Source organism: Rhineura floridana, chromosome 2 (assembly GCF_030035675.1).
Source record: "Rhineura floridana isolate rRhiFlo1 chromosome 2, rRhiFlo1.hap2, whole genome shotgun sequence".
Lineage (NCBI taxonomy): Eukaryota > Metazoa > Chordata > Lepidosauria > Squamata > Rhineuridae > Rhineura > Rhineura floridana.
The window spans coordinates 18,722,060-18,866,238 of NC_084481.1; the positions used below are offsets into that span (position 1 = coordinate 18,722,060).

The following is a 144,179-nucleotide window of genomic DNA, read 5'->3' on the forward strand; positions in this document are numbered from 1 at the left end:
AGTGTACAGGCAAATTAATTCACAGTATTAAATAATGAGATATGAGACCAATCTATCCTTGCCCTGAGTAGTGCTAGTGCATCTCTGTTCTTCTAAACAGCAGGATCCTCATTAGCTTTTTCTTCTTCCAGTAATGCTTGAGCATCCAATGACTGGCTTTCACTATCTCCCTCATGATGATTTGAAACAAAACCCAGGCCAAATAAACTTGCATGACCTTTTTTGTTTTGCTTTTACATATTTTTCTCACTTTTCTGTGCTCCAAGCTTGTATTTGTGCTCCATAATGTTAATTTCACTGTAAAACAATGCCAAAACATATGTAGACTTGTTCTAACATGTTCTAGTCACAGACCAAATATTGAGGAGTTGACATGCACTCCCATCTATTAACTTTCTCTGATACTGTGGTGTACTGTTCCTTTAAGAGGACTGTAGGAAGTGTTCGTTGAGCAAATGTGAACTGGGGCCAGTTGTTCTGTAAACTGCAGAGCTTGGAAAAGTTACTTTTTTGAACTACAACTCCCATCAGCCCAATCCAGTGGCCATGCTGGCTGGGGCTGATGGGAGTTGTAGTTTTAAAAAGTAACTTTTCCAAGCTCTGGTAAACTGTGTGAACTGGGGCCTACTATGCTTATAGAAGACTTTAATATGCTGAGATTTAGCCACAGACATTATATGCACTGTCTGATCTGTTGAGATATCAGCATTTATTTTGTAATATATTGTTGTTTTTTCACAGATTTGGGCTCCCTGCCCTCCCTCCGCCCTGGGAGTATGGATACAATGGTACAAGTGATACTCGTGAGCAGACCTCTCTGCCCCTTACATGATTGTAGCTGTGTGAGGCAAGTGCATCTGAACAGAGTCAATGTAGGCCAGAAATGAAGGTGCTTCAGAGAAATTTCCTGTGGTCTGAAACTCACAGGAACAGTGGAACAGGTAGTTAAGTTTAGACCAGGATGGGCAACCTGTGACCCTCCAGATGTTGTTGGAGTCCACCTCCCTTTAAGTTCCAGCCAGCATGATAAATGGTCAGGGACAGTGATGGCTGGTGACCATTGGGACTGGTGGAGTGGAAGGCAAGGAGGCTACCTGTAGGTGGAGCCAGAGCCAATGACAGTTCTACTTTTGTCTCCATCCTCCTCCTCCTTGCTGAGTTCTACAAGGGCAAGACTGAGACTACAGAGGAGGAAACTGACAGCCAGGGCCATCCCTTCAACTGACTGTAAAGTAAGAAGGCAGGTAGATGAGGGCTGACTGAGGGTAGACTGAGGTTGGTGGGGCAGTGCCCCATTGCCCTAGTTCACTAGCCTCCACTGGTCAAGGATGATGGGGGTTAGAGTCCAAAAACATCTGGAAGGACACCAGTTCCCAACTACTTGAACTTGATGGTCTTATGGACCCCACCTCCACTTAGAAAACCATGTGTATTTTGTGCAATGCTTTTTTGTGCTGGGAAAAAAACCTTTTTTTGCTGCCCATGGCAACCATTCTGTGCTGGCACCCACAGCACTTTTATTAAGATATAAGTACCAGCACCTAATTTGTGCCCCAGAAAAAAAAGGACTGATTTTGTATGCTACTTTTCAGTTGTGAAGCACACAATCAACATTTCTCTTCTCTCTCTCTGTCCTCCGCCACCATTCCTTGCTTTATAATTGCCTCTATATTGGGGGAGGGGAGAGAGAACAGATTTTTAAAGTTTGCCAACCCAGCTCAAAAAAGAAACACCCTGAGAATGTGCAATTTCACATTTTAAATTCACTTAAATTATAGCACCACATAAGTTTCAAAGCAAAAAGACTAAAATGAATATCTGTAACCATGCAAATGCCTGAGCAGTGGCATATAATATTTTTTTTAAATAAGAGGAAACAAAGCACACTGAGGTGACCAGCAGCAGCCTTAGTAGGCCCCATGCCCATAATTGCAGGGCCTGTTTGCCACTGTCTCCTTCATGTGCCATTCTCTGGGTGACACAAGAGTTACAAGAGTAACTCATGCTGTATCAGGATACAGAAATTCCTTTCTCCTCCTGTTGGCCAGTCCCCCAGTAGCAACGACTTACTTTTCTTGATGGCTGCAAAGTCCTCAGCCTTCCCTTATGCTGCTGTTATTTTTTTAAAATGTAGTAGTAAATGTAATCTTCAAAATGCTTCAAAAAGATTAAGTGTATTATTTTAAATGGCATCACTTTATATAAAGGGTATACCCTCAGACACCTCTTTGTTATACCTCAGGGCAGTGGTGGCTGCTGCCCGTTGGGATTGGTAGAGCCCAACAGTAAGTGGCGCCAGAGCCAATGACAGGTGGAACCACATGATTCAAGTTTTGCAACCCATCCTCCTCCGTGTAGAGTTCTACAAGGGCAACACTAAGGGGGAGGAAGCTGACAGGCAGTTCTTCACTCTGGACTGGTTGTAAGTAAGAAGGTTGGAACACAGGTGGGAGCTGGCTGAGGGGAGGCTGAAGTTGGTGGGGCAGTTGCCCTAATGGACCAGTCTCCACTGCCTCAGGGTTTTACAAAGTTTCTACTTAAAACAGGGGAAATACCCTATTGTAGCTGTATACATTGGAAAACAACTTCAGTCTCTCCAAGCAATAAGTACAGCAAAGGTCTGGAAGGAAGCAGTCCCGAGAACTGTTTACTGCATAAATGAAGCAGTCCATATTCTGGAAAATGTTATTGTCCTTTGTGTCTGCTGAAGAAAAGCTTCTAAGAGCAAAGGATTCTGAACAACTGGGGGGTGAGGGCAAGTGCTAAGCACTAAGCCCCTTCTGGTCACAGGCCTTTCTGTTAAATTAAAAGCTCAACTCCTAAACAATTAGAATATCCACAACAGTTTCCACGCTTCTGTGACACAACACCACCTCTGCCAGTATGCAATGAAGTCTCAAAAATTACCATCTGCATGTACTTCTGGCTTTTTCCATTATGTCCTGAGATTTTTTATTTCTGGCAAAACATGTTGGATATGGGCTTTTGATGCTGCAGTCACCTCTCTACCATCAAAGGAAATGCCCCAAACTGTAAAGCAAATACAGTGTTTGAGTCTGCTATTAAATATATACTAATTAGCAGAAAGTGCCTGGCTTTGCTTGCGAATTCTAAGAAACCAAAAACACCAGTGTTTCGAAATAAACGATTAAAATCAGTGCAGTTTCAAGAGGTTCAGTCTGCCAACTTCATCCAAAATGGCATCCAATAGTTTCAAACATAAGACAAAAACCTGATCCTTGATCTCAGGAACCATCATGCACATTTTGGTTATGATATTTTAAGAGCTGTACAAATGCATAGAGAACGAACATACAACTTTCAAAAATGTATAGAAGATGTGTCCTGGTATTATCTTTAATACCAGCTGTGTTCTGAGTCTAGAGAAGGCATATTCCCAGCCCAGCTCTGCTCTACTGTTAGACAGAGTGAGGCCCCAGGCAGCTCTCAGGGCCTAGGGAGCAGCAGCAAGGTATGGGAGGACTGAACTGTGTGGCCCATTTGGCCTGCCCGCCACTCCTGCTGCCTGCCTTCAGGTGTAGTGGAAGATGCTGCCAATCACCAGAGCTGATCCAACTGCCAGTCCATTCGGCTTTTGTGGAATTGGGGGGCGGGTGAGAGAAGTTCCATTTTTTCCTTTGTCTCAGGCAGCAAAGTATCTTGGGCCAACCCTGTTCGTAATCATGGAGTTCAGGCATGACTTAGGTAGGTGAAAATCTGGTTCATGGACTCACACACGAGACATGTAGCCAGGCTCACATCTTGGGTGCTGTAACTGAAGCCAGAGAAATGTGCAAACCAGTTCATAAAGTTTCCTTATTTCTGTTCTCTCTGAAACCAGCCTTTAAAGCTTTTTTATTTCTGTTCTCTCTGAATAGGCAGAAACGTCTTTTTGCCGACACTGTAAGCATTGTTGAACCAAAATCAGACCAATTTACAATGTTCAGCAGTAAAAAATCTTCAGCCATATCTGTTCCAGGTACAGCTGTTAGTCCAGCTGCTCCTTTCCATCTTGTCCAACAAAGACATCAACTTCTCTCTCTCATATCATTTCAACAAGCATTTCTCCAATACAAGGGTCTCCTGCTAGTTGGATTCTTCAAGAAGCGATTTCCAGATGAGGCACAATTTCAGAGAACAAGTAAAGTATGGGTATAATTCATTTGTTGTGTCTACAGTCTTACACCAAATTGAAACCACCTGGAATGGGAGCAAGCACTCCATCGGTAAAGCACAGCCAGACTGTAAGAAGCCATTCACAATCCTATCCTTGTTAACAGGACCCTTTTGGCGCCATACAGTTTGGCAGATGCTTGAACAACGTAGCAAAACAATTTTTGTAACCATTATCCGTTTGCATTCTGCATTAGTAGTATCAGGAGCATACAGTACTAATGTAATAGCCTGCACCCCAGAAAGCTGGCTGCCCTGCACTTAGCTTAACAGAAAAGAGGAGTGTCCTAACAGGATGAAATCTCTGTCTTACCACCGGTATAATGTGGGAACATGCTCTCACCAATAATTTCTCCACCAAAGAAATTAATTTTCAGGAATGATTACCTCCAGAACGTAGAGACCTTCTGACCGATTAAGAAAAAAGTGGCTGAAGATTTAGCAGCCTAAAGAGACCACTATTACAGTATGAGCTGCCAATCGTTCATTTTTTAATTTTTTTTTAAAAAGTACGTATCTTTCTGTTGTTTGTGGCATTTATTTGAGGTACATTCCAGTGAGCGTTTTAAGCAAATGCAAACTAAAAGGGGTTTTAAGCTAATTTAACTAAAATGGCTTCAGTGGCTGTGGCTGAAGCAGACAATATACTGTCAGTCGTGAGTCAAAAGGATGAGCATGCCTTGAATCTTTCAGAATCCCTCCTACCACAGCCTCTTGTGCACCCGTCTCCCACCTACCCACCTCCATCAAGGGAACCTTTTGAAGTAGCATTTGATCCTCACAGAGGGGCTTCTGTCCCTGCCTTTGAACCAGTGATGCATGTGGCTTTTGTGCAGGGAGTAGGGCAGCCACTCTTAAACAGGGGATGGCCATGGCCCATCTCCAACCTTGCTCCTTCTGGTTATCCTACCGTCCGATTGTTGCTGGTTATCAGGAACAAGGGTTTCTTTTGCCAGGGATGTTTGCTCCCGATTGGCTTATAGTGTACCTCTGTGGTACACATTACTGCTTTTTCTTGACTTATAGTTAGACTATGCTTTAGGCACATGCAGGAGACCCTGGGACTGAAAGGTTTAACCACCCTGAAAATTCTCTCTCTCTCTCTCTCACACACACACACACACAATTACAACATTTCATTCCAAGTAAGTTTTCCTTTAGTGCTCCTGGCACTTGGGGAATGACCCACCTTCTCATACAAACATGATTAAAGTAAAAAAGGTATCACAACAGTGTTTTACAGATGAGTGAACACAGTGTGTTAAGTTCATTATGCTGTAGATAGGTTTATAAAACATTTCTAAAACTGGCTAAAAGGGAACCACTTTGTATGTGAGATAGCGCTTACATGCATAGTTACAGGATTCTAAGAGTTAAAACTCAATTTTAAACATTCGTTTTCCAAAGCTGTGTCCTGGGCTAACCAGCTCCCTCTCTGTGACCAATCATGCTGGGCCTTGAGGCTCCTCTCAGGAACTGGTGCAGACATGGATATATCCCTAGACTTTTGGAGTCATCTCTGGAAGACAGCTGAAGCTGGCCAGCACAGAATAGCTCAGTCTGGAATTTCAGACCTTCTAAGAAAAATCTCAGGCTTGTAAAAAATACCTGCCACATTGTGGTCAAGGTCCTCGCAGCTGCACCAGGTAGTTTTGAAGATTCTAATTGTGGAGGTTTCCTGGATGATGATTACTACTTTGGTGGAATAGCCTTACTCTAGTCTGGCCTGCTATTCATCTGCCAGGTCTGGGGTCTGGATGAAGGACTGGACCCTGGGACAGGAGGTCTACTGACAGGAAGGAACGCAGAGGCTCACTCTACCTAGCTGGAGAATTTCTGAGAACTATGGCCTCCTCAGCCGGTGCCTTCCTGGAGCCAATTTTTCTCAAGATTCTGGATAGTAGAGGGATGACAAGACTTTTGGACAGGTTGAGTGGAGGGCATTCCTTCCTTCCTCCTGGCTTGTAAGATACATGGTGGAGAAGAGGTCTCTTGGTGTTTGCCATGAAGAAAAACTCTGTCTTGGGTGAAGGCAGGGAATGAACAGGGGTGAAGTCTACAGAACTGGATAGAGCTCCAAAAGTTGGTCATTTGTTTGCTTCCTTCCTAAGTGCTAGGAGGATGAGTTAACCCAATCCATGGGATGTCTCTTGCACCTCAAACTGAGACTGAACTGTAGTCTGGTACATTTGCTTAATACCATCACAATGTTTTTGCCTCATACCGCCTCAGCAGATTCACAAAATTAAACCCAAGTAATTAACAGGTAATCTGAAAAAAAACTCTACACACACACATATACAAAAGTAGTATTTTTATTCAGACTCAGAGCCCACATGAAGGGACCTGCTGTTGAAAAATGATACTTGCTTCAAAAAAGATATTGTTTTTTCAGACATAAGTCATCTCTCAAAGCAGTTTGCAGTAATATTACAACAAAACATCAACTGTCAGGGCAGAGGTTAAACTAGGTGGCTAGACCAGAGAACTGAACAGTAGGGGGAAAATCTGCCCCACAAAAAGTATTTAGAATTTGTCAGCCTTGCCTAATCATGGGCAAATTACATTTCAGGAGCCAATGTCCTAGGAACCACAGACAAGCCATCTAAGGAGACTGTTGTTTCCTCCTCTTAATCATCTTCTGGCTCCTCTTTAATTTTCTTTTTCTTCTTTTTCTTCTTTTCTGTAGTCTGAAAAAAGTATAAGCATTGAGACATCCTACTCATTATGGTCCATGAAATATACAAAATTCATAATTAGTATTTTTCAGTGGATTGGGAGAGCCAATCAAAGGATTTTTCCCTTTAGGGGAGATATGAGTAGCATGCATGATCCTACTCTACTTCTATTTGCTAATCTCTTCAGACAGAGAGGCTCAGAGAACTGCAGGAATCCATGGTTACCACTGATATAATCCTAATGAAATGAGTCAACAGCATTCAGCATGAGAAGGTAAGCTTTCATCTCTAAGCATCTCATCAAAACAAAGCCATTCCTCCTCAATACATGCAGAGGCTATCAAGAAAAGTTGGATACTATGGTATTTCTGAGGGGGAGTTTAAATGGAAACAAGCTGCTCACCAATCAAATGCTACAGCATGGGTTGTAACCTATTTGTGCAAACATGGCTTCCTTTCCGTAAACTAGAATATGTTGCCTCCTCTGAAATGTGCAGCTGGGAACATTGCTATACTACGTTGAGTACATGCGAGTCATCGCATTTGGCTGATGACTCACAAGCCTCACTGAGGTAGTTTCTGCTACAGCAAGAGCTCTCCAATTTATCATAGCCTTGAATGATTCTACACAATGAAAGCTTTGAGGGTTGTGGAATAGACGTTGCTACAGAGTACGTAAGCAGGCAATTGTTTTTGTGAGGATGGAGTCGATACAATTCTGACAGATGCACAAAGGTATTTAAAGAAGAGTACTGTTTTCTCTCTCTTTTTGCCATTCCAGATTCTGCAGGGTTTTTAACTCCTGCGATTCAGAATGCATGAATTTCTAGTTAGCCTACATTCATTCAAACTGACAACAAGCGCTTGACACTTCGACAATATGAAGCCAGATAGGAGGCTAACAAGGATGCATTGATGCACACATGAACAGCAAAGGTGGCCCTGAAGATCTGAGGTGCCTTACCTCTGCTGCCACGCTGGTTGATGGTTCTTCTTTCTCCTCCTCCATCCAAGTTGCATCTTCTTGAGCTTTCTGCTTCTTCTCTTTTTTCTTTTTCTTCCTCTTGACAGGTTCCTCCTGTTCTTGCTCTTCCTCTTCTTCCACTGTGGGAAAAAGCCATGATAACTATCACCTGTGAAGCATGGGGGCTATCAACCATCAAAAAGCCCTCTGGGAAAATCTTTAAAACCACCACAGCATAGAAGCTGCAGAAGAGAGCAAAGACTTAAGCTTCATCAGTGGTCTAATGTTACTGAAGGGCCATAGCTAGTGTTAAAGTATCTGCTTTCCACTGCAGAAGATCCTAGGTTCAATGCGGAGAATCTCCAGGCAGGTCTGAGAATATCCCCCATCTGATACCGTGGAAAAGCTGCTGTTAGTCAGCACACACGGTGCTGAGCTATTTGGTCCAATGGCCTGACTCAGTTTAAGTCTGCTTCCTATGTTCCTACTACTCAAAGCTGACTCAATTTGAGGATGCCTAAGAGGAATATGTAACTATAAACTTTGGACTATACTGCACAGTCATATGACAAGTATTGTCCCCATTTCATTAGACCCTTGTGCTTTTGTGTGCTTATGCAAAAAGAGCTTTTGGATGAAAGACACTCTCTCAGCTCTTTTGGCACACCCCATGCTGAGGACTGTGAGCAAAGAACAGTGCTTTCAATACCAAGAACAATAAGCCAGAAAATCCTACCAAAAAGGAAGTTGGAACCAGCCAACAAAAGCTAAATCCCAGGAGGAAGGCACTTCTGGCCAAGGTTTGGACTTTGGCAGTTCACCAAGAGGGGGAAATTGTGAAGAGGGGGAAATTGTGAAGCTGTACCAACTGTTACTGTGGAGATTTCAAGGACAGGGAAGGGGTTGCTCATCACACATTCTGACATTAGGACCTCTTAAGGCACAGGTATCCCCTGTCTTGCATGCAATCACTCTAGATATGCCAATATCAACAACAGTGATTACATGCAAAGCAAGACACAAGAGTGGCTGCATCATAAGAGCCCCGAGGGGGGGAGGCAAAGAGGAAAGGTGGTACTTGTGAGAAAAAGCTGAAACAGCTGACTTGTCTTCTTCCCAAATAACTGAAAAGCCAGGAACCCTGCCTTCCTTTGCCTCTAGTAGCCTTCTACATATCCCCAAGCCACCAAGAGGCTAATTTCTGGCTCTATGACTTGTGCCTAAAATTAATGCAGGGCCTCTCATATTGCTAGAGCAAACACCACCCCCACCTGTTGAATACATCTGCAGCCTTCAGATATATGATAATCATGTGAACCTAATTTCTTGTCTAAAAGCTGCAATATCTATTTTCTGTCAACATGCAAGACTGGTAATCTTGGGAGGATCTGTAGTAATACTGTAGGAGGACACACACAGCACAGAAGCGTGACACAAATTAAAATGTGAAACAATGTAACCTACATTTTATCGCCACTGACATTTTCAGAGTTGGCAGAGGATGCCTTTGTGAAGAATTAAACTGCTTGTTCCCAGCAGCGTTTGTCACATTTTCATGCCAGGACAGAACAAGGACTGGGGCTCCAGGGAACCAGCAAGCATGTAAAATTGATAGGACCTCTTTCCAAAATACTATTGCTGACAAGTAAAACCAAAAGTGCCTTTATTTTGCACAATGCAGAACAAAGGGTTCTCTAGTTATTTTGTATTCAGTACCAAGGTGCCAAGCCCTGCCCATCAGTATTTCAATCATCAATAAAAGTGAAACTTATTTATAAAAGAAATGCTTCATGTTCTTGTTTCCTTCAGCACCATAAGCTGTCCCATCAACCCACCAAAAACTGTGTACAGTACATGATTGAATAACGTGTTCTACAATACACACAGAGATTCTGGAGCGTTACTTAAAAAGAAAGCTCAGGATTTGTCATTTGAAAGCCATATATGTTCAATTGGAGATTATACATATTTACTTAACGTCAGGGTACCTGCAGATCACAATTCTGTGAAAGCACAGCAGCAGCACAGAATGCAGAACTGGGCATAAAATTAAGCTTCCCAAACATCTCAGCTTTCAGTAAAAAACTTGGTTTTTGGCTCCAATATTTGCAAAAAGTATACTCTGAAAGCACATGAGGAATACCTTACAAGCTAAACAGGTGGCCGAGTAAGATTTTTAATGCTTGTGAACAGGACTTCAGGGTGCCACACAATCTCGCTCCCCTGCGCCGCCCGCACTAACGGAACTAGCTGGAGAAAATTATTTTTTATGGCAATGGCTAAGTAACTGAAAGGGAAATGTACACATTACATAAGCATTTGATGCACTTTTTTCTTTTCGTAGTAGATAAAAAAATTATTCTCTGCTTACGCTTTGCAGAACCAACCAAGATTCTAAAATTAACTGACAACGTAATACACAATATGGAAACATTTCCTAGGCTGAAAATCTGAAGCTGTCTGGCATGCTTTGCTAGAAAGAAAACCACCCCTGCCGATTCTTAGATTTAAATGATTGAAACCAGAATAAAAACAGTATAAAGTATAAAAGCCAGCCTACATACTCTTTGCTAAGGTGTTTAAAAGGAGGAGGAGGAGGGCAATTAGTTTCTGCAAGCAGGACCTGCAATAAGCCGTTGCTGTGTGGAGTGCTCCTGTCCAAAATGTTCCCTTCCCTTCCAATTTGTTGTTCTTTCTCCAGTAAGCATTCTGTGATCACTGAACATGCTCAGTCCTCACTGGGTTGCTTTCAGGTCCCACGATTTTTTTTTCATAAGTTTTTCTGAGATTTTGCAAAACTTGAGGTTCCTGAAGTCTGTTGATACCTCGCCTCTTGTAGGTGGATGGTGCCATTTTAGCTACTTAAGGACCAGTACTTAGAGAATTACATTCATGCAGGGTGCTGCTGCTGTTCAGGGTGCCAGTCACCCTACTCCAGCGGTTCCCAAACTTTTTTACCACCTGAAAACTGCTGAGGGTCTTGGTGGACCACTTAATGATTTTTCTGTCCGTTGTGGAAAGCAGAATTCAAATTGTAAAAAAATTAAACTTAAGAAATAAAAGAAATAAAAATACAATTAAAAATCGGTATGAATATTCAGTGTGATGGATGTGCCCTCTCCTGTCTTCAGCCACAAATCCAGACATGCTGTAGACAACAGTTTGGGAACAGCTCTCTACTCCATTTCATTAGCCACTGAACATGCCCAGTCCTTATTGGGGAGTTTGGCAGTGCATTCCCTCCATTTAGTTTCATTTTTTCTAAGGGGAGGTGGGAGGCAGTTTTGCCCAGTCACTGCCACAATTTTTTTTAAAAAAATTCTCTATTAATATCTATGGACAGCTCTCTCTTCTGTCCCTGGGGACATTTTAAAATGGCTTCTTAAGAGTGAATCAGGAAGAGACCAGACAACAAGAGGGGTTATTTCTACCTTTGTTGTCCCTATTCCCCTATCAGCCATCGTAATCTATCACTCCTCCCAGGCCATTCCAAGTCACTGAGTTTTTGTTGGGCTGTTTCGGGGCATTTCCCCACACCCTCAGGGCTTTTTTTGCCCCCTTCTGCAAACCTCACTCCCGTCTGTTGATGCCTCCTTCTTGTACACGAGTCTTGGCATTTTGGCTACATAATTGCAGGCATTCTTCCTTTCTTCTTTGGAGAAAGAATGCAAGATGGTTACTGAGGCTTTTAAGCAGAATGGGGGAATTTGTTTCAGGCAACACAAAGATGGAGCAGCAGCAAGTCTAACAGAAGACTAGAAAATAATTGTAAAGATGTAAATGGACCATAAAGGAGGTGGAAGTGGATGACTTCAGCCCTCAGATGCAGCAAAGGCCCCAGAGGCTCCATAACTAACCTTTGATTTCTACTATTTTAGCCTTCTTTGCTTTTCCCGGACCTGCTGTCTCTTCTTCTTCCACTTCATGCTTGCGCTTCCCAGGGACCAGAGGGAGTGTAGAGTCACCAGAAGGGTCATAGGTCTTCACTTCACTTGAATGACAAAAGGAGTTTTAATTTTTTAAAAAAATTGTAAACCTGTGAGGCAAGAGCAATTTGTATTTTGGATACAAAAGTTGTGGTGAGAATTGAAGATCACACTAATTTTCCACAGCCTGACTGTCCTTGGACATATTACTATTTAATGTTTCAACAGCATTCACATGCTATTGCGCTTTACAGAACACAGAACCCATGCAGTTCCTGCCCAGAGTTCACTTATGTTAGAGGAGGCAAGTGGAAGGAGGAAGGGAAGAGGTTAAGGACCAATTATACAGTTCAGGAGTAATATGCACCCCAGAGGGGACTGAAAGCTCATTTTTAATTTAAAATAAATGTATGTGGAAACAGGATTGCAAAGCAGTCAGAGAAAAAGGGGGTGGGAGAAGAACTCCAAATTCATTCCCTTTCACTAACTTCTCCAAATCTCAGCGTTTCATGTTAAGAACATAATATGAGCCCAGCTGGATTGGACCAAAAATTCAATGTAGTCCCACCAATGGTCAGCCAGATGCTTCTGAGAAGTTGCTGAAATTGGCATGAAGCCAATGACGCCTCCCTCGTTTGTCCTCAGCATCAGCCGTTCAGAGACATGCTGCCTTGGAGCAGGAACACCCAATGGTTTTTTAAAAAAATGGTTTCACAGAGATAGTGCAAAACAATTCCAGATTAGCAGTCAGTTCACACCAGTTGTTTCCTCTGTGCTAGAGTAATTGAACTAAAATTGCATAAAGAAACATCAGCATGAGTTGGGATGTGAACAACTATATCCACTGCAATTCCAATGATCACAGCAGCTAGAAAAATGTGCTGTCATAACTGCAGAAAAGGTTGCTGGTTCACAATCCTGTGAGTAGTACAGCAAACTTAAAACCCAAGGATTTGAGTTGTTAAAAAATTTAAACAAAACAAACAGCTACTCACCTCTTATGTTGATATTTGTCTGCCCTGGCCAAGGCTTTTCCTGTGCCACTTATTCGTCTTATCTGAGGGGGGGAATCAGTTATGAAAAACAAGTGACTCATAATAAAAAATCTGGCAAAAGCATAACAGCCTTTGAGAAGAATTAATGCTGAATATGTGCTGCTTAGAAGAAGAAAAAACAAGCTAGAGTGAACTCCTCCTAACAGGATAACAAGTGTGCTTCACTCACTGAAAGAACAGACATTGGGCTAAACTAGTCTTTGCCAACTTGATGCCCTCCAGATGTGTTTAACTACAACTCTTTTTTTTTTTTTTCAATAATTTTTATTCAGATTTTCATAAAACATACAAGACAAAATCATAAAACATTCAAAGACAAAAAAACAAAATCAAAAATAGTTAAACAAAAAGAAAAAAAGAAAAAAAAAACAAAAATAAAAAATAAAGAGTAAAATATTGACTTCCCATTTGTCAAAGATCAAATCAGTTATAAGTCTATAATATATAACAATCCTGTCTCTTAAGTCATATTATAAAATCACTTTCCTCCAGTAGTTATCTTACTTAATCATCAAATCTCATAAACATTACTTTATTCTTTCCACAAAAAGTCAAAGAGAGGTTTCAATTCTTTAAGAAATATATCTATCAATTTTTTTTTCCAGATAAGCATATCGATTAATCCATCTCATTACTAATTATGATAATCTTATTGTCATAACCATAGTCAAAATAAACATTTCAATTAATCCATCACATCAGAATCTGTTAGGTTCAATAATTTCAGTAGCCATTGTTCTATTATCTCTATTAGTTCCATTTTCCATCTTCCATCTTCAGTAGTCTTGTTAAGTCCAGTAATTTCAATATCCAATCTTCCATTATCAGTATTCCATAATAATCTTGCTGTCAAAGCCATAGTCATATAGTAAGAGTCTGATGGGGATTACCTCTATCCCAAATATTTTCTTGCCATCCATTCTGAATAGGTTGCTGAAATACTGCTGTAAAATCATATCTCTGTTCTTTTTTTCAAAATACACTGGGTCATCTCTTAAAAGTTTTTCCATTGTCACATGGCTGCAGTTAATTCCATAGATTTTCTCTATATTGGGCTCCATCACATCATTCCAGTCCAGAAGATTATCCATGCCATTGATAACTTTATCTCTAGAATCTTCATTCATTTCTTCAGAGATAACATTGAGTTCCAAACAATAGATTTTATTTCTAAAGTCCATAGACTCCAAATCTTGTTCCTGTTCCACGTTGGTTCCAATCTCCGGGATCTCCTCTCTCACAGGGACCCCTATTCCAGTCTCCAGGGTCACCTCTCTCACAGGGACCCCTGTTCCAATCTCCGGGGTCTCCTCTCTCACAGGGACCCCTTCCAGGGTCACCTCTCTCACAGGGACCCTTATATCTTTAATCTCCTGCTTCATTTTACTCAATTCAATTTTCATTATCTCAATCTCATCCATTATTTTCTGAAACATAGTTATTTCCAGATTTTCAGCCACTTTCTTAATTGCCATTTTAAAAGAAAAATATAGGAAAACCACTTCTTATTTCAGCAACAATTGGGTTAATACTCCAAACTTGGTGACATCACAGTATAAACAGAGCAGACAGCCTTATCTCTCCAATAGTTAAGTAAACAAAATGCAGTTCCCAGGATCGAAACAATTAATGGCAATCGTCAAGAAACAGATTCGTCAAAATAAAATAGACCAAAAAGAGAGTAGTCTCAAAACAGTATAATATTTTTCAAAATAAAAATCTGGAATAGAAATCCCTCTTCTGTGTATATCTTTAGAATGCAAATCCAGGACAGCTTTTTGCAACAAAAACAGAGATAAGCTATTAATTAGTGCGTAGCAGAGAGAAGTTATGGCTCCCCAGTGAGATGTCAAAAACTGATCAATCTGGCAAATCTCTTTTAAACAGCAACAATTTAAGTCAAGTAAAAGAAAAATATAGAAAGAAGGGTGCTTGCCTGTTAGTGCGTTCTCTCTTAGAAGATAAGGTGAACGTTCGCTTTATCAGATAGAGCTTGCTGTTAAAAATCCGTCCCACCTTCGTCGGCTGGACCTCGTCCCATAAATTAATGAGATCTGGTCGTCCCAACAAAAATAGGCTTTGAGGTTAATCTCTTCGTTTCTCCCTACCCGGGAGAAGTTTAATCAGTCAAAAAAAAAAGAAAAAACTGACTGATATATCTGAATAAGCTTCTTTTGAGGCAGGAGCCCGTCTCAAAAGCAGGCACAGGCTAAGTCACCCTTCCCGGAAGTCGTGTTTAACTACAACTCTTATTGGCCCCCGGAATTATATGGCCACGCTGCTGAGGCTGATGGATGTTGTAGTCCAAAACATCTGGAGGGCATCAGGTCGGTGAAGGCTAGGGTAACTTATATGGGTCTTCTTTAATGAGAAGTAACAGCAACTCCAAGGATTATTACACCTTCTCACAGCAATTTATACAGGATACCAGTTCGGTATCCCAGAAGGAAAGTAATTAAGACTGCTAGGACCAAGAAACAGAGTGGATGAGGAATGAGCCAACTGACATTCAACCAGGCAACAACAGCTACAGCTACCTGGTATGTGTAAAAATGGAAAGGTTCACCATTTTAGACTTGTCAGAAGTTCAGCACCCCCTCCTTTACGGATGCAGATGCCATACCACATTAATGAACCAAGCAAAGATCTTACCAAGGCCCTCTTCCCTTCCTTCTCTTTGGAGTGTTTTCCCCACCACATGCTGTCAGTACCCCATCCCACAGATATCTCATACTCCATCCCACAGAAAATCACTCTATGGCCAGGGTAGGGTGGGGAATTTTTTTTCCAGCTGGCAGGCTAGACTCTGGGTTCCTCCACCACAGGTCAGCTGCTTTGACAGGTGAACAGCATTTACCACCTGATGATCGCATGTCAGGTGAGCCATTTTTTCCTTTGCAGGAAACCAAACCATAGAGACCCAAGGAATACAAGGTAGCCTGGAAGGGGAATTCAGGCCAACATCTTGAAGTGGCCCCAGCTCTCTTCTTGGAGTCTCATCACTAGACTTCAATGACTTGAACTGAACTGTAAGCTGCCTCCACTGAGAGGCATGGCCTTTTAAAGTTGTTGCAGGCTCACCCCTTTCTCCTCCAAGTGCCTTAGCCTCGTTTCTACTTTCAGTCTGTTTTCAGCTCCCATCTCAGCACTGGTGCTGTCGCCAAGGGCATCGTAACGAATAGTCAAGGCTGTTTTAGCTGCCAACATTCGTGAGATCTGGAAAGGGGGAAAAAAGTTACAACTCTGCCACAATGAAACCAAGGTGGTAATTCTCTCTGTAAGTGGTGATGCAAGTCATGCCAACTCTGGTTAGCATATAGGAACTTCAGAACATAGTTAAGGCAAAGGAGGCATGCAAGAATGTTTACAAGCGTACGTTTTGTTGAAAAACAAGCTTCTTCTAACTACTATTAAAAAGGTAAAGGTGTCTCCGCACTTGTAGTGCGAGTCATTTCCAACTCTTAGGGTGACGTCTTGCACATTTACTAGGCAGACCGTATATATGGGGTGGGATTGCCAGTTCCTTCCCCGGCCTTTCTTTACCCCCCAGCATATGCCAGGTACTCATTTTACCGACCACGGATGGATGGAAGGCTGAGTGGACCTCGACCCCTTTTACAGGAGATTCGACTTCCTCCTTTCGCTAGAATCGAACTCCGGCTGTGAGCAGAGCTTCGGCTGCTAAAATGAGTTATGAGTTCTTTTTCAATCATTCAAATATTTACTGTTTTGGTCATAAATCTTACTAGGAATAAATCACTATAGGCACAGATAAAAGAATTGCAAGCTGCATTATATATACTAGTCTTTATGACAACAAAGATGTAACAATCTACTACGTGGATTTCCATAGAGCAGGGATGAGGTACTGGATCCCTGAAGGATGTCATCTACTGAAACAGATTGGAGCATTTAGATTTGTTTTCATATTTGAGCTATATTGTAAAGATGAAGAAAGTTGTGCAAGCAAATATTGATGTAATTTTGATATCCTTTCAATGTGATTTATTCTTTGTAATTCTGTTCCATTTGAAAATAAAAAATAAAAAAACAGATTGGGGCAGCTTATTCACAAGGGCTACTACTATTATGTAAAGGTTTATATTTCCGTACCATTTTCAGATTTGGCCTCTTCTTTTGCTTCCGATGAATTAGGAGGACCACATGGTAGAGTACGTTTGGAGACAGGTGTTCAATAGTTCTGAGAAATACTGAATTTAGACTAGTGATCAAGCCTTACTGAACACCAAGCCAAATTTTGTAGTCTTGGTTCCTTAGTTACCTGTTCCTTTGACCTGACACTTTCTTGTAAGAAATCTCAAGCCTTTTCTGCTTCAGAAAAAGTACGCTGGGAACATTTTTATATCTCACCTTTCCTTTGTTTTTGGCTGTTGTTTGCCCCACAAGGGAAGCATGATAAATCAGACCAAACTTGGGCGTGTCACGTTTAGTCTTCAGTGCTCTGAAGAGTGCTTTTTCAGCTCCCAGGATCTGAACAGTTGATGCTGGATGCTTTGCCAGATTCAACAGGGAGCCTGTGTTAAGAAGATGTAACAGGAGTTTACAAGAATTGGACAGCCTCCAAAACCGACTGACAAAGAAACAAGTTTCAAGCTTTATAAACACCACCCTCCAAACTGTTCTGGGAAAAGACAACCTAGGTCGTGCTGTAGACCAGAGGTGGCAAACCTGGGCTCTTTCAGATATTACTGGACTCCAGTCACATTGGCTAAAGGTCAGGGATGATAGGAATTCTATGCAGTCGCAGCAACATCAGGAGGGCCACAGGTTAGCCACCCTTGCTATAGAAGTCAATATATAATCTGGTAACAGAGTAACAAAATTCAGCCCAGGTTAATCTGTTTTATAAAATGGTATTATCACCTCTTAAATGCACCACAAAATGGTTTTTTTGGGGGGAGGGGAGTGAGGAAATACAGCAGGGCTCAGAAAGTGTCTCAGAAGAGGTAGTGACTAGAGTTGCCTTCACGTTTCAAGATGAAATCAAGCAAACTTCAGAAAAAAAATCATCACTGACTACTTCCAGGCTCTTGCAGTGTTGACAAGTTTGTACACTGCTATTTCACACTTTACAGACATCAAAAGGCTCGCCATCAGCAAAGCAGGTCTACTGAATAATATCGTTTTGATGCTGTAAAGTGCAGAATAGTTATACACAAGCTTGTCAGGATACAGCAACACAGCCAAACCACAACATGCCCACTTCACAGTCAAGCACACCTGCATGAGCGATGAGTCTTGCTCCTACTAGCTCTCCCACCATGACTGTGAGATTTGGTGCAATGGCCATCATTCTGTTTTTTAGATAATCGTATAGTTGTGCTCGATAGTCTGAGATCTCGATCACCTGAAAGATATAACAAGGCTGCTCAAAGGCTTCTCCCCTGCAAAGGAGAGTTGTCAAAGGAATGCAAGGACAAAACTTCATGAGAAAATTGTCATATTAGTTCAACAGCTGTTTGAGTTTTGCTAGGAATCACTTTTCTGAAAGAAATTCTACAAAGCTGTGCACAAACTTTAAGCACAAAAGATGAAATTACAATCCAACAATCAGAAATAAACTGACAGCAGATAAAGGACTAAAAAGTGGCAGATATAAAACCTTCAAAATCAGCATATGGAAATTTGCACGCTAAAAGTCCAATGAAGAAAAAAGATCTTTAAAAGACATCTAAAGAGAGACAGTGAGGGAGCATGGTGGACCTCTCGAGGGAGGGCATTCCACAGCTTTGGCTCTTCACAACTGCACCTAAGGACAAGATGGTGAATAAGGACTCTGAACCTTAATTTTAACCATTTGGTAGGCTTGTACAGGATTAGGGAGTTCCTAAGGTAACCTGGTTGCAGACTATTCAGAGCAGGAGTGAGAAACCTGTGGTTTGCCAGTTGTTTTGACTCCATCTCATATTGGCAACAGCAGGGACGGCCAATCGTCAGGGCTGATGGGAGACGTAATCTAGCAACATCTGGAGAGCCATAGGTTCCACATTTCTGGTTTGGGCATTGTGTGCTTATGTGTGAGAGATATTATGTACACACCTTCCAACTCAAATATCACAGGGCAACAACAATTTACACAACGACTAAGACAATGACATCAAGAAAAAAACATCTTGCTCTCCTAATTTTAGGTAACATATTTTTTTCCTTTTCTGATATAAAATATATAGGATTGTATGCTATGTGAGTGGCATTCCACTTGTGCAACAGGACTTCTCCCTTCCTCTCCTCACAAGCCCGGAAAATCTGCTTCAGAGGGCCCCCCAACGTCCTGGAATAGATTTTGAGGGTGTGCAGGGAACTGTGCAGGGGAGAAGGGGGGGAGTTCTTGCAAAACAGTCTTCAGTTTGTGCAACAGAACAGTTGTGTTGGATATAATCCATACAAAGGAAATGAAAAGTATGGTGGAAAGCAGCTTGGATGCAAGGCCAAAAATTCATTGTTGATTAATTTTTGGTGTTCCTCAAGGAGTTAATGATCCTTAACAGGGGCCCTAATAGGTCCAGGCAGATTCTTCCCCCACGTCTAAAAATCAGTGTATCACTCCCTTCTGAAAAGCTTACAGGTGTGTTGATAGGAATGTTGACATTTATGACACAATGGCAGCTAGACCACACTGCACCACACATTAGTCTGACTGCAAAAGCAAAATTTTCTCATCAGCAACTTGTTCCCAATAATCCAAACAGCCATTAAAGAAAAGGGGGGAAAAAAGGAAAGTAATTCAATTGCGTTCAGGGGACCTGAATAATGCTTGTAGATCAACATCACCTTAACTGGGTATGCAGAAAGGCCTGCCACACATTTAAGAACTGTTGACGCTCCTGCAAGACGCGTTTAATAGTAAGAACATTACGAAACGTGCACATTGTGGGGCCTCCCTGCTCCATAGCAACTAATGAGTAGGGGCTCCATGCCAAATCCATAACCAAGTCAGGATGGGTTCCTTCAGTTCTTAATTGAGTCATTTGACCACAATAAAAAGCTAATTTAAATGCAAGCAGCTTATTGTTGGCCTGGCCTCCTCTCAGCTCTTGCTACTGGTCTTTCCGTTTGAGAAGGGGGTAAAGTCAGTGCATGGTACTTTCACATGTTTTAAAGGAAGGATAGATTTACCATGCTGGTGATACAGAGGTATAAGTGAAACTGTAGTATTCTAGTATATTAATATAAGTTGCAGCCACGCTTCTGTAGACAGAAGGACAGACAGAACAAACATCCAGTCCAGTCAAATTCACATTCTGACTTTTGTCCTATTCTTTTAAATTAGTTTAAATTAGTCATTTGAGATGGCATCAGAAGAGGTAGTGACTGTGCAACCCTCAGTTTATACATCAGGAAAGCATTATCACAGGAATCATCACTGCCATCAAGGACATTTGCCTGAAAGTCTTCCTAAAATTGCCTCTCTACAATCTACTACTAGATACTCAATCCAGTTAGACTGGAGCGTTTTAGATTTAAAATAGATTAAAATACACTGAAGGAAGTGCGTGGCATTAAGGTGTTTTGAGCAGGCTGCAGGCTGGCTGTGAGCAACACAGGGAGGCTTGTATTTAATCATTGACTCTTTTAACCAGTTAGACTGAAGTTCCAAGCCTATGTAGTTATTCATCCATCCATTCCAAAGTAGTCTTCAGGGCAGTAAATGCAAAGTGCAGTGTTAAAACAAAGGTTAACTGAACAAAAACACAACAACACAGAGTTGTATCCAATGCTACATCATCACCTGATCACAGAGGTGTTGTATGTTGCTGATGTCTTCTTCTGACACTTCAGTACCCATGGAGATTTCTGCAGCTGCTTTCACCTCCTCCTCAACTTCCTCAGGCAGAACCTCAGACAGATCAGAACAGGAAAAGTTCTTCCTGTCTCCTGGGGGCAAAATAAGGAATAGGAATAAAAGACAAGCCACAAGAGTAACCAAATTACAAACATCTCTATACGTGATATCACAGGGTTGCAGAAAGCCAAACATGAAAGATAGCCTCTTTTTAATTGTTTAATCCATTGACTTTCCTTTAAGAAGAGTCATAGCCCACTGTACTTTTGAGGACCCCCCCACAGGGAGTCAGCTATGCCTTTCCCACATGATATTTATTTGAAATAGAAATCACCACACTATGGTGTGGAGAATTTCCTAATGGTCCAATGAGAACGGGTTATAAACCGCTGGTCCTTGCTCTCCCATTTCTTATCAGTTTACAACTGCAATGCAAACAAAAGTATACTGTGGCCTGGTTGCAAGTAACACCAAGACAAACCATGGCTTACCATGAATGAGCAAGTGTGCTAGTGCACAGGGAGAAAATACAACCACTTTACTCCTCCCCTGCTCCATGAGCTAAGTCGTGATTTGGCTTACGTTAAGTCAGAAATTAGGCTTGTGGTTTGTCTCACCCCAAACAAGTGGTAAGTCAAGAACAAAACCTTGGTCACCACTCATGGTTTGCATGGACGAAAACAAAGCACAAGTCAAAGTTCAGACATAAAACTAAGTAACCATGGCTTAGTTCCTGGTAGTGTGGCAGCAGGCGCAAAGCAGAGCAGCCAGGATTTTTCCCCTCTGCACCAGCATGCTTGCTAATTCAAGGTAAGCTACAGACTGGCTTAGCGTTACATATGAACAAGGCCTGTATCTCTCTTTATATTTAGTGTTTGTTAGTGCTCAGTTGCTGAAGAACTCAAAAGAATACAGGCAAGAGCAGCACTTATATATAAATGGTGCTACATAGTTAATAGATCTCACGTAGTATAGATCTCACCGCTGGCATGAAAACGATGGGATGCACAATTTCAGAGGCACTGAACACACCATGTACTTCACAACATCTTTTTGACATTTTGGGAGATATCCAATTGTGCTGTCCCACTTCCACAACTGACTATCGCTTCTGCTTTTCACCTTGTGCACCTCCCACATTCTGCTCTGGAAGGTTGGAGAGGTGGGGCGGGGAGGGAGGCTGCAGGACAGAAGGGGACACTCCATCGGGTCGACAGGTGTCATATTGGATCTCACCCTTTATCTACAGGAGCTCAGCATTACTCACCAATTTTTCGTACGCATTTACAGTATGTTAAATTATCTGTGATAATTTTGCCCAGTTCAGGAAAGTGCCAGCCATACCATTCTCTGCAGCGCATTATATAGTTATTCAGTTCTTTGTCCAAGTCATCAAGAAGGGCTGTAGTAGACAAATACAAAAGACACTTTAGCTCAGTTTCACTTTAGAAACTATGCCTGAAATTATCCAAGAATTTCAGAGAATAAATATACTGGCCTGGTTTCTATTTCACTTTAAATTGTAGTTCAACTTAACTAGGGTTCAAAGGTGAATGTGCAGTGTGCTGGTGCCTAAGGCTAAAATTGCAGTCACTTCTTTTCTCCCCAACTCCAGCCGGGAACTAAGCCATGGTTTGGGCTCAAGAGTTATATCTGAACCCAGGCTTGTGATTTGCTTCTTTTCAAACAAATGACAAATTGTAATGCAGGCCTCCCCATGTGTCCTGTGAGGACATTTTGGAGAAACCACGCCTGCCTGCCCATCCACCCTGACGTGACATCCAGGCCTGGCGCCAGCGGATGGCCAGATCAGGCACTGGCTGAGGGCCCCTGCGGCTGGGAGGGTGGAGCTCCCACTCCATGATTTCCACCAGCATCGAGTTGTGTGGTACAACCGGATAGTGGCGCAGATCACGGAGTACAAGCTCCACTCTCACAGGCAACACAACTAATGAATGCCCAGCAGGCGCATGCTTAAATACGCCCAGTCACACCTCCTGTGGCATCATCGCATGCCTGCCATCACCCAAGCTCCGCGCTGTGATCTCCACCAGCATCGGGTCGGGGGTGCAACTGGACAGTGGCATCGATCGCAGAGCAGGAGCTCCATTCTCCCAGGTAACACAACAATGCATGCACAGCCAGTGCATGCTTAAATATGCCCAGTCGCACCTTCTGTTGCATGCCTGCCATCACCCAAGATGGTGGCAGGGGTGTCACTGCATCAGCACACATGCCTACATCACCCAAGATGGCAGCAGGGGCATGGTGACGCAAGAGGTATCACGACCCGGTATATTAAAGTACACACACGTGGGTGCTGTCTGGTGCCCAAGCATCTGCACCGGTCTGGCGCCAGCCCTGATGATATCAGATGTGTGTGTGTGGGGGGGGAAGCGTCAGGCTTCAAAGGAACAATCGGGAGCTTAAAGTGGGTTCTCAGTTGTTCCTTTGCTGGAGCAAGGAGTGCTCCCAACTGCCCATCAGCTGATGGGTGGGAGGACCGCACCTTGCTCAAGGAGGAGGAACCTCCCAGCATTGCTCTTTGAAGCTGTTTGGTGGGGCTCCTTTCCACCTCTGATACTGGAGGGGAAAGCAGCAGTGTGGGGAGGCTTGCAAAGCGTAGGGCTTGCAATTATTATTATTATTAATGATATTTATCAGTCACTTTTTTCAGAATGAAACTCAAAGCAACTTACAAAAAAACTCAAAAACATACAGAAAAAAATCACAGTACAAAAAGAAAAAAATATACCAAGCAAAACTCAAAAAATACAATAAATCACAACTCAATACAATTCAAATACAACATACAATTAAAGTCATCTTACAAGGGGTAAAAGGGACAGGGCAGGTCTTCTTGCCACCTGGCAGAGCTTCTGCAGGCACAGTCCCTTTGTAAGCAGAGGTGTGGAGTCCTTCTCTAGGTGTAGGCTTCCAAAGTCACTTTGGGATAAAAGGGGCAGTGCGGGCCTTCTCCCAGGCTGGCAGAGCTTCTGCAGAGAACTCCTTACCAGACCTCTTGCACTGTAGTTCCCAAACCTAGGAACCCTGTACAAAGGATTTTGACCGGTGAGTGAGACAACCCAACAGTCAATCATGTGGTGCCATGATGATGTTACGGTGTGCCACCCACCTCTCAAAGTTGGTCCAACAGGTAGCTCCTGTAGCCAAAGGGGCTCCCTATCCCTACTGCAGCAAATGTTTGTGGTTTGTCTGGACAGAAGCAAACCATAAGCTTGGGTTCAGACATAACACTACTCCAAACTATGGTTTAGTTCCTAACAGCACAGTGACAACAGGAGTGGGGGAGGAGCAAAGTGCCTGTGATTTTAGCTCTATGTACTAATGAGCTGCACATTCACCTTTAAACCATAGTTAAGTTTAATTATAATTTAAAATGATGTGCAAACAAGCCCACTAAACAAGAAGAAATCTAGAAATGTTAGGACACTTGCTCCCACTAAAAAGAGTGAAGTAATAGCTAATTTACTAGCCCCAAAATATTAGCATGAGAAGATGGGGAAGAAGTTGCCATAACTGTTGGAAAACGTCCTTATCTGTTCCCTAAAGGAACTGTTTTACAGGCATACCTCGCTGTAACATACGCAATGGGACCGGAGCGTGTATGTAAAGTGAAAATGTACTTAAAGTGAAGCAATTATCTATGTGTGTACTGCACCACAATCACCACTAGATGGCAGCGGCATCATGCCATTAAGTGTCCGTAATTGCAAAGCACGCATACGTTAAGTGGGGTATGGTGGTGTATGGACCATGTACGTTATAGCGAGGCGACGTTAAGCGAAGCGACGTTAAGCGGGGTATGCCTGTACTTTCCCACACACGGAAAAGACTACCCACCCATGTGTCAGTAGTGCAACTATTTCTTCAATATGTGGTCACATGTCCTCCGGTCTACCTGCCCTCTCACCAGACCACAGACAAACCCATATTAAAATAAATGCAGGGGCCACACCATCACCACTCACTAGCTACCTTCAACTGACAATGAGAGGTTGGTTCTAACTCATGCTCAATCTTCTCCTGGGTAAAAATTCCAGGGTGAAGAGATCTGACTCTTACTGATTAATATTCAAAAGCCCTTCTAGAGAACCAGGGCGGGGTGAGAATATTGGCCTGGGGAAGCTCTAGAAGCAGAAGCCCTCTCTGGCTATTGAAGGTGGTTTGTCTTTCACTTGCTGATGTCAGTTTAACAGACTGATTCAGTCAGATTTCCTAGCAATCATCTGATTTAAGCATCAGGCAGAACAAAATCATATAAACCTCTCTGAAAGTTTGATGGGAAATACTGAACAAAATTAATTTACTTTTAAAAAATCCCAACTGCAGTCACAAAAACAACTTTTACAGAAATTGAAAGCCATTTAAATGTTTAGCTGGCCCAGATAGCTAGCCAACATTTGTGCTAATCACTGACTCGGCCTTTCCCTCATCTTAACTATATCACCCTGAGCTATGGAAGAAAGTGGAGCATCTGAGGCCCATAACTGTAGGGGAAAGCCCCTGCCCTTGCCCTCACTTCTGGCTCCTGACCCTTTAGAAGAATTGATAGAGAGAGAAAAAAAAAGTTCTGCATGGGCAAACTGAGTAGCACATTTGTGGATTCTGATATTAAGAATTCAAAAGCTGATGGCAGACACATCAAGGTATTTAACTTCCAACTGTACTCACAAATTGCTTGGACAATCATTGTATCAACTTTGTCTGGGCTGAACTTCAGCTTGTATCGGGAGAGGCTGAAAACAGACATGAATGTAAACCATTTTAAATACAATCAACTGAACCCCCAAGGACATATAAACTCTTCCCGATGCCTCCCAATGACCAAAGGCATTCCTGTTGACGGCAATGGCGGGTACATCTTTGCTGATGGTGTGGCAATTAATCCTTTACCCTTTCGTTCACTGACTTGTGTTTTAAACACAAGAAGTCTAAAGGAGAGCTGCAAAACGTGGATCTCAAACAGCATGTTACTCATATTACTCCCCTGGAGGCACAAATGCTTCAATCATTTGGAAATAATCCAGTAGAATTCAGTAGGGATGCCGTCCAAGTACACATGCACAGAACTGTGCCGTTAAGTATATGCTAATGCCCAAGTTTGCATTCCACTTCACATAAAATGACACGCCCAGAGGGAAAGATATACAACATAAGCACACACAAGTCAGAGCTGGGAAAACATGATTATTACCTGTGAGCCAGTCCTAAACACATCGCTGCCATCTCTCGTGATGGAAGGCCAGTGATAAGTCCTTCCACTTGAGAACGAATGCCTCTCATTAGTTCAGTAACCATTGGACTGTGGATGCAGCTTAAGTTCAGTTTTTCCTGCAGAACACAAATATCAGCAATACTCGCCTTGATAAAAAGGTCTCCCATAATGTTCCAACAAATCATTTTTTTCTGTTTATTTAAAGCATTTATATATGCTTTATCAATTGTTTCTAAATGGTGTACATAAAAATGAGCCATACATAAAATAATGAAAAAATAAAATAGCCATAAAACCAAACAGTACCTTAAAATGCCTACTAGAACAAGAGTTTTAGTCATGTGCCTGCAGTTCAAGAAAGAGGGTGCCTATCTAATTTCAGTTGGCAGGGAGTTACACAGACTTTGGCCCACTACAGTGCATGCACAGCTTGTAAAGTATTTACTGTTCAGCAGCAACAGAACCTTAACAATGGAAGTTAGCTCGACACAAGGAGGCCTATCTTGTAATTCCCAGGAGTGAAATAACTAAGGGAGCAATTTCTTTAAGCAACTTAGCAGCACCATATTTCAGTAAGGCATTTCTGGTTGTCGTATCAACTTAGCCTTCCAGTTAAAAATGAACAGAGTACACTCATACTGATATTAAATCAAACTGTTTCCCTGATAACGTTTTTGCTTATTTCTACACCTCTTCACAAGTCAAAAAGTAAAGGTGTCACAAGAAGGAGATTCCAACCAAAAACCCAGAACAATGCACTAACAATCAATTTCTATGAGTCAGTGCATTACAGTAGGGCCCCACTCATATGGCAGGTTAGGTTCCAGACCCCCGCCGGAAAGTGAAAACCGCCAAAAAGTGGATCATCTGTAGCACAGGGGTCTGGAACCTAACCCGCTGATCGCACCAGAGGAGGAGAAAATCAGATCTTCCCCTCCTCGGGCACGATCAGCTCAAGCAGGAGTCTGATCGCACCAGAAGAGGAGAAGATCAGCTGTAGCACACTACAGCTGATCTTCCCCTCCACCGGCGCGATCAGCTGGAGTGTGGGAGTCTGACTGCCCCTGAGGAGGAGGAGATCAGCTGTAGCCCTCCTTGGACACGATCAGCTGGAGTGCAGACAGCTCCAGCCCCCCTCCAGCTGATCGCCCCGCTGGCGCCGTATTAGCGGAACGCCGAAAAGTGGGGCCCTACTGTATCACAGATGCTTATTTAGAACCAAGAACTAGTACCTGAATTCACTTGTTTTTCCTCTTTCCTTCCCACCCATTCTCCTTTTGTATCATGTCTACAAGGGCTGCCTTGGTTTTTCATCTCTGTGCATAACTTTGGTACTTTGTGTTTAATCATAATACGCTTAAAGTAAGAAGAATGAGCAAGTCTGGCCACAGAGTATCAGTAGCAGCAAAAGGAGAACTAATAGCCACCACTGGCTTATAATTTATATGAAGCATATTCCTTCTGTGGATGTGAAAAAAAATTGTATGTAGCACAACACATTGTTATGAAGCTATAAAGAACACCACATGCCTTGGGTACATTGACCTTATCAGAATACCACATACCCAGGGCACATAAAAATCAGGGCTTACCTTTATTACACCTCCTAGTTTGGCATCTGCTACAGCCAACTGTTCATGGGCATCTTTGGCTACTATCTTCTTTAAGATTTTCTTTAAGTTCTTGCTAATCTTGCCTTCTACCAGAGCTGTGGATGCTTAAAGGAGAAAATAGTACACTGCATAAATCTGCAGATTCTCCAATACTCCTAGTCCAGAGAAAATCATAAAGGAACAAAATATGTACAAACACTGGTCACTGAATGTTTGTTTTCATCTGCTGTCTCAGTGGTAGTGACGAAAATTTGTGCAATCACAGAGATTCAGTTCTACGAATCAAACATCACGGACAACAGATAACTGGTATAAAATTTTTACTCTATACAATGCTAAGGCTGCAACCCACTGAAGTCAATAAACTTGGACATACAGACATGCAGGATCTGCTCAGCATTCGTGTATGTGCTGCCTGGATGGCTAGCACTGAGGGACATAGTAACGCTGATTAAATTAACTTGCCTGGCTTGTAATGAGCCACTCATCAGCAGAGGGGAAGGCCTATTTCCAGGCAAGGACATTTTTGTATCAACTTGATGAAAAAGAAGCCCTTCCCATCACCAGCTGCCAATGTGCCACAAGTAACTCACATTAGCAGGCAAGGTAATGTTTTTAGTGGACCTGTAGTTGTTGTAGACTTGTTTGTGAAGCTGAAGGCTTCCAAATGCATCAGAGGTGCTATTATAAAGCAATGCCCGACTGAGTACTTGAAATGTGATCACTGAACTATGTACCAAAGAAAGAGAGGAAGAGTACATTCTAATTCTCAGTTACCTGCAAGGGCTTCTGTTGTGTCCTGAAACTTCTCAAAGTGTTTCAGTTTCACCCTAAATAAAAGATATCAAACAGTTTTTCTAATGGTCCTGAGAAATCTGCTACTTCTTCAAAAACACAAGAAACTAGAAAAATGACATGCCTGGAATGATTTGCTGTATTTGTTATTTATTTTGGAAACTCAATAGAAAAACTGGCCTATTGGGACAATCCCCTACAGAAAGAGAGGAAAAGACTACCTATTAAGCCTGATGGACAAATAGCTTCCTACCAGTAAACGACAGTTTCCAGAGTTGCTATGTAACTAATGGGTTTTTGTCATTATTCTGTAATAGTTATTGACTCTACTACACACAGTCTTATCTGATTGTTTTGGACTAAAACGAGATCAGATGTATTATCCAATGCCACTTATTCACTTTCATCCTATCTTGCACAACGATGTAGAGCCAAGGCAGGGGTGAGGAACTGGATCTGGCTAAAAGGCCAGATCCTTATCCTGCCCCTCCCCCAGGATCATCCATGTGTCAATCACATAATGGTGATTGACACATTCCAATGTTCAAAGGTGACTGTTGTAACTGCAGATCAGTGGTTACAGCTACCTTCTTTGAAGACACGTTTTCAGCGCTAGTTGGCGATTGGCACTGGAAACATGCCTTCAAATAGGCTCCTTGCAACCAACAATCAGCTGATTGTTACAGGGAGCCCCATTAAAAAATGGGGCATTTTTTTATTTCCAGAGAAATCAGTTTTTATTCAAAGTGCTTGCTTCAGCACTTTGAATAATCTGCTTTCTCAAAAGAAAAAAATGCTGTTTTTAAACTGAGCATCCTTCCCGCCTGAAAGAAGTGCTAGAGGAAGCAGTTTGAATCCAAGCTCCCTCAATCTGCCAACCCCAGCTGATTGTCAAGGTTTTGGCTGTGCAGGGCTCTCTTCAAGCACCAACAGCCAGCTGATCTTAAGTGTTTACAGAAAGACCTGTGCTGCACCTTGAAGCCCTAACAATCAGTTGACAGCTGAGGCTTCAAAGCACTTTGCAAAGGGCTTTGCAGGTGGTGCTTGCAAACCTTTTTGGCCCAGACACAATCTTATTTGTCCCACACCTGATGTCATATCAGCTTGTAGGGCAGGGCGTGTGGCTTATCCAAAATGGCCTGGCAGCCTGAACAGGGAGGCCTGGGAGGCCTTATTAGGCCCGCAGATCAGAGATTCTCCACCCGTAAGCTCAGAAATCGTGAATACATATGATTGTCATGGCTGGTACCTAACCCCAGTTCTGAGTTATATGAGCCCTATTTCTTACTACTTAGGAAATCCTCCCCCCAGCAAGACTCTCCCTATTCCAACTACATCTGAAGGGTTGTCATGCCAGGAGTGGAGTATAAAGGCTATCACATGCGCAGCTCTATGAGGGAATCACTCCTACAAAAGAATGAGCCTATCCAAGGCCTAACAATGGGCTAAAAACAGGGACTATATGAGCAAAAAAGAGCTGAAGATGAAATATACACTGGAATAAAAGAAAATTAAACTTGCTTACACTTTATTTGCTTTTTCAGGAGTTTCAAATTCTTTCCATAGGCTGTCGATTTCTTGGAGTTTTTTCTCATCCAGAACCTGTGGCAGCAAAGAGTAGGACTAATTCCCAGTGGAAGTTTGAGATACCACATTATTTACTCAGAGGTAGACTTCAATAGAACTTAGTTTTAAGTAAAGATGTATAGAATTGAGTCCTAACAACTGCCTTTACTTCTCCACATTGCCTGGAACCACTGTCTCTATGAACACAGTAAACTTATTACATCACCACTGGATTACCAGCAACATGATAAATAAGTAGACTGTAATGTGTGCAAAATAGCATAGTTCCCTTGTCTTGGCAAAAATGGGCATAATGTAGATAAAATGGAACGTTTCAACTAGAACAAATAAATACAACTCAGGAGAGCTGGTAAGAAACTGAGCTACAAATTAGGAAATCCCCAGCTAAATCTCGCCCACTCGGGGACCTGAGGCAATCAACTCTCTTTCAGCCTCATTCAGTAGTAGTATCTACAATTAATAGCAGTCTCCCACATCCTGGTGTCCTAGGATGTTTTGGACTACACCTCCCAACATCTCCAACCAACACAGTTTGAAACTGCACTCTAAAACATCTCCAGGATGGGAAAGACTATTTCACAGGAATGTTACAAGAACGAGCACCTAGATAACGTATGCGAAGCCTTTTGAACACTTGAAAGTGTTATACATCATGATCACCAGAAATGCTTTTTTTAAAAGTTACTAAGCCAGAAAAAGATTAGGGCTGTGAAGAGCGACAAATGGGGTCCGCTATACTTGGGGGGGGGTTTGCCTCCCTCGATTTAACCTTCCCCGCCACGGCGCCAAAATAATTTTGCGACTTGATTCTACCGAATGTATAAACTAAATCCAAGAAAGGGAGGGTACATCTTCTCTCACACATAACACTCACACATCGCGGGGCCCAATCGCCATTTGTAATAGCCACGTGGGAATCCTACTCTCCACGTGTTGCGCCCTCCCCTCACCTTGAAAATGGCGTATCCAGCCGCAGTCTCGAATAAAACCAGCATAGCGGCTACGGGATGAAGCCGGATGACCCTCCAGCTGCTCTCCCGAGAGAAGGCGGGCGGGAATTGAGCAAAGAACCGCGCGGAGATAAAAGGGACACGTAAAAGGACCACTAGCACGGAAGTGAGGCTCTACCCGCCGCACCGGAAATGATTCGCATAGCCTTCTGGGAGAGGAAGCTGAACTTCAGAGCTGCAGCCTTAATGCGGTTTCTAAAAAATGTCCAGTTCCCGAATCTGTTGCTTAAAATCCTCCATGTGCGGGGCAAGAGCGGTTGAAACTAATCCTTTTCATTTTCCACAATGGAAAAAAATCTGTATAATTTAAAACAAATACATTCTTTAGTGGAAAATAAGGATAGTTGTGTTTTAGCAGGCAGTGTGTAAGGTCATCTAGAAATCAACTTTTGGAAAGGGAGGGGTAGAGAGCATAATTATTCCAAAACATTAAAACGAAAATCGTTCGGTTTGCTTTTTTTATAGTGAAGCTTGTTTTCAGCCACTCTTTCCCCCGCATATTGAGCATTATAAAAATCTACAGTCAGAACCGGAAGTGATGTGGATGGAACACTGGCAGGGTTGAAAAATATCGCTTTGGGAAAGGGTGAGCATATCAACAATGGTGAATGGAACTATAAACAGCGCTGCTTGACAATAAGGTGGAATTTTTAGGAATGAGTGCTGCCTCGATGTAGGTGGGCTTAGGCGAGTTAAAGATTCGACATTTACTTTGATGCTGGTGCTGCTGAGATGTTGCTGAATTCCTCACCGCTGAGAGACAAGTTGTTTGCATCATAATAACTTGCTGCAAGCCTCTTTATAGTTTGGGTATAGATCTTCAAATTACATTAAAGCAAACTGTAAATGGAATGTATTTAATGTAGGACAAGCAAATCATGCTTCCACAAATTTATTTGAAAGGAAGTCCCAATTCAAGTGGGCCTTTCTTTTGAGTAATCATGCACAGAATTAGGATGCATGCCTATAATCTTACACAGAGTTATAACCCAATCCTATGCATGCTTACTGAAAAGTCTAGTTATTGATTGATGAAATTATTACCTGCTGCTCTTCATCATAACATCCCAGGATGGGCTATAGTAACAGAAAAAATAACAAGTAAAAACAGACAAAATCACAGTGATAAAATACAAAGCCGGTGCAGAATAATATAACATTTAGACTTGCCACCTAGAAACAAAATGATTGGAACTGTGATCTGTAGTTTAATATACGAGCTATACTATGCACATGACATACACATTATGCAATTTCCCTCCTCTTCCCATTGTGATATTAACAACTCACTCTAATCTGTCAAGCAGTGCATGGGTAAGATTGAACAATGAATTCTATGCACACTTGCTCAAGAGTAAAATCCCATCTACCTCAGTCAGACTAACTTCTGAGTAAACATCAACAGGATTTGGCTACATGTACTTGTGCCAGGAAAACAGTATATTTTGGTTTCACTCACTGCACCAGACAGTGATAGTGGACCCACTGATTTGTGAAGGTGATCGAGAGGGTTGTGGCACAGCAATTGCAAGTACTCGGATGAAACAGATTATCTTGACCCTTTCCATTCTGGGTTCAGGGCTGGTTATGGGACTGAATCTGCCTTGGTCGCCCTAATGGATAACCATTATCGGGAGAAGGAGAAGGGGAATTCGACTCTGTTATTCTTACTCATCTCTCAGCGGCTTTTGATACCATTGGCCATGGTATCCTAGGCTGACTTGGTGAGATCGGTATCAGAGGAACTGTTTTACGTGGTTATGATCCTATATCCAGGGTTGTTTTCAGATAATAGCATTGGGTGATTGTCTTTCAGCCCCCTGGTAGTTGTGCTGTGGGGTGCCACAGGGCACCGTCTTGTTTAATATGAAGTGCTTGGGAGCCATCATCAGGAGATTTAGGGTGAGGTGTCAGCAGTATGCTGATGATACCCAGCTCTGTTTCTCTGTAACATCTGACTTGGGAGAGGCCATGCAAGCCTTGGACTGGTGCCTGGACTCAGTGGTGGGCTGGATGAGGGCCAATAAACTGAGTCTGAACTCTAGCAATACAGGCACTGTGGGTTGGTGGTTTCCAAGTTCAGATAAGTGGTCAGTTGCCTGCTTTGTCATGATAGCTGCTATAGCCATGATGCCAAGGAGAGTCCAAAAATACAGGCAGCTGTGTTGATCCATTAATGTATACATCCATCACACAAACACTCATGGAAGAGAAGCAGTACATAGCATAAACTCCAGTTTATTAGAATCAACGTACTGTACTTGCAATCCCATGTATAGTTTCCTGGGAGTAAGTTCCATTGAACTCTGCAGTGCTAACTACTTCTGACAGCTTAAGTTCAAGTTGCAAAATATGTCAAACCTTAACAAAAATCCTCAGTCAGCTGAAGTGCAACCATTATTTTTTAAATTAGTTATGCAATCAATCTTGCAAAGAAGTATTACCATTTAAACTGCTAGCATGAAGTAGCTCAGTCAAAGAAAAGGAAAGTATCCAGCCTTGTTTTCTTCATTGTCTGACTTTATGCTAATCTGTCACAAACTTGAAAGCCTCATTATCACTTCATTCATGGAAGGTTGTGAAGCAAGGAGGGCTGCTCAGTTACCCTGGTGCTCTGGAAGATGTCATCACATCTGCTACGAAAAAGTCTCAGAGCTGTGTTCCCATGTGCTTCCCCGCACTGTACTACTGTCCATATTAGCTAGTAATGGCACATTTACAGAACCCCCTGTAAAACCATGTGATGATGTAAACATACACTTGGCTTGAACTTAAATCAAAAGAATCTGAATGTAGGCAAAGACCAGATTGTGAATTCTGATGTAAATTGTGCAATTTATACTGCAATGGAATCAATCCTGATTTATAAGCAAAAGGTGAACCAAGTTTCCGCAGTCCATGACTGTAATCCAAGAGTTGAGCTCATGGACACAAAGGAAATGTACAGTTCGATCTTTCTCTCCAATTTGGTCATAGTTCTCTGAGCCAAACAGATGTTTTAAGTTTTGGCTCTGGAAACTGCTGTGATGTAAACTAGGGGGATGGGGGAAGATTCCTTTCTGGACTATTTTTATATTTGCACAAGAGCTGAGATGTTCATTTCACCATTTGGAAGTTTGTAAATAGAAAATCATTTCATCTTATATATGATTTGCATTCAAACATCAAATTGATATTTCAGTGTTTAGTTCATCTCCAGTTTAATTAGTTCAGCACCAGTGTTTATAGGCATATAAATGTATTTAAGGCTAAGGCCTGAATTTAAAATTATTCCAAATAATGGAAATAGAATGTGTTTGGCAAACATTCTCCATGCAGAGAACTTTCCTTTTTGCAAACTTAACATCTTACAAAGGACTGCCTGGTCTATATGAGCCTACTCATACAGATGTTCTTGCAGGGGAGAGGAGAGGAATGGGAAGTCGCATTGTGCAAGTGGGCTGACACCATCGGATGTCACCCAGTAAGTATACAAACAGGGTTATATCCTTTAATTAATGTTACTCATCTGACAGCTAGGGTTCTGTTAGCAGAACAGGGAGAGAAGCAATTTTTCTGTAATTATCCTTCCCCTCTGCAGACATACAGAATTGGGGGACCATCTACAGCAGTTGGGGAGCTGCAGGGGTGAGGGCAAATTGCTGAAAATTGCTTTCCTCACCATTCTACTGACAGCAGCCTTGCTGTCAGATGAGAAGCATTGTTGGATGCAACTTAGCTTAAACACAAATCAAAACATAAAATTATAAAAGCGACTTAAAAACATGAAAACTAAATTCATGCCCCCCCAAAACTAAAAACTACGTGAGTTCTTTACAAAGCATGGGTGAACAGAACACTTGGTGCCAAAAAAACCCACAAAGATGCTGCCAGGTGAAGCTCTCTGGGAAGGCTGTTTTTTAATTGGGGTGCTACTACCAAAAGTAAATAAGATCCTCCGTGGCACAGAGAGGCAAGCGGCGGTAACGCAGCCGAAGCTCTGCTCACAGCCAGAGTTCAATTCCAATGGAAGGAGGAAGTCAAATCTCCGGTAAAAGGGGTCGAGGTCCACTCAGCCTTCCATCTATCCGTGGTCGGTAAAATGAGTACCCGGCATATGCTGGGGGGTAAAGAAAGGCCGGGGAAGGAACTGGCAATCCCACCCCATATATACGGTCTGCCTAGTAAACGTCGCAAGACGTCACCCTAAGAGTCGGAAACAACTCACACTATAAGTGCGGGGACACCTTTACTTCTACCTTACTACCAAAAAGGCCCTTTCCCTGGGAGCTACCTGCCTCATTTTATGTGTCAGGGCACTTAGAGCAAGCAAGACTAAAAAGACTGAGGCTGGTAAAATAAATAAAATAATCTACATTTGAAGGTATGTATGCGTCAAGGCCCCAGCTGACAAAGCGTCAAGGCGAGTTAAGCAGCAGAGCGAAAAGAGGGTAAGTAGCTCCCATTTATTTCATTCTTTAATTGAATTAAAACAGCTCAGAGCAATAAGTAATAAGGGCAGCCTAAGGTCACCCTGAGCTAGGAGCCAAATCCTGGAAGAACCTATATCTTAGGAGACAGATCCTAGGAGAAGGAAGCCTATAGAAAGCTAGTTTTTCAACACCACCCTAGCAGGAAAGCTTCAGGGGACACTGTAAACAAGGCTAAATTCCAGTCGGAGAGAAGGGGAAAAAGGAAACTCCACCGATACATACAGGGAGAGAGTCAGCTCAGTCTTGGCTAAAAAGGGCAGCTTTAGCCTTCCTTAAACACAACCACAAGCTCTGTTTCCCTAGGTTAAAGAAAGGTCAGGCTGTTCTAGGTGGGAAAACAACAAACAAACAAAAGTCCTTAAACAGCCCCACCCTTCACTAAGGAAGGAAGCCTGAGATAATCCTAAAGAGTTAAGCCCCAGCAGATAGGGAGGGAGGAAGGGACCAGCCACACATATAAATTCAGAGCACCCTAGCGGTGGAGCCTGCTCCACGAGCTAGAGAGAGCCCCAGCTGACAAAGCGTCAAGGCGAGTTAAGCAGCAGAGCGAGTTCAGCAGCAGGGCGAGGAGGCCAGGGCCCCCCACTCTGCCCGTCTGTTCCCTGACCTCAACTAAACCGCAGTTTCCAACCCGTTGACGTAATAAACCTTAAACAAAACTATACAGGTAAGAAGCCAGCAAGGGTGTGGGGTCTTTCCAGTGTTTTGCACTGCCTGCAGCATGTACGACTATCTGCCTGTTGGACAGAAGTCGTGGATGTGCTCTCGGTGGAATGAGCTCCTGGCTCTCCGGGAACTACTTCATTTCCTTGAGACCAAGGTGGCTGACCTGGAAAAGCTGAGAGTGGCAGAGACGTGTGTAGAGGAGGCCTTCAGGGACATTATAGTTGTGTCCAAGGATGATAGCTCTTCTGCTATCATGGAGAACGATGGTCTCATGGAAGGAGAGCATCCAGCTGAGGAAGAGGGAAATGATCCCTTAGAAGGGACCCATTCCTTGGGGGATGAGCAGCTATCCTCTCGTGCCGAGGATATATCTCCAGGGGGTGGAGGGATCCTTGTAGTGGGTGATTCGATCATTAGGAACATAGACAGTGGGGGGGTGTGATGGGCGTGCCGACCGCAAGGTGTTTTGCCTGCCTGGTGCGAAGGTTGTGGATATCGCCCGTCGTTTAGATAGTTTGGTAGACAGTGCTGGGGAGGAGTCAGTGGTTGTGGTGCACGTTGGCACCAACGACATGGGGAAATGCAGCCGTGAGGTCCTGGAAGCAAAATTTAGGTTGCTAGGTAGGATGCTGAAAGCCAGGATCGCCAAGGTGGCTTTCTCTGAAATGCTACCGGTTCCACGCGCAGGACCAGCCAGACAGGCACAGCTTTGTAGTCTCAATGCGTGGATGAGACGATGGTGTCGGGTGGAAGGGTTTGGATTTGTTAGGCACTGGGGAACATTTTGGGACAAGCCGGGCCTGTACAAAAGGGACGGGCTCCACTTGAACCAGAATGGAACCAGACTGCTGGCACTTAAAATTAAAAAGGTGGCAGAGCAGCTTTTAAACTGACTGAGGGGGGAAACCCGACAGGAGCTTAGGAAGGTCCGGTTCAGAATAAACCTCCGCCCTGGGATAAAGACCAAAGAAATGATGAAATTTTAAAAGGGGTAGGCCTAGAAGTAGGCATTGTGAGAGCAGGGGCACAGGATATAAATTCAGAAGAGCAAAATTACCACAGGCCTAACCACAAGTGCCAAAGACACTTGAAGAGAGACACTGCTTACAAGTGCCTGTACGCACAAGTACTGCTTACAAGTGCCTGTATGCTAGGAGCCTCCGAACCAAGATGGGAGAACTGGAGTGCTTGGTCTTAGAGAAGAGCATTGATATAGTGAGCATAACGGAGACCTGGTGGAATGGAGAAAACCAGTGGGATACGGTTATCCCTGGATATAAACTATATCAGAAGGACAGGGAAGGACGTATTGGTGGTGGAGTCGCTCTATACGTGAAAGAAGGCATTGAATCCAGCAAGCTCGAAACCCCCAAAGAGGCAGACTCATCCACAGAATCGTTGTGGGTGGTGATACCATGCCCCAGGAGGGACTTAATACTGGGAACGATCTATCGTTCCCGATCAAAATGCTCAGGGAGACCTTGAGATGAGATATGAAATTGAGGAAGCATCCAAACTAGGAAATGTGGTAGTAATGGGTGACTTCCAACTACCCAGACATAGGCTGGCCGCATATGTGTTCCAGTCATGACAAAGAAGCAAAATTTCTAGATATTCTAAATGACTATTCGCTAGACCAGTTGGTCATGGAACCGACCAGAGGGACGGCAACCCTGGAATTAATCCTCAGTAGGGCCTGGGGCCTGGTGCAAGATGTAAGTGTTGTTGAACCGATTGGGAGCAGTGACCATAGTGCTATTCAATTAAACATACATATAAATGGCCAATTGCCAAGAAAATCCAACACGGTCACATTTGACTTCAAAAGAGGAAACTTCACAAAAATGAGGGGATTGGTAAAAAGAAAGCTGAAAAACAAAGTCCAGAGGGCCACATCACTGGAAAATGCTTGGAAGTTGTTTAAAAACACTATATTAGAAGCTCAACTGGAGTGCATACCGCAGGTCAGAAAAGGTACCGCCAGGGCCAAGAAGATGCCAGCATGGTTAACGAGCAAAGTCAAGGAAGCTCTTAGAGGCAAAAAGTCTTCCTTCAGAAAATGGAAGTCTTGTCCGAATGAAGAAAATAAAAAAGAACACAAACTCTGGCAAAAGAAATGCAAGAAGACAATAAGGGATGCTAAAAAAGAATTTGAGGAGCACATTGCTAAGAACATAAAAACCAACAACAAAAAATTCTATAAATACATTCAAAGCAGGAGACCATCTAGGGAGGCGATTGGACCCTTGGATGATAAGGGAGTCAAAGGTGTACTAAAGAACGATAAGGAGATTGCAGAGAAGCTAAATGAATTCTTTGCATCTGTCTTCACAGTGGAAGATATAGGACAGATCCCTGAACCTGAACTAACATTTGCAGGAAGGGATTCTGAGGAACTGAGACAAATAGTGGTAACAAGAGAGGAAGTTCTAGACTTAGTCGACAATATAAAAACTGACAAATCACCAGGCCCAGATGGCATCCACCCGAGAGTTCTCAAAGAACTCAAATGTGAAATTACTGATCTGCTAACTAAAATATGTAACTTGTCCCTCGGGTCCTCCTCCGTGCCTGAGGACTGGAAAGTGGCAAATGTAACGCCAATATTCAAAAAGGGATCCAGAGGGGATCCTGGAAATTACAGGCCAGTTAGCTTAACTTCTGTCCCTGGAAAACTGGTAGAAAGTATTATTAAAGCTAGATTAACTAAGCACATAGAAGAACAAGCCTTGCTGAAGCAGAGCCAGCATGGCTTCTGCAAGGGAAAGTCCTGTCTCAGTAACCTATTAGAATTCTTTGAGAATGCCAATAAGCATATAGATAGAGGTGATCCAGTGGACATAGTGTACTTAGACTTTCAAAAAGTGTTTGACAAGGTACCTCACCAAAGACTTCTGAGGAAGCTTAGCAGTCATGGAATAAGAGGAGAGGTCCTCTTGTGGATATGGAATTGGTTAAGAAGCAGAAAGCACAGAGTAGGAATAAACGGACAGTTCTCCCAATGGAGGGCTGTAGAAAGTGGAGTCCCTCAAGGATCAATATTGGGACCTGTACTTTTCAACTTGTTCATTAATGACCTAGAATTAGGAGTGAGCAGTGAAATGGCCAAGTTTGCTGATGACACTATATTGTTCAGGGTTGTTAAAACAAAAAGGGATTGCGAAGAGCTCCAAAAAGACCTCTCCAAACAGACCTCTCCAAACTGAGTGAATGGGTGGAAAAATGGCAAATGCAATTCAATATAAACAAGCGTAAAATTATGCATATTGGAGCAAAAAATCTGAATTTCACATATACGCTCATGGGGTCTGAACTGGCGGTGACTGACCAGGAGAGAGACCTTGGGGTTGTAGTGGACAGCACAATGGAAATGTCGACCCAGTGTGCGGCAGCTGTGAAAAAGGCAAATTCCATGCTAGGGATTATTAGGAAAGGTATTGAAAATAAAACAGCCGATATCATAATGCCGTTGTATAAATCTATGGTGCGGCCGCATTTGGAATACTGTGTACAGTTCTGGTCACCTCATCTCAAAAAGGATATTATAGAGTTGGAAAAGGTTCAGAAGAGGGCAACCAGAAGGATCAAGGGGATGGAGTGACTCCCTTACGAGGAAAGGTTGCAGCATTTGGGGCTTTTTAGTTTAGAGAAAAGGCGGGTCAGAGGAGACATGATAGAAGTGTATAAAATTATGCATGGCATTGAGAAAGTGGATAGAGAAAAGTTCTTCTCCCTCTCTTGTAATACTAGAAATCGTGGACATTCAAAGAAGCTGAATGTTGGAAGATTCAAGACAGACAAAAGGAAGTACTTCTTTACTCAGCGCATAGTTAAACTATGGAATTTGCTCCCACAAGATGCTGTAATGGCCACCAGCTTGGATGGCTTTAAAAGAAGATGGCTCTTAAAAGGTGAAGTACAGAAATTGTTTTCTTAATTTTTAAATAAGATTTATCTGCACCATCTTCTGGTTATGTGTGAAAATACACCCTACTATGTCTGAAACCTACTTTCAACTATAAATAATCAAGGCTGCAATACTCCACACAATTACCTGGCTGAGAGTAAGGCCCATGTGGTTCACACTTTTGAGTAGAAATACATAGGATTACACTGTAAGAGACTCAATAAAATGGTAAACAAAAGGGTGTTGGCTCAGTAAAGAATGTAGTGATCCTATGATCAAGGTAACAGGAGACTCTTAGCATTATGTTTTGTTTGCAATTTCAGCAAACAACAAGGGGGTTCCCCTTAATATTTTTGTTTTCTTCTCTACTTCTGCCAATCTTTGGGCATGTTACTTTATTTCCCTGTTGTTTCTCAGTGTGGCTCTTTTGGCAACAATCCTGATGGCACTCAACCACCTGCGTTCGCTGCTAAGAGACTGGTGCTGGCGTGCACTTTGGACACTTGAAAGCGCTATGTGGATATCAAGCGATATTAGGAGGACTTGTGCAAACTTCATTAGATCATAAATAATTAGCCTATTTTTATTTAAGAGCGTAAGAAGGGCTCTGCTGGATCAGGCCAACGGCCTATCCCGTCCGGCATCCTGTTCTCACAGGGGCTAACTAGGTGCCTATGGGAAACTCACAAGTAGAACCTGAGCACTCTCCCCGCTTGTGATTCCGAGCAACTCACTGGCATTCAGACGTATGCTGCCTCCAGCTTTATTAAGGTACGTGCAAATACACGCACGGGGGCTGCGTACGGACGACGGATATAGATCGGTTCTGCAGCCTACAGAGCGCCCTCCCGCAGTCATTTGTCGGTTCTGCTAGAGCCAGCTACCGCTTGGCTGCAACCGTAGCAAACCGAAGTGGAGAGAAAGGCGCTGCTGCTGCTGGTGGGCTGTGACTGGAGAGCGGGAAGTGAGCTCAGGCGCAGAGGAAATCCCGCCCGCGCCCGGCCTGTGTGTTGTGCTCACCGTCTCCGCTCCGTGTTGGCGAAGGGGAGAGCGAGCTTGGAAAGGGGCTCCTTGGCGCTTCACCGGGGCGGTGGCGGAGGGGGCCAGCTGAGTCTGTGACTGGGAGACATGTCGGACCAGGTAGGTAGCTTGGCTTTTTCTTTTTTTGGCTTTTCCTCGCCGAGGCCTTCCTCGACTCCCCCAAAAGCCGGGAGGCGGCGGCAGCAGCAGCCGCCTGGAGGCAGCTCCACGGCCGGCCCCAAACAAACAAGGCAACCAACCCACCCGCTTCGCTGCTGCCGCTACAGTCGACCTGAAAGACCTTAGAAGGGATAAGCCCCTTTGGGGAAATACAATAAAATACAAGCTGCTCTCATTTAGTGACTGCAGCCCCTCTCTTCCGCACCCCCCCCAAAAGCAGCCCTTGTACTGTATTTCTTTTTGTGTAGTCGTGGAAGCTGGGCGCCCGGCCTGCTGCCTTTCCTCTCGCCTCTTCTGATCTCCCTTGCCTTTGCCACTGTATTATGTAATGGAAGCAGTTTGTTCGCCCCGTTTTTCTTTTTTCCTTTGGGATCCCTATGCGAGATAAAATGGAGGGGGTTGATTGGCAAGCAAGTGATGGAGAAAGCTTAGGTACATAATAATGGGCCGAAGTTTCTGCCTGGCTTGGTTTTGGTCTCTTTACCCACTCCGGTTACTAGACTAAGGCTGCTTTCAGTTTCATTTGCTAACCATGGTTTGGAAACCATTCTGGATTTTTTAAAAGGTATTTCGCTTTTGTATAAATAACCACACGTTCCCAAATCACCTAAAATAAGCCCATGTTCTGAATATTTTGTATGTGTGGAACTTAAGGACGTTTCATCACAACACGATTGCCGCCTGTTTGTCTTGTGTGAAACGTCTTTGAGTAGGATATCATTTCCTATCACGTTGAGTGTTCGTGTCTTTCGAATGCATGTTGTGTGTGTCTGTGTGTGTAAATCCATGCAATACCCTAATGCAATAAGAAACAAAATGCTTTGCTTACAGCTGCTCAATCTTAAAAGATGCACCTCTTCACCCTGGCCTTTACACTTGAGAACTAGAGAGGACCCTGTCTAGTTGTGAATGTAATTTGTTTTTAATTGTTTTTAATATTGTATTTTATATTGTGGCCTGCACTGGGACCTCCTGGTGAAAGGTGGGTAATAATAATAATAATAATAAAAGTTCAGCTAACTGAAAAATGGCACAAAATTTATCAGATTGGCCCCATTTAAACGTGAACTAAGCTATGGTTTATTGTTAAGTATATGAGTTCCCCTCTGCCAGCGTAGCTTTGAGGAGGAGATCTGATAGTTCCATTTTAATTAAACTTTTAAATTATCTTTAGTTTAGTGTTATGTCAGAACCCTAAACCATGGTTAATCTTAACTATGGTTTATTGAAACAAGCCAGTTTCATAAGCCATAGTTTGAAGTTGTCATGTTTTAGAAAAAAAATAATTAAGACTAATCAATTTGCCTGGGTTTGAACATAACACTAAACTGTACTAGAAACCAACACTTTTTATCTCCTCGTGGCCACACTGGAGGAGGGGAGGGAGAGTGCACAAACCTGAGGCTTGTTCACGTAATGATAAACCACTATGTTGCATCCAAACATAACCATTGTTTTGTTTTTATGCATATATCTAGAACTTTTTCAGTTATAGTAGATATATACAATTAGAGTGAGAACCTATGTCATAATACATTTATTAGTTAAACCCTTTGTTTTAGTACAACCAGTTTTTCCAAAAATCTAGGAGTCTTTCCATAATTTTGCACTTCAACCTTTCTCATAATCTAAATGACAACTGGTAGCTCATCTGTATATTTACATTACATTGATTACATTAATTGTTGGGTTTTTTTATTACTGTGGCTGTTTTATTTAATGTTGCAGATTGTTAATGTATTGCAGGGTTGCACAAAGAAGTTTTTGCAGTTAGAACTTAATGCCCCAAGGTATGCAGAAAATGTTGGTACAAATATGATGGTAATGAAATGGAAACAATAGGGAAACGATCTGTGACAATACTACATGCTTCAATACCCTGGCACTTCCTGGCCTCTTTGGAATTGGACGGGATATGTAGGAGCGAGCTGTGGGCGTAGAAATCTGCAAGTTCGTATTTGTGCATGTCTTTAAGACCAACCCATTTCTCATGGATAAATATTACGGTGAGCAAAGGGTTTCCACCTGGGCTCAGGTATGCAGGTGGAAACATAAATCCAAGTAGGAACTTCCCATAAGCAGCTTTTCTCTTTAGTAAAACAACTGTGGTTAGATCACAATTCTGTTTTAATTGATTTTGAGTTGTTCAAAATCCTACTTTCTCCATTTATATTTCTGTCAGCAGTAGTTAACAAATAAATGTTGTAATCTTTTAAACAGGCCAGCTTTATTACTTCCGATTCCTCTGATCTTGCATTCACTCTGCACTTTTTCAGTTCCCCATACAGGACAGAATCGTTACCTTAACATTCATCAGCTAACAAACTATAATTTAAAATTTAAAAGAAAAGCATGAATTTGGTTAGGTACACTGCTGGTACCATTTTTTTTAAAAAGTATACTCCTCTAGTTATAAAGCCACTGTTAAACAAGCAGTGAATACATTTTTCCCTTCAAGTTATGAAGAAGATGAATTTTGGGTTTAAGCAAAATGCTTGCTCATCAAAAAGTGTAGCATTTTACTAGGAGCTGGATTCCCTGTCCTTTCCGCAGATCTTTTCTGTATTTGCAAAGCTTTTTAAAATGTGTTTTGCAAGAGCGTACGTCATTATTTTAAAAAAATTATACCCTGCCGTCCAGGAAAGTGCACTTAGAGTGGCTCACATTCCTCAGTTAAAACAATAATATTATAATTCAAGCAGCAGAGGTAAAATCACTAAGACTAGAGGAAAATAAAACTAGATTCAGTTGTTTTAAAAAGGCCTGGGAAAATAAAAGGCCTTTTCCTGGCCTCCATAGTAGGCCCCCAAAAAGCTTCTCTTGGGAGAACATTTCAAAGATGGGGAGCTACTGCAGAAAATACTCTTTCTCTAGTTGCCACCTTGGAGAGCTCAAATTATTATTAGAGGAAGGGTACCTTGACTGGGTTTCCTAAAAATGCCTACATGCTTGGTTTTTCAGACCAAGGATAAAAATACAGGCACACTAAGAATAAGACCGTTGCTCACATCATCTTGCACTGTAGCTAATTAATAGAACAGAGCTGCAGATTCTTTTTGTTTGCTCTGGGGCTTTTCACATCAGTCCAATAAATTATAGTGGTTTTCAAAATGTCGAAGCTTATGGGTGGGAGTTAGTCAATTAGAAGATCTAAAAGGCATGCTTGACCATTGCCAATCTTTGCTGCAGTATGCAGTTATAGGAAAGCTTTACATGTGTTCAGAGTTGTGCACTCATTTCACATAGGGTAATGTTGAGGTCCAGTGTCGCATGTAAATTGCCTGCGTGCCCTAGAATCCTAGAGCTATCATGGTGTTCTGTCGGATGAAGTCAACGTACGTTAACGGAAAGACTAAGGATCCTGTTGTGGTGCTAATTCACTGTAAATATATAAAGAGACACTGTAGAACTGTCCAATGGAAATAGTTGTCTTGCAATGTATCACTTTGTGTTTTTTTCCATTTTCTTTTTCTCTGCAGGAAGCCAAACCTTCAACAGAGGACTTAGGAGATAAGAAAGAAGGAGAATACATTAAACTCAAGGTCATTGGGCAGGTGAGCTCTTCCATATTCCATTGAATACAAGCACTTTCTCATTCCTCCAGTATAAACTTACAAAACAGGCAGACTCTTTATTTTCACACATGAACACATGCTTTCCATGCTGAAGGTCTCAGGTTCAATCCCTAACATCCACAGTTAAAATGATTGACAGCTGGACTAAAACAGACTGCTGTCTGAGATGTTGGATAGCCACTGCCACTCTTGAGTGGTCAAGCGGACTCACTAGATGGTCTAACTTGTTATAAGGCTGATTAATGTTGATATGTAAAGATGGGTTTGCTGTAGGTTGCGATTCAGAGGTCATATTTGTATCTGGCATAAGTTCTTGGCCATTGTATTTTATTTGCGCTAGCCAAAGTTGATGAACAAAGGAAAACTTCAATAAAGACATAATTACAAATTTTAAAATACCTAACAAAGCAAATATAACGCCATCTATTTTAAGAGTGAACAAAATGAAATTTCAGGCTGTTCATTAGTTACTGATGTATACATACTGAAGGAACAAGCAGTTGTTAGACAAACTTGTGAGTACAACCTTCCTAATGGAACCAACTACTATTCTGAAGAAACCAAATGCCTTTTTAACTATATGTCGGAGGGCTAATATGTTTTGTATACCATTTGTAGGACAGCAGTGAAATCCACTTCAAGGTGAAAATGACAACGCATCTAAAAAAACTGAAAGAATCGTACTGTCAGAGACAGGTTTGTGAAATGGGAACACTATCTTCCTTCTTAAAATGCACTTGAATTCTTTTGATTGCATGTGGGATAAAGAGAAATGAAGAGGAATATGTATTACGTTAACAGAATGTTGTGGTGATGATGCCTGTGGTAGCTTTTATGATGCTATAGCATAGTCTCATACATTCTGTTCATACATTCTGAAGGAATTAAATTCTCAACAGTAGTTTTCACAACCCAGCTGCTATAAGAGATTAATTCATTTATTTTCAACATTTATGCCCCACCTTTGTGGCTGAGATTACAACATCACACATTACTTAGGGTGTTGCTCATTTGGCTTCCTAATGCTGCGTGTCACTGTCAGTTACTGAGAATGGGAGGAGCAAGTCTGTGGGGAGCTCTGAGCAGGCGCAGCAGTAGAAGTGTCTGATTGGCTGTGCCTGGATTGAGCTGTCTTCTGTCTTTTCCTTCCCCTCCCCTTCTTGGTAACTAGCAGCAACCCACAGCATTGGGAATTCAGGGAGATTGCCCAAAGGACAGGAAGAACTGTTTAAGCATGTAGGAAGATTAAAAGTAGGGGTGACCTGGGGCCCTCCAGATGTTGTTGGACTCGCAACTCTGCCTCAGCCAGAATGGCCAATAGCCAGGGGATGATGGAAGTTATGATCCAGCAACATCTGGAGGGCCAGAGATTCCCCATTCCTGATGTAGAGAATTCTTGATTAGGTTTGATGTGTCCATTCAGCAAAGTTATGGGAAAAGCCACATAAGGCAAGCCTTTCCCTTCTGTGGTGTTCTTAAAAGGTTCAGGAGGCCCATCAATGCCTCTATGTGGAAACCCTTAGAGGCATTGAGGGCCAAGAGACAATAAAGGGAGGGGCTTGGCTTGCATTGCCTCACTGAGGGCACTAACCCACAGATCTCCGAGTCACAATGTCTGCCTTAGTGTTCTAGTTTTTACAGTACTCTAGTTCACTCATCATGGTAAAGTATAGTTTAATAGAACATGTACACTCTTGCTTTGCTTCTCCTTCCCTGTAGCTAGCAGGAGCAATGTACTCCTGACAGTGTTACATCTGAACTGGGAATTGTGGTTTGTTTGGAGAGAAACAAACCTCAGCTGGTATGCTAAGAGCAAAACTTGGCTTAATGTGGGGATTTTTTGGAGCAAAACAAACAACAATCCCTGGATTGGGCATAGCGATAGTCCATGGATTTTGGTTGGCTGCTTCTGCTGGGTAGAGGGGAGGAGTGAAGTGGGATCCTTCTGTCTGAGAATGCTACCAGTGTTGCAAACAGAATGGGATTCCTTGGCTTTCCCGAAAGTAGCATTATATGTTTCACACCAGTGAGAAGTGTTAATGCAATTACTAACAGTCTGATCATACAGCTTGGTAGATCAGCAGATGAACTTTGAAGTGCATCAACAGTTGTGCTAACTCAACACCACAGATTATGTCATTATGCTAGAAAGAATGCTAAATCACATATTTGAAGTGAAGCTCCTCTGAAAATAGACTTTTTTTTAACTTGAGAGTGGGAAGCTTCAGTACTGTGTAAGGGGGTCATGGTGTACAGCTGCCATCCATGGATAAGAGACAGTGGATCGTCTAGTCTATCACCACCATAATGTAGAGTAGCCTATGCATCCCCAGTAGGTCCTTTCCCAACGTCTTTTTAATTACTGTGAGTCTTGATTGTGTATTGGAGGTCTTTTACTCTTTACACAACTGATGCTGGTATGCACCTGGGACACTTATTGGATAACCTAAAGAGAGCGTGGGGTTTTAGCAACTTAATTTTGACTCTGACTTTATATTTGATTCAATCATTTCATTGTAATATTAAACATGCATTTTGTGTTTGCCTTACTTAAATTTGTTATGTTTTGTAATGGTTTTTATGGTATTTGTTTTTTGATGTCTGATGTTCATTTTGAGCCACTTAGAACATGGTCCACTGTGGAAAAGTGCCATAGAAACTAAACTTTTTGAAAATTTCCAGAGGAGAAGATTCTACCACCTCTCTCAGTAATCTGTTCCATTAGGAAATTGTATATGCGTAGTGAGAAATACTACTGTTGACAAGGGAACTCATCCAGCATAGCTCAGTGAAACTTTCAAAAATGGACAGCTATTAAGTTTAACATAGGAATATATTTTAATACCTGATCCTGGTAAAACCACTTTTGAGTGTCATTTAATATTTTAAATTCTGTTTCCTTCCTTGGTCAGTGGCCCTTTCTATAGAAAGTTCTTGGATATATTTTGTCTGTGGATCCCCATACGTTTTCTATTTTCTCCTAGTGTAAGTGATTTGGATGAAACAAACTCAAGAGCCAAAGCACCCATAAATACAAATTTTCCATAAATTAAGGTACTATGACCATAATAAAGTGGCTTCAATATTTTGTGTTTGTTGCAAAGTGTGGTCTGAAGGTACATGAAGTATCCAACTTGCTGAAACTAAGAAAATCTGGGTCTGATCAGTGCCAGATGAGTGACTGCCTAGGAACCACATGTATGCCACTGTGGTTCCTTGATGGAAGCAAGGTGGGATATAAGTGTCATAAAATTAAGTTATACTGTGCCCTTCAGCAAAATGCTTTCAGGATGGCTGATGATAAACAATTTAAACACCAAAAAGCTATAATGCAATTAAAACAACAGAGATAAAAGTTGGTATTGACCTGTAGAAGACTGGATCTGAATGACTAAGGGAAGTGTTGGTACTTGGTGGCTAAGTTTATAAGTGAGCACCATATGTGAGATCGTGGAATATATCCACTGCTTCCATGGTGCAGAAGGTTGGGTGCCTTAATTTAAAATGTCCATGTTTTTTGGCACATGAATGATTTTGTAGGTGCTTTAATTCTTCTGTTAAACTGAAGGGTTTTTAAAAAATAGATTTAGATAGTTGGCAGTCATGAACATCTATGTTCTTGTTCATTTTCATTTGTTTGTTTAGTCTTAGAAATTGAAATAAATTATTTCTCCCTCTTCCTCCCCCCGCCCCCTTTTAGGGAGTTCCAATGAATTCACTCAGGTTCCTCTTTGAGGGTCAGAGAATTACTGATAATCATACTCCAAAAGAGGTAAGTTTTGCAGAGTGCGCGATTCCAAATGCAGCTCAGGCTATTAAGAAGCAGGACTTCTTTATCAATTGGATTTTGAAATGAAAATTGGGGGCAGCCAATCGCTGGATGGTCACTATCCAGAGAAGCAAGTGTAAATTCACTTGAGGGCTTGTGTTTCCCAGCAAGGCCAAGATGTGTTTTCTTGAACGGCAGCCCCCTTCCTTGTGCAAATTTGTGAATTTCTTTTTTTTAAAAAGGCTTCTAAGTTTCAGAAGTGACTTGCCACATAATGCATGGTAGGGTGTTGTTCAGGGGATAATTCCAAAATCCTTGCTGGATATGTAGATCAGGAGTAGGGAACCTTTTTCAGCTGGAGGGCCCCATTCCCTCACAGGGAACCGTCTGGGGGGCCACATGCCAGTGGGGGTCAGGGCCAGTGGCAAAAGTGGGCAGAGCAATGGATGTGACTCTTACCTCTGTACAACAGGCTACAATCCTGCCATGTAGAAGTCACACACACCTTTCCATTGCCCATGCAGGCAAACAAGAAGCATTGTTATAGTTCAAGGACACATTCCAGTCAGGCGGAACATGAAAAAGGTGTGGCTTAGAGATAGTCCTGTGGGCCAGAGAGGCCTTGAGTACCACATTGGACCATGGGCCTAGGTTCTCCACTCCTGATACAGAGTAAGTAGTGCAATTCTCTGGACTGTGGTATATGATCACAAGCTACGAGGTGGTACAGCAAGCTCTGTGTGCACCACAGCTAGGCACATGAGCTGCCTGAAGAATGAATGATAAAACTTGCATCTTTATCATCTGGGAAACACTGTATTTGCTAGAAATACATCAGATGTTACAACATTTTAAAAATCACTTTTGAATGTTCTTCTCTGAGATTAAATAGTTGCCATGATTTCTCTGGCAAATAAACGGTTTCCTTTTGAAATGATACTAAAAAATTAAATTTGTGAACATGTTCTAAGTGCACTGATTTCTGAATATATAAAATACACAGCTCAGTCCTCTACATATTTCCTCACAATAGAGTCCCATTGATTCTAACGGAACTTGCTTCCAAGTAGATTAGGTTAAAGCCTGGATTAGGCCCCCTCCAGCATATTTTTGGGGTGCCCAAGAGCCTACCAATTTTGGCATTGGCAAGAATAAAAAAGCATTAGGTTTCTGCCCAGCTCAGCACCCTGATGTGTATCCAAATTTCCCACTCCCCAGTTATCAGATGGATCACTTGATGAGTGGGAAGTAGGCAGTAACTCTCTCCTCAGCTGATCTGTGTGTCTACATGCAAGAGTATGGGGTGGCTTCCTCCACTTTTGGCCACACTTGCTATTGATATCCACCCCCAGAGGATTGGCAAATGTTGAATGTAGTCCCTGTCAAAAAAAAAGGTTAGCCACCTCTGGGTCCAAGTTTATTTTTTTAAGAGAGCACAGAATGTAAAGTAGATGCATGTAAATGCTCCTAGCATTCATCTAAAAGTAAACTTTAAAATAGCACGCTTATATGCATTTGTCAAATGCCTAATTAAACAAAAATGTAACTTGAGACTTCATCCAATCCCAGATTTTGATGGATCTCTGCGAGAAGGGAGTTGTTGAGGTAAAAAACTACTACTGAGAAGCCTAAGAAAATCTAGGCCCCTTGCTATGTTTATACTCCATGGAAATAGAGCACTAACTAGAGTTCTTGGTTCCCGTAGCAGAGCCGGTTTCATAGGTGTGTTAGATCTAACCTCTTCTGGAGCGTTTTTGTTGCCGTTTGGCAAGCAGAAGCCTATGCATGTCCAAGGCATTGTCTTGAAGGCACATGGATGCAGCTGCTTTGCTGAAGCTAAGCAGATTTGGGTTTGGCCAGTTCCTAGATAGGACACGGCCTGGGAACACCATGTATGTCTCCTCAAGTTCCATGATGGAAGAAAGGCAGGATATCAATGTACCAAAGAAAAAACTTTTAGGAAGCATAAAGTATCTTAAAACTCTCTTGCATAAGAAGTGTTCTACATGAACTAGAGACCTGGGCCATCAGAGAAGCATTTACTGCTCTTTGCTTTTAGTCATTACAGGCTACAGTCTCTGTAGGAGATATGCTAGTATTCACAATGAAGGTATGCAGAGTATATGTAGGGGAAAACCTTCGTGATCATGTCCTAACCAGACATTTGTACATTGATGTAGGAGTCCTTAATTTTGACTACTGTATTATACAGCCATGAGAGTGGCTGTATACTATAGCCAGCATGGATTTTTCACATTCCGCAATGTTAAATTGAAAATACTTCCTCATGCCATTCTGATGCTTCCTATAAGCTCATTTCAAAACAAAACCTTACAAAACTTACTGTCCTGAATTCAGAAACGTTTGCTTAGCAACCCTCTTAAGTTTTCATGGCGATACACAAAAAACAGTCAGAATCGAGAGTTCAAAGTGTAAAAAGGGGGGGGGGAAACAGACCCCTGTTGGACTTTTTTCTGTCAGTGTTCTCATAATTTGTTGAAATTAATTAAAAATCAGCCATGTTCACTGAGTTCCTGTAATCTTATTACTGACCTTGCCCCATACTCTGACCATCTTCTGCAGTTTAAAAGTAAAAAAAAAATACCTGACTGATTTTTAATTAATTTAAGAAATTTAGCATTGGAGTCAATTATAAGTCTGGGCATGCTCAGTAAGAACCAACTGTCAGTGTTCTAAACGCCAAACTCATAGCTGCTTGGCTTGCCTTGTCTAATTGGGGTCACACTCACATCAGACCTTTATTTCACTTTAGACAGTCATGGCTTCCCCCAAAGAGTCCTAGGAAGTGTAGTTTGTGAAGGGTGCTGAGAGGTACTAGGAGATGCCCTGTTCCCCTCACAGAGCTTCAATATTTGCAGAGATTTTACTGACAAAAACTTTATAATCTGCAAGTGGGGTCAATTTGTGCTGATGGTCATTAAAATGAGATGTGGCCCAGGCTTGCACTTTCAGCTGCTTGCATTGTATCTCTTAACTAAAAGTGGGGAACCTCCATCCTGTGCGCCTAATTGGGTCCACCAGGCCTCTGTATTTGACCCACCAGGCTGTTTTGGGCAAGCTACGCCCAGCTATCCTACACCTGATGCAGAGCTTGGAAAGGTTACTTTTTTGAACTACAACTCCCATCAGCCCAATCCAGTGACTATGCTGGCTGGGGCTGATGGGAGTTGTAGTTTAAAAAAGTAACTTTTCCAAGCTCTGACCTGATGTCATGTAGCATGGGGCAGGTAAATATGCGGCAGGGCAAAACTGGTTGCTGAGGCTTGCAAAGCATTATGCCTTTGCCTGGTGGTGGCTACCCTACCCACCTGTCAGTTGAGATAAGGGTCAACCCCACCAGTCAAATCTGCTTTCCTGCTCCCTCTTTTGGGGGAACTGAGCATTATAATTATAGTACGAAACGGGGTGAGAAACTGTGAAGTCATAGTAAGGTGCTAGATCTAACCCCTGCACTAGGGGATGCCTTCCAATATCTCATCAGCATCTGATCCTATCTAGGTGATCTTATGCTCCTAGGTGATGTCCTTTAACAACCTGATCTTTGGAATTATGCTCATTTCTCAAACTAGGAATATGTATACCAACCCACTAAATCTATACTCATCTTCATGGGGAATAGGGCAATTTCTTTCATCTGTTTAAACTTGAAGCGTCCACAGCACAGGGGTTGAATTCCTATGCAAGCATAATGTTTCAGTTTTTTATGTTTTTTACAAACATTTCCCAACATAAAACCAATGTCACCTTACGATAATTGATTTTGAGTTTCAGTGTTTCAAAATAAAATGATACAGAACAAAATTACAATGTACCATTTGTAATTCAGTAATATGTGAGCATTAGTGAGGGATCTGATTTCTTTTGGCAAGGCACTGTATATCTTGACACCTGTTGAAATGTTTTATTACATAATCAGGTTTTGCTTGTTTGTAAACTTTTCTGCTTACTGTTATGACTTACAGCCATAACAAACAAACAAACAGAACTGCTGTGAATGCAGAACATCTAATTTTTAAAAAAATGTGTTTCCTATTTTACAGCTTGGGATGGAAGAGGAAGACGTGATTGAAGTTTATCAGGAACAGACAGGAGGCCATTCATCAGTTTAGATTGTTTGCTTCCCCCACCTTTCCCTTTTATCCTTTTTTATTTTTAAATGATAGTTCTTTTGTAATGTGGTATATAACACTGAATTGAAACTGGCCCCCTGCAACCGTGTCTGGGGTATTATTTCCAAATGTCTGTTCTGAATTCTTGTGCTCATTATACACTGTCATTTGTTTTCATTGTGCCGAACTCTTGTGATGCCACCACAGTTGTACTTCCCTATATTTCCTGTTTCCTCTTTAGAAATACACCCACCCACACATGCATTTGTGTGTTCACAAGGCTCATGTATTTCAAGCACGTTAACAGATCTACCAGAGGGGCAAAAGTTCATAACGATTTTCATACTGGCCCCAAAGTTGTTGTGTGCGACTTTTACTTGTGGATTTTAAGATACAAAGGAGATGAAGCTTTTCTGAAATATAAACAGTGGAAGGATTATGCCCTCAAGAACTGTTCTGTAGCTTTTGTTGATGGCCTAGGACAGAAATGTATTCAGATGTTGATGGGGAAAGTGTAGTCTTTTTTTTCTGGTAATGAAATGTTTTAAATGGCTTCACTGAAGATAACTTGGAAAATTCTATTGATTTTTCATCGACAGGGCCTAAGTGTTCTAATTTTTAGAACCTTCATGTACTGAGAGCTGGTAATAATTTTTATTTTGTGGTACCTTTTGGCCTGAGATGTGGTTTTTGTACGGACATAGACTGTACTGGCTTCCCTTTAAGTAAGTGAAAGGAAATAAATTTATAGACATCTGCATTTTTTAGATACCTGTAGCTTGGATACTGTTCAGCAAAAGCAGAAAAGAATATTTAAGGAATGCTGGTTTTATCCATTGAGCAGTACTTGAGAATATTAGTGTGAAAATTGATTTTGTTCATCTTGTGAACTACCAACTCTCTGCTGCTTGCTCTCAAATTTTAAATAGCAGAGTTTATCTTCAAGCACCTAACAGTTGTATTTTGTACATGCAATGTGTGCTTCCTAAATTCTGAAAATCAATGTTCATATAATGCTGGAAAAAATAAAGTTGCAAGAATTGGGGGGGAAATGCCCAAGAAATTTGTTAACCCCCTGTGCATAAGGCATAAAAAGGGCACACCGAGCTCTCTTTTGAAGAACGTTGATGCTCACTAAAACTGATGGAACTCAAATTGGTCATGACTAACTTGTTCCGCTAGTTTTAATGTAATGTAAGCATGATTAATTTTTTCTGTATAGAGATTTAAATGCCTAGTGTTGCATTGGAAATCCTAAGTAAGCTTGAGGCTCAGTTCATCAAATGCTGTATTCCATGGAAACAAAAGGTATGTGCATGAGCTCTGCTTGTTGGTTACTGAAAGCGAGTGTGGCAAGGACTAGTGACACTTGCAAAATAAGATAAAGATCATCCTTTGAACTACAAAGTTCTGCTATGTGAGTTCAGTAGGATCAGCATTGGAGCCCTTGCACCAAATCCTGTTTCTGTGTGTGTAGAAGTAAGCTTAATTGATTTCCAGGGAATTCATGTAAGCGTACTTAAAGTTTGGGAATTACTGAAAATACTTACCAAGGCAGTGCTGTCCCAAAGTAAACAGCAAGTGGTTAAAGGAACTTTTTGAAATAAAAACTATTCTTTGTTTTGGTGGAGTTTGTTCTGTGAAATAGTATTCTTAAATGAGGGTTGGAAAACTTTTGTTTCCTAATTGGTTAGCCCACTCAACATTTTGGACCTTAATACCCATTTTAATAAATTGCAGAACAGTGTCATAGAAAACCTGTCATAGTAGAAGGGGCCCTTTAGCTCAGGTTTATGGTATGATAATGGCAGGGTTAGAAACACATTGCTCTACCTCTGCTTTTTTTCCCCTTGCAAGGGGACTGGGAAAAGAACAGAAATTGAGACTGCAATTGTTCCTATGTTTTAATAAACCATTTGATTGTGCGTTTAATTTTATTTTTAAGCTGGCACTTATTGTAAAGTGTTGCTGGATCTTCTCCAATGCTTGTAGTTTCCATGTCCCTCTTCTGATGCCTTTTTGTACACATGCTAAACATTTTTTAAAAATTAAAATTTGTTTTCAAAAATTGGCATATGGGGTTTAAGTGTTATCCATGGCTACAGTAATAAACAACCTGAGTAAAAAGTGGATGGAAATACGTTTTTAGCCTGGTGCTTGCTTTTTCAGATGACTGCTGTTTCATCTTCTTTCTGGACTACAACTCTCCTCATCGTCATCAGCTTTGGGTGGTAAGACAGTTGCAGCCGTTTCTGGACCAGGATAGCCTGACCACTGTTGTCCATGCACTGGTAACCTCCAGGCTGGATTACTGTAATGTGCTCTATGTGGAGCTGCCCTTGAGGTTGGTCTGGAAGTTGCAGGTGGTGCAAAATGCCATGGCGAGACTGCTCACAGGGGCAGGGTGTCACCAACATGTCACCCTGCTGCTGAAAGAATTGCACTGGCTGCTGATTTGCTACCGGGCCAAGTTCAGGGTTCTAGTTTTGGTGTACAAAGCCCTATACAGCTTGGGACCAGGATACCTGAAAGACAGTCTTACCCCTTATATATCCAGTCGATCACTGCACTCTGCAGGTGAGGGCCTCCTGCAGATACCATCTTATCAGGAGGTCCATTCTGCACAACATAGGAAATGGACCTTTAGTGTGGCAGCACCTACCCTGTGGAATTCCCTCCCCTTAAATATTAGGCAGGCGCCATCTCTGTTATCTTTTCGGCACCTATTGAAGACTTTATCAACAAGCCTAAGTTGAGACCTGTCCCAGTCTGTATCTGTGTTGGAATTGCTTTCTAATATGTTTTTTGAAAACCTTTTGTTTAAACAATGTTTTTTAATCCTTTTTAAAAAGATGTCTTTAAAGCTTTTTAAAAAAATGTTTTTAAAGTTGTTTTGTTTTAATGTATTTTAAGGTCTGTTTTTATGATGTTTTAAAGTGTTTTAGTGCTTTTGTTTGCCGCCCTGGGCTCCTGCTGGGAGAAAGGGCAGGATATAAATCAAATATTGTGTTTTTTTTGTTTTTTTTATTATTATTTATTGTATTTATATATTGTGCTTGTTTTTATCTTTTTGTACACCGCCCAGAGAGCCTTCGGGCTTAGGGCGGTATATAAATTAAATTAACTAAACTAAACTAACTAAATAATAAATAAAAATCATCACTGGCCATGCTGGCTGGAGTTGATGGGAGTTAGAATCCAACTTGAACATTAAGATCGTCAAGGGAAGCCTTACGTGGTATCCTCGTTGTCAGGCGAGGTATACTGTGCATTGATATGGGAAAGGGCCTTCTGTGCAGTAGTGCCCCATTTGTGGGACTGTCCTTGGCAATATGGTTGGTGCTAGAAAAGAACTTGCTTATTTTGTCAGGTATTTGTAGGATGCTAGTTTACTCCTCCTGTAAACTGGAAAGATGACTCCTACTTTTCTGTTCTAATGCTGTTTTATATGCTCTCCTTTCTGTGTGAATTGGAATGGATCTGTTTTAATTTGTCAGTTTTATCATTGTACCCTGCCTTGAGATTGATTATGATGAAATGTGGGCTTGCAGTGCTAAATAGAAGTACCTGGAGTGTCACAGGTTTTGCAGTCCTATGTTAGCTGGGGCGATGAGTGCAGAGCAAGACTGAAAATCACAACCTTCATTATACAGTCATATGTTGTTACAATACCATTACCTCTCTGGTTTAATTTTTCATAATGTGAATGCTGCTGCAGCCAGGATGTAGAATATGCATGGTATAGCTAGGTTTTAACTGTTCCTACTGCTTCCTGTCCCATCCACATTGTGGCTCTCTAAGCCAGGGGTTGCATGAATTTGTGGACCAGTGGGCACATTTTGAGTGTTGAGAAAGTGCTGTGGCTTCCAGTCACAAGATGACTGACTTGGGGCTGTGGCACAGCACATTACACTACAGTCATTGCTGCTTCCCCTGCCTAGCCTCAGGCTTACCATGGAAAGGCAACTATGTCCTCCTGGTCCCGACTGTGGAGATCACACAGTGCTGACATACACACATGCTCTGATGTTGCTGTCTAATAACAGGGAACTAGTTATACCCTAGCAATAGGAAAACTCTGCAATATGGTCACACCACACTTACTGCACACATGCAGACCACAAGCATGCATGCATCTCTCACATGGAGCATTTGCAGGATTTTGGGGTGTAAAATGATGAAAGGGTGGAGCAACAATTAATTTCTTGCAACAAACAAGAATGGTGTCTGTGTTTTGGCTCATCAGGTTCTAAAGTGTGACTTTAAAAAAAAAAAAAAAGTTGGGAGTAATTGTCCTGGGGCCACCAAAGAAGGCCTCCACAGATGCTGGGCTGGGATACAGGTAAAATTAAGGGTTTATGACTGGTACCACATTTATCCTTTTACCCCTCTGGCTCTCCTGCTGTACTTTTTAATAGCAGCCTAATGTAGAAATTGAGTACGGTAGGGCCCCGCTTTACAGCGATTCGCTAATATAGCAGTCTCAATTAGACTAAAGCCCCACTCATACGGTGCTTGTTCTGCTTTTACAGCGGTTTTCGGGCATTGCATGCCATTCTATTCAATGAGTTCCGCTTTACAGCAGGGGTCCGGAAGATAACCCGCCGTATGAGTGGGGCCCTACTGTACATGAATCTTTTGCCTGCTAAACTTATGTGTGTGGGAGTTATAAAAGGCACAAATGAGTTGAGTGATTTTTTTATACAGTTTTTTATTTTGACTGTTCCTTGCTTTGGAAATCTTGTATTTAAAATCACGCTACAAATTCTCTGTAATAAAATAAGATGGAGGGCCAGGATCAAAAAGCTGGCAACTAATGAGAGAGATTTATGTGAGTGAAACTTTGAAATGTCCCACTGCAGCAATCATTCTGGAGAACATGATGTCCATTCTTAGAGTGGCTCTTGAATAAAAAGCCTTATGCACCTGAACCAAGAAAATCTGAAGCAAGGCACCATTTATGGAAGGGAAGGGATAGTCTCTTCCCTGCCCCATCACATCATCTGATTATTTCTTGGGCACATCTATATTTCTGATTATGATTATAGGTAACTTTAATGCATTTCTATACTATATAATGCACTATAAAGTGCATTTCTTTAGTACAATTTAATCTTGAACAGATCTAAAAGGCCTTTGAACCTTGCTGTTGATCTCTCTTCTGCCTTCCTCACCTTTGGCACCCCTAAGATGCAGGAACAAGTGCATGGCCTAGAACAGAGATGTCATATAAAAACAGACAATGTATGCACCCCCTTGCTCTACAGGCCCAAGATCATTCATGCACTCCAAAGGAGAGGACTGTCATAGTGCTCAGGAGGCTAAAGGTTATTCTTCTGTAGCAGCCTAGGACTCCAGGCAACAGAAAATAGCTGCCTGCACTCAGAGAAGACACTAGCTACAAAATGAGGAAGTGACTTAACCAATATGAGAGTGGGACTGCAGGGAGCACGCCGCCGTGGACTCCCTTTGGGAGGAAGGACAAGATAAGTGTTTAATACTACTAATATCCAATAAAAAAGGGGCCCAAGAGGTGGGACTTAATTAAGGAAGGGGAAATAATCTGTGGGTCACTCTTCTTCCTCTCTCCACCCCCAACATGCTACAGCTGTGGTTTGGCCATGGAAAGAAGAATCACAATATGTTTCCCAACCTATCCCCTTGTGACACTAGTCCCTTGCATATGGACAAGGGAACACATAAGAGTGTGGGGGCTTCTCTGCTTGGCTTTGCATTGCTTAGAGCAAAGAGGGTACCTGTGACCTTCCAGATGTTGTTGGACTCCAACTGCCATCCATGCTACTAGCATGGTTAATGTTCAGGGATGAAGGAAGCTGGAGTCCAACAACATCTGGAGCATCACAGGTTCCCCATCCTTGACCTAAAGAGAGATGTGTGATACTAATGGCTGAGGCCCCAGACATGTTGCCTACAGGTCACTGGTTTTCTCTCCCTGTTCTGGAATAAAGGAGAGTAGCTGACTTGCAACTTTCATTAGACTTCATTAACAGCTCATTTCTCTGATCCCCAGTCTTATGAAAGGTTTAGTTCTTCTTTCCAGCAAATAATTGCAAATGTCCAAAATAGTTCAGTTGTCCAGATGAGGCCATTTCTTCTATTGCTTGTTGCTTAAAGAGGGCTTGGAAAGGGCTTTTACATTTCGACTTGCACTCTGTAAGATGGCCAGTCAGAATGCAGCAGTTCTCATCTAACGTGTGGATTTAAATGGATAGCCGCCTCTGAATTAACAGTGAGGAATAGGATGCTGAAGGGGTAGGATGAGAAAAGGCAGCTTCCTGGTTGCATGTTGTTGGGGGGGAAAGTACTCGCAGTTTAATCTTCATCTCCCACTTTTAAAAAAGCATGCTGGAAATACGAATAAACCCATGGACGTGAAATCTCCTGCCCTCGCTCTAGTCCCCTGGCTTCCACAAACAACTTATATTGGAATTGCTGTTCCTTTTCCAACGCTGCTCTTTGTCTGAAAACAGAGAGGTGGATTAATATCAGCAAACAGGTAATTTGGAAGTTGGACCTTTACTTTCTGTTGTAAAGTGTTTATATATAACTTGGAAAGTCTGCTCGATACATAGGGCAGGTTACAACAATTTTTAAAACTACAAAACAGTACAATAAAGTAGTAAAGAATAAAGCATGAAAACAGACACAGGTACAAAAACCAAGAGGGTCTCAGTCCATTAAAACTCCACCAAGCAGATCAAATGCTGCCTTGAATGAGAACATCTCAGGTGGCAAGGAGAGAGAGAGGCCAAACACAGATCTCCAGAGGGAGTCCCATAATCTAGGTGCAGCCCCAGAAAAGGCTCTGTCCCACAGCCCAGCCAGCCATGCCTCAGCCACCGTTGGAACATGGAGCTGAACCAACAGACCTTAAGGAGCATGCAGGCTGCTGGTATGGAAAATTCAATCCATTATGTATCCTGGGCCCAAGCCTTTTAGAATTTTATTGGCAATCATTAGTTTAGTCTGCACTGACTTGGCAGTGACTCTCCAGGGTTTCAGACAGCGAGTCTCCTCAGGCCCCTCCAGGCTGGTAGATTTTTTGGCAGGTGCATTCTGCAGCTGGACATTGATGCAATAACAGTGTGTTGGTCGTGGATTTATACTGAACCTTCCACACAACATTCTGCTTTAATAGCTCTGGGATGCTTTGAGATTCTTGCACTATAGCGCAACAAAAGCCCCCCCCCAAAAAAACATTTGTGGTAAAAACAAAGTTATAGGCTATCAGCAGGAAGTAACAGGGCATGTACAGACTGGAAACAATGACTCACGAACACTCAAAAGTGCACAATAAAAAGGATGTCTGGAGGGGGGCCATAGCGCTACCTGGAGATGCTGGGGATTGAACCTGGGGCCTTGTGCATGCAAAGGAGATGCTCTACCCGAGCTACAGCCCTTCCCTGTCAGACTAGCATCTGAGAGCAAAATAACCACTAATGAGCCGTATTTCAGTATTAACAGTTAATTTCTCTTGTGGAGCAGCATACCTTGCCAGTGATAAGGCTAGCTTCCTCGCTTCCTCTAAAGCAATCCTAGCCTCTTCCTCAGCTCTTTTCCTTCTCTCCTCAGCCTCACGCCTCGCTCGCTCTTCTTCTTCCCACTTCCTGGTCTCATACTCCAAGCGCTGCTCTTCTGCCATCTCACCTAAACATCGGCGTTCCTCTTCCAGCCACATTGCCCTTTCTTTCTGTCTATGCTTCTCCACTTCTACGGGGAAAAAATGGTTACAGTTAGCAGCTACTGTGATCTGTTTAAAGTTTTGAGTTGATTAAAATACCCAATTTTGGACATACCAAATGTGCACAGTGAACTGGGGTTATGGTAAACCTTGTTTTGACATCTGTGTACCCCAGGGGCAGCCCACCTGGTGCCCTCCAGCTGTTATTTGCTTCTAACTCCCATCAGCCCCAGCCAGCAGGACCAACGGTCAGGGAAGATGGGAGTTGTAGTCCATCTGGAGAGCACCACCTTGGCCACCCCTGTTGTATTGATTGTCCTATGTAATAAAAGTTGATGGGCAAAAGTGAAAGGTTGTACAAATACATAAAGAGAGATGAAGTGCCAGTGTGGTGTTGTGGTTAGAATGTTGGCGTACGATGGGAGAGACCCAGGTTCAAGTCCCCACTTAGCTGGGTGCCTTGGGCCAGTCACTATTTCTCAGCCTACCCTACCTCTCAAGGTTGCTGTGATGATAAAACGTCTGTGCCTGTGTAGATAGTGACTGCTGATCAACAGGTTATTTGCTGAGAGTGGAAGGGAGGGGTAATTGGGCGGAGGTGTGGGTTGGTTGAGGATCTTGACAGGTGTTCTTTCTCTGTATTTTTTATAAAACCTAATACACTTTAAAAAAATTAAAAGGTGGTTTAGGGCAGCCTTTCCCAACTAGTGGGCCACCAGATGTTGTTGGACCACAATTCCCATCTTTCCTGACCATTGGCAATGCTGGCTGAGGCTGATGGGAGTTGTGGTCCAACAACATCTAGAGGCACACTGGTTGGGAAAGGCTGGTCTAGGGCATTACATGACACACCTGAGTGAGGGCTGCCATCTTAGTATGTCACAGTATTCCACAGTTATGCGACATTGGGCACTTGGAGGCTATGTGAGAAATACAAAATGGTAGCTTGTAGCCACCCAGCACTGCCACTGGAGAAGCCCACAGGCTAAGGGGTGATGACAGAGGAAGAGCCCATGGAGGGCATTTTATCAAGGGTCCCCTCAGACGCGGAGCACCTGAGCGTTCTTGTTCTTCCTCCTGCTTTTTCTTCTGCATTTCTAGAAGTTTCCTGCGGTGTTCCTCCAGTTGCCGCCTTGCCCGTTCTTGGGCTGCCCTCTCAGCTTCCCACTGCCTTGTTGCCTCCGCCTCTTGACGCTGGCGCTCTTCTTCTAGCTGCTGTTTCCTTAGACTAAAAGGAAGAGGTGTCCATGGGGAAGGTCCCAGCAGGTTGTTTGGAAGCAAAGGAAAAGCAACAGGACTGACCAGACAGGGGAGGGGCATTTAGCAGGCATTCTTCTAAAACGGGCATAAAGAACTGGGGGGGCCCCCTCCAGAAGTTGTTAGACTCCAACTCTACCCAGCACAGCCAATGGTCAGGGGATGATCGGAGCTGAAATCCAACTACATTTGGAGGGCCATAGGTTCCTCATCCCTGCTCTAATAAAAGGGCAAGATAGCTGGCTAGTGCATTCTAGATTAAGCACAGACAAGTTCCAGGAAACCAGATTTTGGCTGAACATCAGGAAAAACTTCCTGTTGGAGCAGTACAACAATGGAACCAATTACTTAGGGAGGTGGGGGGCTCTCCAACACTGGAGGCCTTCAAGAGGCAACTGGACAGCCACCTGTCGGGTAGGGTTTAAGATGGATACCTGCATTGAGCAGGGGGTTGGACTCGATGGCCTTATAGGCCCCTTTCAACTCTACTCTTCTGTGATTCTATGATTCTAAGACTTGGAATAATTTGCTGGTATAGCTTGGGAATTTGCCAGGAAATCTGAATCAGTCTTAATATTTACAATTTCATTTTTGCAAATGTTGGATTTCATTTGCTTCAGGTTTGAAATTTAACTGTGAACACCCTCACCCTCAAACTATTATCAGAAGTACAGCATTCTGAGGTTAACTTGGACAAGTTTGAATTTAACTTCCTGACTTTCCAATACTGCTTTTGACCATCAGAATGTGAACTCTTTTGGAGGAGAGACTGAGTGTTGGAAGGAATGCAGGAAGCTTTGTAGGGCACTAAGGATATGAGGCAGTCTGATGGAAATCTGTGTTTAGTACAGACTCTCTGGTCGTTTAACCCCTGGAGTCCCTTATTTAGACTTGCCTCTGATGTTTCAGTTATTAAGAAAACTGGCCCTTTCTGACGCCCCCCCCCAGCAATCATGAGAACTATACTTTAGAGTTGGGGTGGGGAACCTTTCTCAGCTCAAGGGCCACTTTGTCTCATGGACAACCCCGCGGGGGCCGCATGGCAGTGGTAGGTGGGGCTAGAGGCAAAACATAGGTGGAGCCTTCCAGTGAATTTTCCTGTCCCTTATCACAAAAAAAGTCAATCTTTTTGGGAAAGTGGGTTTATTGTGCAAGACCTCCCAATCAGCTCTAACTGTGTAACCTGAATTTTTCAGGTTTCCCAAAAATTGCAACATTCTGAAAGGGCCCTGTGTCTAGCTATTGTAAGTCCATGTCCATAAATGCACAACTTGAATTTCTTTGAAATCAAAACGTCTCTGTCCATCAGTTTTTGTGCTGGAAAATAAGCCCATCGTATATAAAACCAAACTTTTCTGAAAAATAAAGAGGAACACATCTGGCTTCATTCATTCAATCCATTATATACTTTGCAAATTAAGAAGAATGGCATTAAAATTAGTTTCAGAGCCTTAACTTTTAAAAAAGGAAGGCATCTACATTATCGCTCCTGGTTTGCTGCCATACTAATGATGAGTAGAAGCCTGTGCAAATTGTACAGTGACCTTCCCTGCTTTGAAACACTGAGACAACTTGGCATCCATTCTATGAAGAAAAAAAAGAGTGTCTTATAGTATCAGGTCAGACCTGAACTTACAAGATCTGAACAGGGTGGTTCCTGACAGATGCTCTTGGAGGTCGCTGATTCATAGGGTTGCCATAAGTCGTAATCGACTTGAAGGCACATAACAGCAACAACAAAAGTATCAGGTGAAGACATATGTCAATTTCAGTTCTCTCGCTTCTCATACTGGCATACTTGGATAATTTTAGGTGCTGACCTTAATGGCCTTACTAGGGACCCTCCTCTTTAGATGATAATGTGTGTATTTACTGCACTTCCTTCAAAATATGGGAAGTCAGCCCTGTCGTGTTTGGAGGGCCCTCCTGCTTGCTCATTCTGCTGAGTGGGGCCTTGGGCTCCTGCCCCAAAGTCCTGCCCTGATGGTGCCACTGCTTTGTTACAGAGGATTATCTTCCCGTCACCCTTACTAACCTCATCTCCTCCCTCCTCTTCCGCTGCTCCTCTTCCATTCCTTCCTTCATTCTCTCCATCCGCTCCTGCTGCTCTTGCTCTTTCCGCTTCTGCTCCTCCTGCTCCCTCCGCCTTCTCTCTACCGCCAGCCGCCTTTTCTCTGCCCTCTCGGCTATTATCTGTTCCCATGATCGTCTCTCCTCCTCTTCGTTCTGAGGGGGATCCTGTGCAGTTAAAATAAAGAAGATTCACAAACACAGCACACTCTTACGTTAGCAGGCGTTGTTGACTCATGAGATGTAGGTGTTCCTTGAAATTGATGTCTTTTGTAGACGATTACAAGACATAGAGATGGCCATCAACGTGGGTGGCTTTAAGGTGGATTAGAGACATTCATGGAAGATAAGGCTATCAGTTCCTACTTGCCAGGATGGCTGTGTTCTGCCTCCACTGTCGGAGGCAGTATGCCTCTGAATAATCGTTCCTGGGAATCACAAGTGCTGTTGCACTCAGGTCCTGCTTGTGGGCTTCCTCAATGGGTATGTGGTTGAGCACTGTGAGAACAGGGTGCTGGACCAGATGGGCCTTTGGCCTGATCCAGCAGGGCTCTTCTTACAGTCTTACCTTAGTGGTGACTCTGGATTTTCATTGGGACCACAGAGTCCAGAGGGGGGAGGTTTAACTCTTCCCTCTCCAAGCACTATCCTCACAAACCCCACCCCTCCCCGAGCAGGAATTACCCAAACAGGTCCTTTCATTCTAAGGGAATTGCTGTGGGGATTTTCGTGGGGATCGCAGCTGGGGTGGGAAGGGCTAAACCTCCCCTCTTCACACATTGTGGTCCCAATGAAAATCACCCCTTTTCAGTATCAGAATTTTTAAAAAAACACATCGAAAATGCTGCACGCTACACATTTAATGTAACACGCAGTTGGGTCCTCGCCATCAGGCATAACTTGGGCTGCATACATACATTTTATTCTAGAATCAATAGAGACTTAGTTCTTGTTTTTTCTACCTAGTCCGCACAGTCTAGACCTGTTGCACATTTTTTTGCTCCTTGCAGTTTTGCCCACTTGCCACTTCTTGACAAACTGGTTTCATTCCAAAAATAAAAACTCATTGCAAATTGATTCTGCATTACCCTGCAGTGTGTCTATTTGAAAACAGATGTAGGTAGTCCCAGCAATGGGGGTGGGGGGTGTATCCACACCTGACCAATGATGTTGTGTGGGGGTATATACCAATAACACAAGGGCAAGGTTTTCAAGTGCATGATCTTACCAGGGGGAGGGTTTTTAAACACATACCAAGTAACCCCACCTACCCATCTGGACAACAGGATCTACCAGTTGATCTAGATTGAAGCAGCATGTTGAGGATGGGCATAAACAACTGTGTTTTGAAAAAAACTACATTTTTGTGCTACAAACAAGTGTGTACACAGCCTAGCACACCTAGCTAACTTTTGTGTCCTTTAGATATTCCCCCAGCCACACAGGTGTTTCTTATCCATGAGGAGTTCTCATATGGCTGGCTGGGAGAAAGCATAAGGGTAACCCAAACACATGCGTTGACCTGACTGCATGGACCTCCCTGACGGAACTAGCACCTCCCTCACAAACAGTTCAAGAATAAATTCAAAAATCAACTCCTTGGGTATGTATGTCTGGAAAAAACAGCACTTACTTCTGGAAGCTCACTGCTTTGAACTGCATCAAGCTGGGGCCCATTTGCAGTGGAGACTATTGGATGGGAAACAGTGGCCATCTCATTAGCAAGATCTGGATGAGGCCTAGAAGGATGGAGAAACTCTTTGGCAGAAGGCTGGTCTTCCTCAAGTGGCAAGGGGTGTTCTTCCATGAGAGGGCTGGAAGGAGGAGGGCTTTGATCAGCAGTGCTTCCCATTTCTTCTTCTCTTCCTCCTCCTTCTTCTACAAGAGAACGGATCTGCTCCACTTCACCATTTGCATCCGCTTTTTCTTCATCTTGGTTTGGTTCCTCGGGAGTCTCTGATCTTCTGACATCTGCTGGCTTGTCCTTGGAATAAGTAACTGTTTTCCCAAGGGCTTTTTTCCATCTTGGTTTCCCTGTAAAAAGATGCATTTCCCCCCCAAATATAACACTGTAGCTGTCTGAGATCATTTTGTACAACGTTTGCTGGGCAACACAAATAAGTATTTTTTTAATGTTAGGGCCTGAACTATGTGTAATACACATACTTGTGTCATGGCAGACTGATTTACCCTTTTTAAAAAAAAAATAAAAGCTGTTTTGGGAAGAGGCAATTGAGAACCTGGAACCAGAGGGGAAAATGCTTTTCTCTGGGTGCTTCCAGACAAGCTTAATTTACAAATGGGTTGCTAAGATATTGCAAATGGGTTGTGACTTTAGATAAGTGCTGGAACCCAGCTTTTTCTTTGCTCCTTACCTAGAACCTTTCTCCCTGACTCTCTACCCCATTTCCCCTAGCTCTGCACTGTTATTTTTCTGTCCAGGACTAGTTAGGTCACCATCTTTCTATGAGGGAATGCTTTCCTACTTTTTGACCATCCAGGGCCACTGAGAGCTAGTACTGGGCCTGGGGCAACATGCATGTCCAGGCCCTCCTCCCTAAATGTTCCTACAAACCGAAAGTTACTACTTTCATTCAACAAGTTTTTAAGTGACTTGGGTTTAAATTTATCATTTATCAGAACGGGATGGTTAACTTGTTTATTAATAATAGCACAGTTCAAAATAAAATGCATAATTTTTACACTGCATTTTTAAAAATATATTCAACATTATTTTGAGACATGTATATTATATCGGTTCAGGCTAATTTAATGCTGTTTCCAATGCTGTAGATAGTATTACTTTTTCTTTTTTTCAATTAGAACAGGACCTACAAAGGAGGTCCAGAAAATTAATGTTAGTCCTAAATTTCCTGCGAATACTGTACACTAATATTAACTTGATGGCTGAAGACCAAGTGTTTCATAGTTGGTTTTACACACAAAAATGAAAGAAAAAGAAAATATGCAAATTTTGTCTGGTGTGTTAAGTGTACGGGTAAATTAATTCAATAATGATATTATTATTATTTATTAAATGTATATACCACCCTTTGTTAAGAGATCCCTCACTGATCCCTCACTGCCCTTATAACACAGAAAATAGCAAACAATAAATTTCAATACTTAACATAATATAAAGCCAATCTATCCTTACCCTGAGCAGTGATAGTGCATCTCTGTTCTTCTACTTCAGCAGAATCCTCATTAGCTTTTTCTTCTAATAATAATGCTTCAGCATCCAGTGACTGGGTTTCACTATATCCCTCATCACCTCATAGGATATAAATTCAGAGCACCCTAGCTAGGGAGCCTGCTCCACGAGCTAGAGGGAGCCCCAGCTGACAAAGCGTCAAGGCGAGTTAAGCAGCAGAGCGAAAAGAGGGTAAGTAGCTCCCATTTATTTCACTATTTAATTGAATTAAAACAGCTCAGAGCAATAAGTAATAAGGGCAGCCTAAGGTCACCCTAAGCTAGGAGCCAAATCCTGAAAGAACCTATATCTTAGGAGACAGATACTAGGAGAAAGAAGCCTATAGAAAGCTAGTTTTCAACACCACCCTAGCAGGAAAGCTTCAGGGGACACTGTAAACAAGGCTAAATTCCAGACGGAGAGAAGGGGAAAAAGGAAACTCCACCAATACATACAGGGAGAGAGTCAGCTCAGTCCTTGCTAAAAAGGGCAGTTTTAGCCTTCCTTAAACACAACCACAAGCTCTGTTTCCCTAGGTTAAAGAAAGGTCAGGCTGTTCTAGGTGGGAAAACAACAATCAATCAATCAATCGGGTTGGCGTACTAGCATAATAGTACCAATTTTCAAGAAAGGGGACCCTTTGGACCCCCATAATTATAGACCTATCAGCCTTCTTGATGTTACTGCCAAACTTTACGGGCGTTTCCTTTTAAACAAACTTGTGGAATGGGACTCCAAATACTCAGTTATTCACCAGGAACAGGCGGGCTTCAGGAAGGGTAGGAATACAGTAGACCAAGTCTACATCCTCCAGCATTTAATAACCAAGACCTTAACAGGCCAGAGAGCTTCACTCTTTCTGGCTTTTGTAGACTTTGCCCAAGCTTTCAATTCGGTAGATAGGGAGTTGTTGTGGCATAAGCTGAATACAACTAATATTGACAAGAGACTTGTGTGGCTAATTAGATCTCTCCATCAATCTAACTTTCTATGAGTTCGTCTTGGCAGGAATGCTGCCCTCTCCCGAGAAATTCCTGCAATGACAGGGGTCAAGCAAGGATGTATATTGGCCCCCTTCCTTTTTAACTATTTTATAAATGATATTGTTCCTACATTGACCTCTCCCAAATTTTTTCCTCCTTCAGTGGGAAAAAAATAATAATTCAGCCCTATTATACGCTGACAATTTTGTCCTCATCTCCCTAAACAAGATAGGCTTAAAAAGAACGTTAACCCGTTTAGAGGAATATTGCCACGCTCAGCATTTGCAAGTAAATCATCTAAAATTATGGTTTGCGGGAACCAAAGGAGAACCAAAACAAATTGGACATTGAATGGGAGATCGCTAGAGCAAGTTCACTCTTTTAAATATCTTGGCATAATTTTTAATGATAAACTCTCGTGGAAGCCACACCTTGAACTAACCAAATTAATAGGAGCAAGAGGTTTTGGACAAATAAAAAGGTTTTTTTACTCCCGTGGAGGGCAGCTGATCACCCTGATGCTGAAAATTTTCACAGCTAAAGCCTTGCCCAAAATTCTCTATGGAGCAGAACTCTGGGGCTATTTGCTCAATGCCATCGTAGAGCCCTTACAAAACTCTTTCATGAGGCAGATTTTGGGACTTCCTCGGGGGTCTCCATCTGCTCACATAAGGGCTGAATTAGGTCTCCCATCATTGTCAGCTAAAATTGACTTGGCTGTTTTAAGGTTTTGGAGGAAAATTTTAATGATGGAAGATTCCTCTATTACCAAACTCTGCTGGCAAGAGCAACTCCTGATTGGGGGTTGGGCCCAAACCTCCAGGAAATTATTTGGCTGTTATAATCTTTCCCCTAGAAACCTTTTAACTTTTTCACCATTGGAGCTCCGCAATTGGGTTTTAAACTTTGATGCGAATAAAGATAGGGCTACCATAGTGGCGTCCCCTTTTTCACATTGGTACCCCCTTTTTAAAGGAAATCATGTTATTTCTTCATATTTTACTGTTTTAACTAGTGCGCCTTTACGCAGAGCTTATACGAAATTAGATTCCAGATGATGCCCTCAGCTTATCTGGAGGGCAGATATATGGGAACTCCGAAGGAGGAGCGTTACTGTATTTGTGGACCCAATGAGCCAGAGGATCTTGCCCACTATATCTTAAAGTGTCCGTTGTACAATAGCCCTAGACATAAATTTTTGAAGCCCTTGATTAACTATAGGGAGGGGTGCCCTATTGACATTTTAATTCCAGACCTCTTGGCGGATAAGCAAATCACAGTTATAATTGCAGTGGCAAATTTTGGTCTTACAGCTAGAAAGATCAGAGCAAATTATGCCAAAACTCTATATTAATAATTCTTGATATGTCTGTAATTATACCTTGTTCGGCCACAGATGTATTTTATTGTTTTACTGTTTGTTGTTTGGTATGCAATGGCTTATGGCTAAAAGCAAATAAAGCAATTGATTGATTGAACAAACAAAAAAGACTCGCCTGGAAGTCACAGCCCCTTGCTTAGATTAAAAGCAGCCAAAAGCTAGTCTAGTTTGTCGAGGCCAGAGTGCAAGGCACCACTTAAAACTACAGGGGAACTTGCACTGATAAAAGTGGTTGTTGTCAGCAAATAAAATAAAAAGAGAGTAAAAGCTAGTTAACCTTCCTTAGTACCACTAGTCAAAATCCTTAAACAGCCCCACCCCTCGCTAAGGAAGGAAGCCTGCCTTCAAAGGAAGCAAGCCTGAGATAATCCTAAAGAGTTAAGCCCCAGCTGATAGTTGAGCCATCAGCCTCAATTAATGCATCATTGGCTGGCAGCAGTATCTGGGAGGGACCAACCACACATATAAATTCAGAGCACCCTAGCGAGGGAACCTACTCCACGAGCTAGAGAGATCCCCAGCTGACAAAGCGTCAAGGCCCCAGCTGACAAAGCGTCAAGGCGAGTTAAGCAGCAGAGCGAGTTCGGCAGCAGGGCGAGGAGGCCAGGGCCCCCCACTCTGCCCATCTGTTCCCTGACCTCAACTAAACCGCAGTTTCCAACCCGTTGACATAATAAACATTAAACAAAACTATGCAGGTAAGAAGCCAGCAAGGGTGTGGGGGCTTTCCAGTGTTTTGCACTGCCTGCAGCATGTACGACTATCTGCCTGTTGGACAGAAGTCGTGGGTGTGCTCTCAGTGCAATGAGCTCCTGGCTCTCCAGGAACAACTTTATTTCCTTGAGGCCAAGGTGGCGGACCTGGAAAAGCTGACAGAGGCAGAGACGTGTGTGGAGGAGGCCTTCAGGGACGTTATAGCTGTGTCCCACTCCAAGGATGATAGCTCTTCTGCTATCATGGAGAACGATGGTCTCATGGAAGGAGAGCATCCAGCTGAGGAAGAGGGAAACGATCCCTTAGAAGGGACCCATTCCTTGGGGGATGAGCAGCTATCCTCTCGTGCAGAGAATATATCTCCAGGGGGTGGAGGGATCCTTGTAGTGGGTGATTTGATCATTAGGAACATAGACAGTGGGGGGGTGTGATGGGCGTGTAGACCGCAAGGTGTTTTGCCTGCCTGGTGCGAAGGTTGCGGATATCGCCCGTCGTTTAGATAGTTTGGTAGACAGTGCTGGGGAGGAGTCAGTGGTCATGGTGCACGTTGGCACCAACGACATGGAGAAATGCAGCCGTGAGGTCCTGGAAGCAAAATTTAGGTTGCTAGGTAGGATGCTGAAAGCCAGGACCTCCAAGGTGGCTTTCTCTGAAATGCTACCGGTTCCACGCGCAGGACCAGCCAGACAGGCACAGCTTTGTAGTCTCAATGCGTGGATGAGACGATGGTGTCGGGTGGAAGAGTTTGGATTTGTTAGGCACTGGGGAACATTTTGGGACAAGCCGGGCCCCACTTGAACCAGAATGGAACCAGACTGCTGGCACTTAAAATTAAAAAGATGGCAGAGCAGCTTTTAAACTGACTGAGGGGGGAAACCCGACAGGAGCTTAGGAAGGTCCGGTTCAGAATAAACCTCTGCCCTGGGATAAAGACCAAAGAAGTGATGAAATTTTAAAAGGGGTAGGCCTAGAAGTAGGCATTGTGAGAGCAGGGGCACAGGATATAAATTCAGAAGAGCAAAATTACCACAGGCCAAACCACAAGTGCCAAAGACACTTGAAGAGAGACACTGCTTACAAGTGCCTGTACGCTAATGCTAGGAGCCTGCGAACCAAGATGGGAGAACTGGAGTGCTTGGTCTTAGAGGAGAGCATTGATATAGTGAGCATAACGGAGACCTGGTGGAATGGAGAAAACCAGTGGGATACGGTTATCCCTGGATATAAACTATATCGGAAGGACAGGGAAGGACGTATTGGTGGCGGAGTCGCTCTATACGTGAAAGAAGGCACTGAATCCAGCAAGCTCGAAACCCCCAAAGAGACGGACTCATCCACAGAATCGTTGTGGGTGGTGATATCATGCCCCAGGAAGGATTTAATACTGGGAACGATCTATCGTTCCCCTGATCAAAATGCTCAGGGAGACCTTGAGATGAGATATGAAATTGAGGAAGCATCCAAACTAGGAAATGTGGTAGTAATGGGTGACTTCAACTACCCAGACATAGACTGGCCGCATGTGTTCCAGTCATGACAAAGAAGCAAAATTTCTAGATATTCTAAATGACTATTCGCTAGACCAGTTGGTCATGGAACTGACCAGAGAGATGGCAACCCTGGAATTAATCCTCAGTGGGGACCGGGACCTTGTGCAAGATGTAAGTGTTGTTGAACCGATTGGGAGCTATTCATAGTGCTATTCAATTAAACATACATGTAAATGCCCAATTGCCAAGAAAATCCAACACGGTCACATTTGACTTCAAAAGAGGAAATGTCACAAAAATGAGGGGATTGGTAAAAAGCTGAAAAACAAAGTCCAGAGAGTCACATCACTCGAAAATGCTTGGAAGTTGTTTAAAAACACTATATTAGAAGCTCAACTGGAGTGCATACCGCAGATCAGAAAAGGTACTGCCAGGGCCAAGAAGATGCCAGCATGGTTAATGAGCAAAGTCAAGGAAGCTCTTAGAGGCAAAAAAGTCTTCCTTCAGAAAATGAAAGTCTTGTCCGAATGAAGAAAATAAAAAAGAACACAAACTCTGGCAAAAGAAATGCAAGAAGACAATAAGGGATGCTAAAAAAGAATTTGAGGAGCACATTGCTAAGAACATAAAAACCAACAACAAAAAATTCTATAAATACATTCAAACCAGGAGACCATCTAGGGAGGCGATTGGACCCTTGGATGATAAGGGAGTCAAAGGTGTACTAAAGAACGATAAGGAGATTGCAGAGAAGCTAAATGAATTCTTTGCATCTGTCTTCACAGTGGAAGATATAGGGCAGATCCCTGAACCTGAACTAACATTTGCAGGAAGGGATTCTGAGGAACTGAGACAAATAGTGGTAACAAGAGAGGAAGTTCTAGGCTTAATGGACAATATAAAAACCGACAAATCACCAGGCCCAGATGGCATCCACCCGAGAGTTCTCAAAGAACTCAAATGTGAAATTGCTGATCTTCTAACTAAAATATGTAACTTGTCCCTCAGGTCCTCCTCCGTGCCTGAGGACTGGAAAGTGGCAAATGTAACGCCAATATTCAAAAAGGGATCCAGGGGGGATCCCGGAAATTACAGGCCAGTTAGCTTAACTTCTGTCCCTGGAAAACTGGTAGAAAGTATTATTAAAGCTAGATTAACTAAGCACATAGAAGAACAAGCCTTGCTGAAGCAGAGCCAGCATGGCTTCTGCAAGGGAAAGTCCTGTCTCAGTAACCTATTAGAAGTCTTTGAGAGTGTGAACAAGCATATAGATAGAGATGATCCAGTGGACATAGTGTACTTAGACTTTCAAAAAGCGTTTGACAAGGTACCTCACCAAAGACTTCTGAGGAAGCTTAGCAGTCATGGAATAAGAGGAGAGGTCCTCTTGTGGATAAGAAATTGGTTAAGAAGCAGAAAGCAGAGAGTAGGAATAAACGGTCAGTTCTCCCAATGGAGGGCTGTAGAAAGTGGAGTCCCTCAAGGATCGGTATTGGGACCTGTACTTTTCAACTTGTTCATTAATGACCTAGAATTAGGAGTGAGCAGTGAAATGGCCAAGTTTGCTGATGACACTAAATTGTTCAGGGTTGTTAAAACAAAAAGGGATTGCGAAGAGCTCCAAAAAGACCTCTCCAAACAGACCTCTCCAAACTGAGTGAATGGGCGGAAAAATGGCAAATGCAATTCAATATAAACAAGTGTAAAATTATGCGTATTGGAGAAAAAAATCTGAATTTCACATATACGCTCATGGGGTCTGAACTGGCGGTGACTGACCAGGAGAGAGACCTTGGGGTTGTAGTGGACAGAACGATGAAAATGTCGACCCAGTGTGCGGCAGCTGTGAAAAAGGCAAATTCCATGCTAGGGATAATTAGGAAAGGTATTGAAAATAAAACAGCCGATATCATAATGCCGTTGTATATTTTTTATTTATTTATTTATTTAATTTAATTTATATACTGCCCTAAGCCCAAGGGCTCTCTGGGCGGTGTATATAACAAAACAATCAGAAAATATATAAATACAATAATACAATGGAACAAACCAAACAGACGTAAACAAAAATCAAAGCAGCAACAAAATACATCAATAAATATTAATAGTACACATTAAAATGCCTGGGAATATAAAAAGGTTTTCACCTGGCGCCGAAAAGATAGCAGCGTCGGCGCCAGGCGCACCTCATCAAGGACACCATTCCACAGTTCGGGGTCCACAACCGAAAAGGCCCTATTTCTAGTCACCACCCTCCGAGCTTCTCGATGGGATGGTACTCGGAGGGCCTTAGATGTTGAGCGCAGTGTACGGGTAGTTTCATATTGGGAGAGGCGCTCCACCAGGTATTGCGGTCCCATGCCGTGAAAGGCTTTATAGGTCAAAACCAGCACTTTGAATTTAGCCCGGAAACAAATAGGAAGCCAGTGCAGACGAGCCAGAACAGGTGTTATATGAGCGGACCTTCTGGTCCGCGTCAACAATCTGGCCACTGCATTCTGGACTAACTGTAGTTTCCGAACTGTCTTCAAGGGCAGCCCAACGTAGAGCGCATTGCAGTAGTCCAATCTAGAAGTTACCAGAGCATGAATGACTGAGGCGAGGTCGTCGCTGTCCAGATAGGGACGTAGCTGGGCTACCAATCGAAGATGGTAAAAAGCGTTCCGTGCCACTGAGGCTACCTGAGCCTCAAGAGACAGGGAAGAGTTGAAAAGAACTCCCAAGCTACGAACCTGTTCTTTCAAGGGGAGTGTAACCCCATCTAGAACAGGGTGAACATCCACCATCTGGGCAGAGAAGGCACTCACTAACAGCGTCTCGGTCTTGTCTGGATTAAGCTTCAGTCTGTTAGCTCCCATCCAATCCATTATCGCGGCCAGGCAACGGTTTAGTACGTTAACAGCCTCACCTGAGGAGGATGAAAAGGAGAAATAAAGTTGCGTGTCATCAGCGTACTGGTGACAACGCACTCCAAAACTCCTGATGACCGCACCCAGCGGCTTCATATAGATGTTAAAAAGCATGGGGGACAGTACCGATCCCTGTGGGACTCCACAATGGAGAGTCCAGGGTGTCGAGCAGTGTTCCCCAAGCACTATCTTCTGTTGACGACCCACCAAGTAGGAGCGGAGCCACTGCCAAGCAGTACCCCCAACTCCCAACTCCGTGAGCCTTCCCAGAAGGATACCATGGTCGATGGTATCGAAAGCAGCTGAGAGATCAAGGAGAATCAACAGGGTCACACTCCCCCTGTCCCTCTCCCTGCAAAGGTCATCATACAGGGTGACCAAGGCTGTTTCGGTACCAAACCCAGGCCTAAAACCGGATTGAAACGGATCGAGATAATCAGTGTCATCCAAGAGCCCCTGGAGCTGGCCGGCCACCACCCGTTCCAGAACCTTGCCCAGGAACGGAACATTCACCACAGGTCTATAGTTGTTCAAGTTATCTGGGTCCAAGGAGGGTTTCTTCAGGAGCGGTCTCACTACCGCCGCTTTTAGGCAGTCAGGGACCACTCCCTCTCGCAAAGAGGCATTGATTACCTCCTTGGCCCAGCCGGCGGTTCCGGTCCTGCCAGCTTTCACCAGCCAAGAGGGGCATGGATCCAGCACAGACGTGGTCGCCCGCACCAGTCCAAGGATCTTGTCAACATCCTCAAGCTGCACCAACCGAAACTCATCCAATAAATGGATTAAAATCTATGGTGCGGCCGCATTTGGAATACTGTGTACAGTTCTGGTCGCCTCATCTCAAAAAGGATATTATAGCGTTGGAAAAGGTTCAGAAGAGGGCAACCAGAAGGATCAAGGGGATGGAGCGACTCCCTTACGAGGAAAGGTTGCAGCATTTGGGGCTTTTTAGTTTAGAGAAAAGGCGGGTCAGAGGAGACATGATAGAAGTGTATAAAATTATGCATGGCATTGAGAAAGTGGATAGAGAAAAGTTCTTCTCCCTCTCTCATAATACTAGAACTCGTGGACATTCAAAGAAGCTGAATGTTGGAAGATTCAGGACAGACAAAAGGAAGTACTTCTTTACTCAGCGCATAGTTAAACTATGGAATTTGCTCCCACAAGATGCAGTAATGGCCACCAGCTTGGATGGCTTTAAAAGAAGATTAGACAAATTCATGGAGGACAGGGCTATCAATGGCTGCTAGCCATGATGGCTGTGCTCTGCCACCCTAGTCAGAGGCAGTATGCCTCTGAAAACCAGTTGCCGGAAGCCTCAGGAGGGGAGAGTGTTCTTGCACTCGGGTCCTGCTTGTGGGCTTCCCCCGTGCACCTGGTTGGCCACTGTGAGAACAAGATGCTGGACTAGATGGGCCACTGGCCTGATCCAGCAGGCTCTTTTTATGTTCTTATGTTCTTAATGATTTTGAAAAGGCCCTGGATGAATAAACTTGCCTAGCTTTTTGGCTTTTTCATAATTTTTCACTTTTCTCTTCTGTGTGTGTATTTGTATTCCCTAATGTTAATTTCATCTTAACACAATGCCAAAACACATGCAGACATGTTCCAATGTGTTCCAGTCACAGACCAAATAATAATAAGTGACACACTCCCATCTATTAGCTTTCTCTTTATCTGCCACTGTGATGTACTGTTCCTTTAAGAGAAATGTAGGAAATGCTTGTTGAACAAATGTGAACTGGGACCTAGCAGTTACGTAAACTGAACTGAAGCCTGCTATTTATTTATTTATTTATTTATTAAACTTCTATCCCACCCTTCCTCCCAGATAGGGTTGCCAGGTCAGAAGCATCCCAAACCCTGAGTGATGTCATGGGGGTGGGCCCTAGTGATGTCATTAAACATGATTCAACCACAGTTGCTTGGAGCATACAATTCAAACAAAAATATTTATCTGATTGGAAATTTAGAAATCTTAGCTAAAAGATCCAGCTGAAGTGAAGGAATCATTCCTTCTTACCTGCTTAGGGAGCCTGGGTAGGGAACATTTAATCTAGCCTACTTGCTTCTGGCAATAAGGCTTTAAGTGCCCTCAGGCCAGGCCAGTCACCAAAAGGCCATTGTAGGAAGAAAGGAGTCTAGTATTGTGGAGATGTTAGATAGGAACACTCAGTAGTAAAGATAGATGCTCCTGAAGGCTGCAAACACACTTACTAAGGGACTAAGCCCCATAGAACTCAATAGGAGTTACTTCTCAGTAGATATGGTTTGGATTGTGCTGTTGGGAAAACTTGACTAGGGATCCTCTGCAAAGATATCCATATCCAAGCAGCGGGGACATCTGGTTCCGGTGTCGGGTGAGTGGCTGGTTTCCCCCAGTTGTCTGTTTAACATCTTTAACTATAACTGAGAAACCCTTGCTCAAACCTATTACCACCTTGCCCTCAGCTGCTAAGGATAGCACAGACCTCATTTATATTTCACTCCAGACTGGAAAACTGTGCTCTAAGCAAGGCACTTACCAAAAACCAAGCTGCCGGCTGCTGTGGCCTTGAGGATACTCCCACTTTGGGTGAAAGAACAGAGTGCTAATTAATGAGCCTAGCTTGCTCCGACGGCCTTTAGAGCCATGAGTTTTCCAGTAGCTTATCAACAGCTCTCTGCAATCAGGCTTCTGGAAAAACAACAACTCCTGGCTCGTATTTGAATTTTTTATTACTATAACACTATAACAAACAAACATTAGGTAATTAATAACAAATAATCACTGACATGGTTCTGACTAGGAAAGCCTGGAACACTCTAGATGTTAGCTCACCACTTAAAAGTATACCCACCTGGAGTAACAGACGGAGAAGGAAGAGGTCCCGGGGGTCAGCAAAACCAGTTAAAAATTACTCATTTTTTCCCTGCCATTTTGCACAAGCAGACTGTGAATTTGTCTACGCAAGCCACAACCTTCCTGTGACTGGTCATTTACAACCAAGAATCACACGCAATGGAGGGATGATACGCCTTCAGCTCCAAACTTGGCAATAGAACTCGCACTGGCGAAGAATTATGATATGGAAAATTTCATACAACACCTCTCCTTTAACGAGGCAACTAAATCAACCTCATCTCTTCCTCCCCGGGGGCAACATAAACGGACATCTTTGTCCCCTGTGGAGCCTTTGGGGAGTGTTAGCTCTATTTCTGAGCCGACTCCATCTGAAGAGCTAAGCATGCCAGACCTGCATATGAGTACAGCTGAGAGAGACGGGACGGGACACCAACCGTAACATATAAAAGCAGACCCCTATCAGCAGTGTACACAAGCCGAAACAATGGATTCTGATCAGCATCTCTGAATATCTGGTGGGCTGCTTACGATGGCAACAGAGCTAAAGCTTATAAAAGCTTTTCTCAGTGAATGCAATCAGCTTCTGACGACTCTGGTGGAGTTTCATCAAAAACCTCCTGTTCCTCCCCCATGTGAGGGTCTGGCTACCCGCCACCCTCAGTCGACAACAGATAGGCCCATGGGGGATCAGATTCCGACTCCCCCCATTAGTTCGGGTAGTGTTACCAAGAGAAAAAGGAAGCCTCTTAAGGTAAAAGAAAAAGAGAAAAAACCAAAAACTTGACAAATAAAAAACTGCCCCGGGGCAATAAAATGAACTTTCAAAAATTATTTGATATTCTGGGCCAACCAAAGCCGCGGGAAAAGGGAAAAGAGGTTAGCCCCCGCCAAGAGAGCACTGGTGAAAACTTCCCACCAATGATCCAAGAGCACGCACCCAATATGAGCCCTTCTATCACGGCCTTGCCCTCGCAAAGGGCCCCCACATGTGGAGGCCAGGAAAGTAATGCTGTAATACAAGATCCATGTCAGGAGGCCCTACGAAGGGAGCCTTCAATTCCAACACAGTTAGATCCTAAATGGAATCTAGTATGGAACGAAGACAAGCTGGTGCCTGCAGTCTATCCCAAGCCCGCCGGCCTATTGCCTCAACACGATCGCAAATTACATTTGTTGGAGGTCTTAAAGTGCTGCCCTATGATTCATCTCCAAATGGCGGATGTAGCCCAAGTGGAATATCTTTATTTTAATGGCATTAATGCACGCGCAGTGGCCACCTTCTCTTCACAGAAGGCGGTCAGTCAAATTCTTTACCATAAGGAGGCCCTGGCGCAGGAAGGCACCATAATTCTTAAGTACTTTGAAAACAAGGCCCCTCCTCAGGACTTGCTCCCCCGATGGAGGTATCATGGCTCCTCCCCTCAAGAGGAGAAGACAAAGAACTCAGGATCTCTTATTGACTTGGATCGCATTGAACTAAACATCGGAAGGGACAAAGTTTCTCCAATGGAATATCTCAGGCCTGTGGACCTGCCTAAACAGGAAGAGAGACAGTTATCTGTTTGGCCTTTTGACCCCCTCGATGAGGATGAAAACGCGCTGCTGCACTCCTTCAGTTCCCTCCCACTAAGTGGTAGATTGGGAATTTTGACTAGACTTAATCAAATGAAACTTTATCTAGAAAACATTCACTTGCAGCTATCTACGGATCCTTTCTCTATCCCCTTGTTGGTTAGCTCAAGGAATGGAAGGATGCAAGCTCCATCCTCCCTCAATAGTGATATCCCAATTTTAGGGCCTCGGTCCACAAAAGAAGGAAGCCTCATAATGAGTTCCAGCACTTCAGCGCCTGCTGATATTTCACCCCCTCTCCCTACAAAGAGAGAATTGGTTAATTCCATCTCACCTGGCTGTTGGCAAAGGATGAGGCAATTAGAGGAGGCGGAATTGGGTGACCCTCCCCCCATGGGATTGTTGAGGCGGGGAGCCCCATTCCACCTATACCTATTGAAGTAAAGACGCTCTGCCCTCAAACCCTGGCTGCGACCGGTGGGAGGATAGATGATGTGATGAGATCTAAGAGTGCTCCCAAAACAAATCATAGGGAGAGTGGCACCCCGGGTCAGGAGCTGCCCACCCTCCGCCATAAAGCGAATGGTTGTGTTTACTACTCTAAGGGTGCTGATTTAATTAGCCACGACTGACTACTCCCAATTTTATCTTGGAACATAATGGGTTGGGATAATAAATTCTGTGATGCAGATTGGGTATCTTATCTCCAAAAATTTAAGATTATCTGCCTTCAGGAAACCTGGCTCCCTCCTGAGAAGGCTCCACTTCTCCACGGTTTTCGGGCGCATATTAGCCCTGCGACAAAACATAATGTCAAAGGATGAGCTATTGGTGGACTTAGTACGTTTATCTCGGTTGACCTTTCGGTGGAGTCTGAGCTTTTGTGTTATAATTGCCCACAATACATGCAGGTTATTAGACTCGTGGGTAATCCAACAGGCTCCCTTATTTGTATTAACGTCTATTTTCCCCCACCTATGGCCAGGTCTGTGGGCCCCGATTCTATCTGGGACCAATTGTCAGACATATTGTCCAAAGCAGGGTGACAATTTCCTGCCGCAAGTGTGATACTATGTGGTGACTTTAATGCCAGAATGGGAGTTAATGGACATCAGGAAGAGGTCTCTTCGAACCAGGGTCCCAGTTTCATCTCTCCGCTGGATGACAGGGTTTCTCAGGATACCCAGTCTAATTCACTAATAGGCAAAAAACCTTGCGGTTTAAGAATGTACCTATAGCCCACAGATATTTCTACCAAACTTTAAAAAGCAGGGAAATTGGGCAGCTATAGTGAATGCACCAGGGGAGCAGGAGACCTGAACTCCTCTCTGAGATATTGTACTGCCCTACAAAGTTGTCAAAATGCAAACACAATTTGGGTTGGTCTTTCACAGTCCAATCCACTTGCTGTGTAGCTTGGAAGAATTTGGTAACATGTGCCTCTGAGCATATGGTGAGTGGTAGCAACACCTGCCATCTCCAAAGATGGAGAATTATATTTTTGTATGTTTGTTGGTGTTCTTCTTACTTTGCTTCTTTCCTGTGTTACTAATGTTTCTACAGAGAATCTAAACTAGAAAATTTTATTTCCCTCATTATTCATCCTAGAAATGTGTCAAATTTATTTTTATTAATTTCAAAGCCTTTTTATTGGTCAATGTCATATGATGGTGAACATAGCCTTTTTTGTTTCAAACTGGAGGTTATGGTCTATTTCTATTGTGGGTGCATTAACAGTTGGACCTGAAACTGCAGTTTAATGTAAAATCAGACTGATTACAATATGCTGCTACTTTAGCAATGACTCTAGTTGTTGGAAAAAAGAGGATGCATGTTTTCAGCCTGCTATGTTTAAACCACTTTATTTAAGGCAAGGTGTTCACGATCGATTAAAAACATAGAGCACACCTAGAATTTTGCTAGAATATATTTCACCTCCCACTGTTTTATCTTGTACAAATTGAGACACTTCTGAGGTCCACTGGAGACTATTTTGCAGAAGTCAGTGCCATTATTCCACAATTATGTTTGGAGTTTTTTTAGTATAAATTTTGCAAAGTGTTGCTGTACTTCACATATTCATAGAAACAAAAGCAAAAGAAAATGATTTCCTATAGAAAACTTCACTAAAATTGCAAAGTAAATCAGACATATCTAAAGTGACCATCTCAACTATATCAACTGTCTTAATAATGTTGCTTCCTCCTGGCTAAAACAAGATCAGCACAGGACATATCTTCTTTCTATTATTTGGGCTGATTACAGGTGTTGCCACCACTCACCATATGCTCAGAGGCACATGTTACCAAATTCTTCCAAGCTACACAGCAAGTGGATTGGACTGTGAAAGACCAACCCAAATTGTGTTTGCATTTTGACAACTTTGTAGGGCAGTACAATATCTCAGAGAGGAGTTCAGGTCTCCTGCTCCCCTGGTGCATTCACTATAGCTGCCCAATTTCCCTGCTTTTTAAAGTTTGGTAGAAATATCTGTGGGCTATAGGTACATTCTTAAACCGCAAGGTTTTTTGCCTATTAGTGAATTTCCCTGCTTTTTAATCCGGGAGGTAAGAAATGGGATCCTGTGCAAGTTTGCTGAGAATGGATTGATCATTTGCATGCTTATTGAGTTAAGTGGGATTTACACACACACCCCAGGCAATCATGCTTAGGATAGGTGAAACTGACCACAGAGGATGGGGAAGGGAGGAGGGGAGGAGGGAGGGGTGGAAAGGCAGAGGGGAGGACTGGGATGGGAGCAGGCAGGAGGGGGACGGGAGAAGGACAGATGTGGTCGTTTGCATGTTTATTAAGTTCAGTGGGATTTACTCCCGTGCAATCATGCTTAGGATAGGTAAAACTGACTGGGGGGGAGGGACAGAGGGCTGGAGTGGGCAGGGAAGGCGGAAGAAGGAAGAGGGGAGGAGAAAGGGAGAGGAAAGGGGAAGGAGGGAAAAGGCAGGTCTGATCATTTGCATGATTATTGAGTTGAATTGGATATACTCCTATGCAATCATGATTAGGATAGGTAAAACTGACCAGGCTGGGCCTGCCAACCAAGACGTCTTCTGTATCTTTCACAGTTGGGCAGGGGGAAGGGACAATTCTACCTTGTTGTTTTTCCCATTACAATGTTGCAAGAACACCGGCACTTGGCTGACTCTCTCTTCTAAAGATACAGGATCAGTCTCAGGCCCTGAACCTGGCAACCCTACCTCCCACCCAAATTTAAAACAAAGCTGTCCCTGGCCACATCCACACCAGGCCTCTATTACACTTTGGACAATCATTATTTATTTATCTATTTATTTAGTGTTTTTATGTACCGCCCCATAGCCAAAGCTCTCTGGGCAGTTTACAATAACTAAAAACATTAAAAACAAATATACAAATTTAAAAACACATCTTTTAAAAACAATTTAAAACAATTTATCATGGCTTCTCTCAAAGCCATGGCTCAAAGCCAATCATGGCTTCTCCCAAAGAATCCTGGGAAGTGTTGTTAGTGAAGGGTGCTGATAGTTGCTAGGAGACGCCTTGTTTCTCTCACAGACCTTCAATCAGAGTGGCTGACTGTTAAACCATTCTCTCAGGGGAATAGGAGTCTCCTCTCAGCACCCTTCACAAACTACACTTCCCAGGATTCTTTGAGGGAAGCCATGACTGTCTCAAGTGAAATTAAGTCTGGTGTGGGTGTGGCCCTCTGATTAGCCAAGCCCAGCAGCTGTGAGGCTTTTAGAACACTGACAGTTGGTCCTTACTGAGCATGCCCTGCGTTATAATAGGCTTCCAGCCAAAATTTCTTAAATTAATTAAAAATCAACCAGGCATTTTTTTAACTTTTAAACTGCAGTAGATGAAGGTCAGAGTATGGGGCAAGGTCAGTATCAGAACTACAGGTACTCTGTGAACATGGCTGATTTTTAATGAATTTCAACAGATTATGAGAACTCTGGCAGAAAAAAGTCCAAAAGGGCTCTGAGTTTTTCTCTCTTTTTTTAGACTTTGAACTCTCGATTCTCTCTGACTGTTTTGTGTATCGCCATGAAAATTGACAGGGTTGTTAAGCAAGCGTTTCTGAGTTCAGAACTATAAGTTTTGTAAGGTTTTGTTTTGAAATGAGCTTATGGGAAGCCTCAGAATGGCATGCGGGGGTATTTTTCATTTAACATTGCGGAATGTGAAAAATCCCCGCTGACTATAGTATACAGCCACTCTTGTGGCTGTATAATGAACAGGGTCACAGATTGGCAGAGTTACTCAATCTGTTCCAGTTAGAATGCCCCCATGGCTCAGGAGTGGATTTATCTAAAGGTGCTTATACTTATATGACTAGCAGAAGAGCCAGTGTGATTGATTATATCTTTGTATCGGGGATTTTGCAATCGGAGGTTGTAAGGTTTCAAGTAGACAACAGGGTGGAAAGTGATCATTTCCCCCTGATGCTGTATCTCAAACTTCCTCATCCATCCCCCTCTCCCCCCAGGTATAACCCCAAGGGAATGCAGGTCCCAGAACGGAGAACCTGTTGGTCCGCTTCCATTCATACCACGATGGTGTATCTCCTGTCCCATGAGCCCCTGCAATCACTTAGGCAAAAACTTTTGAACTCGGAGGAGGAGACTCTGACCCATTATCAAGCCATCATTAATGTCTTAAGACCTTGGCTGACCCAGAAAACATCCTTGGAGTCTCCTAAGTACTGGGTTAGCACCTGGTTCGATACAGAATGCAAATTGGCTAGAAAACATTTGATGAACTATGCTCGGAGAGCAACTAGAGATCCAGCAACATTCTCCCATGAGAGTTTAATATCTGTAAGATCAGCATATAAAGCTCTGATAAAATACAAAAAGGAGACATTTGCCAGATTAGGTTGGTACCAACTGGCACATGCGGTAACGGATAGAAATGAAAGCCGTTTCTGGGAATTGGTGACAAGAGGAACTCGTTCAAAAAGCCCTATGATATCATGCTTGATTCCCACTAGGGCATGGCATGACCATTTTGCTAACTTTCAATTACCCCAGTTTGCAGACTGGGAGTCCCTTCCTTTGTTATGGGACCCATTGCTGCCCCAATGGCCGCCAGTTTCAGCTGCTCAAATAAAAGAACTTATCTCCGCCCTCAGGCAGGGTAAAGCACCAGGTGAGGATATGCTGCCCCCAGAAATCTTCAAAAACTTCCCCGATTGGTGGGCCCCGGTTCTGGCCAGTCTGTTTACGCAGATAAATAACACTGGAGGGTTCCCTGAAGGGTGGAGCCAGAGTATTATCATCCCAATTCTTAAGAAAGGTGAGAGACAAGACCCAAATAATTATCGTCCTATTAGCTTGCTGGATGTAGGGGCTAAGCTATATGCCAAATTCCTTTTGCGGAAACTGGAAGAGTGGGAGGAGGCCAATCAATTCATTTTCCCCAAACAAGCCGGTTTCCGGAAAGGTCAAAGTACAATAGACCACTGTGCTTCCCTCTACTTTATAGCCAAACAATCTGTGCGTGGCCCGACCAGACATTTGTATACCGCTTTTGTCAATTTGGCAGCCGCCTTCGATTCTATAGATAGGCCAATGTTATGGGGGAAATTGGCAAAATCTAATATCGACAGATGGCTGCTGTTTCTAATAAAGGCGCTATATTCTAATAACACAGATCCGTTTGCAGTTAACAAAGGGGTAAAACAGGGCTGCCTCCTAGCCCCATTCTTATTCAACTTTTATTTAAATGACATCGTCACAGCAGTTTTGGGTCCAGATCTTTTTTCTCCCCCTGTGGGACCAAGGGAAGTGTCTATGCTCCTATATGCAGATTATATGATTTTATTATCTATCACCCGCATAAGCCTAAGAAGGTCTCTGGAAAGACTCAATAGTTACTGTGTCTCTGAAAAGCTCCAAATCAACTACTCCAAAACAAAGATCATGGTTTTTGGAAATAGGCCCCATAATCTTATATGGTCAATAAATGGCCATCCGATTGACGAATGCCGGGTATTCAAATATCTGGGTGTTTATTTCACCGATAACCTTTCCTGGAAGAAGCATATTGAATTTATCAAAATTACAGCTTTAAGAACCTGTGGAGCTATTCTTAATTTTTCCCGCTCAACAGGGGGTAATTTAGTTACACCTGCACTGAAAATCTTCCAGAGCAAGGTATTAGCTCAGATACTGTATGGAGCTCCCGTCTGGGGCTGGGAGGATTCTCATATACACGTTCTTGAGACAGTCCAAAACAATTTCTTGAAAAAACTCCTGTTACTGCCTATCAGTACACCAGCGGCCTTACTGTGTGCGGAGGTGGGTCTCCCCTCTATTAGAGCACGGATCCATATTGCTCGGCTAAACTATTGGAGAGCTACTCCACTCACCCCAGCTAGGCTAATTTTAAAAACCTGTGTCGAAAGAGTTCTAAAGGATAAATTCTGGTCTTCCCAATTTGTGAAGATCTACCATTCTTACCACATACCCCTGCATGTCCTCTCAACTTCCATCAACAAGTCCAGGCTTAGAGAGGTCATCTTTCAGCATAGTGCCTGGCTCGACAGGCTGGCAATAATTAACTCTAAATTCTCCAAATGGTTTGGCGTTTTTAAATGTGATCATTTTAGAGCAAGATATCTGGACCAATTCCTAACGATAAACCTCAGGCAGGCATTTACAGCTCTTAGGTTCCAGACAATGCCAAGTGCAGTCCTCGAAGGCCGATATAATCAGACCCCCTGGTCCCAGCGGCTATGCGTTTGTGGGGGTTTGGTGGTGGAAGATCTGCCCCACTATTTGCTAAAGCGCCCACTTTATATCCACCCACGTGCCAAATTTTTGAAGGGCCTTTTGCCCCATGTGGACCCTGAACAGATAGCTCCCACCATCGCTCTTCTCCTGTCCGATACTGACCCAACGGTCACATACCGTGTTGCTCTTTTCGCTCTGGCAGCGCAGAAGCTCCAGATGAAATTTCAAGCAGACCAGCCGTAGGATAGCCAGCCTCCCGTCAGGATACTGGTAGTCAGCAGGTTTGTGGTAGATATGTTGAACTGAAATTCTATACTGGACTTAAGGATATACCCCCGACATTTTAATGAAAGTGCTTCTTTTAATGAGTTTTATGTATATAGATTGTATGATTTTATATTGATTGTATGATTTGCAGAGGCCTATGGCCAGGCAATAAAGTTTACAACAACAACAACAACAACATATCCAAGCAGGGTTGGCAATCCCTTGCCTGGAATACCCTGCCTCTGCCTTTTAACAAGGCTGCTCCAAACTTTTTTACATATTTGACCCTTCACTGCAGAGAGAGGTTTGAGAAATGAGTAAGAGTTAAGAAGATTCCCTATCCTTTTCTGCCTACCCTATGGGCTGCTATAAACTCACTTTGACAAACAACCCAATTCAAGTGATTAATAATTGACAGAGAGAAAACACACATAGTTGGTCTACCTTCACAGGCAGCAGCCTGGGAACAACAACAATTGAAGCCACACTTCCTAGTATGTGAATTCTCTTTTACCACTACTGGGCAAGAAACAAACCGTCATGCAACTAACAAGGTGCATCATCAGTAGGTTTAAGGGTGTTGAGCTGAGCACATGGAACTACTATTGTTGCTTCTATGGATGTACAGGAGTGAGGTTAAAGATAAATGAAATGCAAACAGAAAAAGAAAAACAAAAGACAGTGATGATTTCCTAAATGCAATATCATTCACTAACAGGCAAAAAACCTTGCAGTTTAAGAACGTACCTATAGCCAACGGATATTTCTATCAAACTTTAAACAGCAGGGAAATTGGGCAGCTATAGTGAATGCACCAGGGGAGCAGGAGACCTGACCTCTTCTCTGAGATATTGTACTGCCCTACAAATGTGTAACAATGGAAACACAATTTGGGTTGGTCTTTCACAGTCCAATCCACTTGCTGTGTAGCTTGGAAGAATTTGGTAACGTGCCTCTGAGCATATGGTGAGTGGCGGCAACATCTGCAATCTCCAAAGATGGAGAATTACATTTTTGTATGTTTGTTGCTGTTCTTCCTTTGCTTCTTTCCTGTCTTGCTATTGTTTTTACAGAGAATCTAGCTTAGAAAATTGTATTTCTCTCATAATTCATCCTAGAAATCTGTGTCAAATTTATTTTTATTAATTTCAAAGCCTTTTTATTGGTCAATGTCATATGATGGTGAAGACAGCCTCTTGTGTTTTAAACTGGAGGTTATCCTTTATTTCTATTTGGGGCACATTAACAGTTGTATCTGAAACTAATTTGATGTAAAATCAGACTGATTACAATATGTTGCTACTTAAGCAATGACTCTAGCTGTTGGAAAAAACAACTTGGCCTGCCCAAGATGCATGTTTTCAGCTTGCTATGCTTAAGCTACTCCACTTAAGGAAAGGTGGGCATGGTCAATTAAAAACATACAGCACACCTAGAATTTTGCTAGAATATATTTCATCTTCCACTGTTTTATCTTGTGCAAACTGAGACACTCCTCATGTCCATTGGAAACTATTCAGCAGAATAGTCAGTGCCATTATTCCACAATTGTTTTTGGAGCTTTTTTTTAGAGTTTCAAAGTGTTGCTGTACTTCACATATTCACAGAAACAGAAGCAAAAGAAAATGATTTACTATAGGAAACTACACTAAAATTGCAAAGTAAATCAAACCTATTTAAAGTGACTATCTGAACTATATCAGCTGTTTTAATATTGTTGCTTCCTCCCTGCTAAAACAAGATCAGCATAGCACATGTCTTATTTCTGTTCTTTGGGCTAATTGCAGGTGTTGCCACCATTCACCATATGCTCAGAGGCACGTTACCAAATTTTTCCAAGCTGCACAGGAAGTGGATTGGACTGTGAAAGACCAACCCAAATTGTCAAATTTGTAGGGCAGTACAGCATCTCAGAGAGGAGGTCAGGTCTCCTGCTCCCCTGGTGCATTCACTATAGCTTCCCAATTTCCCTGCTGTTTAAAGTTTGATATAAATATCTGTTGGCTGTAGGTACGTTCTTAAACCGTAAGGCTTTTTGCCTGTCAGTGAATTTCTCTGCTTTTTAATCTGGGAGGTAAGAAATGGGATCCTGTGCAAGTTTTGCTAAGAATGGATTGATCATTTGCATGCTTACTGAATTTGGTGGCATTTACCCCCATGCAATCATGGCTAGTAGAGGTGAAACATATCATTGGGGAGGAGGAGGGGAGAGTAGAGGGAAGGAGGGGGGAGAAGGGAGCAGAAGGAGGGGGAGGGGGAAAGAGGGGATTGGAAGGGGATGGGGAGCAGTGATGGAAGGGGGAGGGATGGGCAAAAGGGAGATGATGGGAGGGAGGAGGAGGGGAGGGCAGGTTTGATCATTTGCAAGTTTATTGAGTTCAATGGGATTTACTCCCATGCAATCATGCTTGAAAATGAAATAGCCTGCCTTCAAGTCGATTCTGACTTATGGCGACCCTATGAATAGGGTTTTCATGCTAAGTGGTATTCAGAGGGGGTTTACCATTGCTTTCCTCTGAGGCTGAGAGGCAGTGACTGGGCCAAGGTCACCCAGTGAGCTTCATGGCTGTGTGGGGATTCGAACCCTGGTCTCCCAGGTCATAGTGCTAGGGTAGGTAAAACTGACCATGGGAGAGGGCGGAGGGGAAAGGAGAGGCTTGGAATGGGATGGGGGAGGGAGGGAAGAGGCACGAGGCAGGGGAGGGAAGAGGAAGTAAGGGCAGGTTTGATCATTTGCATGCTTTTTGAGTTCAGTGGAATTTACTCCTGTGCAATCATGCTTAGGATAGGTGAAACTAACCTGGGAGAGGGGGCAGGGAGGGGAGGGCGAGGGCAAGAATGAGAGGGGGAGGGGAGGAGGGTGGGTGGGCACTGGGAAGAGGGAAAGCCCCTTTCCTTTCCAAAAGGAAAACACTGTGAACAGTATCATTCTTTTTCAGGGTTTCCCCCACTTTTTTATTCAACAGCAGGCAAATGTAGCCTCCCAACCAAATTTAAACCAAAGCTGTCCCAGGCCACATCCACACCAGGCCTTTAGTTCACTTTAGACAGTTAAGGCTTTTCCCAAAAAATCCTGGGAAGTATAGTTAGTGAAGGGTGCTGACAGTTGCTAGGAAATGCCCTGTTCCCCTCACAGAGATTCAATCAGAGTGGCTGACTGTTAAACCACTCTGGCCACTGGAGCTCTGTCAGGGGAATAGGAGTCTCCTCTCAGCACCCTTAACAAACTACACTTCTCACGATTCTTTGGGGGAAGCCATGACTGTCTGAAGTGAAATAAAGGTCTGGTGTGGGTGTGGCCCTGATTTGGCAATTCCAGCAGCTGTGAGTCTGGCTTTTAGAACACTGACGGTTGGTTCTTACTGAGGATGCCCAGCCTTATCACTGAGTTCAATGCTAAATTTCTTAAATTAACTAAAAATCAGCCAGGCATTTTTTTAAACTTTTAAACTGCAGTATAGGGCAAGGTTTATAGGTACTCTGTGAACATGGCTGATTTTTAATTAATTTCAACAGATTATGAGAACTCTGACAGAAACAAGTCCAAAAGGGGTGTTTTTCTCTCTCTCTTTTTACACTTTGAAGTCTCAATTCTCTCTGACTGTTTTGTGTATCACTATGAAAATTTAGAGGGTTGTTAAGCAAGCATTTCTGAGTTCAGGACTATAAGTTTTGTAAGGTTTTGTTTTGAAATAAGCTTATGGGAAGCAGCAGAATGTCATGGGGTGGTATTTTCAATTTAACATTGCAGAATGCGAAAAATCCATGCTGACTATAGTACAGAGCCACTCTCATGGCTGTATAATACCAAGCACAACAAGATTCCTATGAGTAAGGCAGAAAACTCAGCATCCCACAACCAGTTAGGATTTCTAACCAAAAACCAAAAACCAAAACTAAAAAATCCTGGCAGCCAGTCAGCCAAGGTCACAGAAATCCCCATGCAGCACAACCTGACCTGGGGGCTGCAGTTAGTGCAGAATGCTGTGGCATGATTGCTGACATGAGTGAGACCCTATCAGCACATAATACCTCTGCTCTGAAATCTGCACTGGTTGCCGATTTATTACCAGGCCAAGTTCAAGGTGCGCTTTCCATGTTCCAGGTGCCACATGGTACTTGTTCTGCTCTTGTAAGAAATCAATCCTTTAATGTGGCAATACTTACACTTTGGAACTTCCTGCTTATTGACATTAGGCAGACACCTTCATTGTAATCATTTTGGCACCTGCTAAAAACATTTTTGTTTAGGCAAGCCTACCTAGGCATGTAGAAGCTATTATGTTTTTAGTCTGTTTTAACTCATTGTTGGTTTTATTATTTTGAATGTTTTTAAATACCCATCTTTAGCTGTTTTTGCCAGTAATTTTATTGTTTTAATTCTTTCTGAATTTCTTTCTGAAAAATCATTTGAAATGTGGTGTTGGAGAAGAGCTTTGCGTATACCATGGACTGCGAAAAAGACCAATAATTGGGTGTTAGAACAAATTAAACCAGAACTGTTGCTAGAAGCTAAGATGATGAAACTGAGGTTATCATACTTTGGACACATAATGAGAAGACATGATTCATTAGAAAAACAGAAGGAAGTAGAAAAAGAGGAAGGCCAAACCAGAGATGGACTGATTCCATAAAGGAAGCCACAGACCTGAACTTACAAGATCTGAACAGGGTGGTTCATGACAGATGCTCTTGGAGGTCACTGATTCATAGGGTCGCCATAAGTCGTAGTCGACTTGGAGACACATAACAACAACAACAATTCTTTCTGTAAACCACTTTGAGGTTTTTTTTACAATAAAGCGATATAACAATGTTGTAAACATTTATTTATTTTGGAATCACTGTGGCCCTTGGGTCTCTTTCCACTTTTAGGAACAGAGCAATTTGCCCTACAGCGACTCAGGACATTTGGTACCACCTAGCTCAGTACTGATGACATGGACTAGCATTGGCTGTCCAGGATTCCAGGCAACAATCTTTTCCACAGATTGAATTTTCGACCTTTGCATGCAATGCACATGCTCTACCACTGAGCTACAGCCCTTCCCCTGTTTAAAATTGTTTCAAAATTGTTATTTTCAGTTCATTAATGAATGCACAGCATACCTAGGGCAAATCCACACCATTCATTGAAAGCACATTCAACATACATTTGAAGCACATTAATCACACCACAGAATCATGGGAACTGGAGTTTGTTAAGGGTGGTGGGAACTATAACAGTGAGGGGGACACTACACTTCCCAGGATTCTTTGGGGGAAGTCATGCACTTTAAATGTGAGTTGGGTGTGCTTTAAATGTATTGTGTGGATCTACTTCATAAACTTTGCCTACATGTAAATTGTTTTAATTATTTTTTTTAATGGAACTGAGCTATAAAATTTACTGGGTGACCATGGGCTACTCACCATCTCTCAGCCTAATCTGCCCCTCCGGATGAAAACAACAGAAGGGAACCATGACAAACCCAAGGAAGAAAGACACAATGTAGAGGAGGTAATAATGTATAAGCATAGTGTGAAATCAGATACTGTCAAAGATGTTTATTATTTATATAATCTGTACAGATATTTTATAATGCAATCCTATGCATGTTTACTCAGAAGCAAGTCCTAATGTATTCAATGGGGCTTACTGAAACAGGAAAGTGTGCATAGAACTGCAACCTCAACTGATAAGGAACTTCACGCACCCAACTTAAAACTGAGAATCATGCTACTTTAAGTTGTTTTGCAACTGTTTTATATTTGTTTTTATGGTTAGTGGATTTTAAAGGGATGTATTTCTTATTGTGAGCTGCCTTAGTTTCCAATCAGCAACCCTACCTCACAGGGTTGTTGGAAAGACTCCATATACACACACATTGGAGATGTAAAATACTTACACCCCATATGTTTATTGTCAAAACCAGTTGGTCATTGCAGAACATTTTTAAAAAATCAATATTAATTTCCTACAAAATAAAAGCAGTGACACCTAAGTAAGCCCTGCCTAATTGCTTTAAAAATAGGATTGAAGTGGGAGAGAAAGATTTACAACACAAACATAATCCTTTGTTATGTTCAGTCAAAAGTCCCATTAATTTACAGCACAATCCTAACCATGTCTACTCAAAAGTAAATCCTATTGAATTCAACAGGGTTTATTCTGGGTTTGTGAGATTAGCATTGCAGCTTTACTCCAGAAAAGCATGTATAGGATTAAAGCTTCATATTGGGAAAGTTTTCAAAACACTGCCCTCTTCAACAGCCCAGGAAAATTTAAATTTGTTTGACTCCTCATAATTAGAAAAGCGTAACACATTGTAATGACATTTAGATCTCCTACACACAGAGAGACTTTTGCTACTGCTGAAAGTTATAAACTTACTTATTAGATTTTCAGACAAGCAGGAAAAAACAGGAGTTTTCTGGCCTTGCAATGGATTCAAAACTATTGCCTGGAGGTCAACAAATCCCTTGTCAATCACAACCCTGACTTCATTCATTAGCTACAAACCGGAAAGGGTGGGGTTAGAGCAGCCAGCTACGAGCTCATTTAACAGAAGTTGGGGGGGCAGCTGATGTTTTAGTGTATATATCTTGAACTGGACCACCTAGAAACCTAATTTTTTTAAAAAATGAATGCTGAATGTCCAGAGATTGAGGAGACTCACCCAGAGATCTGGACAGGACCCCAAAAATCCAGAGTCTCTGGACAAAAACCAGAGACCTGGTAACCCTACCAGAAGGAACCCAGGGTGACCTGTCTCTATATTACTGCTTAAGTATATGGTCCAGGCAATAGAAGGTGGATAGCCTGTGTTATCTGTGACAGCTGACCATTGCCTCTTTTATATTTCTGTGCTGGAGCTTTAAGCCACAAAGCCATTTTTATTATTTGTTAGTTATTTTGTGTAAATAAATATTATTACTGATGTGGTTCTTGCTAATCTCTCAAGCAAGGAAGATAATATTGATGCCACTGGTTTACTGCCAAATTCCCCAAAAGCAAAGTAACATCAGTGTTTTTTCTAAAGGCAGTTGGACCTAGTGCAATAAGGTCTGTGGCACCTTGCAATCATCTCGAGTAAAAATCTCCAAAGTAGTAGATCTGTGAACACTCATGTAAGATACAGTTCCACACACATGTTTAAACACATGAGCAGATTTGGTAACAAACTTAGTGGCAGTGGAGATGCCATCTCGGACAAAGGAAAAAGTTCCTTCCTTGCTATGGTATCTGCCTACTGAGATATCAGATTAAAAGAACCCATCATTTATTCAATATATATCCCTCTTAAATGTATAACATTCAGTTTTAAAAACTCATGTGGCTTTTTCCTAGACTGTTGTAGACAGAGTATTAAATACATTCATTGGAAGAAATGCACTCCTGAATCCATACCTACAACAAATTCCGTCCGGCTTTGGTGTTCCTCTTTCTTGCGACTCTTTTTCTGGACTTTTGCTACTGCTCCTGTTCCCACCAATACAGGTTTCTTCCTTCGTGTCATCACTTTGTCCTCTAAGATGTTTCCAGCCTGAACGTTAAAAAAAAAGAAAAGAAAAATTAGTCCTTAATGCAGGTTACCATAGCACATTTTTGTTTTAATGGAAATTTTAAATTTTGATTTTAAAAAATTAACATGCTGCTAAAATGGTGGCAACCAGACAGGTAATAGTGAATGTATGTGGAAGTGAAGAAGTGTGGTAAAAGGTGCTCAGCCTCTGAAATGTCACCTCCACGTATCAAAACCACACCTCTAGGCGGGGGGGGGGAAGAATCTACACCTGTGGAGATTGTGCTACTTTTCCATTCCTTACAAGAATGTTTCTTCTTGCAACATTTTGTGAGCTCTGGAAAGAAATGGAAGAAACACAGGGAAAAACACAAGAAAATGCTTTGTAAAAACTGAGTGAACACAGAGTGGCAATTTCAGAATGAACACCTAGAGCGAAAGCATTCAAGATTCTTGAAGGGTAATTGTTCTATTATTTGCTCTAATGCACAGGTTTATAACTATCCGAATAACCCTTCTCTGCTCAATTTCTTTTAAAGAGATAGGCACTCTATTTGTTTTTCCCAAGATGGGGATGGGGAACCTGTGACCCTCCCAGTTTTTGTTGGACAATAACTTCCATCGGACCCAGCAGCATGGCCCAGTGGTCAAGGATGATGAGATTTGTGGTCCAATAACTTCTGGCTTCCCATCCCTGCCATAAGATATGGTCCAAAGACGCTTTGGTTTCTGAGGCAGAAATCTAAATATCATCCTCCCATTATGGTAAAAATATATAATAATAAACAAAATAATCAACAATTTGCTTCCCTTTAATGGTATCCCAAAATGTCCATCTCATATTGCCTAATGGTCAGTGGAGGCTGGTCAATGAGGGCAGGTGGGGCACTGCCCCACCAACCTCAGTCTGCCCTCAGAGAGCCCTCACCTGCCTGCTTTCCTACTTACAATCGGTGCAGTGGGTAGCCCTGGCCATCTTCTTCCACCTCTTTGATTTCAGTGTTGCCCCTTGTAGAAAGCAGCAGGGAGGAGGATAGGGACAATAGTTGGTTCTGCCTGTGATTGGCTCTGGCTCTACCTCCTATTGGTCTCCCTGCCTTCTGCTCTACCAGTCCCAATGGGCACCCACCATCACTGCTAATGGTATAGCAGCCCTGTTTTCCCACCCCTCCAAATTACCTGGACGCAGTTCAGTTTTGCATAAGGATTTTGCCACAAGATTGCAGATGTTTAATACTTACCATATTAAGATTGGTGGCCTTAGATGGCTTGCTGTTTTTTTCTGGCATCATTGTCTTTCTTCCTCCTCCTCCTCCTCCTCCTCCTTCTTGTAGCCCAGACTGTTTTTCAGATGAATGCATGCCCATTCTTGAGCTCTCCTTAATTTCCTCTCTGTGGTCAAGAAGCTCCATGATGGCACTATCTGATTCAGGGACTCTCTCCCTTTGGAAAAGCAGTATGAAATAACCAGACTGGGACAAACTATTAAAAAGTTTTCAAACACATATCACAGGTCTCCTCCAGTGGTCTGCGAGAGGGATTCAACTGCATACTGGAAATTTAGGTTTGCACAATTAAAGTGGACGAAAGTGAAGTTAGGAAAGTGATGGGGAAATGCACTAAACAGTGTGGGATAAACAACTGGTTGATGGGAAGAATGACTACTGCATACTGTCCTTTGAACAAGCAAATCAGGCTGAATGCTCACTATCATATCACCTCCTCACAAACAAGTCAGAAGGGATGCTCAAAAAAAAGTGGACATTGTATGACTTCTGTGTAAGCTTTGTGCAACCAAATCAAGATAAATGCTCAATAAACAGGTCATCTGGAGGAGCCCACAGTTTTTCCCATGGAACAGAAGAAATGGCAATAACAAAATGGAAACTTTGGGTATCTCCACACACACGCGAGGTTTGCTTTTATTTACTTGCAAGCTGTGAAATCCTTTGATGTACAACTCATGTAATTGTAATGGTCCCAGCGGCAGCCTTTGTCCTCTTGTCTCCAAATAACCACCCCAAAAAAGGAAGTGATATTCTTCTGTAAGATTATCATTAGTCCCAAAATTCTTCCCCATGGTTAATAATAGAAGTATGTAGTTACCAAAATATTCTCTACAGTTTTCATCTCAGGGTCTCAAACATCTTGCAGCGCACATCCCATTTCCCTGGGTGGTAAGAAGTTTCAAGGACACCACAACGGGATTCAGTATTTCTTGTGGAGAGCACTAGAGACCTTTTGGTGTCTTTGGGGACTTCCAGACACGGGCAGAATATTGTAAAGCAGTGGTAATTAATGTGGTGCCCTTCACATGTTATTGGACTCCAACTCTTATAATCCCTGGCCATTGGCCATGTTGGCTGGGGCTGATGGGAGTTGTGGTCTAGCAACATCTGGAGAGCACCATGTTGGCTACCCTTGCTATAAAGGGTTGTATAGATATTGCAAACAGGACATTAGCAACAGGGTTTTTAAAATAGATTTCTCCCAGAAAGGGTAAATAAATTCAGATGAAATGAGGGTGGGGAAAATATGGCGTGGGCATTTGGATGCCAATGACGTGTGAATGCTACAAAAAAATTGCACACATGAAGAACACCCATACCACAATAAATATCCTTCTGGAACTGTCCTCTGTGACATTTGCTTCAGTTTAAAAACATACAAGCAGAGCACAAGTGGAGGCAAAATGGCACATTAGATCCCCAGAGAGGAAATGTTTTGCACTCTAAAGGTGCTTCACCTTTGGCCAGCTCACAGCTCTTTCTCTGTGTTTCTCACACATACAGTAACCTGCCAAGCACTCATTTCAGACCTCATTGCTATAGATCAGTTGCTAAATTCAGGGAATATCCATTGCCGAGAAAGTAGCCCATAACACTCTTTTGTTAAATCCTGGACTCTAATCGGGTGACATTTTCAGGCAAAAACACACTGACAAACCCAGTCACAGTAATCAGACAGCAAATGGATAAGAATCCTTTTTCAAAATGTTTATGGCATTCCTGACAGACAAATTACATTGATGTCTGTAGCACTAGCGGAACGCATTCTGAGGTAGATATTACATCCCATTATCAGGCTTTGACAGGGACTCCAGGCCTTGAATCAAAATCAACATTATCTGAAGTTGGGATCTAGCCAAGTGAGGTACAGAGGACTGTGCACGCCCAGGCCTCCGAAGATGCAGAAGGGAACAGAAGGGTATATGCAATATTAATCCTTGTGATTCTAAAATAGTGTGAAACCTCTGGATTGGCCATGTCTAATAAAAGTTCCATCTGCCTGCTTCACTTTAGCTCTTAGTTTCTCCAGCCCTCGCCCCCAGCTGCAACCACTGAACTTGGGAAATCCAAGCTAGGAACTTAAATTACTGACTTGTACCGAGTCAGACCATTAGTCCACCTGGCTCAATATTGTCTACACTGTCTGACAGCAGCTCTCCAGAGTTTCATGAAAGAGTCTCTCCCAACCCTACCTGGAGATGCCGGTGATTGAACCTATGTCTTTCTGCATGGAAAACAGATACTCTGCTACTTAACTATAGCTAGAAAACACACGGTGCAGGTACAATTATATTTGGGTGCACTCTGACAGGTTTAAAGGTTTTGACTATACTTGCTGTAGTCAACGGCTGCCTGCCTTAGCAATGGGCACTGTGCTATAGCATGTCCAGGAAAATAGGGGGAGAACAGGATCATCGATTACAGAGAAAATATTATTTGTTTATCGATATATGGACTAGGAAGCTTCAAGATCCCCTGAGTATGCCACCTGGAAATATACCCCACTTAATTAGGCCATAGGGTCATTGTACCTTGCCTGGCTCCACTTCCTAGCTCCAGACCATCAAAGATCATCTCCAGGAACAAAGGCACAGGCAAAGGTGTGTCTGAGTGAAAGCCCAGAAACGAAGGCACAGGCCCCTGATGTCACAGCAGCAAGGGATGGGCAGCAAAGCCAGCTATAAAGCTGCTTCACTGGGGCCCATCACAAAAGGAATACTTTATCCTATTATGCCAGAGCTGGGGATGGTCCTCCAGATGTTGTTGGGCTCCAACTCCCATGATCTCTGATCATTGCCCATGTTGGCTGCGGCTGATGCGAGTTGGAGTCCAACAACATCTGAAAGGCCACAGGTTGCCCAGCTCTGTGTTATCCTCCCTGTAACACCTTTGCTGGACAGCTCCTCTGCTTCCTGGACCTCTGACCCATTGGACAGCTCCCTGGTGGGGAAGAATTCTGAGCCAAGTGGCAGCAAGGTGGGAAAGGGACAATATGTCTCCTGTAGACTGTTCCCTGGTGAAGATTAGTAACTGGGAACACATGACATCTGTGTTCTAGCATCCACACTGCCTTCATGTAGCATTTCTGCTGCTAATTTTGACATAGAGGCTACAGCAGCTTGAGTTTAGCATACTTAAGAGATCCCTCTCTTTGACCTGGAGACTTCTGAGAACCAAACACCTTTGTCGTTCTTGCCTTGGGCCAAGACTGAACTATAAGGATCCCTAGTCCTTAAAGCAGGAGTGCGGAATCTCAGGGCCAGTGACCAAATGTGGCCCTCCAAGCCCCTCTATCTGGCCTTCGGGACTTTTCTCAGGTCATACATCCCTTTCCAGCCGCAGCCCGACTAGCCCTGCTTGCCTTTTGCTTCCTCAGATGGAGGAGAGAGACGAGTGTACTGTACAAAGGCACTTTTCACTGCTGGCTACACCAACCACTGGCATGTGACCCTGCAAGATTGCCCCAAAGGGAATGTGGCCCTTGGGATAAAAAAGCTTCCCCCTTCCTGCCTGAAGGCAAAAAATCCTGAACTTATATATTGTTTTCACTAATGGACTTGTTGAGATGACACAAAGTTGACCACTATTAGCTACTGTCCGGTTCAACAGGAAACTGAGCTTTCTTATGATCAAGAAGGCAGCCATATGAGAAACATATTCGCAAGGAAACATCTCTACTTTAGACTATGTATTCCTTTTAAGGCCCATTCCCATGAGATGCTACCCATAGTTAAAACAACAACAGCATGCTGTTGCTATCCACGGTTCAAAAGTGCATCAGATTTCTGTACCTGACAAACTTACACAATATTATTCTATTGCACCTGGAAAACGTAACATGTAACCCCCCAGCCTTTGGAAAAGTCAGTGGCTATTTATTTCATATACTTACATCTTTGATGCAGGAATCACTGAATGGGCAAGGTATGGTTCCATGTGTGAGAGGCTAGCTGACTGAGGCAAGTTGTCCAGTTGGTTTTCCATCTCTGCAGGGGAGATAGTGTGAAGCAATGTATGTTACAGGTTAAGGTAGAACAGGCCTTGGCAACTCACTAAGCAGAATGCAGGCCACTGTCGGTGGATGGTGGGCCACCAGGGGGTGATAAAGCTCCTTTTTTGTCCAAAATTTGCAAGCCCCTAACAAGCCCTAGCACATGGAGCTAGTAAGTAGTGTTGGATCAGCGGATCACAAACTGTGTAGGCTTGAGCTAGAATGAGATCCCATTGAACAACCTCTACAGCTACCAGACACTGAACTTTTAGTTGCCCTGGCAGGATTTGTCCCCATTTCTACATCTACATGAGCAATGTAACTAATATATTAGCAGGGAATGCATGACTTTTGCCTGCAGTAGCTTCCAAGGAACACCAAAGGTCCCAGAGTCAAATGCAGCTGAGATCAGTGACCTCTTCACTCATAGAAATGAAGGCAACAGATTGATTCCTGTGGATCCTACCTGCAGCCCAATCTAACATCTAGTATGGCATGTATAGAAATAGCAAGAGTAATCTCTTCATCAGCCCAAACAAATGAGAGAGGGTGGGATTTGCTGTTTAGAGAATCCAAATGTTAATTGCGAAAACTTGGGATCCAAAGATTGTGAGACGATCAGCACAATCCTATTCATATCTACTTAGAAGTAAGTCCTATTAAGTTCAGTGAGAGTGCAAAGGACTGTAGACTATGTGGATCATTTTGCCCTAGCAAATAGAGTATGCAGTTGGTGTTGATGTTGTTGATGATAATAATATTAATTTATCAAGCAGCAAAAACTTCTTAAAGGCTGTGCAACTATTAAAAGTTATATCTACAAGGTTTGACCTATGTTTTCTGTTCAGCTTTATACAATGGGGAAAGACATCTTCCTAGTGTAAACATTGACTGATGTATGAAACATTTATTTTAAAAGTAAAGGGGAGTAATGATATCTGGAATAATTCCAGCTATTCTAGTTCAGAAACGGTATCAAGATTTTGAATCCCCCTCCCAAAATTTAGAATCTTAATAACAACAGTATTTATATACCGTTTTTTCCTGAGTTCTCAAGGAACTTCACATATGTCATCATGGTCATACATATGATGGCAGTGAGTGGTAAAAAGAGACTAGAAGACACAAAAAAGTCTTGTTGAGATTCTCTGTTTCAGAAAGCCTTGTATGTTTCTGTGTTTGAATTGTTTAATACACTGTATGCTTTGCTAAACTTTACAGATTAGCTCCAAAACGTCTCAATAATGAGCATCCTTTGCTCTGAAACATTAGCCAGCTCCTTACTGCCAGTAGAGGGGGCACTTGTTCCAAAAACAGGTGAGAAGGTCACACAGTAGTACAAAGGGCCCACCACCATGCTGATTTTTGCCAGCTTTCGTTTTCGGATTTAAGCAAACACCAAGAACGATATTTCCAGGCAATGTGTGTCTTATTGGCCCTCTCTTCCCCTCTTCTACCAAGTCTTTCATGAAGAAAAAGCTAGACAAAACGACAGGAAGTGAGTTCAGTAACTGCAAAGCACAACCCAACACACTGATTTCAGTGGGCTCCTAACTTTGTGCTGAAGAGTGACTGCTCATCATGCAACCCATCCTATGCATGTCTACTCAGAAGGAAGTGTCACTGCATCCAGTAGGACTTCCTCCTGCCCAAGTATGTGTATAGCAGCTCCATAGCTTTACAATGCCATTCTACACACGTATACTCAGTTTAATGTGACATTCCTCCAAGTAAGGGTATATACAGTGGAGGCAAGTGGCTTCAGTGTCAGTGGGGCAATGAATCCACTCCGGCTTTTAGTTCAAACTTTCAAGGAGCTGTCCAAGGTGCTTTCATGGTGCGGTCCCAGGCTATGGTCTGAAGGCACATGTGGCCAGCTCCCTGCTGCAGCTAAGCAGGATCAGGTCTGGTCAGTGCCTGGATGGGAGACCGACTGGGAACCATATGTAAGCTGCCTTGGGTTTCTATGATGGAAAGAAAGGCGGGGTAGAAATGTAATAAATAAATAAATAATAAAATAAATCAGATTCACCAGCTTCCACTGTGTATAGGAGTGGTAGGCCCTCACCCTCCTTCTCTTCCAGCCTTCCTTTCCCTGCTGGGTAACCCTTACTCAGACGGCTAAATCTTCCCTCCACTGCAATTCCTATACCACTCTTGCTGCTATTAAGTTTTATCCTTAGCTTAACAGCAGCATGGGGCAAGGGAAAATGTCTGCCTGAATTGTGGGAAGAGGATGAAGATTTAAAACTTTATTCTCTGTGCAACTCCCCCCCCCCGTCCTTGTGCTGCTCAGCTGCCTGGGAAACAGGTGAGAATGATGAAAAGGGGGCTGGACTGCAGCAAAAGGCTAACCTTTACCTGGTCCCCCCCCTCCCCCCGCTTTTGCTACTCTGCTGATCAGTGGGAGGTCATGTTGTGGGCCATGGAAGAATCGGCAGTGGGCCAGAAGCAGCCCAGGGGTCGCATACGGCACGCTTCTGAACAAGAATGGAAATGGACTGCCTTCAAGTCGATTCTGACTTATGGAAACCCTACAAATAGGGTTTTCATGGTAAGCAGTGTTCAGAGGGGGTTTACCATTGCTTTCCTCTGAGGCTGAGGCAGTGACTGGCCCAAGGTCACCCAGTGAGCTTCATGGCTGTGTGGGGATTTGAACCCTGGTCTCTCAGGGCGTAGTCCAACACCCTAACCACTGCGCCACACTGGGTCTCTGAACAAGAGATGGGGGAAAAAGGCATGTTGCATACTGACTGGAGAATGTACATATTTATTATTTATTAATTAAAATGTATATACCTCTTGATTGTAATAAAAACTCAGTGATTTACAAAAGACAATAATTATCAATAAAACAATTAAAAAAAGTAATTGCAAACATTTTTAAAACAAATTAGAAATAGCAACAAACAAAAGAATTTAAAACACATCAGCATCTGTGCATCTGGATAGGCTTGCCTAAACAAAAAAGTTTTAAGGAGGTGCCAAAAAGAATACAGTGAAGGCTCCTGCCTGATGTCAATAAGCAGGGAGTTCCAAAGAGTAAGTGCTGCCACCCTAAAAGAATGATTTCTTATTAAGTGCAGAGCAGATATTATGTGGCACCTGTAACAGTGCCTGTTCTGCAGATTAAAGTGCTTGAATGGGCACATATAGGGTAAGGCAGTCCCGCCCAGAGAATCTATAAAATGCAGTTGAGATATGCACATTCCCCGACACCTACTGGGGCTTATGCATAATGGCTGGATAATGTACAAAAGTCAGGCAATATCTGCACATTCTCCAAGGCCTGTTGGAGACGATGTATATTGACCAGGATATGTGCAGAATTGCCTCTTCATGGGTGCATTATGCCTGGTGAATGTGCACAGTGGCTACTTGTTGTGCACATTAACTGCTCAATGTACATCTGCCTTAACATATGCATTTCTACGTACACACTTTACCCTAGCTTACACATTTTTGTACACATCACGTGGCTAGAGATAGGATAGTTGCATTTTGGTTTGTGTATTGATATGGAAAATCTGAAATTATGGATACAAATGGGATCAAATTTCTCCCCCATCCCAAGGCCAGTGGCATGGCATGCACAGCCCTGTGCCTCCTGCTGCTGTTCCCTGCTCAGGCAATAGATGAGACAGTGAATTCCACATTTGCCCAACTGAAGCACAAACGGAGGGTGGTCCTTCTATGTTACCTTAGCTGTGTGCTTTAATCTTCCACATGGCTGCTTCCCATGCCACGCTGATATTGGGAGAGAGATGGGTACTTCTCATCCCAGGTGTGGGGAGTAACCCTGTTGCATGCCCTCCCCTCCTGTCTCCTCCACTCCTGGCACAGTGTGAGGAATCTGCCACATGCTAAAGTAGCATAAACTACCCAGAGAGCTTCGGCTATGGGGCGGTATATAAATGTCATAAATAAATAAATAAGGGCTGGCCTTGAGACATCATACGCCCTAGCACGCTGAAAGGACTTGTATGAATGGTGACAAACTGGATCAGTCCCAAGTCCTCTAGGTTTACAGGCTGAAGACCCTCCTGAGAGCTGCTTAGGCTTCTGCCTGCTCAGTGTTCAAAGGGCAGGCAATTGTATAACTCACATTCATCCAGAATCCTGCAAAGGAGAATATTCCATACATGCCATCTATGTGTTATACATGAACAGACATAACTCTACTCCTGATTATCCCTAGGGATGCTGGAGATGAGGCAGTTGTAAATTAAAGCAAGGAAGTTGGCCTCTTTATAACATCCTTCACACATCTCCTTGCACCTTCTCAGCAAGACTGTGACCCATTTTGCCCACCCACTAAGTACCAAATAATTGCCAGATACTTTTTTGATGGGGGGGGCACTTGCTACATCAGTCTGAGAATCAATTTGCACCCAGAGTATCGCCTACCACTACACTGATTGTCACTTTTAAAGCAGAGTTTCATCCACTTGATCCAAGATGCTTTAGGTTTCACCTATCATATTTGTGTTCTTTTAACAAAAGCTAGGTCAATTCTCACACCTTCTCTGTCTTGGAAATAGCGTTAAACTTTCTACCACCTACAGAAGAGGCAGAAGAGAGGCCTCATGCAGCTTCTCGGTTGCATTTAGAGTGGTAAGAACTAAGACTGCTATATTGGGAAGAAGAATGCTCTGGAGTTACAAACAAGACAGGATTCAAAAGTATTTCAATAAAGGAAGATATAGAACTAAAAATGATTGCTGCACATTGCTTCATTTCAAAAGCACTACAAGCCAGAGAGGTCCAATAGACTATAGTGGTGGTGCCCTCCAGATGTTGCTGGACTACAGCTCCCATAATCCCCCTGACCATTGGCCATGTTGGCTGGGGCTGGTGGCAGTTGGGAGTCCAATAATATCTAGAGGGCACCATATTGCCTACCCCTGGACTATAGAGTTGGGCTTCAACCTGGATTCAAATTATGTGATGTAAACACATGTGAAAAAGCCCATGTTGCTATTGCACTTGGCTAAATCCATATTATTTTATTTACCGCAATTAAAGATGGTTACTGTGATAAATGCTAGCTTGTTGTAATGCCCTGAACTACAAGCTATTTTGTGGATAAGGATGAAGACCTACATAATGTTTAAACCATTATCACATCAGATTCTTCACTCAGAGTGTGATCCAACTTTGCCTACCCACCCCCCATGCTTCAGATGGGTCAACTGCCAAAAATCTAAGCACCACATGCACACTTATTCATGCATACCTTCATCCTTCGCCATGTTAAAACACACACACACAACCATAAGCATTTTGAAAAATGTGCAAAACTGCTCCAAACAGATCCAGGAGTCTGAGGGTGGGGATGAAGTGGGTTGGTGACATCAGTTCCAGTCCTTGCGTTTCTATTCTGGCTTTCCTTTGAGGAGCTCACTGTACATGGAGTTCCCCCCATTTAATCTTAGCTAATTTGCAAGTGTATGCTGAAAACCACGGCAGAATAGGCCCTCAAACAGACCATGGAGTGAGGTACTTCTGAACAACCTATATTGCTCTAGAAATGTTATACAGTAGGGCCCCACTTTACAGCGCTTTGCTTTACAGCGTTCTGCTAATACAGCGGTTGTCAATTGCAGAAAGGCCCCACTCCTACGGCGCTTGTTCCACTTTTACGGTGTTTTTTGGCCGTCGGGCGACATTTTGGTCAATGTTAGTTGATGCGTTCCGCTTTACAGTGGTTTTCGCTTTACAGCGGGGGTCCAGAACGTAACCCGCTGTATGAGTGGGGCCCTACTGTATATCGTAATCCTAACAGCACTTCCACAGAGATTCTTGAGGTAAGTGGGGAGATACTGAGCAGTATTCAACTAAATTATTGCGCTAGCTAGTTAGCTAGGGCTGGAAGGGTTGGTCAATTTTGGTTCACTCAGTTTCTCATTTTTTCCATCCTAAATTCAGTTCACATTTCTGTAGCAATTTGCGATTTAAAAAAAATTCTCATGAAAATTCTTCAACATTTTAGTGTGAATTTCTCCTAATAAATACACTTTTGTACGCAGCTTTGACTAATGCACACATTTGTTCAAGCCATTTCTCCTAATATAATGGCACAGACAGTTACAGCCTGTTCTGTGTTCCAACCCCTTTTCCATCTGAAGGTGGGGGACATAAAAACAGTCCCTGTGTCATGGTCAGATCACGAGCTAGTGAGTGACTTACAGTGGGCTTTTCTCTCGGGGGGGGGATCTATTAAGATGGTCCGCCCCCAGAGACTGATGGATTCTATTGATTTTCAGAGGGCTCTGGGGAGTTTTCTGGTTGGCATGGCTGGCTCTTCTGTCAAAACCCTGGTTGATGTGTGGAATACAGAGATGACCTGGGTGATTGACAAAATTGCACCTGAGCATCCTCTCCCATCTGACAGAGCTCAGAAAGCTCCATGGTATACCCCGGAGCTAAGAGCAATGAAGCGAGAAGGGAAACAGCTTGAGCACTGGTGGACAAAAGCTCTCAATGAATGTAATCGAACACTGGTACATGCTCATATTCAAGCCTACTCAGGGGCAGTGAAGGTGGCGAAGAAAACATACTTCACTGCTGCCATTGCATCAGGGACCCCGGAACAGTTTTCAAGGTGGGGGGGCTCATGATGACCTACTTGCAGGTGCATTTTACATCTGCTTATTGAATGTGTTAAGTAAACAATAAATCTGTCATATTCCAGCACTGTCACAATCATAAACACACTTGAAGAAACAAGAAAAACATAAATTTAATATGTTTTTTAATAATGTTTTTAACCCTTTTTAAAAGTTTTTTTAATTGTTTTTAACGCTGTTTTGTTTTAATGTATTTTAAGATCTGTTTTTATGATGTTTTAAAGTGTTTTTAGTGCTTTGTTTGCCGCCCTGGGCTCCTGCTGGGAGGAAGGGCGGGATACAAATTAAATAATAAATAAAATAAATAATAAATAAGTAGTAATTGCTCAAAGTAAAAATTACAGAATGTTTATGGATAGTGGAATACCCTTTGCAAGTTCTAACTAACCTGTTTATGCTTCAGAGATGGAAAAGAAGAAAGCAAGGTCTTTTGTACAACTTTAGGAACTCTCCATTTATTACTGGAACTTCACATAACATCTTTAAAATAAAGATCTATAAAGATCTTAAAGTAAATTAAAAGTACAATAAATTAAAATAAATAAATAAAAAGATAGAATAAATTTTAAATTAAAGAATAAAATAAAAAGTTCTTAAAATATGTAATAAACAAAATAAAGATTTTAAAATAAATAGTATAGCTGTGTTTCTTGTATTCTATTATTTATAACATGGATATAACAGGCATGTATTATACTTAATGACAAGCGCTAAAGATAGTTTCAGAAGGGGTGGTCATGTTCGTCTGAGATATGAAAACACAAACATCTTAAATAAATTTGTGAGTCTTTAAGGTGCCATAGATGCCTTGTTTGTGTTTTAATAAACCATAAACATTACTGTGGCACACTTAAGCCAAAGGTGGCTTGCCGTTCAGTAGTTCTTCTGATGAATTTATTCATAATATTTTCCAAAGGAATTTGGCCAATTTTTTGCTTGTGCACATGAAGGAGCAGATGTGTAAGGCGCTTCTGTGTCATGCGATTACGCAAGTATGTCTTTACCCTCCTCAGAGCACTGAAAGAACGTTCTCCTGATGCTGCTGATGCACGTATGGTGTGTAAGAGCTGTACCAGCATGACGACTTGGTCTAAGATTTCAGACTGTCTGAGGCTGTTGTCTCAATGAGATACCTTCAATAGTCTTTACTTCAGCAGTTGGAATGACTGTTGGGAGGAGTAACAGTTAAGCCAGCAGCCTGTTCAAATCAAAGTCACAGCTGTGAACTCCAAGGGCCTCTCTGAGCTCTTCTGTGCTGCTGAAATGCCTTCTGCATGCAGCAGTTACTAAAGCATTTTCCAGTTTCACTAGTAGGTCCATTCTAGGCTGGTTGAACCCACGTTTGATTTCAGATGTTATGTGATCAATTACATCAAAGAAATCCTTCTGGAGAGTTTTCTTTGCATCCAGGACCACTGGTGGTGTTGGTGTCTTTGTATGCTCAAAACGTGGTGGTTTTCTACCTCTTGAAATTTCATGCATCTTCAAGCCCAGTTTCCCAGCAGCAATTTTTGTGTCTTGCTAAATTGTTTCAAATGCACTCTCTGATCTTAGGTTTGACAGGGTACAAATAAGCATTTCTGCTGCTTGCTTTGCCCCTGCTGCACTGTATTTGGTGCCTTGTACGGTTCTTGCAAGCTCTTTGCATGGCCTAAACACTGCTATGGATGTACTTAGCCCAAATGCTGTTTCTAATTTGCCAAGGATTTTGTACCAAATTCTTCCAAGCTACACAGCAAGTGGATTGGACTGTGAAAGACCAACCCAAATGGTGTTTGCATGTTGACCAATTTGTAGGGCAGTCCGATATCTCAGAGAGGAGTTCAGGTCTCCTGCTCCCCTGGTGCATTCACTCTAGCTGCCCAATTTCCCTGCTTTTTTTAGTTTGATAGAGATAGCTGTGGGCTATAGGTACGTTCTTAAACCACAAGGTTTTTTGCCTATTAGTGAATATAAAGTACAATCTCTACTTATGAAACTAATTGCATTAAGTTAGTGAACCTGCTTATGTTAAACTGTTTGAAAATTTGAGAATCCTGTGTATTTGATTCTTAATCACAATTTCAGCTGTAGTGTATGAGCAGCATTTAGTTCAAACCGATGTTTGTAAAACATTATACTCACTCAAGAACAATTCTGAGTCACTGTGTTGAAGGCCTTTGTTGTTAATCTTCAGTAGGGCTCCAACATACAGATTAAAAATGGCTGCTGCAAAGCTCTCCTCCCTGAGTTCTCCCAGCTCCAAGAAGCATTTCCTCTGTTAGCTCAATTAAAGTACTTTTAAAGAGAAAGTGTTCCTTTCTAAGGTGTGTAAGCCCCTTTTATGAACAAAATACACCCAAAATAATGGGACAGAAACCTGGGGGGAAGAAATGCAAATATCTCAGCACAGGTCTCTAGGCAACTGGGGGAAGGTGTAGTATTCTGAGTAGTTTAAGTATGTTGCCACCTAATGGCCAAAGGGCAGATATATTGCTATAGCAAAGGGAGACTGAGCATGCTCCAGTTTGCTGGCTGGAACTGTTCCTAAAATGGCTGCCAGGCAAAGATCTTGATGAAAACAGAACAAGATAAACACAGTAATCTGTTAGCATTCCTGGTGTGGTCTCCATAGATTACAGAAGGGATTCTCATGCTCCGACAACCTCTTTGTAGTGGCAGTGCAAGAAACCATTTTTTGCCGGAACTTTAGAACACTGCTGTACCACTATCAATTTTGTCTGGTCATTTTGTCTGGCTTGAGCCCTCCCTGCCCCCCCCCGTTCCAGGGTTCATGCATTGCATCATCAGCTTGATGTCCAGCAGAGCTGTTTAGAGTGACTAAGGGTTTATTACATTCTTGTGGTATGTAATAAGAAAGTGGTAGAGTCATCTAAATCCTGCTGTGACATGTTTGCTAAGCATTTTGGGGATAAAATAGCTTTCATCCGCTGGATTTGGACACCATTGTTGATGCTGATGATCTTGTTGAGGTATATGGAACACTTTCTTGTCCAATGTCATTGGATGAGTTTCAGTTGCTGCAGCCTAAGGATGTAGACAAGGTTCATGCAACCACTTGTGTCTTGCCCTTCATGGCTGATAAAATCTGGCAGGGATAGCTGGACAGGGCAGGAAAATAATTAATGCTTCTCCTCAAGAAGTGGTTCCAGGCTGCCTGAAGGAGACAGTAGTAAGACCACTCCTGAAGAAGCCTTTCTTGGACCCAGAAGATCCTAATAATTTTAGACCAATGGCAAATGTCCCTTCTGGGTAAGGTTCTTGAGAGGGTGGTTGTCAACAAAATCCAGGTACTCTTGGAGGAGACAGATTTTTCAGATCCATTTCAATCAATGTGTTGGGAGAGAGATGGGGGAGTGTGACTCTGCTGATCCTCTTTGATCTTTCATAGTATCCAGAGTATCCTTTTGGGGTGACTGTCTGAGCTGGATGTTGGGGGCACACTGAGCATTGCAGGGCTCTGTTTCCACTTGGATGGCTAGCTCCAGAAGGTGGTTCTTGGACAGCATTGTTCAGCTCAGTGGGTTCTGCATGAGGTCCTGCAGGGGTCAGTTCTGTCCCCCATGTTGTTTAACATCTACATTAAACCACTGAGTGGGGTTATATGGAGTTTTGGAATGTGTTGTCATCAGTGTACTCTATTTCTCCTTTTTATTTTCTGCAAGTGAGGCATGGATGTGCTAAATTAGTGCTTGATGGCAATAATTGACTGGATGAGGGCCAAGAAACTGAAGTTTAGTCCAGATGAGATGCTGTTTGTGGGTGATTCCTCTGACCAGCTAAGTGGTGTGCACCCTGCTCTAGAGGAGGTCACACTCTCTCTGAAGAGTGGGTCCATAGTTTGGGGGTTCTTCTAGATCCATTGCTGTTGCATGATGCACAGGTGCCCTTAGTGGCACAGAGTGCTTTCCATCAGCTCAGGCTGGTGCCCAACTGTGACCCTATGTGGACAGGGGTAATTATAGTAATCTATGCTCTGGTAACCTCAAGCTTGGATTATTGCAATGCACTTTATGTGAGGCTGCCTTTGAAAATGGTTTGGAAGCTTCAGTTAGTACAGAATATGGCTGCCCAATTGTTGACAGGTTCAAGGCAGAGAGAGCATTTAATACCATTTCTGTTCCAGTTACATTGCCTTCCTGTATGCTTCCAAGCCCAATTCAAAGTGCTGGTTTTGACCTAAAAAGTTCTTTACTGTTCAGGATTCCAATATCTTCTGGAACGCCTCTCCCAATAGGAACCTACCCAGACCCATAGATCTTCTGAGGCCCTTGTCCAGGTCCTACCTCTGAGGAAGGCTCAGAGGGTAATGACAAAGGAAAGGGCCTCTTCAGCTGTAGCATCCTATCTGTGGAATACGCTCCCCAGTGAGGTCCACCTGGTGCCTTCATTGACATATTTTCATTCTAGGTAAAGACTTATCTTTTTTCCCCAGGCATGTGATAGACTAAGGGTGCAATCCAATACATGTCTACTCAGAAGTAAGCTCCCTTGGGTTCAATGGGACTTACTCCCTGGTAAGTGTGTATTGAATTGCAGCCTATTTATTATTTATTCATTTATTGAATTTGTTAGTCACTTTTCTACATATATACTGTATGTGCACTCAAAACATCTTAGTTAATAAAAATTAAAAGTACAAGTACAAGAATATATATAGGTGGAACAGCCCTTCTTTGGAAGGCTACACTGCAGAACCCTGCAAAGCTTTCCAAAGTTAAGAACCAAAAGCCTGGGAGAAGAGAGATGTTTTTGCTTGGTATCTAAAGATGGACAATGATGGGGCCAGGTGTACCTCCCTGGGGAGAGTGTTCCACAAACGAGGGGCCACCACCAACTAGCCCCATTCTTGCGTTGCCACCCTACACACACACACACGCCCCATGCTATCCCAAATCTGCTCCAGAGGGTTGGATGAAAACCCATAACAGATGTAGGGGGCATGCAGGGGAAGCAGAGGGGGAGAATGTTCTGTGATGCAAGGAAAAATCCTTGCACTGATGGAATGATTTCCTTAGCGTGATATTGAATACAACATATTTACTCATAGCATCTTGCTGAACACATCACTCTCTGTTGTCTCTGTCGCAGGAATGAGGAACCTGGTGGCCCTCCAGATGTTGCTGGACTACAAACCCCATCATCCCCCTGACCATGCTGGCTGGGATCAGTCCAGCAACATCTGAAGGGCCACAGCTTCCCCACCCCTGCTCTACAGTTCCCCATAGCCATGGCTGCCCCAACCTGGCTGGCTAAGGCTACCATCTCAACTATATCGCCTTCAGGCCACAATGGAACAGGCCAAGGTCAGCTACAGAGTGACATGCTAAGGGACTTGTGTGAGTTTTTAAACCCCTTGCCTGCACATCTATAGCACTAGAAAAGCCAATTTAAGGTCTTTAGGATTTCTACCACCACCAGTCACTGCTTCTTTTGGTGAGCTGTTGTAGGAAGAAAAAAAAGGGAAAGGGGGAAAAATCCTAACATAAAATGAGCTCTTTGGTTACAACTCTTGAGGGAGTTTTCAAAACTGAAATGGCCTAGTTGTTACAGGCTTACTCACAAGGATTTCTCTGTCTCTGCGTGTGGAGGAGTTCAGAAGAAGAAATCAACTGGAACATAAAAACCCATGCTGTGCGAAAAGGTGTGCTGTATGAACTTCCCTGGTGTGAGCAATGGGTAGCTGGGGGAGTTAAGTGGTTTAGCTAACAAATGCCAGAGAATCACAGATTAGGAGAACGAAACTCCCCTGGCTCTCTGACTGCACCGTTTTCTTTAGCACTGCCAAGAGTAGAAGAAAGCTCTCATTGCTTGACTGTAGCCTGATGCATATTATACAGAGGTCTTAGCTCAATAAAGCTGGAGATCAATATCAAGATACTTTAACTTTTTTTAAAAAACACACCAAACACCTACTGATATTTTACCAGATGTCTTAATGCTATGTTCCAAATAATTATTCCCTTCTCCTTTACTTCAGGACTCTCATATCCAATTCACTCTGTACATTTGATACGCAGGGATAGATGCCCCAGCAGAGCCTCTGCTTTGCATGCGGAAGGTCTCAGGTTCAACCCCCAGCATCTCCAGGCAGGGCCAGGAGAGACCCGTGGCCAAAATACTGGAGAGCCACTGCCAGTCAGTAGAGACACTGCTGAGCTACATGTAAGGCAGCTTCCTATGTTCCTTATGTAGTACATATTAGGCACTGGCAAATCAGTCTGTTTCGGGCCTGTCTCACTTTACCATGTGTTCATCCGTAAATCCATTCTGTCCATCTCTGTATTAATCTGCAATTATTTTAAAAACAGACTTGCATTCAAATATGCATTTCTAAATATAGTGTTTGGAGACAAAAACTGCACCTTAAACATTCAGCAAGTGTGACAGCCAGTGGATAACTTTTTTAAATCTGCACATTAGTCTCCAGTTGGGTCAGTTCATATCGGAATCTGCCAAAGTTGAATTCCTCCACTATCTGTAGTACAAATGCATGCACGGTGCATCTGTTGGGAATGGGTGTGTGCCTTTAAATGGCTGCTCTTTTCCACCATAAGTGGGGATGTGGTAATTGGGAAAGAACTGGTCCTCCTGTGCATATTGTGGAGAAAAACAATTTAAACACATGGCATCATTGGCATTGAAGTGCTGCGCATGCCCACGTTTGTACTCAAGTACGCCTCCCTAAGTAAGAGGCTCCCAACTTTTTAAAACTATCCTTGTGCAAACAAATTTACTTCCAGCTGTCACCCCTGTCTACTACATCAGCCATCCATGGTTAGGTCAGTTTCTCTCCTGCTGCTTCTTTCCACTACTGCTGGCACATCCACTGCCCTCACGTATCTGGAACTTTGCTAGGATGCTGGCAGTCAACAGTGTGAAGCAGGAAGAAAGGAAGCCCTTCAGAGCTACACAGGATCACCCTTTGCTCTTCTCCAAAGCACTGGGAAATGAAAGCAGACAGCAGATGTGGGCTGTGTACATGACATACATTTAAAACACATTTCCTTCCCCACCCCGGATCCTAAGAACTATAGTTCTAGGCAACCTTCCAGGGGCCACTTGCTAGAGGTGGATGGGACCAGAGGCAAATGTGGGCAGAGCAATGAATGTAAATTTTGTCTTTTTTGCACAGGAGGTTAGTTTCTATATACACTAGGGATGGGAGCCATTGGCTGGTGCCACTTTGAAAGCGTTCCATCAACCTAACAGGCTGGTATCGATTCGAGTTTATTCTGTGTGCACTAGCCACTGCTTTTACCCATCTGTTTTTTTCCTTGCAAAAAATATTGCTGTTAATATTGATACGTTAATGTTCTCCTTTCTAAATTACTTGACGGCAGATATAATAAAACTCTCATGAATTCTAGATGTTGCCCCTGTAACAATGGAGGGGTTGAGTCCATCCTGCTTGTTCTTTTGTATTGTACTTTCTATCAAGAGGCCAGGAAGGACTTCATATACCCTATTATCCAGTCGTTCCCTGGTCATTCTGGTGAATCTTTTATGATTATATTACTTCAAGGTACTAACAACTCAGTTTCGGAGCAAGTGGCCAAATTCTTGAACTTTGCTATTTATATTAGACCATTAATGACTGATAGTCTCCCAGCCAACTGTGTTATTTGATCCTTTGTAATTTTTAAAAAGTATTATTTCACTTATTTATACTGTATATATATATTCATTTATATATTTTTAATGAGGTTGTAATACCTGTTTTTATCTGATAATTCAATGGTCTGTTCACTGTAATAAAATTTGATTTGATAATATTGATCTTTTTAGAGGAAAGGTGGATTTTTTAAAACAAATCTTTCAGAAAATAAAATTGCTACATAAAAATCCAATCTGCAACAAATTAAGGGGAAAACTGATACCAAATCTGAAATTCTAATATACACTCACCTACTCCTCTCCGTGGCGCAGAGAGGTAAGCGGCAGTAACGCAGCCAAAGCTCTGCTCACAGCCGGAGTTCGATTCCAATGGAAGGAGGAAGTCGAATCTCCGGTAAAAGGGGTCGAGGTCCACTCAGCCTTCCATCCATCCATGGTCGGTAAAATGAGTACCCGGCATATGCTGGGAGGTAAAGAAAGGCCGGGGAACTGGCAATCCCACCCCATATATACGGTCTGCCTAGTAAACGTCGCAAGACGTCACCCTAAGAGTCGGGAACGACTTGCACTATAAGTGCGGGGACACCTTTACTTTTACTCCTCTCTGTCCTCCATCCAGGCAAGCAAGAGGTCAAGGGCACAGAGTTCAAGGTACCATTCCAGCCAGGCAAAAACACTTGAGGAGGGTGAAAGCAAGGGCAATGAGGGGGGTGGCCTGGTGAAGTACTGACAGCCAGAGAGGCCTGGAGGGCCACATTCGACCCCCAGGCCTGAGGTTCCCCACTCCTGATTTAGAGTAGTTAGGGGGGAGGTAAGGGGCTTGGTGTGGCTTCTCCAGCACTGATTTCCCTGCATTAATTTGATACAGATTCAACATGATTCTAACCATTAGTGCAGTGGCAAATTCAGAAATGCAGGGTCCCTTCATAAAAGTCATAGCCACGCCCCCTCACAGCCACACCCCCTCTAGATTATACAATCTAAGATTAAAGAATAATCTGGGCAGGTTTGAACACTGCTTTCTGCTTCTTAGTCATTTTGACCATCCTTTCTCACTGTGAGAGATATTGTCTGAATCACTTAATTCAGTGTCTACAAGGTTATCTCCTGCTGCTACCAAACTGCTTGATTATGTAGATGGGATGCTGTAATCGGGATTCATTGTCTCTTCTTCTGTAGTTATAGAATTCTCACTCTCCACAACTTGGCTTTTTAAAGTAGGAACTAACAGAAACTCCTTTCATTCTGAGTAGCTCCAATCAGCAGCAAACAAGGAAACAAGTTAGAAGACTCTTCTCAGTTTCTAACAACCTCCCCTTTTATGTTGATTGTCTAATAGGATGCTGGAGACATAGGGACCCGGCTGTCAAAAAAGTAAGGGGTCTAAGTCCAACTAAAATTCTGGACAACTTCACCCCTAGTACTAACCACTTAGAAAGCAACAAACTCTACACATGAGGCTCTTCCCTTGGTAGTTTCCATGTTATAGCCACATTATATAGAGCCAGTGTAATGTAGAAGTTAGAGTGTTGGACTGAGACCTGCGAGACTAGGATTCAAATCCCTGCTCGGCCATGAAGATCACTTGATGACCTTGGCATTTGTACGCCATGTTTGAGCTCCTTGGAGGGAAGGTTGGATATTAATGTAATAATAAATAAATAAATATCCATTGCAAAGTGTCTGTGCAAATGCATCTATGCCACACTATTCTTGGCCTGCTCAGCGTTTGACTCCTGATGTATGAGAGTGATCTGAAACTTGATTTGCACTCTGGGCAATTCCTTTCACCTAGCTTACATAGGCGTAAATTGGTATCAAAGCAGACCACGTGGCACTATGGGACTATTACAAGGGCGGCCAAACCGTGCCCACATTTGCCACACCTCTCAAGACAATGGACTTTTTTCACACACGAGGCATGTTCTGTTTGGTTTTATTTTGTTTTAAAGTGTGCTGCTTTTGTTGTTTAACCCGCCTTGGGACCGTTTGGTGAAAAGGCACATAATTAATAATAACATGCAACGTGAAGTTAAAGCTCACATTGGCAATAATCTACATTCATTTTCTCTTCCACACATGTATAATACTAACATACACAGAAATGACTCTAGCGAGGCTCCAAGGCCATGAACGTTCTTCATGCCTAATATGCAAATGCCCAGTGTCATGCTACTAATCTCTGACTGGTAGCCACTGACAACTTGAGTTTCTACTTCCTTTTGCTATTCCTAGCTTGGACCTATTCACAGAGTTCTTGACTGGATCTGAAGGAAAATCATAGTAACAGAGACTTTATTTTTGTAACAAGTGTTTGTATTTGTGATAGCTAGAATCTTTATGAGACTTTCTGAGCAAGTGGGGAGGAAAAAGTCAATTTATGGCAGGGTGTTAATCTGTATTCTAATCTGAATGTTGTTCTAAATTACCACCATAAAAATTTTGTAACATGTGGAATCACCCTGGGGGAACTGTGACCCTCCAGATGATATTGGACTCAAACCCAACCCCAGCCAGCATGGCCAATGGTCAGGGACGATGGGGATTGAAGTTTAGGAGGAAGGGTGGGATATAACTTTAATAAATAAATAAAATAAACTTTTGGAAGAGGGTACCTCACTAGCTACCGCTGCACAGACTGAGGATGAAATCACAGTTCACATGTGCACATTCATCACTTCACAAGCACAGCATCAAATAATATATTGCATGGGTGAAACAACCACCACAGATTAAATAATCACACAGCTTTCAAATAACATCTTTTCAGAAACCTGTGGTCCTGTTCAGCTGCACATCATCAAGAGAAATGCCATCACATGAGTGATGCATGTCCATATCTGGATTATCCTCAGTGTAGTTTAATACACTAAGATGTCATGAAAAAATGGAAATGGACTGCCTTCAAGTCAATTCCAATTTATGACTACCCTATGAACAGAGTTTTCATGGTAAGTGGTATTCAGAGGGGTTTTACTATTGCCTCCCTCTGAGGCTGACAGGCAGTGATTGGCCCAAGGTCACTCAGTGAGTTTCATGGCTGTGTGGGGATTCAAACCCTGGTCTCCCAGGTCCTAGTCCAACACCTTAACCACTACCTTAACCACTACACCACACTGGCTCTCGAAAGGCTTTTCTACACAATTTTAAAACAATTCTTTTCTTACACGACTGCACTTGTGCTAACCTCAGCATGGTATCAATACGCAGCATTCCACTCCCATATCACGGAGGGTCTTGCTACCATGAAGGCTGTAGTGGTGGCACAGTCATACAGCTGTATCCTAGAGAGATAAAAATATGTTTGCTTTTCCTTTTTCTTCCTACATAAAATCTTAATCAGCAATTCAGAAAGCTGAGTTGCATTCAGGCTTGTGAAGATGGAAAACTTTTAACGACCCCAGAGTCAGCAATCTAGGCCTTGTTGGTATGGAGATTTTTTTCCGGCTGTTACATATAGCAGGAGCATTTTCCCTTGTGTTCCTTGTGCTGCTGCTTCCAACCAGTTTTCTGATCATCCTGGCCTTGACATCTCCTCAAATTGGAAACCATCAGGCGGTGTATATTTTCCCTCTTACCCAGGCTCTTTAAACTTTCTGCAAGCAAATTATAATCAAAGAATTTACCTAGGGGTGCATGCTCATGTCCTTAATTATCCTCTTCTAAGCCAACTACAGTCTCTTCTTGTTGAAGAAGCAGCAGCCGGGGAGGGGGGGAGAGAGAACCCTCTATCTAATTTGGGAAGGTTCCCAGGGTAAGCGATGTTATGATCCCAAATTAAAACTGAAAATAGATTATGCAGTCGAATCTTTCTCTGGATGATGAATGTGAATCCAGGGCCATTTTAACGCGTGGCATGCAACAAAATTTGCTGCACTATGTGCACATCTGTTGGGAAGCCATAGCTAACAGGCTGCTCTGTGCATGTTCCCGGAGGAGACATGCAGTTCAAAAACATACATGTTGTAGATTTATGTATACATGCACCCATTTTTTGTGCATAAAATTTTTGTTTCAAAGGAAAATCAGTTAACAAGCCCACACAGAGTATTTGTCAGCAGTGGAGGGTGGAGGGGCAGGACTCCAGTTGGAGGTAAGTAGGGGCAAATCCACTGGCTTCAGTAACTTTGCCTTTATTTAATCCAGCCTGAATTTTCATCCTGATTTTGTAAAATGTAAGGCCTCTGAGAGAACGGGAAGACACTGCTCTGAAAAGGTCATTAGCTAAAAGAACAAAATTATACCGCAGGAAAGAGAAGAAGGAGATTATTCAAGCATTGCAGTGCTGGTCTCTATAGACCTGTACAAGCATGATTAAGCTGAAGGGAAAGAAGCATCACGAGAGCAGAATGGCACTTCCCAACCATCCCGCAACAACATAAAAGGACTTCTCTCTAAGTTATTGTGACTCTGCATTCATTTGCACATTAGTGACCCTCTGCTCTATAAAAAGAAAGATAGGCCAATAAAAAAATTCAAATAGGAATGGCCAAATGAAATAGATAAATTCAGTTCATACATACATAAAGAAATGCCCGATTAAGAGACAAGGAACGAAAACCCTCAATAGACATTTGTTCAGTACTTCTACTTCACCCAGGTACAACACATGGTTACAGTAACTGCTGCAGGATCAACACATTGAGATTTTACATCAGCAACAAGCTAATCAAAACATCAAATTTCTAACAAATGGGTTGAAAACATCTGTCTGGCTTAGAAAAACCTTCACACTAGTCATAAACACTACAACTGAGCAAGGAAAATATTTTTGCCCATGATGACTCATTTTTATGGGGAAAAAACAGCTACAGGTGCCTCTTAATTGCATAAAGATAACCAATCTGCATTAAACAATCCAGTCCTTTTGTACAGACAGTAAAAGTGAGATTAAAAACCCCCAATGTCTACAGAACAGATGACGTTTGAGGTAACTCTTCTAGAAGGGAGAGGAAGGAATTCTGTAACCCTGATACATCCCCTTTAATTTCTTCCTGAGTTATTCTGCATACCAGGGGCGGGCAACCTGTGGCCCTCCAGATGTTGTTGGACTCCAACTCCCATCATCCCTGACCATTGCCTGTACTGACTGGGGCTGATGGGAGGTGGAGTCCAACAACATCTGGAGGGCTGCAGGTTCCCCAGTCCTGATATTCATCCCTGTCATGAAATGCCAGCAAAAGTATTGTAAGAAATTAAAGAGAAGGCTCTCAGCTCTGTCCTCTCCTTGCATACTCTCCATTGTTTATTCCTTGTGTTTAAAAAGTAAAGGTAAAGGCGTCCCCGCACTTATAGTGCGAGTCGTTTCCGACTCTTAGGGCGACGTCTTGCGACGTTTACTAGGCAGACCGTATATATGGGGTGGGATATACGCGTGCGTCTGCTCACAGCCGGAGTTCGATTCCAACGGAAGGAGGAAGTCAAATCTCCAGTAAAAGGGGTCGAGGTCCACTCAGCCTTCCATCCATCCGTGGTCAGTAAAATGAGTACCCGGCATATGCTGGGAGGTAAAGAAAGGCCGGGGAAGGAACTGGCAGTCCCACCACATATATACTGTCTGCCTAGTAAACGTCGCAAGACGTCACCCTAAGAGTTGGAAACGACTCGCACTATAAGTGCGGGGACACCTTTACCTTTACTTTTTAAACACAAGGAATAAATGTTTGTAGCTGGCAATGGAGAGTATGCAAGGAGAGGACAGAGCTGAGAGCCTTCAGAACAGGGATGATGAGAATTTGTGACTCTCCAGATGTTACTAGACTTCAACTCCCATCAGCCCCAGCTAGTATGGCCAAGTGGTCAGAGATGATGGGAGCTGTAGTCCAATATCATCTGGAGGGCCACAGGTTCCCCACCCTTGCTTCAGATGAACACTCTAGAGCAGCCTTCCCAACCTTTGGGTTCCCAGATGTTGTTGGACTCCAACTACCATCAGCCCCAGCCAGCATGCCCAATGGTCAGGGATGATGGGAATTGTAGTCCAGCAACATCTGGGGACCCAAAGGTTGGGAAAGGCTGCTCTAGAGGTTACATGGCACCACAGCTGAAGAGACTCTGCTGCAGGCCTTCAGTGACTTTACCTTGGTAATGGGCAAAGTGGGTCTCACTTGATCACCTGAGAGTGTCTCTGTTAATATGCTTTGCAAGCCTTTCTGTGGTGCTTATTTCAGGGTTCCCCATACAGTATATCTAATCTCCATAGTCGTGCACATTGGCGTTTCCAATGGCTAATGGCAATGATTGCAGAACCTGCAGGGGCAGCGCAGATTGCATGGGATACTAGCACTGTCTCCAGGATTTGGAGAGCCCTTGGGTATAGCACCCTTAACTTTGGGCTCCCTTAACCTGGATGAGTCATGGAAAATAAGAATTCTCTTATGCCACATCTGATCTTCTTAGGTACTTTTTGTAAAGCGAGAATGGAGAGTGCTGTGAGGGTGATGGTCCCTCCGCTGGGTTTGAGGCCCTGGCAAATAACCAGCCATGCCATCTTCTACAGCACCCTTTGCCAACCTAGTGCCCTCCAGCTGTTCTGGACTACAATTCCCATCAGCCCCCAGAAACTGATGGCTGGGAGCTGATGGAAGTTGTAGTCCAAAACAATCTGGAGGGCACAAGGTTGATAAAGGCTGCTCTAGTGGGAATACAGTCCTGCAAAAACAATTGGTGCAGATAAGCTGTTAGTTGTAAAGCAGGTAAGAACATGTAACTGAGTACCTTGTATGAAGTCATCACCATCCTTCCGCTTTGAAATTTGTGTTCGTGGCAAGCTGGAGTGCCCCTTTTCCTCCTTTTTCTGGAGCAGGTGGTTGTTTCTGCAGAGGCCATCTTGACTTTTCTGATCCCCCTTTCTGAATCCAGCTGCAATGCTCTCATTTCCTGGCATATAAATTCAGGAAAGTTACATTATTTCCCCTTTTTGCTATTCAAAGCAAGCACTAAAACTAGCAGACAAAACCCAGGTTAATTTACCCTTGGTGCCTTGTTCTTTTTCTAAGTCATTCTGGTTCCCTTGTAGCTTTCCTGCTTGTTGCATTGTCAGCTGTTCCTTTTAAAAAGAGAAGCAACTTTCAGGTATACAAGGTCCGACCATTTTCACAAGGGTGGGTTATAGCAACCTTCAGTCTCTTTAATAACTGCTGTAGTGGGACTGGAGAGACTACATAGCCCAGCGCCTAGATGTGGTAGCCTGAAGTGCACTATGGCCCTCTAGAAGTTGTTGGACATCAGTTCCTACCATCCTCTGCCGGTAGAGTCAATATTTGGGATTCTGGGAACTGTAGCCTCACCGCTTTGGAGGCCATAAAGCATGGATGGAATAACCTGTGCCATCTCTTCATCTCCAGGATGTAGAACTCTGAGTTGCTTGGATTAGCTTAGGCATTGAAATGGCTGTACTGAGGATCCTATCTAATAAATGCTTCTGTTTCATTCATTGAGTCTTATAATGTATACCAGGGATGGGGAACCTCATGCTCAGGGCCCAAATGTGGCCCTCCAGGCCTCCCGATCTGGCCCTCAGGACTTTTCCCAGACTAGATACCCTCCTGAGCTACATCCCTTGCCAGCCCTGCTTTGCACCCTCCTTGAGTTTTTTTGCCTGGTTGGAATATGTCCCTGAACTCTGATAATGCTTCTTCCTTGCCTGGATGAAGGATAGAGAGGGATGGGCGAGTGAGAACAAACTACCATACATTCATTGCTCTGCCCACTTTTGTGTCTGGTTCTGTGGCCCCCAGAAGTTTGCCCAGAAGGGAATGCAGCCCTCAGACTAAAAAAAGTTCCCCATTTATTCATTTGCCTTTACTACTTCTTGTGGAAGAGAGTTCTATAAATCAAACAAATGCTTTGTTTCTGACCCCCATCCTACTGCATGTTAATTTCACACGCCCTTTTATTCTGTCACCATACAAAAAGGCTGTTCACTTTTCACTTTTCCAATCAACTCTTACCTGTAGGTATTTCAGTTAAGGTTGACACCTGATTATAGAATTGTTAACTCTAAGGTGGGAGAGTTTTTCCTATAAGAGGTGACTCTGATCACACCATTTTAATAATTGCATTGCTGCAGCCAGAGATTATTCAGAGGACTGGGAGAAACCATCCCATCCAGAACTTTCCGGAGAACCAGCTTATCTAGTTGAGCCTTGCAAGGGAGGAAGACCTGGCTCCAGGAAGATCTGTGCCTGATTAGATCTTAGGAGCCAGCCATCAGCTCCCTTCAAGGTATCCTGAGCACAAGTCGCTAGACTGTCTCCATCTCTCAGCTCCTCCTCTCTTACATAACACTTTCTCCTTCGGGTAACAAGCTGGAGTGACAAGAAAATGAGCAAAGGAGGTGCTGAAAGATGAATGACGGAAAGGCTGTATTGACAAGTGCAGAAAGAAACATCTGGAGGCCATGGCCACTGCAGGGGAAATCCCATGTTCACAACTCCTTAGCAGAATCCTCCTAGAAAGAGATGTAAAGGGAAGGAATAAGCATCTGCTTCTCCAAAAAAGGCTTTGTTCAGCCTTGTGAGGTCCTGCAGACTTCTCCTTCAACTCTCATTTGGTCTGTTGGGTTTTATGGGCAATGAAAAAATGGGCTCTCTTGCATGATTCTTAGAAGGGGAAGGGCCTGGAGCTAGGGATGGGGGAGAAAGTCCATTCAGTCTGCATTTAAAAGCAATCCAACCAAATGCTTCCCCCCCCTAACAATATGCCAACCAAAACACAGCCATTCTTTAAAATTTGCATTTCTCCTAATTTTGCAATTCATTCTCCAGCCAAGTAATGTGCACAAAAGTGCATAACCTGGGATAAAGTATGCATAGTACTTATTAGTGAAATTAACATATTAGTGAAATTAACATACAAAATGAATTACATTAGGGAAGATTACTTTGCAAAAATCTGTTCTCTTAGGTAAGATTGCAAAAAGAAAAGCAAGGGTATATTAGGAGAAAATTGCACTAAAATGCTAATGTGGAAATCTGAATTTAAGATTGGAAAAATGAGAAACTGAAATTGACAGATTTGTCTGTCCCTATCTGTAGCTCAGTTGGTAGAAGGCATGCTTTGCCTGTAGAAAATCCAAGTTCGATCCCTGGCATCTCCCGTGAAAAGGATGAAAGAGCAGCGAGTGACAGGAAAGATCCTGAAGAGCTGCTGCCAGCCAAGGTAGACAATACTGAGCTGGATGACAAATGGGCTGTGGGCACACTAGTAGCTTCAAAAGTGGCCAGAATGGTTGTTCTGGCTGAGTTTTGAAGTGACACTGCCCTCTGCTGGCCACACCTCCCTTCCCCGCTGCTGACTTCAGACCTTTCAGGATCGCCCACAGCAAAGCGTTGGGCCAGTCACTGTGTCTGCCTCAGCCTGCAGCAGAACATTTCCATTGGAAGACAAAAGGGTTGATTTACCAAAATGGAATTTGCTCCCACAAGATGCAGTAATGGCCACCAGCTTGGATGGCTTTAAAAGAAGATTAGACAAATTCATGGAGGACAGGGCTATCAATGGCTACTAGCCGTGATGGGTGTGCTCTGCCACCCTAGTCAGAGGCAGCATGCTTCTGAAAACCAGTTGCCGGAAGCCTCAGGAGGGGAGAGTGTTCTTGCACTCGGGTCCTGCTTGTGGGCTTCCCCCAGGCACCTGGTTGGCCACTGTGAGAACAGGATGCTGGACTAGATGGGCCACTGGCCTTATGCAGCAGGCTCTTCTTATGTTCTTATGAAACGGACTGCCTTCAAGTCGATCCCGACTTATGGCAACCCTATGAATAGGGTTTTCATGGTAAGTGGTATTCAGAGGGGGTTTACCATTGCCTCCCTCTGAGGCTAGTCCTCCCCAGCTGCCTAGGGCCTGCTCAGCTTGCCACAGCTGCACAAGCCAGCCCCTTCCTTCTCTGCAACTGCCACCTGGGGGGGCAACTGGGCTCCTTGGGACTATGCAGCTTGCCCACGGCTGCACAGGTGGCAGGGCACGTAACCCCTGAGCCACTCACTGTGGGGGTGATCTTTAGCTGGCCCTTGACGCCCAGGAGACAGGAGTGGGAATTTGAACTCACAGACTCTGGACTCCCAGCCAGGCTCTCCTCCCCACTGTGCGTGCCCCCGTTTTGAGAAAAGTGAGATAGAGACGCACTGGAACTGGCACAACAGTGTGTCTCTACCCATGGTATGACCTGGAATGAGGCAGCTTCCTATCTTCCGAAGAAGGCGACAGCCCTCCTAAGAGGAAATCTGTGCTAGGAATGCAAGACCTGGAATTTTGTCTTTCTGATCCAGAACTGCTGACACTGCTTCTTTCTCTCTGCTATAAAACACAAAGCAGCTATGAAACATGGGCTTAATAAAATTTACAAAATGAGGAAAAAAATGTCTCAAATATATCAGTAGAGCTTTCTTCAATTCAGACATCAATATGTGCAGCACTGTAGCTATCAGAACACAATACATGTACAGATGGCATAGAATTAAGTGAAACATCTGAACAAGACAAGGAATTAAGCAGTGGTTTAATTGCCATCACTTCCGCCTAAGGATCGTTTTCCAATTTTACTTTGTAGCACACATCATTGGCTCCTACACAGAACAACAATGCAGGACTGTACCTTGGTTGAGATCCATTTCTATTAAGCTTGGAGGCTGCTTCACCTGAGAGTGACAGACACACCCTGCCTTTATTTAGTAGGTTTCTTGAGACTCATAAAATCCCTATGCAGATAAGCTATTTTCTAAAATGAAGGCGTATCTTAAAGCTTCTTTCTTTGCTGATTCAACTGAAGTCAGTTTGTATAAACCAAATAATTGGTAATATCAAATTGCTTTGGGATTGCGGCCAATAAAGTCTGAAGAATTTACTATATGCATTTGGGGCGATTTCCCTATAATAAACATCTCTGACAAGTTTAATAATGTTTCGCAAAGTTTATTATTCCATATATGTTTCTCTTTTCTGTCTGTGCATGTAAATTGCTGTATAATTATCTCCTGTTTGAACATACCAGCCTTTTATCTGCATACAGCGCACAACTTCCATTCTTCAGTGTAGTAAAGACTTGGATGCCTTCCTAGAATGATAAATACAATCGGAGATGCACTCATTGCTCTTTGAGATGTAAATAACGTCTATATATCCATTCCATCATGCCTGAAAATGGTCCATGCACTTCAGCAGTTCTAACCTATTTGCTTACTTACTTACCTACCTCAGTTATATTATTCATGTCCTGCAGCTCAAGGTACACATGGAGTTCACCCGAGCCTGGAGCCCAGTGGCGGGGAACCTGCAGCCCTCCAGATGGCCAGGCTAGTTGGGGCTGATGGAAGGTATAGTCCAACAACATCTGGAGGGCCAGCAGTGACCCTTTAGACCTAGACATTCTAGCCACAGACCTGAAGGTCCCCACACTGATTGCTGGCTCTTAGAAACAAACCCCACAGTGTGTCAGGCCCTTCAGGTAGAGAGGGGAGCACATGTAAGCCCCTAACTGAATCAGGGCCTGGCTGAGAATCCAGAACAGTTGGAGCCTCCAGTAGCATCTGAACTGAATCATTGCTGAAGAATCAGCTCCCATGAAGCTCCAGGGCATAGACTTTCCTGAACCAGGTAATGGACAGAAACAATTATATTTCTAAATGCAGAACGAAGGGTCGCATTCAGCTGAGTCCTACTCATAGCAGACCCACTGAAATTAATGAACCTAAGTTAGTAATGTCTATTAATGTCAATGGGTCTACTCTGAGTAGAACTAGCATGGCATACTACCCTAATTATTTCTCTCTCCCTTTTTTCCATCCACACCAGCAGGACTGGCTCCAAGATTTTGGGAGTTCCAGGGGAAAAGATCTTCAGTGGACCCTCTCAGCTGGCACAAACTGTAAGGCTGTGCAGCAAACAAATGAAGAGAGCTGTGGCGTCCATTTTGTTTTCTGAAGGGCTCAGTCTTTTCCAGAGACAGTACTAGGGCTGGAGTGAGGGGGGGGAATGCCCTCCAGACAAGAGGCTCCCCCCTCCCCGCTATCGGACCCCTGTGGAAATTAGAACTGAACCATAAACTGAAAATTAACCTAAGGCTGCAATCCTAAGAATATTTACCTGAAAGTTAATTTTGTCAAAAATCAGTCAGGTTTACTTTGGACAAAATAGAGTTCGGATGGTATATTGGGTGGTAGTCAGTGTTGTTCCTACTCAGAGTAGACCCATTGAAGTTAGCGGACATGACTCACTTAGATTCATTCATTTCAGCGGGTCTGCTCTGAGTAGGACTTCATCGTTAATTCTCTTTCAGACACCTACCGTGTAGGACAAAGTTCACTCATTCAGAAATTCCCTTTGCCCCTTTTGCATCTCCACTCATCCAATACTTCTCCCCACCCTAGTCCTAGCACTGCCTTTCCCAGAGACCCCTCTGCATATTGGTATGGCCCCATTTTTGGCTAAGTGGGAACCTGGAGAGCAAAAACTATCTTGTTTATAGGAACATAGGAGACTGCCTTATAATGAGTCAGACCACTAGTCCTTTTAGCTCAGTATTGTCCACACTGACTGGCAGTGGCTCTCCAGGGTTTTGGACAGGGGTCATCCTCAGCTCTATGTGAAGACACCGGGGGCTGAACCTGGGACCTACTGCATGCAAAGCAGATGCTCTGCACTGAGCTATGCCCCTTCCCAATGTAGGCCCTTCCTATCTTTATTGTTTGTCAATAAAGATCCCCAATATAGGCCCGTCCTTAATTGTTTGCCTCACTGATCTTCAAGGTGACTGATAGGGATATAATCTCCTCTCCACAGCAAATTATGTAATAAACAGTCAAGAAAGACGGTACAAGATACCACAGTGAAGGGTATGATACTAACATGTCTACATCGCAGCTGACTACAGTGTGCTGCTCTTGCCACATTTCCAATAGCTAGAATGTTCCTGCGTATCTCTGGCAGCAGGAGTTAGCAAAAGCAGTCTCCCTCTTGCCAAGATGAAAAAGCATTGCTCAGAGGGAACCTCTAGCATAGCAACAGAGACATGTCAAAAGTATACAGGGGAGAGCTTAAACATCTATAGATATGAAAAGTATAGATTTGTTTCTCTCTCGGAATATTACAAGTCTATTTGGAGAGGGGTGGGGGGAGGAGAAGCTAAACTCAATTGCAAAACATACTTCTTCCATCCTCAGTCCCAGTAAAGTGTCCCAAACTGCACACAAGAATAAGCCCATACATGTGACCAATTCAGCCACCGCACATTCTTTCTGTCACACATTTTACCACATATCACATTCTTCTAATCATATGGCAGGATGATTCAGATGACCAAGCTACCTCTGGTGAAAGAGCTCACCACAGGATATTTTGCTCATTTGTATAGGATATGGATGGGGAACCTCAGGCCTAAGAGCCCAATGGGGCCTCCAGGCCTCTCTGTCTGGCCCTTAGAACTCACCCTAGGCCATACTCCATCTCCTCAGGCTCTGCTCTTCCTCCTCCTTGAGTATTTTTGAGCCTGGTTGGAATGTGTCCTTGAACTCTGATAACTCTGATGATTCTTGAACTCTGATCATTGCTTGTTTGAATGCAAGATAGAGAGGGTGTGTGTGTGTGTGTGTGTGAAACTGTACTTTGGATTGTAGCCACTAGTGCCTAGCCAAAAGTATGGGAAATAGTGCCATAAATAAAATTACAAGGATTACAAGAAAAATTATAATAGCAATCATATTTTGTATACAATAGTTCCACCCATTTTTACATGAAACCAACCTTCCCATCCAGTTCTGGAACCTCGGAAGAGGTCTCTGGTAGACTTGTGGAAACAGTTATCATCATATCAAGAGATAATTCACCATTCCCTGCAATGAGAATCAGAAATACCAAAATGATTAAACTTGTTGCATTCACAAAATAATAATAATTTGCTTCATTTCAGAAATCGCCCATCCTCTGCTTAATTAAGTTACAGAAAAAGTACATCTTCTGCTTAATGCAAAGTCTCTACCTAATACTGAAAACTGACCACACCTAAATAATCACATAGGCAGAGCTTTTCATACTTGAGGCAGAGACATTCAATTATGGTTAATTTTCATGAATTAGGCACAGACATAATGGAGTTTGCAAACAAAGCAGCATTTCTTTGGTTTCATCAATGAACCAAATTTACAATTAACATAAAGAAAGTTTGTTTTATGAGTGATTCTTATGAAATGGTTTCATAGGGAAGGGGAAAAGCCTTTCATTCTTAGTGCTATATTAGTGAGCATAAGAAGAGTCCTGCTGGATCAGACCATGGGTTCATCTTGTTCAGCATTCTATTGCTAACAGTAGCCAACAACCAGAAGGCTATAAGTAGCAGACAAGGAGGACATGGGCCCAACAGCACAACTGGTATTAAGAGGCATACTGCCTCTTATACTGAAGCCATCATGAATAGTGGGTTTAAACATGCAAATAATGAGATTGTTTGGGAAATATCTTTTCTTCACAGCAACTATTTAAACAAATTCAACTGAAGTATAAGATTATTTCTGGTATTTCTTATCTGCACTTCTCCCTGAGATCCCACGAGAAGTTATAGAAACCAAAATACAATCACAAAAGAATAAATAATCAAGAAACCTTAAAACATCAACAATAAAAGCAGAAAACACATACAATTCATAACACCATTCACACTTCAATTCCAGATGCATTGGAATACATCTCCCAGGCATTTTAGCATGTGTTTTTAAATTGATTTAAATGCTTAAATTGTGTTTTAAATTGTTTTTAAAAGATGTGTTTTAAATTTGTATATGTGTTTTTAGCGTTATTAGGTACTGTAAACTGCCCAGAGAGCTTCGGCAATGGGGCGGTATATATATACAATACAATAAATAAATAAATAAATGCCAGGGTAAACAGGTGCGTCTGTTAATACAACTCTGAAAACTGTGGATTCCACCTTTAGAAATGAAAGAATGATGTTCACATAGAATTATGTGTCTTTACATCTGAGCTTTGCTGTAATGTAACAACAGACTGCAAGAACGGTGATGGTAGTGTAATAGGCCTGCCCAGATATTGGCTTGAAATATACATAAAATGTGCTGAAATCATTTACATTTGCTTATAATGTCTTGGTTTATAGCTTAGTACTGCATAAGTGGCATAAAGGAAAAACATTCTCTTTTGAAAATGTTTTTTTCCCAGCCCTCCATTCTGAACAAAGCAATGTTTTCTTATGAAGCAGAGTACAGGATAAGATAAGTTGTCTAGGCAGTCAGCCAACATTCTGGCTGTTTAAGAGGAAGCTCCTTGTATGGTATGGTTAACACACAACATTCAACTAGTTGTTGACACTGGTTATAATTACTCTCTCTAGGAAGAGGCATAGAGAGGCAGCTAGTGCTGTTTTTAGCAGGCAGTGTAACTAATAAATGGGCCATGGGAACACACCTTCCCTTAGATAAGACAGTGTATAAAAGGCCAGGTTTTATAGCACTCACTACCCCTCAGCTCTGCTGGAGTCGGGTGTCAAAGAAAGCAGGAGGAACCATCCTTCTATTTCATCCATGTCATCTGATGGGTGATGTATCACGACATGTATTTCCATGTACTTTATAACTTTGGCTCTATAATATGACTTAGAGTTTAACTCAGTCCATCTATTGTAACTTGTTTTAACTAAGATGGGCCCTCTGAGTCTTATACTTTGATGTGAAATGGATATCCAGCAACTTCTTTCATGCTGATTTGGATTCCTATTATTTTGTTTCTGCAATGTTGGCTAAGGCCACCTAGAATGCATTTTGTTAGTTGTGGTGTGCAAGATATAAATAAATAGCATATATCAGTGGTTCCCAACCTTTATGAGCACGGGACCCCCTTTATAAGCTGGGAAAAAAAATTGACCCCCTCCCACCAGGGAGGCAGGCTGGCTGCCAGGAAGGAAGGGGGAAAGCAGCCTTTCTTTGCAGGCTTGCTTCTTTTTGCTTCACAAAGAGCCCTCTCCTCTCATTCTAAGCAAAGGCGTTGCCAGTAGCGGCAGTTCAAGGAGACAGGAATCAGTGATAGTAATCCCCTCTTCTTCCTGGTAGCTCCATCCTCAGCCTCCTTTGAAATCTGCCATGTATTTTATAGGCAGATGTCTGCCCTTAGTGCGCCTGAAAGATGCTCTGGCACTTCAGCAAAAGGCCTCCCCTCTTGTTTGGAGCAAGGGGGAGGTGTCATCTGCAGCGGCAGTGGGAAGCAGACAGTGTAGAAGGAGTGAAGACTTTTTAAAAAAATTAATAAATAATTCATTTCTTTACTGTTCACGGCCCCCTCTGGATTACTTTGTGGGCCCCCTGGGGGTCCCGCCCCCAGGTTGGGAACCACTGGCATATATTATAAAGACTGTTCTGTGGTCTGAAGTCTGACTCCCAGACAGAAAATTTCTGCTACCTCCCAAGACTCAAAAATTCTTGAGTGAAATTCTCCTCAAACCTCCATCTGATAACCTGTGAGCTTAACATCCGACATACCAGGAGGGAGAAAGCAAGAACCCTCAACCCTGTGCATTCACTGTCAAGGGGGCCGGCCTTGCCAGTATCAGTAGGTTGAGGGGGCAAAGACATGGCTTTAAGTGACATTTTGGACCATACAAGACAACATTCTCTGGCTTCTATCTAATTGCCCTCTCCCTACAGGGAGGGAAGTGAAAGGGAGATCCTCTCCAGAGACCTCAGGTCATGTGTCTTAAGAAGGCACTCCTGGAAATATTGCTTACAACAAAACTCACAATGAAGCTTTTGGGGGCTTCTGAATTTATAAAAAAAGGCAAATAAGAGGAGACATGATAGAGGTGTATAAAAGTATGCAAGGTGGGAGAAAGTGGGTAGAGAGTTTTTCTTCCTCTCTCACAATACTATTCAGGGACATCCAATGAAGCTGAATGTTAGAAGATTCAGGACAGACAAAAAGAAGCACTTCTTCAAACAACACATAGTTAAACTATGGCATTTACTCCCACAAGTGGCAGTGAGGGCCACCAACTAGAATGGCTTTAAAAGAGGTTGAGACAAATTCATGGCGGGTAAGGCTGTCAATGGCTATTAGCCATGATGGCTATGCTCTGCCTCCACTGTTGGAAACAGTATGCCTCTGAATATTGGTAGCTGGGAATCGCAGGTGGGGAGCAGGGGTGTAGTCATCAAGGGTTGCAGGGGGGTTAGGCCCCTTACTTTTTTGGGAGCAGGGTTCCAGCAGGGTCTCTATGTACAAGCCAATAGCATGAATGGGGAGCAGGTTAGCCACTGAGAAGTGTCTTCTCACTTGGCCAACAGCATGCTTCCTTCTCCTTTTATGCTGATTGCAGCCAATCAGAGTGCAAGGAGAAGTCAGTCACTGAGAAGACTCTTCTCAGTAGCTAACACATGCATCTCATTTCATGCTGATCTTCTCCAAGGGTAAGAGAGCAAAGTACTTTGGTCTCCCAAATCCTTGTCCTACACTTGGCTTCATTTCAGAATTCTTAAAATAAAAATCAGCCTCTTTTGTGATATTTTTTGGTGTTATTTATTGATACTGTTGTAGTTTTTAAATTATGATTATGTTCTGAATTGTTTTTATTATATTGTTTTGTTCTTGCTATGGAAACCGCTTTGAGGTTGATGAAAAGTCGCATACAAACACACTAAATAAATAAATAAATACATAAAAGATTTCTGGCAACATTTAGCCCCCAAGAGAGAGAGACTGGGGGGGGGGGAGAGTCTATGCACACAGCAGTATTATTCTGGTTCTATAACTCTGTAATTGCAGAAGATTCAGTGAATCCTGGGGATGTGGCTATGAGGGGGGCGTAGTGTGACTATCATGAAGGGACTCTGCACTTCTGAATTTGCCACTACACTACTGGTGGGGAGAACGCTGTTGTCCTCAGGTCTTTCTTTTGGGCTTCCCATGGTGATCTGGCTGGTCAGTGTGAGAACAGGATACTGAACTAGATGGGGTACTGGTTAAATCTAGGTATTGTTGTTATGTGCCTCCAATCTGACTACGACTTATGGCGACCCTATGAATCAGCGACCTCCAAGAGCATCTGTCGTGAACCACCCTGTTCAGATCTTATAAGTTCAGGTCTGTGGCTTCCTTTATGGAATCTCTTGTTTGGCCTTCTTCTTTTTCTACTCCCTGCTGTTTTCCCCAGCATTATTATATTTTCTAATGAATCATGTCTTCTCATGATGTGTCCAAAGTATGCTAACCTCAGTTTCATCATTTTAGCTTCTAGTGATAGTTCTGGTTTAATTTGTTCTAATTCTTACATTCTTAAAATTATGAAGTTGAAGAATGATATATTCTAGCATAGCACAAGCATGGCAGGGAATGACGTGTCTAAAACCAGAAGCGTTTTCACAATTAAAAAAAACTAACAATTAAAAACAATAGCAAAACAGTCCAGACAATTCAAGCAACAGGGGAAAGAAAAATGTCCTCAGGTGCACCAATCACTTCTGGCAAGGGAAGAATGTCCTTTTTCACACCCTATGGAGCAATCAGGGTCGAGAACATATGGACCTCCCTACAAACCAGTTAAGCCAGAGGCCCCGTCAATCAAGGTCCTGTTAATACTCTTGGCCTTCTTCACACAATGCCTAAATTCAGTCGTGAGCACTTTTGTTGCCCTAAGGGCTTAGTGGCATTGCACACGCTTTGCATGTGGATCAGAAGGTCTATTGCTTCAATTCCCGGCATCTCCTTTTAAAAAGGGATTTCAGATAACAGGGTTAGGAAAGACTCAGCCAGAGACTTTGGGTCACCATTACTATTCAGGGTAGGCAGAACTGCAAGGGGTCACCCTACAGACACACTTTAGCTCTTTGTGGTTGCAGCAGACTAGATTAGATCCTATGCTCAGTGCTGTTGCTCAGCAAAGCATAAGACTGCATTCCATATCTCAAAATGGTTTAGCAATCAAATAGATGTGACTTCCTAGTACAGAATGGGGAATGACCTCAAGGCTATGGATACATGGTTACTAAATGAGCCTATCTGAAGTCTCATTATGACTAAAGTGGCATACAAACGCTCTGCAAAGTGCGGCTATTGTCTTCAAAGTTGGTAAACAACTGAAAAAACAAAGTGTTTAAATACAGATGCTGTCTACTTTATCAGTTGCAGGATTACAGCTCCTGTTTATCTGAATGGAAATATTTGCAACCCCAGGAGTGTGGATAAAGATAACCATGATTACAGTGAAAGAAGCAGAGAAAAGGGATTTTGCGTAAATATGTTACTACTGGATGTGGGGGAACTGACGCCATGCTGTGAAAACTTAATTAAATGTTAATTGTTTGCCAAGAGTTCAAGCGTAGATGCTCTGGTGCATGAAAAATTGGGAAACATGAATACTGAGCTTGAAAGTACATTATGGTTGAAAAAGGGAGAAGTGGGGGGGAAGCATAACTAATTTTATTTTGACTGTGACAAGCGGCAGAGTCACCCTTCTAAAGAGATCCTGGAAAAGGGAAAGTCTGCATACAATTTTAGGGTGCCCAGATGGAAAAGTGGACTGGCTCCTGCACCTTTTGTAGTTGTGCAGCTGTTGAAATTCCTTCAACTATTGAAGTTGCAGGAAACCTGATCTTCTTTTTGGATCTGGCCACTCAACTCATTCATGTTGCTGCTGCCATTACAGAAGAATGCTATGGGACTGGCTGGGGCCTGTGATGGGAAGGCTCCTTCTTCCTCATCGGTGTAGCTTAACTGCATGCCCATTAAAATGATGTTGATGGTGGCATAGCTGTCTCTGCTACAAGGGGACTTTAACTCCCATGGGTGGGGTGTCTTGGGAGTGTGCAAAAGTAGTGTGAAATGATAAGCTCTTGTCTCCTTGCTATGCCTGGGTGAAGGCCCTGTGATGTCTTTGGTGCTACCAGGCTGTGTTCTATATGTGTGCTGGATAAAATAATGTCATGGGTCAAGAGTCGTTCTGTCATAGCTCTGCACTGACTGGTTCCTTCTGTGGTTAGCTAATGGGGTAGGGAGGGGGCGATGTTTTCATGGAAATGCAATGCAATGATTTATGAGTGGAAGTGACATTCCCATGGATGCTGTGGGAGCATCGGTGTCTGTTGCTATGTAATCTCTTGTTTGAAGTCATGTTGTTTGGCTGTCCACTTTGCTGGTGCTGCTTGTAATGCGTATAATCCCAAATACATGATCCAGACACTTACACTGGAATTAATGGCTGCCATCATGTGCAAGACCATAGGAATACTCTGCCCTCTGTGTGTTTGGACTTGTCCACACCGGAATTTACTGTGTTTGCAGCTTCTTGCATTCCCATTTAATCTGTGTAGTCTACATAACTTTACTCTCAAACACCACCAATCACAATGCCTTCTCCCTATAAATTCAGGTTTACCCGATACAGGGATAATCTGATAAATTGGAGGAAATTGGGCTCCAACTGTTCCATTTGGGGTTGCAGACAATTTGTTTGTGTGTTTTTGGTTGGGTCTGTCTATCATCACTTTCTGCTACACACCCACTACTTTCTCAATGTTTTCATTTCTTTTCTGGTGTGATCATAACTATTTCACAGGAGGAGAGTAGCCTTATCTGTACATATAATAAAAATTTAAGGGTCATGCTGTGCAATTCACTGCTCCACAGGTAGGTGGCACTAAGCACACTGTTACATCAATGCTTCTGCCTCCTTGCTTGCATGCTGGTCAGGCTGCATGCTGCTCATGCCGCCTGCCACTGCCTGCCTCAGCAAGCAGGCAAGGAGGAGGCAGTGGCAGTGGCAATCCTGGAGAGTGAGTGAGTGAGCAGGTGGCCTAGGTGAGGCAGTGGCACCAGCAGTGGCAGCCTGGGTGGGAGACTGGTGTGCAGTGGATTAATAACTAAATAACGCTCAAATGTGAGTAAGCCTTTTGTGTACTAGAGCAGGAAGGGAAGGTGGGGAGAGCCATTGCACAACACATGCTCTTTTTTCCCTTATAAGCCAACAACATGCCAGTCAAACTCTGAAGACTGCATTAAAGTGCCTTTCAGAAGGTTGATGACTCATACTGGCCGGCTGAAACACAGTACAAATACCTGACCAGATTATAAATGAGCTGCCGTCTCCTTTAGAGACTTGTTATAGAGCATACACTGCTTGTGTTGGGCAAGTTCCAATGACAACTATATTTATTTACACATACGCAAACACACACACACACACACAGAAATATTCACTGTTGTGTCTGAGATAGCCCAAGTCATATTGTCTAAGGAAGACAAACTGCTCTGGCTAAACTATTTATTTGAGATTGTCTGATATTTAGGTTATACATGCTGAGTTAGATGTGAAATCTGTTCCTTTTGGACAAGAGACTTAACAACAGTAGATTTTATGTCCTTACCTTCTTCATCTGGAATGAATCCAGAATGCCTGAGTCTGGGATCATCAGTGGTTTGGACAGATCCCAAGGGTGATGGACAGAGGATTTCTCTATCAGGGCCCATCATAAGACTGCGGGGCAAAGTGCTCTTCTGATATGCTTGAGAACAAGATAAAAAGCAAGGCCACATTATTAAAACTTAAATGCCACAAAACAAACACTGTGCTGCTCTTTGGTGTGGCTCAAGCACAAGCTCAGATTTCACCAATGTGTTGAGAACTGCAGTTTTAGAGTTAAGAAAATTTCCCTACCCTCCACTGTTGTTTCCAAATGAACCCCCTGTTTAAATCCCTCACTTTCATTTAGAGTTTATGTTCAGAGAGATATTGCCACATTCTGCACATCTGTGTGTTGGATGAGTAAATTAGGAAGGCAAGATGTTAAGAATCTCCATATGGGTTAGTGTTTTGTTTTTGTTTAAAGGCAAGTTTCTAGCTCTTGTGATTTGTGAAGGAACTTGCTCAGGCTGCTAAAGTGGTTTATAAAACAAAATGAGGAAAAGTGTTGTAAATGATTGTTTTAATTAATTAATTAATTGCATTAATTTCAAAAACCCTGTTACAAGTGAACAGTTCAGATTTCTGGCAAAAGTGATCTGCCCCTTCTCTGGCAGTCCAACGTGCAGGGAGGAAGAGAGAGACAGGGGTGGCCCTACCTACTTCTTGTTCTGGCCCTGCACACCACCGGCCTCAGCTGTTTGCACAGTCTGTGAATGCCCCTGAGAGGTTACTTCCCTCACCCCAGCAAGGGCAGTAGGCCCTCAACAGAAAAAAGCTTCTCTGTCTGCAGTACAAAACCTTGTGGGTTTCCAAAGGAAAGCATATTTTTCCTGAATATTGTATAAACGAAAAGTAACGGAAAACAAGTGATGAGTATCGTCCTCTCTGTTTTCCACTGTAAATTGGTTGCCAGTGGTAACAAGTGCCAAAGCTGGTCCTAGTCAGTAGTGTGGAGACAAATTCATAAGTGCGGGGTCCTTTCATGATAGTCACTCCACTCCAGCCATGCCCTCTTATAAGATTATACAATAAAATGAGCTTGCAGTCTCTGACTTTATTTGGGGTTCTGTTGAGTGATGAATGCAGGATAAGGGTATGTTTTTTTGAGGTTCAGCAAGAAGAATACTGATAGTTTTCATAAGACTCTTTTCAGTGGCTAAAATGCTCCCCTTTTATACTGATTGATCCATAGGATGCAGGAGACATAGGGACCCTGATGGGACCCTGTTCTCAAAAAAGTAAAAGGTCTATGACCCCCCCTCCATTACCCCAGACAACTACGTCCCTGGTCCTAGTTGATCTCTATGTTTACGTTTTCCAGCATTTTCAGATATAAAATCAAAAGTGTGCATTAAGCAATCCTAGGATATATTCTGCAATATACACATGATCTCCAATATACGCTAGCTTTAATTGCCATGGCTTTCGTTAAAGAATCAAGAAAACTACAGATGTTGTGTGTGCTTGCATTTTTAGCATGCTGACGCCAGAGGGCCTCAGTCTGTGACAAAATTACACTTCCCATTGATCCCCAGGAGCGAGGAAGTGGTTACAAGTAAGCCAGTTTGAAGTTTGTTTCATAGATACATTTTAGCAGGTACACCTGTCCACATATAGCTTTACATTGTTCACAGTGCTATATAGGATAGTTGACTACATTGTGATGATGAATCCAAGCTAATTACTTTTTCCAACTACTACTACAGTTCATTTCTTAGAAATCCAAGTAAATGGTGCTACATTTTTCCACTTTGTATAAAGAAGATTCCATTGTCCCCCTAAAATTCAGGGTGTACACTTCATCTGCTCTGTGGAAAGCATCTTAAATAGTTCAGTCTTGTGGCCATTAACATACAGTATGTCATTTCCATTTAGCAGCTCATACTGTGGCGACTGGGTTATTTTTACTATGGCACTACAAATGGCTGTGAAGAAAGGTTTATGGCAGTGGTTCCCAACCTTTATGAGTACTTGACCCTTTTTGTAAGCTCAAAAAAATTTGTGACCCCCCCCATTGTAATTTTAGTCTCTTAATTACATCTCCAAATATACCTTTCCATAAAAAGCTCCCTGCAGATAGGGAGGTGTTGCTTTCTTTTCTTAATGCAAAGATCCAATCAAATTGGTATCCCCCTCCCGCTCTACACACACTGCCTGAAAATGTGGGTTACAGTGTTGGACTAAGATCTAGGTTCAAATCCCAACCCAGCCACTGGATGACCTTGGACCAGATACAGTCTCTCAGCCTGATCTATCTCACAGGGTTGGTGTAAGGATAAAATGGAAAGGAAGGGGGAAACCATGTGCACCACCTTGAGCAACTTGGAGAAAAGGGGGGATCTATGCAATAATAATCAAATAAATACATTTCAACTGCAGTATGTGGACCCCAGCCTCAGCCAACCTGCTGACCTTTTAAAAATAATAATGATGATGATAATCATAAAGCAGCAATATGGTAATGGTGGGGATGCTAGATTGTGAAGACAAAAGGGTAGGTAGATTGAGGAGGAGGGTTAGTGCTTTTAGGCCTTGGGATGATCATCAGAACTGATGATTTGGTTAGCATGCATTTGGGGAATGGCAGTGGAGCAAAGACAGATCAGCACATGCACACACACAAACACACCTGCCCCTCGTGCAAGCATCTGCAGGTGTGCATACATTTTGGGCACATGGGAGAGGGGAAACCCACAACTGCCACAGCATCTTGGAGAGAATGCGGGGGATGGAGTGTAGGTGGAAGAAAAGGGGGATGCTGGTGCACACATTTAGCCTCAGAGATGGGGGTGTGAACAAGTCCTGTGCTTCCTTACTGCTCCTTGACTTCATCTGGGCTCAAGGTGAGATCTGGGCAGCCTCGCAAATAAGAATAATTTTTAAAAGGAGGTGGCAGTGAAGCAGGAGCCAAGAAAGACAGGCAGGCCGGCTGCCAGGAAGGAAAGGGGAAAGCAGACTTTTCTTGCAGCCTTGCTTCTTTTTGCTTTATGAAAAGCCCTCTCCTCTCATTCAGAGTAAGGGTGTCATCAGCCACGGCAGTGCGAGGAGACGGGAGTCAGCAATAGTAATCTCCTCTTCTACCTGGTAGCTCCACCCTCAGCCTCCTTTGGCATCTTCCACATGTTTTATAGGCAGATGCCTACCCTCAGCGCGCCTGAAAGATGCTCTGGTGCTTCAGCAAAAGTCCTCCTCTCTTGTTTGGAGCGAAGGGAAAGTGTTGTCTACAGTGGCAGGGGGGAGCAGACAGCATCCAGGGAGTGAAGAGGATTTTTAAAAATTAATAAATAATTCATTTCATTACTGTTCGCGGCCCCCTTTGGATCACTTCTTGGCCCCCGGGGGATCACGGCCTCCAGGTTGGGGACCACTGGTTTATGGCATCATAGCAAAAATTGTCTGATCTGTATGATGAGCTGTTGTATGCAAATGGTTCACTTTGTGATGGCAACTGCTGCTGCATGGCAAATTTGAACAAACCTATAAATTGTAGACTAAACTTATGTAATCATGAGCCATTTTGTGTACTCTGTATCTTAGTATTGTCTACACTAGGGGTAACCAACATGGTGGAGTCCAGACATTGTTGAATTACAACTCCCATCAGCCCCAGCCCTCATGGCCAATGGTCAGGGATGATGGGAGCTGTAGTCCAACAATATCTGGAGTGCTGGAAGTGTGGAAGATTGCAACTCAAATCTTGGGGTTGAAGTCTGCATGCCAGAGGGGAGATAGAGAGATACTCCTCCAAGGTGGCTAGGCTGTCCATCTGACCTGTGCCCATCTACCTGTCTTCTTTCCTTTGTAAACTGATACCCTTAGGGAAGCTGACCACTCCTTCCACACTCTCCTTCCCTCTTCTCTGACCACCAAAGTGAGAGGAGACATCTTGCCTTTGTCTCTCTCTCCTGTACTATGGGGCAATGGCCAAGCCTGGCTATTGCACCTCCAAGTTAGTTAGTTAGAACTTGTTGGAATGTATGAGGTTCAACTCCAACTTGGTGGGTTGAGGCTGCATGGGGTTAATAAGGGTAGCTAGAGAGCTAGACCTCTTGCTGGTTGAGGCTATACCTATCCCTTTGATCCTGCCATCTCTTCCCTTCCTGCTAGACTGATAAGCAAAGGAATGTTGAATCCCAGTTCCTTCCCGCCTCTCTCTTGTTCTTCTCTTTCTCTTGGGAGGGGAGCAGACATCTTCTCTTTGTCTCTCCTCTCAACCAGGATGAGAGCTGCACTGGGACCAGTGCAGACTGCTCCAACATAGCCAGTTAAGCTAGAGATAGAACTCTTTCCTATCAAGCATGTACTTCCAGAATAAAGTAGTTGTTTCTTATTTTAAAGCTTAAAGTCTCTGTCTGACTAATTTGCAGGGAAGGTAGAATCTTAGCAAAGATTCATACACACCCATTAAGCTTGCTCAATACTCTCCGTTCCGCAGCGCATACACAACTTTGCTACGCATCTCAATAGAGAGCAAATTCCGACAGAACTAGAGTGCCTTTCCTATGTATTTCTATAAATAAAGTAGCTTTTTAAAAATTTTAACCAAGTCTGAAGTCACCGTGATTTAAAGCAGGGTAAAACCTTGCTCCTTTACAGGTAAATCACACACATGCTGCTCTCAATTCCACTGCGGAAGCTGCAGCACAGCTAATCTCTGCCAATATCCAACAGGAAGAAAACCCTTTTGGCTACCCATGATCTGCACCAACTAGCAGCAAGTTGAGATAAGAGTCTTTCCCAGCTGTACTTGAGATGCCATCACTTGAACCTGGGACCTTAGGCAGGCAAAGGATGTGCCTCTACCACTGAGCTATGACCCTTTCCCAAAGGGGGCTCCTTCAGCACTACCTTTGTGGAGTGACTGACCTCTTTGATATTTGCTGACCTTTTCACCATACATCTCTCGCTTTCTCATTTTCCTTCCATCGAGTGCAAACTCTCTGCTACTTATTAGAGGTGGATGGAAACTACCTTGCGAAGCCTCTGGGATCTCACTATGGATCCTCTCCTGCTGTTGCTCATTTCCATGTTCTGGCTCTAAAATGAGATCATTCAGCAAAGGAGCCTCAGATTGGGGTTTGCTACAAGAAGTTCCTGAAAGGTAAGAGAGAGAATAGCTGGAGTATATTGACTCAAATACATTTTCACCCATCCTCTCCTGCTATTGTTCCAACATCCCAGCTGCTTTTATGTACTTTGAGGCTGGGGCTCAGAAGTTAAAATGAAAAAGCTACATTTGTGTGGATAATTTTACTGTGCATCCTCACCACTCCCCGCAAAAAAGGACATTTACCGATTTTTTCCAGCTCACACCAGGAAAGTATGGAACACATCTAAATCAGAATACTGATAACAGTAAGCAGCAATTTACTCTGTAAGAAATAGGCCTCACTATACAATGTTGTAATTTGCTTGGAGACCTTTGGGTAACAAGTAGAGATGGGGGGTTTGGTAGCTGGTTCCTATCCGTTGGAATTCTGACAGTCCAGCTTTTATTACCACCTGCCATTTTTTTGTTCCAGCTCATTTGTGCAATTGCCAATTTGCAGGGTTTTTCCAGGGAAAAAAACAACATAATTGCTAACGAAAATGGTAATGAAAATGCTTATGCTGTAGGCACTTGTTCTACTGAGTTAAGAATGCATCACCGTAAAGAAAATCTGGTTATGAAGACAATAATGTAAAATTCGGAGTGGGATTTTTTGTTTTTTAAAAAACCATGCCAATGACAAATGCCAAGAAATCAAAGTAGTCTGAAAACAATGCAGATTGTTGGATTATGTCAAAATCTGGTAATAAATCTGATGTGGCAAATATCCTTCCCCATCCCAGGTAACAAGTGACTAATAAAAATTATAATATAGTTTTGCTGTTATCTGCAGTTCTTTGGTATTATTGTGACAGCACCTGAGCTAGGCTAAAATGCAGCCGAGATGTTGTTGTACTACTGCTCCCATCATCACTGACTATTGGCCATGCTGGCTGGGGCTGATGTAAGTTGGAGTTCAACATCAGAAGGGCCACAAGTTTCCCATCCTTGGCCTACAAGATGTACTTTATAGCAAGGGGTGGGCAGAAGGTAGATTAGGATCTTCTGGCAGGTCTCTGGCTGATCTGCAGTAGTTTGGCAAGGGTTTTGATTCCAAGTTGTTTAACAATGGCAACAACAGACATCTTCCACCTAAATTATGCTGCTGAAATGAAGACAGTTAAGCAGGAATTGACTTTTGACTGCAAGGATCCCTGTGTGTACAGATTTATGGAACATCTTAGATGCTGTGCTCTTATTGCCTGTGTCACCGAGGCATCCTTCCTGTGTCCATAAAGCAGGGGTAGGCAGAAGGTAGATCAGGATCTATTGGCTGATTTGCAATAGATTGGGAAGGGTTTCTGACTCTCAATTTTCTGACAATAGCAACAATAACAAAATGACTTCTCCCACATAAATTACGCTGCTGATATGAAAATAGCTAACCAGGTCTGGACTTTTGAGTGCAAGGACTGTGAGCTCAGTTCTAATTCTGAAAACCAATTCTTGACAGGCTTAGAGGCACTCTGTTCTTTAATTCTGACTGTATCCCTTTTGCACCTGGCTGGCTCTGGTTGGTAGATATTGGGGTTCTATTAAAAAACAAAGTAGGCCTGACAAGCCTGAAGTCTGACCACCTCTCCGCTACAGCTTAGCTGTAGTAAGATTTTGAAGAAGGAATAGGAAACCTTAGCAAAGGCCACTGATATTTCTGCTAGCGAACATGATTGATAAACAAAGCCAACAGTTCCCCCATTTTTGTTTTGACAGATAAAATAATTAACTATTTAATTTATATACGGCTCATCTCTCCCAGAGCATTTTACACAATTGGACATGAAAATAGTTAATTGCCACACTAACAAACATAGTTAAAACCCACCAATACAATCAACATACTGAAAACCCAGTACAGCAGCAGAAGAAACAAATCACACATCGATATCACTTCAGCAAACAAGCCAAAGATCTTTAGATGGAGATCTAAAAGGCAGAGAAAAAAGGCATGTTTTCAACTGGTGTCAGAATTGAGTCACTGTGGAAGCCTGTTGCACTTGCAGAGACAGAGGGTTTCACAGACGGGCCAGTACAACAGAGAAGGCCCTATTCTGGGTAACAGCCTTTCAGGCATCACTCAGTGGTAGAACTACTGTTAAAATGAGAACAATGACAACAGAAATATTCAGTGAACCTTAAAAAAAGTTGCATGGTCTAAAAAGAGAAGTGCAAATTTTCACATAAAAATGAAGACCAGGAACAGATTATAACAACAATGGGACTAAAGGACTTAAAACTGTGTAAGGGTTAGGCCTGTGTGATACACCGGACACAAAAAAGAAAAAGAACACATGTTAGGACTTTATGGCAAGTGTTCCCTCTGCATAATATTTAAACCTGCTATTGTTTTACCTAAGTAAAACATTGTGGGCAGTTTGATGGGGTAGGGAAGAGCTTTTTGGAGTTAGCACAAAGATTATCTTTGATGCATGTACAGAGTTCAAACTTAGCTGGGAACAGCCAGAAGAAACAAGCCTACCTAATGTAAGTTATTTTAAGCAAATAACAAGAGTTGATGGTGAACTGGTATTGTCCACAATGTGGGAAGTCTCCTTTTACTGAATGCCCATCTGCCATTCATCCAGGGGGTGCGGTTATACCTTGTGGCTTTGTCATTTTGGCCTGGTGCTCCCTTTCCAACTGAACCAGTAATGGGAGAGCCACAAGTTCTTTTGAGAACTCGCTGTATTTCAGTTCTTTCCGATGACCTCTGGGCGAGTTTTCGGATATCTGAGGTAACTTGAAAATCTCTGGCATCTGGAGGAAAACAAAACTTCAAGATGTTTTGGTGGTAATAGGCAAATGTTGCATGTTCACTTGGGGGGGATATTTGGGAAATATCCTATGTACCTGTTCACCATGATGTAACTTCTTTATGGGCGGGGTTAGTTACCTGGTTTCCTCCTTCCTTTGTCCTAGAGGATTTTTGAATATTCTCCATTGCTGATCTATCCACCATTGACGCAAATGATGCTTTCTGCTGAGAGCATCAATACCAAACACCAAAAATGGACTGAATACCTTCTAGTTTCTTTCATCTAAGCTACAGGCTATGTTTCTAACATATGAGGAGGTCGTAAGTAAACCTTTTTATCTTTTACCTAAGAAGATTGTGTCTGTTGTTATTTATATAGAGAAAGGTGGGGCTGGTTACATTCTCACTCTGCTGTTTGTGTTTTTTTATCTCTGCTAAGAAATAGGACCAACCAAATTAGTTCCTATTTCTCTCTGGTATTTTTATAATACCGAACAGTTTTGGTGGTATTGATTTTTTTAAACTTATTTGACAGCATCCATCTTTGATATTTTCGATGCCATCCATTTCAGATGGATTAACGCTGACCTATATTCCAGAAACCTATTCCTAAAATAATCTTACCCTGCTCTGCTAGCAATGGGCTTTGCAGATGGGCAGAGTCCCTGATTTGGCTGTCTGGTTTTAGAATTGTTACATTTTTGTACATGTGATCAATTGTAACCATTTTGAAACAATGCTCAGGAGAATCCATGTTTGGACTTGCAGCATAGACAGAACATCAGGGATACAATCTAGTAGACAGTCAGTCATACTTAATTCGTTTTGATTTCAGTGGGACATGCAGCCTTGCAGCCTTATCCTATTCATGATTACGCAGAAGTGAGTCCTGTAGATTCATAGGACCTACAGGTAAATAACCATAGGATTGTGTTGCCTTAACCACACCTAACTATACTGGGCTGCACCCAAGGGTGTTTCTCCCCATTTCACACATGTTCATGTGTATTGTTTTGGAATTACTAGCTGCCAGCTTATCAAAAGCAGAAAGCTGGGATGAATCATGTCACTGCTTGTCAGTTTGCAAAATAACTTTTTTTGTAACTATGGCAAAGTTAACCCAAAATGTCCCCTAAATGGTGCTGCGATAGGGGCATCATATAAGATTCTGAAAATGGGATTCCTGGGCCCTTATACTTAGTTACATTTAGTAGCCAGTGTGGTATAGTGGTTAGAGCAGCCTTTCCCAACCAGTGTGCCTCCAGATGTTGTTGGACCACAACTCCCATCAGCCTCAGCCAGCATTGCCAATGGTCACAAAGATGGGAATTGTGGTCCAACAACATCTGGAGGCACACTGGTTGGGAAAGGCTGGGTTAGAGTGTCAGACCAGGACCTGGGAGCCCAGGGTTCATATCCCCACTCAGCCGTGAAGCTCACTCAGTGACCTTGGGCCAATCACTTAGAGCTGCCCCTAGGCACAGGGAAGCAGGGCAGTTGCCCCAGGCCCCACGTTTTGGGGGCCCCCCGCTCTTGGTGATCTACATATAAAAGCAGCAGCTGCATCCTCACAGCCGCAGTAGCGAGCTGAGGGGAGCGTAGAAACGAGCCGAGAGGAAGAGGTGCAGCGGGAGTCTCCTGACGGCTGCCATAGCGAGCCGGAAAGAAGAAAACCTTGCAGTGAGAAACACTAAGTGAGTCTACAACAAAGGCTGCAAAAAAGGGAGCTGCAGCCGAAAAATACAAAGCCGCTGCCACCGCCAACGAAGGCTGCAAAAAAGGGAGCCGCAGTCGCAAGTTCCTAGCAGCCGAAATACAAAGCCTCCGCTGCCTGGAGGAAAGGATATATAGAGAAAGAATGTGGGGGGCCCCCAACTATACTTTTGCCCTGGGCCCTGCACATGCTAACGGAGGGCTTGCAGTCACTGTCCCTCAGCTTAACCTACTTCACAGGGTTGTTGTGAGAGTAAAATCGGGAGGGGGAGAACCATACTTGTATACCACCTTGAGCTCCTTGGACAAAGGGTGGGATATAAATGTAATAAACAAGTAAGTGGATAGCCTCCTCCTTGCCTGTTCTTCCCAGACTATTTTTATTTATTACATTTATAGCCCATCCTTCTTCCATCCAGGAACTCAAAGCAGATTACACGGGATTTTTGAGTAGTCTACCATTCAGGCACTGACCACATTTGGACCTGCTTAGCTTCTGCAAGAAATGCATACATAAAGC

General features: G+C 42.9%; 3 protein-coding genes and 3 non-coding genes across 8 annotated transcripts; 1 reads left to right on the top strand and 5 right to left on the bottom strand.

The window, feature by feature from the left end:
• Positions 1–6,472: 6,472 nt before the first annotated feature.
• NOP58 (NOP58 ribonucleoprotein) lies at positions 6,473–30,993 on the bottom strand. 3 transcript variants are annotated; one of them, XM_061607968.1, is made up of 15 exons: positions 30,785–30,992; positions 29,773–29,849; positions 28,230–28,282; positions 27,432–27,556; positions 25,819–25,955; positions 25,296–25,360; positions 21,868–22,002; positions 20,547–20,692; positions 18,038–18,164; positions 17,168–17,331; positions 15,878–16,012; positions 12,737–12,798; positions 11,673–11,806; positions 7,816–7,955; positions 6,473–6,863 (listed from the first exon to the last, which is right to left on the bottom strand). In XM_061607968.1, the coding sequence occupies exons 1-15, from the start codon at positions 30,827–30,829 to the stop codon at positions 6,804–6,806; spliced, it is 1,605 nt and encodes a 534-aa protein (XP_061463952.1). In that variant the 5' UTR covers positions 30,830–30,992; the 3' UTR covers positions 6,473–6,803. The 3 variants fall into 3 exon arrangements, with proteins under 3 accessions (XP_061463952.1, XP_061463954.1, XP_061463953.1); XM_061607970.1 differs by lacking the exon at positions 28,230–28,282 and having other exon boundaries at positions 30,785–30,993; XM_061607969.1 differs by lacking the exons at positions 28,230–28,282; positions 30,785–30,992 and adding an exon at positions 30,709–30,779.
• Positions 17,750–17,837, bottom strand: LOC133378660 (small nucleolar RNA SNORD11). Its single transcript, XR_009761093.1, has one exon. It is a non-coding gene; the product is annotated as a small nucleolar RNA SNORD11 (small nucleolar RNA).
• On the bottom strand, positions 20,105–20,189 carry LOC133378662 (small nucleolar RNA SNORD11B). Its single transcript, XR_009761095.1, has one exon. It is a non-coding gene; the product is annotated as a small nucleolar RNA SNORD11B (small nucleolar RNA).
• Positions 27,672–27,758, bottom strand: LOC133378657 (small nucleolar RNA SNORD70). Its single transcript, XR_009761090.1, has one exon. It is a non-coding gene; the product is annotated as a small nucleolar RNA SNORD70 (small nucleolar RNA).
• Positions 30,994–40,676: 9,683 nt separating the features above from the next.
• Positions 40,677–54,635, top strand: SUMO1 (small ubiquitin like modifier 1). The gene is made up of 5 exons (XM_061607971.1): positions 40,677–41,029; positions 44,569–44,643; positions 45,283–45,360; positions 48,365–48,436; positions 52,495–54,635. Exons 1-5 carry the CDS (start codon positions 41,018–41,020, stop codon positions 52,561–52,563), a joined length of 306 nt encoding a protein of 101 aa, XP_061463955.1. The 5' UTR covers positions 40,677–41,017; the 3' UTR covers positions 52,564–54,635.
• A 2,664-nt stretch (positions 54,636–57,299) lies between these two features.
• KIAA2012 (KIAA2012 ortholog) lies at positions 57,300–107,292 on the bottom strand. Its single transcript, XM_061607972.1, has 9 exons — positions 107,219–107,292; positions 98,367–98,460; positions 94,427–94,628; positions 93,071–93,206; positions 65,226–65,626; positions 63,558–63,760; positions 61,321–61,493; positions 60,075–60,294; positions 57,300–59,044 (listed from the first exon to the last, which is right to left on the bottom strand). The coding sequence occupies exons 2-9, from the start codon at positions 98,456–98,458 to the stop codon at positions 58,897–58,899; spliced, it is 1,575 nt and encodes a 524-aa protein (XP_061463956.1). The 5' UTR covers positions 98,459–98,460; positions 107,219–107,292; the 3' UTR covers positions 57,300–58,896.
• Between the last annotated feature and the right edge of the window lie 36,887 nt (positions 107,293–144,179).

What these genes read in the sequence shown, in the direction of transcription:
- NOP58 (XM_061607968.1), bottom strand. Translation starts at nt 30,829, where the DNA reads ATGCTGGTTTTATTCGAGACTGCGGCTGGATACGCCATTTTCAAG. An exon ending in CTGGATACGCCATTTTCAAG is followed by an intron (nt 29,850 to 30,784) that starts GTGAGGGGAGGG and finishes TTGCTGCCACAG; the next exon opens with GTTCTGGATGAGAAAAAACT. An exon ending in GACAAATATCAACATAAGAG is followed by an intron (nt 11,807 to 12,736) that starts GTGAGTAGCTGT and finishes TTGTCATTCAAG; the next exon opens with TGAAGTGAAGACCTATGACC.
- SUMO1 (XM_061607971.1), top strand. An exon ending in AACTCAAGGTCATTGGGCAG is followed by an intron (nt 44,644 to 45,282) that starts GTGAGCTCTTCC and finishes TACCATTTGTAG; the next exon opens with GACAGCAGTGAAATCCACTT. An exon ending in ATAATCATACTCCAAAAGAG is followed by an intron (nt 48,437 to 52,494) that starts GTAAGTTTTGCA and finishes CCTATTTTACAG; the next exon opens with CTTGGGATGGAAGAGGAAGA.
- KIAA2012 (XM_061607972.1), bottom strand. Translation starts at nt 98,458, where the DNA reads ATGGAAAACCAACTGGACAACTTGCCTCAGTCAGCTAGCCTCTCACAC. An exon ending in CCGGACGGAATTTGTTGTAG is followed by an intron (nt 65,627 to 93,070) that starts GTATGGATTCAG and finishes ATCTTTTTACAG; the next exon opens with GGAAACCAAGATGGAAAAAA. An exon ending in AAGAGGAGGGAGGAGATGAG is followed by an intron (nt 61,494 to 63,557) that starts GTTAGTAAGGGT and finishes TCTTCCTTTTAG; the next exon opens with TCTAAGGAAACAGCAGCTAG.